Source organism: Diabrotica virgifera, chromosome 5 (genome assembly GCF_917563875.1).
Source record: "Diabrotica virgifera virgifera chromosome 5, PGI_DIABVI_V3a".
NCBI classification, from domain to species: domain Eukaryota; kingdom Metazoa; phylum Arthropoda; class Insecta; order Coleoptera; family Chrysomelidae; genus Diabrotica; species Diabrotica virgifera.
In genome coordinates this window covers 174,035,014-174,179,192 of record NC_065447.1, presented here as the reverse complement: position 1 = coordinate 174,179,192, position 144,179 = coordinate 174,035,014, and the positions used below count along the sequence as shown (strand labels likewise).

Below are 144,179 nucleotides of genomic sequence, written 5' to 3'. Positions count from 1 at the left end.
CTCTAACGCGAAGCAAAATAGCAAAGTAAACAAAACAGTGTAGCATGTGTAAAAAAAATTATGGGGAGGCTAAGCCTCCCTTGCCTCCTCTGACCAGCCGCCACTGATGAAAGCTCATAAATAGCTCATAAATCAGCGCTATCTGTTTTTTAATTTTTGCAAGTGGGGGGGGGGGGGAGCAACTCAACAGGCCTGATAATCTGTGGTGTGTGGCGATGCGTTGTGGGTGTAACTTTACGACTGTGGTCATGCCTCGATTGTGAAGAGAGTTTACACGGCAAATATTTATTTGCTTCAGTGGTGAATATGCAGACTTTGGTGGCAGAAGCATGTCATGTGTGGAGTGATAGCATACAAGGTTTTAAAAAATTTGGCAAGAAAAAGAACGAAAAGGCGATGGCTTACAATGGAGTGGATTTAACAAAGAAATCATAATAATTTAAATAAAACATGTTGGTCGAATACCACTTTCAATATATTTATTGAAACTGTCATTTGTCCCAATATTGGAACAGAGCAGGAAAAATATTCAGACGAAGATATCAATCAAATAGTTCAAATTCTTTAAAAATACAGTTTTATTCGTGAAATAATCTTACCGAATTACACTCGAGCGCTTAAAATTGGCAATTTTTATTGCCGTTGTGACAATTTGACATTAGATGCAGCACTAAAAATTGATTTTGGTTAATTTTTTTAAATGTGACAGTCGTCAAATTTATAAAACTCGTAATTAAACAGAAACAAAAGACTTAATTATTCTCAGTATAATAATTTATAAGTAGATCTTCCTAATCTAATAATAATCTGATTGGGACGAGACCAATCTCGTCTGAAAAAATTTCTGATTCGTTTCCTTTGTGGATTCCTATTCAAAAATGTCTCCTTTAAACAAATCTGAAGGGTGCCGGGCGGAATTTTTGAGCAGAAATTGTTTAAACAATATTTTTAAACAAATACAAAAGAACACGTTTTTTTGCTCCGGAAGATAAATTTTTAAGTTTTGTGGGTCATTCTAAACAAGAACTCGTAAATTTTCTCAAAAACTGCTGAAAAATGCGAAATACGCATTTTCGAGGCCTAAAAACTCATATTTAAATTAGTATTTTTGAGGTTGCCAGATACTTAAATTGAAGTTTAAACATTCAGCTTCAAGATTCTGAAGAGTGATTGCGTCTAACCTTCATTTTAAATCGTTGTGTTTTAATTGTTAAATATACATGTACATCCGATTTTTTTGCCGGTGCGGTGCTCTATTTCAAAAATCTCCAATTTTCCTTCGAAAAATATTTTTTCTAGATTATTTGGGATATTCTAAGTAAAATAAGTTTCTTGACATTTTTCCCAAAAGTTAATAGTTTTAAAGTTATAAGCGATCTAAAATCCGATTAATGCCAAAAAACGCATTTTTGGATTTACTGTAAACTTTAAAACTGCCAACTTTTTATAAATATGTCAAGAATCTTATTTTATTTAGAATGTCCCAAAGAATCTAGAAAAAATATTTTTCGGAGGAAAATTGGAGATTTTTGAAATAGGGCGTGCCGCACCGGCAAAAAATCGGATGGACAAGCATTATTTAACAATTAAAAAACGACGGTTTTAATTAAGGTTAGACACAATCACTCTTAGAATTTTGAGGCTGAATGTTTAAACTTAAATTTAAGTAACTGGCAACCTCAAAAATACTAATTTAGATATGAGTTTTTAGGCCTCAAAAATGCGTATTTTCACATTTTTCAGATTTTAAATCGCCTATAACTCGAAAACTATCAATTTTTGAGAAAATTTACGGGATACCTTACTTGTTTAGAATGACCCACAAAACTTAAAAATTTATCTTCCGGAACAAAAAAACGTGACCTTTTGTATTTGTTTAAAAAAGTTGTTTAAACAATTTCTGCCCAAAAATTCCGCCCGGCACCCTTTAGATTTGTTTAAAGGGGACATTTTTGAATAGGAATCCACAAAGAAACCGAATCAGAAATCTTTTCCAGACGAGAGCGGTCTCACCACATGGACTAATGGTTCTATTGGTCAGAATCTCTATGAATGAAATAATCGATGCAATTTCGATATCTAAAGTTATTTTTAATACAACCATTAAAATGCCAGAAAATCCATTAAATTTTAAATTTATAATCTTAAATCATTTATCTCTTCCAAATTTCGCAATAGCATTAATATAATTATTATTTTATTAACGACTCCATTAAGCGTAGCTAGGGACGAATGCTCATTTTCAAAATAAAATTAAAGGTACCTAATTAATAAATATTTAACGATAAATAAATATGGCTCTACGTGACTATTTTTTAATTTGATGGCTTTGGTAAAGACCAATTAGCCAGATAATTTACGTGACTTGATAGTCTAGCATTAATAATTTCAATAGAAATAATAAGTATCTATAATAAATAATTAGATATTAATATTCCTATTGATAATTTTTTAAAAATTGAAACAAGGAGAATAAGCCCTTCTCAGGGCCGTCTTAACCCGGGGGTGCAAGGGGTGCGAGGAACCCGGGCGCCAAGTCCAAGGGGCGCGCGCAAGCCGAACACTTGCTAGACTCAAATTTGCGCATTTTGTACATAAAAAACTACATATAACAAAAACATACAAGTGCACTTTCAATATTTTTTACAAGCGCTATTAATGCTTACTACAACTATGATAAATATGCATTTATGATTATGAAATTTGAAACCTATTTAGATCATTCCCACAATAATTTCAAAAAGGTGACGCCTACACTATTTTGACCAATATTGAATGTCCAGTGATAATGAATCACCATCTTTGTAAAAATTATTATCAGTGTATCCGATTCTAGTGGAGTCAATGAAGGTTTTCACCTCCGATTTCGTTGAACCTCTATCGATTTTCATGAAAATTGGTAAGTATGTAGAGGATACCTCAAGAAACAAAGGTGACATGGTGCCAACTTGCGCTTTTACCCTGGGGGGGATGCCACCCCTTCTCGGGGGTGGAAATTATTTTATTAAAAATAATACCACTAATCGATAGAGGGACAAATTATAAGTAAAATTTGTTATATAAAGGTATTTCAATAAATCAATAGTTTTTGAGTTATTAAAGATCAAAAGTTTTGATTTTTCCTGAAAAAAATCCATGTTCTAAAGCAGTTTTTCATAAATAACTCAAAAACCATAAGTTTCTTCAAAAAAGTTGTTATTACCAAAATCGAAGATAATATAAAAATAAATAAGCTCCTTATTCGAAAAATCCTTTATTACATATACAATGTGAGTTATATGCAATTGAATGTATATTTTTTTTCCGCGAGTACTCAAATCTTAGTATTCAAGCTTAAATAACAGGAAAACGATGCACTTTGTTAAATATAGATATTAAACATTTTAATAAACTACTTAAAGGTAACTATCAAAAAGCTACATAAGTAGTCGATAGCATCAAAATTAAGCAAGTTATGATGGAAATAAAAGGACCCTTTCAGATTTTTTAGGGAAGAATGAAAAATGAAACATACGTCATTTCCACAAAAATTAAAATTTATAGTAACCCATTTAAAACTTGATTTATTTTAACATGAGTAATAACTTCAACAATTTTGACCGGTTTAGAACGCATATTTTTGAAAAAAAATACGATTAAAAAAAATTAGAATTTTTCAAATTTTCGTGAATTTCATTTTCTTTTGATAATAACTCCAAAAATTCTCGATATACTTAAAAAATGGTAGAGAACAAAATTTTAGTTTTAACTTTATTTAAGCTTTTTCTTTTTTTAATATTTTTTTACGACAAAAAATAACCGAGATAAAAACATTTAAAACATAAATTTTACTGCGAGAACCATGTAACCGGGGCCCTTTCACCTTGTATTTAAAAAAAAATAAAGGATTTAGAAAATTATGTTTAATACAGTGTTATAGAACTTTTACTTAGCTTTGTAATGGTTTTTAGATAAATCTCATATTTCAAAATTTAACGGAGTTATTTTAAAACAACCAATAACATTTTCTTTGAAAAAATTTTATAGCGGAGATTTTGTATGTATACAGGTTGTGGGAAGTCCAATTAGTCGTTTGTTGTAGGAGATACGAAAAAAGTTTATTTAGGTGAGATTGGGGCATAGATAATATCAGAATTTAAATACATTTCCAAATATACAGGGCCACCCATATTGACAGGTTGAAACAAAATTATCTTTTGTTTAATGGAACACCCTGTATATTTTTACATTTTTGGATTCTCCTCTATGTTTTATTTCTTAAAATATCAGGTTTTGTGATGTTATACGAAGTAGTTTAAAAGATAATTACGTTTTTATTTTCAAATTTCATAGCAATATTCACCCCCTGTATAATTGTAGTGATTTGACATCAGAAAATCAATTTATGTTCAAGTGATTTTTAATATAATCTATTATTGTTAAAAATTATTAATCTAGCAAAACGTTTAATTTTAGCTAATACAGGGTTGGTCGAAACTGAATGAGTGTTTTCTCAAAGTTTGAGAGTATGAGTTTTCTCAAACGGAGCAGCCTGTAATGCCTGTAATGAGCATTATAATGAAATGCTATTGTATGGCACTTTATTATTTCCCACCCTGCCAGTGACAACTGAATTTATTTTTGAAATCCCTAACTTTATTTAATTATTTTAAATATTGTAAACGATTAAAAAACAATCAAATTAAATTGAAATGAATAACCAGTGTATATCTTCCACATTTACTTCATATTTAACGTAGCCTGTACCATAACATTGCACAGATTATTATCCCTGTATAGCAACGATATACCATGAATGTGAATTCATACTTGAGAAATGTCCTATATCCAGTCTCACAAAAAAAAAGGGATTCCTCAAACATAATATATATGCAGCCAAAATCAGCCAAAGTAATTTGCGATATCTAATTAAAACCTACCAAGTTGGTTTTGTTGAATATAGCATGGAAGCACGACGATACTTTAGTGATAAGCGTATTTTTCGTAGTAGCTATAGTATGTTGTTTTATATTATGTATTACCTATATTAAATTAGTTTTAGTATGTTTCGTTTATCTAAAAAAATGTAAAACAAACAAAAATTCTGTTTTTCTTGTAGTTGTTTTTCGTATAGATATTGTTTTATATTGTAGTAAATTGAATTTAGTTTTAGTATGTTCCGTTTGTTTGTAGAATTATATTTAATTAGATTTGCTTTAATTACTAAAATAAATAAATTTTCAATTATATTTTATGTATTTGTGGAAAAGGAAACCTAGCATTAGCGGCCACATTTCTATAACGGCCAATTGTTTTCTATTTTTAGTGGCCGTTATTGTCAGATTTTACTGTACCAATAATATTTTATTAAATTATGAAATATTATTTAAATAAAAAATTTATAAACTTGATAAAAGAAAGTTTGCTTAGAATGTACTCCTCTATCTAATTATGGGGTTATTTTTAATAAAATAGTGTTCACCAATGAGAAGGGGTAACATCCACCCCCAGGATAAAAGCGCAAGTTGGTACCACATAATTTTTGTTTCTTGAGGTATCCTCTAACTACTTAGCAATTTTCATGAAAATTGATGGAGGTTCAACGAAATCAGGGGTGAAAACCTTCAATGACTGCCTTTTTGGAAATATAAAAGATTAATTTTTTTTACTAAAAATTATAAATCATGCACATAAATGTAAAAAAATATTTATTTTACTTAATTAAACAAGATTGCTTGAGCCAGAATGCTGAAATCTGCATTTTTATCATTAAAAAAAAAAAGGTGGATTTCACCCCTAAAATGCAGAAAGCGCAACTTGGTGCCATATCACTTTTGATTTTTGAAGTATCCTCTAACTCAGCGGTTCTCAATCTCTGGTACATGTACCACTGGTGGTACATTTCATTATTTGAGGTGGTACGCAAAACTCAAAACAGCCAAAATCAGCACCACCACTGGCACAATTATAGTTAATTAGATCACCTAGCTAGACAGGTATTTTAGTTAGGTGGTGCCAAAAATAATAAAAAGTATTTGGTGGTACCTGACTCAAAAAGATTGAGAACCTCTGCTCTAACTAATCAACAAATTTCATGATAATCGATGAAGGTTCAAAGAAATCGTGGGTGAAAACATTCAGTGACTACACTTTCAGAAATATAGAAGAATAAGGTTTTCGTGATTTTCGACTTGTTAATTTTCGAATTTTTGGTTGCTATAAGGTTTGAAAAATTAAAAAAAATGTAATTCATGCACATATATATAAAAAAATATTTATTTTTCTTAATTAAACGAGATTACTTGCGCCATAATGCGGAAATCTGCATTTTTTACAATTTAAAAAGTAGGGGTGTATTACATCCCTAAAATGCAAAAGCGCAAGTTGATGCTATATATCTTTTATTACTTGAGATATCCTCTAACTACTTACCGATTTTCATGAAAATCAATGAAGATTTAACAAAATAGGAAGTGAAAACTTAAAGTGACTGCACTTTCAGGAATCTAAAAAATAATTTTTAAAAAAGGGGTGTATTTCACCCCTAAAATGCAAAAAGCGCAAGTATGTCACCTTTGTTCCTTGAGGTATCCTTTAATCACTCACCAATTTTTATAAAAATCGATGGAGGTTCAACGAAATCTGAGGTAATAATTCATATCCACCTTCATTGACTCCACTATTCTGCTGACAAAAGTATAATTGCCGTTTGGGGAGCTATGTATGTAAAAACGACGCATTCGAAATATGTATTATATTTTATGTAGTAGGTATTTTTTAAAGGTGGCATGGCGGTATAATCTTTTATAATAGGAAAATATAAATACTGATTTTCAAAAACCTAATTTTCTTCATTAAGGCACACTTAATTTCTGTAAAAAAATATGTAGAATTTATCGAAATAATAATATTTATGTCATACCGGTTTAATATTGTGTATTTATTACTTAGTTACGAACTACATAATGGTATATTTTATGCCCACGCGGAAATAAAGAAATTATTGCAATAGGAAACAACAAAAATCAAACATTTACGCATTCAGTATGATTTTCTGCCATCCATTGTTAGTCGCTTTTTTGGCTTTTTTTACTATTACTTCAGAAATATCGAATTTCTCTTACATTCTGACTTTTTTTTGACAATGTCACATAGAAAAACTTTGTTTACGTTAATAACAAATTGCTAACCAACATCACTTTCCTAACAACGGTACTAAATACCTGCAGCGACACAATATTACTTCTAATTAATATAAAATAAAACTAAACCTTTAATTGATGCAATGAACCGGTATGACATACAGTTTTGTATAAGCTTATCGCCCTTAGGGTATAAACATCTATTTAATGCCCTTGATACATAAATAACTATATTTTAACATTACAAAATTTACCAGTAAGAGGAACCAGTCAAAGGTTGTATAAATGCCTCTGCCGTGACATGGTACAATATTTTAGCAAATTTTAATATTATCAGCAAAACTGTGCAAACGACCGATATTATTATTTCGGAAGCTGTTTATGGAAGCTGGAAGATGCTTGATCAAGTTAGTAAAGATTTAACCAACAATCGCACTGACACTGAGTTTGAGCAGATATCAATTGACTCGGTAGCAATTCCTAAAAAACTAGATTGCAAAACTAAATTTTTCTAAAACTGTTCGTCCACGTCCCCGAAAAAGTCATTTCAATTACGAGGCTGCAGACAAGCCCCTTTTTAGACCCAAAACTAAATTTTAGATTTAACTTCTATTATTATTTATTGGACATTGCCATTGCAAAATTAAATGAAAGGTTTGAAATGTTGAGAGAACATAATTATAATTTTTCTTTCGTGGAAAGTAGGTATATTGAGTTGGAGAAACTGAGAAGAAAACTTAAAAAAAAAAACAATGTTAAAATTTACAAAAAAAAAGCGCGTGGAAATATATCTGATATAGATGGTGAAAATCTAATCCATTAGTTACAATTATTACCAATATTTTTTATAAATATAGACACAACTCCACTCGATATTTTAAGTTAGATATTCTAATAATTTAGTCGCTGTTTTCCCAAATCTTTCTACATGTCTAAACATATATCTAACACTTCCAGTAACAATAGCTGAAGGAGAAAGGTCTTTTTCTAAACTTAAGCGTCGTTTAAACACAACGACAAGTCACAGCAACTAGTTGTGATGACAAGTTGAAACGCTGTTTAGACGCTGCGATTCAATGCGATACCACCTTCAACCCAACTCCAACTTTGATAAGTCGTGCGATGCACCGTTTACACACAATGATAAGTTGCAACAACTCGATTGACCTTGATAAGTTGTTTGATTTATCGCTGTGTTTAAACGATCCTTTACATTGATCAAAAATTATCTGTGCTCAACAATGGACCAAAAGAGATTAACAAACTATCTATCTATTTACGGGTACTGTACAATAATTATTCAATTACAAATGAATCACCATTTTCAATTTCGTTACAACACGAAACTACAGCCGCATCATCATTCCAGTTCAATCAGAGTGCATCAAGCACCTCTACTGGTTTCAAAACTTATTAGTCTCTCATCAGGAGGCACATATGCTGCTCTCTCTGACCCAACTAGGACAAACCCCGCCGTGCAGTCACGGATTGCAACGAACGAAATGGCATGGATGCCCTAGCGGCAACTGCTATCAAAAAACTAAGTTTTCAATCTAATAGCACATAAAACAACATCCAAAAATGTTATTCTACATCCTACCAGACTGAAAACAATGGGAACCTTCTCTGGTAACACCTCCGAGGCTTCTACAATTTGCAAGCCATAATGGATGCTGAGACTAAGGAAGATGAGGGAATTTTACAATTTATAATTCACGTCCCATCTGCTCAGCGCGGTAAAGTTCCAACGAGAATGGTTCCCTTCGTACTCTAATCGGAGTAAATGTAAATCACAAATGAATAACCATTTTAAATTTCGTTACAACACGAAACTACAGCCGCATCATCATTCCAGTTCAAGCAGTTGATAGAGTTCAAGCAGTTCAGTTCATACAATTATTCAATTGTTAACAGCATCTTGCCGTATTCCCGTCATTCTTTGCCAAACCTCTCTGTTCAAGGCATCGTCTTCTCGTAAATTGCGGTCATACATTTATCTCCTGATGCTCTCATTCCATGACCTTCGCGGTCTACCCCGCTTTCTTCTTCGTGATGTCCCGCTTTCTTCCAGCAGATTAACAAACCTGGCTTTAATAAGTATACAAAAGCAAGTAAGAATAGATATCACCGAATCAATCAAATCTTTTGCCAACTTAAAAGCTAGAAAAGTTGACTTTGATATACTATATTTGAAAAGTATGGTATAGTGTTATAAGATTGATCTTTTTTGAATACTGAAACCATGTTTTTTAATACAATATCAAAAAGCAAACATACCTAATTAGTTTTAATTTTAGCGTACCTTTAACCTGTATAATCTTCTGACAAAATAGGGCGCAAGATGAGTCTGCACCCCGGCGCCGTGTATGGTTAAGACGGCCCTGGCCCTTCTTACACAAGGCCGCGTTCACGTGATAAGTGCTTAACGCGCGTTTTAAGTCATTAAAACACGCGTTGGCATGTAAACGACCTCAAATAAAAGTATGTAGTTGTAATAGCGCGTTAAGCGCTTGTCATGTGAACGGGCTCCAAGAGCTACCAACCAACTACTTCGATGTCATCGAATTATTAGTAATTGGTAATTTGGTAAAAATTGAAACAAGGAGATAACTTTTTTAAACTATTTATATCGTGTTTTACTAAATTCTGTACAATTGCCAAAATATGAAATAATAAATTAAATATACCTAATTACATTAAAAGAAAACTAAAGTGCTGCTACGCCAGTTTTGCAGGCGGGTACTTTTTACTATAGCACCGGGACGCATATTTACAGATGCTAGCGTGTGTAGACACCAGGGTGTTGAAATCAGTTAGGGTTTGGAAAAACAGTACACTTACAAATACTAACATAGTCTAGAAAGCCACTTAGTCCAGAAAGCCACTGCGCATCCGCTAGGAAAAATATTCTAATTCGGATTTTTTGCACAATCTTACTCAAAAAGGACCCCTTTTAACAAATTTGCATGTTGCCAGGACCAAAAGTTGGTCAAAAATTTTTTAAACGTTTTTTTTTTGTTTTTTCCTAAAATTATTTTTTTTGCATGGAACAAATTTTTTTTAGGTTTTTTGGATCATTCCAAACAGAAAAGGTGTTTAGTGACGTTTCTCTAAAGTTGATAGTTTTTGACATATAAGCGATTAAAAATTGAAAAATTGCGAAATCGGCCATTTTTAACCCTCAAAAACTATGTGAAAAACTGAAAATTTGAATGTTGCCAAGGTAGGTAGATATTCTTTAAACATCGATTGATAAAATCCCGAAGAGTTTTTTGCAATACAATATCAAAAACCCCTTTGTTTTTTAATTGCCAATCAAGCGTGCGCGACACTATTTTCCGTATTAAATATAAATGAATAAATTCGTTATTTCGTAAACCGGTGACCTTAAGGAAAAATACCAAAACAGGTCGGTTTTTATTTTTAAGTTATGGTATTGTGGCATATATAGTATACTAGTGACGTCATCCATCTCGGCGTGATGACGTAATCGATGATTTTTTTAAATGAGAATATGGGTCGTGTGCTGGCTCATTTGAAAGGTTCTTCAATTCTCTATTCAGTAATATAAACATGTACATAATTATTTATACAGGGTGTCCAAAATTTTTTTATTAAATTAAATCATTTGGCAAATTGACAAAAAAATTAAATTATTGGACACCCTGTATAAATAATTATGTAAATGTTTATATTACTGAATAGAGAATTGAAGAACCTTTCAAATGAGCTAGCACACGACCCCTATTCTCATTTAAAAAAATCATCGATTACGTCATCACACCCAGATGGATGACGTCACTAGTATACCATATATGTCACAATATCATAACTTAAAAATAAAAATCGACCTGTTTCGGGATTTTCCCTTAAAGTCGCCGGTTTACGAAATAACGAATTTATTCCTTTCATTTGCACCATACTGCATACACATGCAACGGTGGAAAATAGTGTCGCGCACGCTTGATTAACAATTAAGAAACAAAGAAGTTTTGAATATTGTATTGCAAAAAACTCTTCGGGATTTCATCAATCGATGTTTAAAGAATATCTACCTACCTTGGCAACATTCAAATTTTCAGTTTTTCACATAGTTTTTGAGGGTTAAAAATGGCCGATTTCGCAATTTTTCAATTTTTAATCGCTGATATGTCAAAAACTATCAACTTTAGAGAAAAGTCACTAAAGACCTTTTCTGTTTGAAATGATCCAAAAACCTAAAAAAATTTTGTTCCATGCAAAAAAAATAATTTTACGAAAAAAACAAAAAAAAAACGTTTAAAAAATTTTTGACCAACTTTTGGTCCTGGCAACATGCAAATTTGTTAAAAGGGGTCCTTTTTGAGTAAGATTGTGCAAAAAATCCGAATTAGAATATTTTTCCTAGCGGATGCGCAGTGGCTTTCTGGACTAACTGCGCATCCGCTAGGAAAAATATTCTGATTCGGATTTTTTGCACAATCTTACTTTTAACAAATTTACATGTTGCCACGACCAAAAGGTGGTCAAAAATTTTTTAAACGTTTTTTTTCCTAAAATTATTTTTTTTGCATGGAAAAAAGATATTTTAGGTTTTTTGGATCATTCCAAACAGAAAAGGTCTTTAGTGACTTTTCTCTAAAAATGATAGTTTTTGACATATACCTAAGCGATTAAAAATTGAAAAATTGCGAAATCGGCCATTTTTAACCCTCAAAAACTATGTTGCCAAGGTAGGTAGATATTCTTTAAACATCGATTGATGAAATCCCGAAGAGTTTATTGCAATACAATATTCAAAACTCCTTTGTTTTTTAATTGCTAATCAAGCGTGCGCGACACTATTTTCCACCGACATGACAGTATGGTGCAAATGAAAGGAATAAATTCGTTATTTCGTAAACCGGCAACTTTAAGGAGAAATCCCGAAACAGGTCGATTTTTATTTTTAAGTTATGATATTGTGGCATATATGGTATACTAGTGACGTCATCCATCTGGACGTGATGACGCAATCGATAATTTTTTAAATGAGAATAGGGGTCGTGTGCAAGCTCATTTGAAAGGTTCTTCAATTCTCTATTCATTAATATAAACATTTACATAATTATTTATACAGGGTGTCCAAAAAATTTTTATTAAATTAAATTATTTGACAAAAATAGAAGTAGAAGGACACCCTGTATAAATAATTATGTAAATGTTTACATTACTGAATAAAGAATTGAAGAAACTTTCAAATGAGCTACCACACGACCCCTATTCTTATTTAAGAAAATCATCGATTACGTCATCACGCCCAGACGGATGACGTCACTAGTATACCATATAGGCCACAATATCATAACTTAAAAATAAAAATCGACCTGTTTCGGGATTTTTCCTTAAAGTCGCCGGTTTACGAAATATCGAATTTATTCCTTTCATTTGCACCATACTGTCGGTGGAAAATAGTGTCGCGCACGCTTGATTAGCAATTAAAAAACAAAGGAGTTTTGAACATTGTATTCCAAAAAGCTCTTCGGGATTTCATCAACCGATGTTTAAAGAATATCTGCCTACCTTGTCAACATTCAAACTTTCAGTTTTTCACATAGTTTTTGAGGGTTAAAAATGGCCGATTTCGCAATTTTTCAATTTTTAATCGCTTATATGTCAAAAACATCATTTTTAGAGAAAAGTCACTAAAGACCTTTTCTGTTTGGAATGTTTCAAAAAATCTAAAAAAAACTTTTTTCCATGCAAAAAAAATAATTTTAGGAAAAAAACAAAAAAAAAAAACGTTGAAAAAATTTTTGACCACCTTTTGGTTCTGGTAACATGCAAATTTGTTAAAAGGAGTCCTTTTTGAGTAAGATTGTGCAAAAAATCCGAATCAGAATATTTTTCCTAGCGGATGCGCAGTGGCTTTCTGGACTAACAGATTAGGACACCAGAGTGTTGAAACCAACTAGCTTTTTTAGTGGCGATATATGCATAGATGCTAGGGATGGCGGTTTTTGACAAAACACCGGTTTTCGGTTATACCGGTTTTTTTGCTTACGGTTTAACCTGGCGGTTATAACCGGCCCAAAAAACCGGTTTTTGCAAAAACAGGTTTTCGGTTTTTTTAATCCAATACGTTACAATGTTACATTTACAATGCACTTTAGTTTGCGATACCCCACTCGACTCAATACTCGATATAAATGTGATCAAAATTAGTACTATTGAAAGAACATCAATGTCAATATAAATAAAACACAATTTTTAATAAAACCATTTTATTCTGTTAATTAATATATTTATTTATTATTTTATTATTATTATATATTTATTGATTATTGTTAAATATAATATAGGGTAAGATTAATATATACATATTGCAATAATATACAATTTAACCCAACCATTTCAACTTATAAAAAATTTCCCAGACTCTTTTAAATGGGATTTAAAAAAAATAATATCTTTACTTAAAAATAAATTGGGAAAGCAATTTATCTTTTATTTTTACTACCATCAAAAAAAATTATCATCTATATCTTTTAACACGTTTGTATATTTGTAAATAATAGGTACATTTTAACTCATCTAATACTTATTGAAATGTCTACATACTTATTGAAATACTTATTGAAATAACTGCCTGTATGGGTGTATCGTTTTGAAAACGTAAGGGAAATCCTTGGCGATTCGTATTCGTAATCGGTAATTCAATATTCATAGTCAGAACATTATTTTGGTAATCAAAAAAAGTAATTCACCCACTTTCAATGTCAAGAGTCAAGTGTGAAAAATAGAAGATGCTTGCGTCTAGTTCGACCAGATCAATTCTTATGTAAATATTATGATTACAAATACCTTTTCAACGAAATATTATAATAAAACTTGATTGTTTCCGGCTGATGTGAGTCTGCACTTTCAGTTTGCTTCTGTATTTATAAAATAAAATTTGAATTATGGTTTTGTTTCGAATAATTACTTGATAATAATAATTGGAATCCAAAATAATACCTAACCCAATCCTAATCACCGTAAAAACCTAATAACCGGTATTTTACTTTAAAAGGAAAAAACCGGTTATAACCGGGACAAAAAAAAAACAACCGGTAAAACCGGTTATTGCAAAGTAAAAAAACCGGTCTTAGGTTTAAACCGGTAGGTTTTTCCCATCACTAATAGATGCTAACGGCTATTGACATTGATTTTATACACCTACTTCTGTGAAAAAATATTTAAGTGATTTAGAGATTAATAAATAATTAAACGTTGTTAGGATATGAACAATATGTATAGATATACAGGGTGATTCATTAAGAATGTCCAATCTCTGAGTTGTAGATTTTAGACCTCAAAATAATAAGATTTAACCCAAATGACTTAGATAAAATCGGGCTCATTACTGAGTTACAGGGTGTTTGATTTAAAAATTTAATAATTATTTTTACTCAGCATTTTAACACTATTTGACGTATCCTTGTCATACTTGGCAGAAAGTGTAAGTACTGTGTACCGTATTAAATTATGGTTAACAAACGTTTCTGGCTATTACCAGAGACATACTATAGGGGAAAGTGAATTGTTGACCCTTCCCAAATTCTACGCCACAGACGGAATTGCTATTTTAGGATAATTTTTATATTCTCCAATACTATTCATGTAACAATATATTCTTCATTCGTAACGATAAGATAATTAGTTTGCGAGCTATTTGAACTTAAAAATGGAGGGGCATAAAACATTAATCAAAATAGCTGTGCCGTTTCATTTTTAACTTCAAATATCTCGAAACCTAACGACTTTATCGTTACGAATGAAGAGTATATTATTTACACAGAATGTATTAAAGAATCTAAACATTGAGCTAAAATAACAATTCTGCTAGTGGCGCAGAATTTTGGAAGGGTCAACCATTTACTATCCCCTGTCGTACGCCTTTGGTAGTAGCCAGAAACATTTGTTTGCCATAATTTATTAGGGTACACAGCACTTAAACTTTCTGCCAAGTATGACAAGGATACGTCAAATAGTGTTAAAATTAAATAATTTTTTTAGTAAAATTGTGGCTTATTTCCCATTAAAAGTAGTTAAATAGTGTTAGAGTACTGAGTAAAAATAGTTATTAAATTTTTAAATAAAACACCCTGTAACTCAGTAACGAGCCACATTTTAACTAAGTCATTTGGGTTAAATCTTATTATTTTGAGGTCTAGAATCTACAACTCAGAGATTGGACATTTTTAATGAATCACCCTGTATATTTATATTGTTCATATCCTAACAACGTTTAATTATTTATTAATATCTAAGTCACTTAAATATTTTTTCACAGAAGTAGGTATATAAAATCAATGTCAATAGCCGTTAGCATCTATGCATGTATCGCCACTAAAAAAGCTAGATGATTTCAACACTCTGGTGTCCTAATCTGTTAGTATTTGTATAATAAATGTACTGTTTTTCCAAACACTAACCGATTTCAACACCCTGGTGTGAACACACTCTAGCATCTGCAAACGTACTGTTTCTCCAAACCCTAACGGATTTCAACACCCTGGTGTCTACACACGCTAGCATCTGTTAATGTGCCGCAGGGACAAGCTTCCATATTTCGGCTCTTCCATATCTCCAATAAACCGAACGCATTGTGTTTTTTAAGAAGCGTCTTTAAAAGTTTTATAAGTGTACAAATTTTGAAATTAATTTTTACAACTCGCTACAAGTTATTTCATTTAAAAATTGTTTATAAATTTTAAAAAGCCATTTCCTAGGCTCTCCTAGTTGACCAAGTTCAATGGTTTAAAAGCGTGTTGGACTATTTTTAAAATGCATATTTTGAGCCAGATATACTTTTGCAAATTTGCAATTTTTTGTAGACCCTGGATTGCAAAAGTATTATGCAAAAACAAAAACTGTTAAACTGATCCTAACGAAAGTAAGCACACATTTCAGTGGCATTATTAAGATTTTTCAGGCGGAATATGAAGGTAGTGAGTTATGATTAAGAGATAAAAATTTAAAGAAAAAACTCCATTTTTTTGTACTTTTGTTCCAATTATGGCCATTTTTTAAACAATAAACATTACATTTTCAATTTAGATCTAGTCAATCATCATCATCACGTAGCCCTACAAGCCTGGGTGGGTCCTGGCTGACTGTACAACGTTTTTCCAATTTGTTCGATCTTCTATCCACCTAGGGTCAAATGGAATGTTCATTTTCCGGAGATCTGCTTGGATGTTATCTCTCCATCGCATTCTAGGACGTCCGAGTGGTCTTTTACCTGTATAGTCTGGGCTGATTATCGGAGAATAGGCCATTTTTGGGAAAAGTTATTTACCAGCAATTTTATTGCTGGAATCGAATTATAAGATCCTATATATTAATAATATAGGTATGCAAAGTCGTCAGATAGTGTGCTACTTTTTTTATAAACAAAATGGCGCACTAAAATCGTGTTTTTTTCAATTATTGCTCTATTACTCCGAAGTTTTTAACTTTACAACAAAAACACTCAAATAAAAATTCACCGTGATTAAATTCTGCATAGAGACGCGTTTTTCCCAATCTGCTCCGACGAAAATTTTCCTCGGAAAATGCGGGTTTTCCCAACAAAATCTTTAATTTTCAAATAAAGTTTTAGATAAGTAATTATCTACCAATAATTAAATAATTTGGTGACTTAAAAGCCTTTTTGGTTTAGATTATAGTTCCAGAAGATGATGAAAATTAAACGAATATTTTAGCATCAATTGTTAATTAATAATTTACGGTCGCAATAATAACCAAACTAATTATGATACACTGATCAAGCTTTGAAATCTTATAAAGATGAGATGTATATTTAATATTTTGTCGACAAAATATGAATTTTTTATTTTTTTGCATAATCTTTAAATGTTTAAAAAAATAGTTATAAACAAATTAACGTTTCTCAGAAAGTTTTTATTATATTATAATTTTAAAAAATAACTAAAATGCGCATTTTAAATATCTTTAAAATGAATGCTTTAAAACTTTTTTGCAACCATTTGTAAATAAGTTATGAAACAGCAAAATAAGCATACGATTACTACTGTGTTTATAATTTTTTTAATTCTTTCAAAGCGTAGAAGTGAGTTTAAAGTACAAGCTAATTATTTACAGAAAAATATCGATTATCAGTTTAATGATTATATTTTAATTAAAGATTATAAATATATTTTTTTGCAATTTACACGCGCGAAAGTAGAGTAACGCAGTACTGTAGCTAAAATTTTCACTCGGAGCGACGACCGGCCGCGTGATGTACACTTTTAATAAATAATGCATGCTGCGTGTCAGTCGCTTCGAGTACACATTGTAGCTCCGACTCTGTATCAGGCCTACGTTTGCGCTAAAAATTATAAAAAAAAGTATTTTTAATCTTTGATTAAAATATAACCATTGCACTAATTTTTGACATTCTTTGTGAGTAATTAGGTTGTACCATAGACTCACTTTTAAGCTTTGAAACAATTAAAACAAATTATAAATAACGGAGATTTCGTATATTTACTTTGCTGTTTCATAACTTTCTTGTAAATGGTTAGAAATTTTTTTTAAAGCATTCATTTTCAAGACCTATTAAATACGCATTTCAGGTATTTTTTTAAATTAGAATATAATAAACAATTTCTGAGAAACGTTAGTTTGTTCATAACAATTTTTTTTAAATATTTAAAGATTATGCAAAAAAAATGAAAAATTTATATTTTGTCGACAAAATATTACATAGGCATCCCACCTTTATAATCTTTCTAAGTTTGATCAATGTCTCATGATTATTTTGGTTGTTATTGCGACTGTAAATTGTTAATTAACAATTGAATTGTTGCTAAAATATTCGCTTCATTTTCACCGGCTTCTGAATTTATAACCTATAACAAGAAAGCTTTTATTTTATCAAGCTATATAATTATTGATAAATAATTACTGGCCCAAAAAATTTATTTGAAAATTCGAAATTTTGTTGGAAAAACCCACATTTTCCGAGGAAAATTTTCGTCGGAGCAAATCGGGAAAAACATGCCTTTATGCAGAATTAAATTGGAGTGAATTTTTATTTGAGTGTTTTTGGTGTAAAGTTAAAATCTTCGGAGTTATAGAGCAATAATTGAAAAAAATACGATTTGTCGGCGCCATTTTGTTTATAAAAAAATTAGCACACTATATGCGGACTTTGCATACCTACATTAATAATATATAGGATCTTATAATTCGATTGCAGCAATAAAATTGCTGGTAAATAACCTTTCTTTGTACTTTACTAATTAGACCAGCGTATTATAACTATTTTTTTTCAAAATTTAAAGATTTTGCAAAAAAAGAAAAATTTATATTTTGTCGATAAAATATTAATTAAGCATCTTATCTTTATAATCTTTATAAGTTTGATCAATGTATCATGATTATTTTGGTTATTATTGCGATCGTAATTTGTTAATAAACAATTGAATTGTTGCTAAAATATTCGTTTAATTTTCACCGGCTTCTAGAATTACAATCTATACCAAGAAATATTTGATGTCACGAAGTTATTTAATTATTGATTAATAATTACTTACCTAAAACTTTATTTGAAAATAAGAGTTTTTGTTAGGAAAACCCGCATTTTCCGAGGAAAATTTTCATCGGAGCAAATCGCGAGAAACATATCTCTATGCAGAATTTAATTGCGGTGAATTTTTATTAAGGTGTTTTGGTTGTAAAGTTAAAATCTTCGGAGTTATAGAGCAATAATTGAAAAAAATACGATTTGTCGGCGCCATTTTGTTTATAAAAAAGTAGCACACTATCTGCGGACTTTGCATACCTATATTATTAATATATAGGATCTTATAATTCGATTCTAGCAATAAAATTGCTGGTAAATAACTTTTCCATGAATTTTGCTAATTAGCCCAGAGTAGTAGGAATCTTCTCCCATACCAATCTTACAAGTCTCATATATCTAGTCAAATATTATCTAAAATTGAAAAACGGAACTTTTACCTCCTTTATTATTTTTTCTGTGCAGGCAATACCTCTCGAGTTATAGGCAAAAATATGAGCGCAAATAGCAAAAAATTTCGATTTTTTTTAAAGATTTTTTTATTAAATAAAAAATTAAGCAAAATATTTGCGACTGGCGCATATCTTTAATATTGATATACAAGGTCCTGAAATGATTCCAGCAAAAAGTAGACTATTATGGAAAATGCCCAATTCAAAACAGATCCCGCCTGGATTATATTGCAAGTTTAGTATGTAAGATAATGGATTTCTTTAATCCAAATCCATTCGCCATACATCTTAGTAGAGGATCCGCGATAAGGTCGATTTGCACCGATCTGTTTAATGGATAAAAATTATTGGGTATGTAATTTAGCATGTTAACAATTACAAAGAACAAGGGTTGTCCGATCTAATCTTGTTCTAACTAATTCATTAATAATTAAAAAATTACATTTTTTTATGAATTTAAAAAAAAAATTTCGACCCGGGCAGATATTATTTCAGATTTTTTGGATCATTCTAAACAAAAAAGGTCTTTTTAATTTTCCCTAAAGTTGATCGTTTTCGAGTTATAAACAATTTAAAATTGCAAAAAGAACGAATGATGACAATTTTCAAAGCTCAAAAACACAAATAAAAAATATCATTTTTGTAATCATCAAGTACATAAATTCAAGTTCAAACCTTTTTCTATCAGGTTTCGATATTAATTTTAGCCGTTTTTTATTCTAAAACATATTTTTTAATTGTTAATGAGGAAGGTTTCTTATGGGGAGACGGGCATTAACAACTGAAAAACAATGTTTCAGAATGAAATAAGTCCAAAAGACTTATCAAGAACTGATATAATAAGGTTTGAGCTTAAATTTAGGTACTTCGTAATTTTAAAAATGATATTTTATACTTATCTATTTGAGCCTTGAAAATCGTCATCTTTCGTTATTTTTTCAGTTTAAATTGTTTTTAACTAGAAAACGAACAACTTTAGAGAAAAATTATTACAAAAGACCTTTTTTGTTTAGAATGACCTAAAAAATCTAAAATAATATCTGCCCGGGTCGATTTTTTTTTAAATTTATAAAAAAATATCATTTTTTAATTATTAATTAATTATAGTTAGAACAAGATTAGATCGGGCAACCCTTGATTTTTGTAATTGTTAACATGCTAAATTACATATCCAATACTTTTTATCTATTAAACAGATCGGTGCAAATCGAACTTATATCGTATCTTAGATTATCTGATCAACATTTCACAGATATGGAACACGAGAAAAAAAAATAATTATTTTCCGTATTTTTTAAATCTACAGTGATGACGCTTATTATATATAAATTATAATTATACAATGCGTCCATAAAGTAACGTATAAATTCATTATTTCGTAAACCGGCGACTCTAAGGAAAAATCCCGAAACAGGTCGATTTTTATTTTTAAATTACGATTTTTTGACATATATGTCATACAAGTGACGTAATCGATGATGTTTTTAAATGAGATTAGGGTCATGTGATAGCTCATTTGAAAGGGTATTCAATTTTCTATTCACTAGTATAAAGATTAACATAATTATTTATACAGGGTGTTCAAAATTTTAATTAAATTAATTGAGAGAAACGAACAATGCATGTAATTTATTTAATTGAAAATACGTTTTATTGTTGTCAGAAAACAGGAAAAATATGTTTACTTGATAAATAAATACTGCTTTTCGCTTAAATTCAATGCTAAGGTTGCCACCCACACAGTTTATTTTTTAAATAAAACATTTTTATGTTTTCTGATAGAAGTAAAATGTATTTAGAATTAAACAAATTACATACATTCATCTTTTTGTGTCAATTAATGTATAAAAAAAAATGGACACCCTGTATAAATAAATAGGTATATTAATGTTTATATTAGTGAATAAATAATTAAATACTTTTTCCAATGAGCTTTCACATGACCCCTATACTCATTTAAAAAAATCATCGATTACGTCAGCTCGCTCAGGTGGATGACGTTACTAGTATGATATACAGGGTGTTAGTAAATAAGTATGAAAAATTTGAAGGGCTAATTCTACATGAAAAATTAATATCAGTTTGATCTATAAACATATCTCAGCAAATTCTTAGTTTCGGAGATACGGGGTGTTGAAATTTTTATTTCAAACTGCCAATTTATTTATTGCTCTAAGACCAGTTGAGCTATGAAAATGAAATTTGGTGAGTTTTAGGAGGTAGTTATTACAAATTTTTTGACATACAATTTAGAATTTTGTATTCATCATTGGCGCGCCTACGGGCAATGGTCTGAATTTTTTTAAAGAAAAAATAGTACGCCACTGAAATATTTCGAATTAAAAATTATTTTTAAATTCCACGTCTAATTTATGATAAAAAAGATTTCTTGTTTTTTTTTTCATGTGATACACCGTTTTTATGCAGAAACATAAAACATCTTGGCGCATATTTTTCATTTCTTAATACATCATCAAGAACTATCCAATATAATAATTAGGGAGCGGATTTATATGCGATCAATTTTGATGAAATATGCGCATATATATGCAGTAAAAAATTACGAAATATGCGCAAGATATGCACAAACTTCAAAAAATGCGCATTTCGAGAAACCACAAATTTTCTGTTTTATTCTATTCTAGGGGGTTCTTTTATAGGGGGGGGGGGCAATCTAATTTATTATCTTTCAAATAAAATCATTATTTTTTATATGTGCAATTTATGCACATTTTTTACAAAAACTGATACCAATAGTTACCTTCGATTTCGTTAACTTCGATTATAATTTACTACAATGTGTTTTTCCAAATTTTTTACGAGGAAACATTTTTCTTTGATCAGATAAAGTATTTTTATAACTTGAAAAACTCCTTTTATCGTCAACAAAAGTAATTGGGGCGTATTTAAAAGAACTTGTAAATCCGAAAATTCTGCACCAAAATCAATTTCAAAATTTCCATTAAAAATTTCGCATATTATGTCCTCCAAAGTTTTTAAGCCATTTAAAGACGGGATCTGATCTAAAGCATGAATAATTCAATTTCCGTTAAAAAATCGTAAAACTATGGTTAAAGGTGTAAATTCTCTTAACAATAGGGGTTTTAAAAGAATCACCAGAATTATAGGTACCTACTAAATTGGGATACAAATTGTACTAAATATAATAAAAGTAAATAAAATTTCCCGGTAAACCATCCTTCATCATTTTAACATCCTATAATCATTTTATAACGGCGTACTATAAGCACTATAAGTACTTTGTGTAAAGATCGGGTATTTTCTAAGAAAAAATGAAAAGGCAGTGAGTGAATGAGCCGTCTCTCGGTCTCTCTTCAGGTAGTTCTCGAATTAATAGATATGACAGCCTGTGTGGGGAAATATTTTGTGTCGAATTAAAAAATTATTATTTTTTTACTTAAATGTTTGTAAATAGGCACAAAATATGCATGTTTCTTTAAAAATATGCAAAATTTAGTTAAGTTCTCAAATATGCGAAATATGCATGCAATATGCATTTAGCATAAAATCCGCTCCCTAATAATAATACTAAACTAGAAAAATAACAGAAAATATTACTAATACCATTTCAACTAGGTGCAAAGCTGCAAGAAATGTTTAAAATGATCTCCTTTACAGGTAACAGAAGAATTCTATATTCATCATTGGCGCGCGTACGGGTAATGGTCTGAATTTTTGGAAGAAAAAAATAGTACGCCACTGAGATATGTCAAACTAAAAATCATTTTTGAATTTCTCGTTCAATTGACGACAAAAAATCTTTCTTGCATTTTTTTTTCATATGCGGCGCCGTTTTTATGCAAAAAAATTAAACATCTTAACGTTTACAAAGTATTTGAACTAAGTTTCTATGCATATGGAAACTACCTCAAATACTTGGTAAGCGTTAAGATGTTTTATTTTTTTTTGTATAAAAACGGCGCCTCATATGAAAAAAAGGAAAGAAAGATTTTTTGTCGTAAATTGAACGAGGACTTCAAAAATGATTTTAGTTTGACATATCTCAGTGGCGTACTATTTTTTTCTTCAAAAAATTCAGACTATTACCCGTACGCGCGCCAATGATGAATATAAAATTCTTCTGTTATCTGTAAAGGAGATCATTTTAAACATTTCTTACAGCTTTGCACCTAGTTGAAATCTTATTAGTAATATTTTCTGTTATTGTTCTAGTTTAGTATTATTATATTGGATAGTTCTTGATGATGTATTAAGAAATGAAAAATACGCGCCAAGATGTTTTATTTTTCTGCATAAAAACGGTGGAATTTAAAAATAATTTTTAATTCGAAATATCTCATTGGCGTACTATTTTTTTCTTTAAAAAAATTCAGACCATTGCCCGTAGGCGCGCCAATGATGAATACAAAATTCTAAATTGTATGTCAAAAAATTCGTAATAACTACCTCCTAAAACTCACCAAATTTCATTTTCATACTCAACTGGTCTTAGAGCAATAAATAAATTGGCAGTTTGAAATAAAAATTTCAACACCCCTTATCTCCGAAACTAAGCATTTGCGGACATATGTTTATAGAGCAAACTGGTATTAATTTTGCATGTAGAATTAGCCCTTAAAATTTTTCATACTTATTTACTAACACCCTGTATATCCCAAAAAATTTTAATTTAAAAATAAAAATCTACCTGTTTCTGGATTTTTCCTTAACGTCGCCGGTTTATGAAATAATGAATTTATCCGCTACTTTATGGACGCACTGTATATAAATTTTGTCTGTTGTGGTTCTTATAAACTCTTTGTTATATACGTAATTATAATTACATTAATCTAAAGCTTACTTTGTCCGCTATGAGTAGCGGCTTTCCTTTATGTTAATTTCCAGGCATGACACAAACTGCTTTTTACTTCTACATCATCTTCATCATCATCATTTAACCCGGATCTATCCACTGCTGGATATAGGTCTCACTCAGTATTTTCCATGTGTTTTTGTTTTGTGCTGTTTGCATCCAATTTTTGTCGATCAGTTTTATGTCATCAGACCATCTTGTTGGCGGACGACCTCTACTTCGATATGCTTCTTGTCGTGGTCTCCAGTGTTTTATTCGCTATGTCCATTCGGTGTTATCCGACATTCTAGCCATGTGCCCTGCCCAGTTCCACTTTAGGGTCATAATTCTTTCTATCGCATCTGTCACTTCTGTTCTCCGTCTTATTTCCTTGTTTGTAATTCGATCCTTACGAGAAATGCCTCGTTTTCGAGCGTTAGAAAAAAAATCGAGTGTTTCATGGCTCTTTGGGTAACACACATTTTATTTCTTACTTTCTTGGTTATTGTTAAAGTTTCTGCACCATATGTAATTACTGGCAACACGTACGTACTCATTTTTATCTTTTCTTTTGAGACAGTCTTAGACTAAAATAAACATTGGATGCTAAAAACGTTAGTTAGTTGACCTTATACAATCAAGGTCCACCAATCCTTCCAGCAAACTCCATTAAATCAACAACGTGCCTGCTCTTCCAACATAAATCTTTCCATGTGTCCCGCAGAATTTAATCTTCATGATGTAGTGACTGCCTTTATAGACATAAACACTTTAAGCAAACAACAAACATATTTTGGATAAATAACAGGATTTTTAAAAGTGCGCAACACGTGAAAAATGTGACAAACGAGCGCGCGCAGGAAATCAATACGGTCGCTTTCCTTATGCAGGAAATTTCTTCGTGTTTAGGAAAATAAGAGCAGCTTTTGTCTGTGACATAAGTTTTATATAATCTATATTAGATTGCTTCAAAACGTGTCGGTGAGTATGATACAACTTCCAATTTATGTTTAATTTTAGAGTTGGCATGACAGATTCTAATGAGGAAAATATGAGTTAATGCAAATTATTATTATTGTTTGTTAAGAAGGTTATGTTTGTGATGGTAATTATAAGATAAAATTTAAGATATTTTCAAGCTATCTCACACAACCGAATATTTAGCCTTTTATCAAAAGTAGAACATTAATTATTTTTCAGATAAATTAAAATATGGAAAAGTTATTAATTTCACGGTATCATTTTTGCATGTTTTCTTAAAACGATCATAACATCAAGACTTTTAAAGTTATTTAAAGTCATTTGAACTTTGTTATGTAACCCTTTTTGTAACCAAGGCCTTTCATAGTTGTTCATGACCTTAGCAGTGACATTTTTTGGATACGGAGTTGTACCGTTAATTGCCAATTAAAAAGCTGTAAAATCAAGTTTATTGCGCATGAAACTGTGTTGTCAGGTACAGAGAAAATTGCCAAAATAAAAGTAGGTAAATATCATTAATCTAAAGCAGTGCTTGTTTAAGAACTGTTGTGATTTAATTAATAATAATCAACCAAGCAGTCCTATTTCATTTTTTTTATCATTTTTGTTTTTTATCATACCATTATGATCAACCTGTTGGCGTCCACTGATGGACATAGGCCTCCCTCAGCTCTTTAAATATGTCTCTGTCTTGTGTAGCTTGCATCCAGTGACTGCTAACACGCTTCAAGCGATTAGTCCATCTAGTTAGTGGGCCTCATCAGCTCCGTGAGGTTCTTGTCTTGGCCTCCACTCGACAATACGTTACGGTTATCTGATAATTTGGCGACGTGTCCTGTCCAATTCTATTTTAGCGATGCGATTTTTTCGATAGCGTCTCTTCTTTTTGTTCTACGATGTAAATCTTCGTTTGGGGTTCGGTCTCTTCGCTACTTTCTTTGTGGATGTTAATGTTTCCTGTCCATAAGTGAGTACAAGTAACACACATTCGTCAACAATTTTCCTTTTGATGCATATGGGTAGGTCCGATTTAAATACATAGTTTAATTTATCAAACGCTACTCAGGTTAATCCTAAGCGATGTGGGAACTCGACATGTCTGGTTGTCTCTGCCCAACTGAATTTCATATCCATATATAAGTACTTATACAATGCAATCTGCTCAATATCCCTTCCATAAACGGCAATATTACGATTTAGCACCAGATTAGTCATTGTTTGCGTCTTGTTCATGATAATATTTAGTCCGACCTCCAAGGAAACATATAATATAATTGTCCCAACATTATTATTGCATCATCGCCAGAGGATTTGATAATATAATATGTTATTTCTAAAAGTGTAATTTTTACTTTGTAGGTCGTAATTTATGGCATTAATTCTGATCCTGGATCGGTGGATATCTTTATTTAATTTCTTCATTTTTGTGTAGTTGGAGTCGTATTTTTCTGTCAGTTTTTTTCTTTTACTTGTAAGCTCTTTGAAATTTTATCTTTGTTTTTCTTTATGTCTTTATGGACCCCGCCGGTTGTGCAGGACTCCTTTTCGTTTCTTTTAGTGTCTTCATTATACCATCATTTGCTTGTTAATAATAATAATAATAATAAATAAATAATAAAATAAAGAAGTACAAGTACCAAATATAAAAATATAGGAAAAAAATCTCTGTAAAAGGGACAAGAGAACAACATAGCACAACACGAATGCTGTGCCTGCTGATCAAAGCTCTGGCCCTTTTTTAACAATTAAAGAACATTTTCTGCTGGCATATATAAATCAAATATATAACAGTTATATTACAGTTAATTAAATTTAAATAATAGAAATAAAATAAAAAAGAAACTACAGGTGATAGGACATGAAAAGTAATGTTTATAGGGTATTATGTGGTGACTCAAGAATATGTAATTTCATTTTTCTTTTGAATGAGTTAATAGGTAGTTTTTTCATTGATTCAGGGATACTATTATATAAGTTGTAAATATTATAAGAGGATGACTTATGGAATGTTGTTGTTTTGTACGTGGGTGGAGATATCAAACCTTTGGATCTGACATTAATATTGTGAACGTCTGTCCTGAACTTAATTCTGTCATATAGATATGGCGGACATTTTGTTACTATTATACGATGATAGAGACAAAGAGCATGGAGTTTTCGTCGGTTCGCCATATCAAACCATTTAGCATCCTTAAGCTTATAGGAGACACTCTTATACTTCCTAATACCGTAAATAAATCTAAGGCATGACTTCTGCACTTGTTGTAATGAACTGTATGCTTTTTGAATATAAGCCGACACATGTTTTTTAAATTTAAGATCAGAATCTAGGAATAAACCCAAGCTTTTGGACACATCAGTGCAATTAATTTTATTATTTTGCAACAAAATTTGAATATTTCTCCTAATACTGTCTTTGTTTTTACCGAAAACCATAGCGGATGATTTAATAGGATTTAATTTTAGTTGATGTTTTTCAGATTCAATTACGAGTTTAGATAGATCACTATTAAGCTTTTCTGAAGCACTTGCCAAATCAGTAGGAGAGAATGTATAATACACTTGAGTATCATCAGCATAACAATGAACACTAACATTATATAAATTGGATGTTAAATTAGAAATATAAATACTAAAAATAAGTGGCCCAAGGATAGATCCTTACGGAACACCTCGAGATATATTTAATAAATCAGAAGCCGATTATAGAATACCGTTAGTTTCGACATATTGCTGCCGATTACTAAAATAACTTTTCAATAATTTAATCGCATCTAACGAAAATCCGACATAGTGTAAAATACCAAACAGTAATTCATGAGAAATAGTATCAAATGCCTTAGAAAAATCAAGAAGAATCAATACAGTACATTTATTTAGTCTGTCCTTTTTAGAATATCATCCACAATATTTAGCAAAGCAGTGCTACAGCTATAGCCACTGCGAAAGCCAGACTGGAAGGAAGTATTTTATATTTATCTAAGTGACTTTTGATTTGAAGATACATAATTTTTTCTAAAACTTTTGATAGTACAGTTAACAGACTAATAGGTCTTAATTCACCAAGCTTTTTTACTTCCTTTATTTTAGGAATTGGTATAACTCTAGCAATTTTCCAAGCATCGGGAAAAACATTATTTGCCAAACAAGTATTAATTATGTCAGTTACATAACGAACAATGAATGGGCAACACATAAGTATCATATCAATATTGAGTAAGTCAGAACCTGTAAATTTGGATTTTATTTCTAATAGTAATTGATAGACGAATATTTGCCCAACAGTCTCAAACTTAAACAAATGTGAAAAAATTTTTCTAACATTATTATTATAAAAGTATAAAAGATTTAGATCAAGTGGCATATTTGTTAGAGCATTAGACAAGAAATGAGAATTTATTTCATTGGGCCTATTCAAAAATTCTGGTAGAATATTGTTTTTCTTTGTACTGTTAATATTTAACTGATTCAATTGTTTCCACATTATTTTACTTGAATTACCCCCCAAGAAATTTATTTCTAAATAAGATTTCTTCTCATTGCGTAACATAATATTGGCTTGGTTCCTCAAAGTTTTATAATAATTCCAATGAGCTAAATTTTTAGTCCTTTTACAACGTGTAAATGCTTTATTTCTAAGTGTAATAATTAACTGAATATTGTCTGTGAGCCAAGGTGAACGATTTTTCTGTATTTTAATTAATTTAGAAGGAGCTACAAAATCAAAAAGATCTGTTAAAATACTGTTAAAAAACAATACCTTTTCATTAACATCAGGAATATTTAACATATGAAAAAATGGTGAGTAAAGTAACAAATTTTGAAAATATTCAAGGTCAATGTCTTTTAAATTTCATCTGTATATCATTTGAATTTCAGATTTATTTACAAATTCCTTAAGAGAACAGTAAACAATAAAATGATCAGACTGTTCTTCTGGAATAACTATAGTATCTGCCTCTAATGTTGGAGTATTATCTGTAACCAAAATCAAGTCCAGTAAAATAGATGTTGTTCTTGTGACGCGAGTAGGTTTATTTATTAATTGTTTCAGATTAAATGAATCAATAGACTCACTAAAGAGAACCGTTTTTCTTTCACTAACATCCAACATGTCAATGTTGAAATCTCCACCCATAACCATATAATCACATTCAGGTATGTAGATAGAAACAGTGTCTTCAAACGTGTTAAGAAATTCGACAAAATTCTGCTTTGGCGGCCTATAAAAGTTACCAATTAAAAACTTGCTTTTATTAACTTTAATCGTTATCCATATGTGTTCTAAGTGATTTGAAATATTTTTAAATAATTCTACAAACAAAATGTTACAATTTATATGTATAAAAAGCTACACCTCCTCCATTTGTATTTCTGTCACATCGAATAAAATTATATCCCCGAATCAACAAATTTTCAGACAATAGGTCAGGAGATAAACGAGTTTCCTGAAGACCTACAATATCAGAACGCCTATTCAATAACATAGATTTAAATTCAACAAAATGCAAAGTTAATGATCTTACATTAAAAAAAGCAATTGATAAGTTTTTCATATCTTACCACCTATTTGGTTTTATAAAAATAAAAAAGTATTTGTAAATAATAACAAGTAAATAAAACTATGTACTAAATAAGAAAAAGAAAAAAAACAAGGCTGTTCACTGCGAACCTGCTGTGTTCGTATACTTCTTTCTTCACTCCTGCTAAAGACCGGCTAAATCATCTGAACCATTAATTAAGCGTTTTTTTTCCAGGAAAGAAAGCATAAATCTTCCCCTCTCTGGACCAAGCATTTTTTTACCCACTTTGTCTTTGACTTCCCGTAGAAGTTCTTAACGTTGTTTCGTTAACTCTTCAACAATAGAGATACCTGTTCCTTTTAGTTTCTTTTTATTGGCATAAATATGATTTCTGGACACCAGTGACGAAAATTTTAGAATTACCGGTCTTACTTTTTGTGACATTTCTTCTTTTTTACGAAAACCAGTACGGTATGCTGCTTCAATTTGGCAATCGGAAACATTAATTTTTTCGTTAAAGATATTATTTAAATTGTCTTTTAAGTTTTCATTTGTGCTTTCCGATAAACAAAACACTCTTAATGAATAATTTTTATGGGATTGTTCCAAGAAGTCGATGGAATTTTTTAAATCCTTATTCTCCGCTTGTATATCAGACATTTGGGCCTCCATTGAACTAATTTTCTTATCGATATCATCAAAACGAGTTTTAAATTTCTCTTGGAACATATCTGTAAGTTTTTCAATAATAGTATCTAAAAACCTCTTATCTGACAGAAACTCATTAACAATATCTATAGATAGTTTTTTTAGTTCTGATTTTTGTCTTTCTGTAAAAACCATTTTTATAGAAGAAATAAGGTACTCACTGTAATTATAGATCAGATTTATCAAATAACTATACTTTAATGATAATCACTTTAGCTGGAGTGCAAACACGTCTAGTCGCTACCAACAGACATGAACGACTGTTCAATAGTTCAAATATCTATTTCGTTTTATAAGTCATGTATATGTCTGGTTAGTGTATTTTCATACAAATCGTTGTTTTCTGGGGGAACCCATTCCATTTTTCGTATTTTTAATATGAGCTTGATTTTTTCAATTTGACATTTAATCGTATCGTTGCTCGGATTAATCTGTGATCCCTCAATATCGAAAATTTGTTGAGTACTTCAATGTTTTTGAATATTTCTTTTTTCTATGGATGCTATGCAATGTGCAACTTCTCTCACTACTTACATACATTCAAATTGAACAATTTCTCAGGCAGTGAGAAAAGTCAGCCATTGAAGTGAGAAATATTTTTTCTCACGGGTTCACCGCCGGTTTACATACATATGATCGCCATTTCCATGGTAACGTGCACAATACAAACACAATTATTTTTGTCAAACAAAATGTGTTCAAACTTGTCAAAACTTATCAAAAATTACCTTCTAAGACTGTTTAACTGTAAATTATAATTTTAAATAAATAAAGTATATAAATATTAAGAATATTAAATACCTATGTGTATAATATATGAATTTTATTTCAATTTAGGCATATAATATACCTAAAAGCACCTAAATTATTTAATTTTGAAGTTTGAACTCTTGAAAAAAACGGATCCATAGAAAAAGTACAGTGTACAACACGAGAGAAAATGACATATTTCTCTCTCGATTAATTTGCGGCACTCACCTCCTGCCTCGGCTCGTGCCAACAAACTTCTGCGCTCGTGAGAAATATGTCTTTTTTCTCTCTTGTTGTACAATATACTATTCTATTCGTTTTGATAAAATCTATCTAATTGTTAAACAAAATCTAGCTCTCCTCACCAGCTTCATATCGATATAGATATTTTTATGACAATCAGAGTATTACGTATTCAAAAAAAAAATTGACAATTTAGTGACGATATGAAAATTTTTTTTCTACGAGCGTGCAAAAATGTCTACTTTTCCGCACGCATTTTAGTTTGGAAAGTTTTACTTTTCCGCACTGAATTTACATACATATTGTGCTTTTAATATAACCTATTATATTTTATATTTTATTATATTATATTTTAAGTACCTGTTTGCTGATTTTTTCGGTAACAGATTAAGATTATCGACAACGTCGGGAATAGATGGGGGTAGTTCTTCGTCACTTGATGCCATCTAAATCACTGAATTATTTTAAAATTCGTAAGTAAAGATGCGTGGAAATTTTAAAGTGTGTGATGTGCTTTTTGAAAATAATTGCTTTGTTTGATATCGTTGCTATGACTTTAAAATATTAAAACCTGTATTGCAGATTTAGGCACCGCATTGACTTTAATTAGGGATTATTATAACTTATTAGCGTTATTTTTTAATTCAATTAATTGATTAAGATTTGGTAATTTCTTAACCGCTCGTAGAAAAAATGTTGTTCCTAACTCTTGCGGAAAGTCTCTTTTCCGCACTCGACTGCTTGCCGAACTCAGCTTCGCGTCGTTCGGCACTAGTTAGGAAAATAACTATATTTGGACCAAATTTCATCATCGTCACCATTTACCAGAATCTTAGGTATAGCTAGTTGGTTATATATGTAGACCTTCAGTACATTTCTTTAGATTTGATAACATATTACGATGTTGCGTTCGGTCTTCTTCTTCTTTTTTGTTTATTGTTGGACTCCAGATAGTTATCTCTTTGCTCAACGTTTCATATCATGTCGTGCCATTTTCATTTTAAAGCAGCTGTGCTAATGGTGATACGATAGTTCAATGTCTTGAACTATCTTATCACCAATCCACATGTTTGTTGTCTGTCTTTTCTGCTTTAACAATTAAAACATAATGTTTTGCAATAGAATAAGCCTAAAATACTCATAGGGAGCTGATAGAGGAAGGTTTCAACTTGAATTTAGAAACTTGATAAAAAAATAAAATTTGTTATTGTTTTTTGAAATGCCTTGAAAATTGTCATTTTTGTTCATTTTCCTTTTTTTTTCAGTTTTAAATTGTTTTTAACTCGCAAAGAATTTTAGACGTTTAAAAAAAGAATTGCAAGAAATATTTTTTGTTCAGAAGGATCCAAAAAAATAAAAAAAATTTGCCCTTGGCGAAAAAGTTGATTTTTACAATTTGTTCAAAAAAATTGTTTAAATAACATTGGAAGCACTCTCTGTCTGAATAACTTTTTGACCCCTATTTTTTGTATCTTACTAATGTGATTATTCATAATTATTTTATGAGAATATTTTTTCTAATAAAATCTTATCTAACAAGCGCTTCATTACCAATTAAAAAACAAATTTTAAAATAAAATAAGAACAAAATATTCATAGGCAGCTGATATAAGAAGGTTCAACCTTGAATTTTTGAACTTGGTGAATTCAAAAATAATATTTTTTACTTGTGTTTTGAGCCTTAAAAATCATGTTTAGTTTTTTTCAGTTTTAACTTGATTAAAACTCGAAAACAATCAACTTTTAAAAAAATTATAAGAGACCTTTTTTGTTCAGAATGATACAAAATATGCAAAAAAATTATACAGGCCGAAAAAAAATATGTTTACAATTTGTTTAAAAAACGGTTTAAATAAATTAGACCTTTTCACATGGGCGACCTCTTGAATCTTATGCTAGGGTATTTTGTGAAATTTATTACGCAAAAAAATCTCATAGTAATAATTTTCCAAATGAACCCGAGCTTTTCGTTTTGTCTATTAATTGATTTCTTCTTTTAGATATTCTGTTTCTTCTATTATACTACTCCTATAGTAGTCCTAAGTACATAAAAGTTTTAACTTGTTCTATTTTTATTCCTTCAATTTCTATATTAAGTTCTTTTTTCCTATCTGCATAACTTTTGTTAGCTTTAGTTGAGCTCAGCTTTATAGACCTGGATCCCGCGTACCAAAAAAAGTCGATTAATAGCAAGCTGAACATTTGTTAATAGCTTGACGGTGTCTAGTCGGACAAACTTTGATGTATGGGAATATGGGAACACTAGAATAGGGGAAGTGTTAATTGTGAAACAGGTTAAAAATTTGGAACATCAAACTACGAAAACGTTCCATGTATTTTGTCGGACAAAACTTCCAATTGATTTGTTACCATTTCATTAAACTCTCATGAAAAAAATCAGACTGGTGTTTATCACCAACTGGGCATTTTAATGAGTGGAACAAGAAGAACATGCCAAATGAAGGAATCGTATTGGTTAGTAATAGCAGTCTGATTTTTGCATAAGAGATTAATAAAAGGGTAACAAATCAAAAGGGACGTTTTTAAAAACTGAAACCAAATTTTTAAACTGTTCCACAATTAAATCTTCCCCTGTTCCAGTATTCCCATACATCAAAGTTTGTCCGACTAGACACCGTTAAGCTATTAAAAAATTTTCAGCTTGCTATTAATCAACTTTTTTTTGGTACGCGGGATCCAGGCATATTAGTTTTTTATATTTTTTTAATCGATACTTCCTTTTTTGGCCATTACAAATGACTCCACTAAATTAACTGCTTTTTTTCAACATATTCTGTCATCAACTCTAGTTTTAATTAATCTCTTAAACTGAATTCATATTTTAGTAAATCTCACATTATAGGACCCGTGTTGAGCTGCCCCCCCCCCACTTGCAAAAATCAAAAAACAAATAGCCCTGATTTATGAGCTATTTATGAGCTCTCATATTCCGCAAACTAAAAATTTTGAGCTCGTTCCACTGAGCAGAAATTTGATACTTTAGTGGGGGGGGGGGGCTGAGTCAGCCCCCCCACTACTTAAAAATAGGAATATTGAATCGGTTTTTGCGGCAGAATTACGAGCTATTTATGAGCTCTTGAAATTATATAGTTTCGATTTTTGAGCTCATCCCCTTCATCCCCAAACAACCCTTTAATTGATTTAACATAAGAGAAAAATGCTGAGAAAACTTAAAATATATCGTATTGCGGATATAATTCCTATAACTTATATACTTTAAGAATAAACTATTAAATCACGTGCATTTCGATTATTGAGCTACAACCCCTTCGCGAGAAAACCACCCTATCTTCCCGGCTTAAGAGAAAGTTGTACTTAAAATGCATTAAACTAATTATTTGGCGACGACATATCATTGAATAATTTATAAGCTTCCAAATTACGCGAATTTAGATCAGTAAATTACAATTTATTTTGTATAGTGCAGTCACTGAAGGTAAAAATCAACGATTACCTTCAATTTCGGTGAACCTTCATCGATTTTCACGAAAATTGGTCAGTGGTTAGAGGATACGTCAAGAAACAAAGGTGACATGATACCACCTTGCGCCTTTACTCTGAGGGTGAATACCACCCCTTCTCGGGGGTGAAAATTATTTTATTAAAAATAACTTCACAAATCAATAAAAGAACACATTAAAAGCAAAATTTATTATATAAAGTTAATACTTTTTAAGCTATTAAAGATCAAAGATTTTAATTATTCGTGAAAAAAATGCATGTAATGAAGCGGTTTTTCGTAAATCACTGAAAAACTGTAAGTTTTTACAAAAAAGTTAATAGTAGTTTAATTCGTAAAGCTTATATTCTAAGAATAAACTCTTAAATCACGCGCCTTTCGATTATAGAGTTACAACCCCTTCGCAAGAAAACCATCCCATATTCCCGGTTTAAGAGAGAGTTGTACTTAAAATAATTTAAATTAATTATTTGGAGATTACATATCGTTTAATAATTTATGAGCTTGCAAAATATACGCATGTCAATTATTGAATTGCCATTTTCTTTCTATGGTGCAGTCACTTAAGGTAAAAATCAACTACGACCTTCGATTTCGGTAAATCTCCATTCATTTTCACGAATTAACAATAACAACTTGGGGTTTTAACCTGGGGTATATGTCACTTCTTCTCGGGGGTGAAAATTACTTTATTAAAAATAACCCCACAAATCGAGAGAGGGACAAATTGTAAGCAAAATTTGTTATATAATGTGATTAAAATAAATTAATACTTTTTGAGTTATTAAAGATCAGATATTTTAATTTTTGTGAAAGAAAATGCATGTTTTAAAGCGATTTTTCATAAATTACTCAAAAACTGTAAGTTTTTACAAAAAAGTGTTCATCACTAAAATTGAAACCAATAAAAAATATAATAAATTGCTTACTTGAAAAACCCTTTAATGTTAATTTAAAGTAAGTTATTGATTAAATGTATATTTATTTCTGCGACTGTTCAAATCTAAGGATTCAAGCTTAAATAAAGGGAAAGAGATGCATTTTATAACACTTAGGTACTAAATACTTATCAAAGTACTTAGAAATACCTATCCAAAATGAGCTCCAGAAAAAGTTGATAGCATCAAAATCCGCTCACCAATTTTGGTGAAAATTAATGCAGATTTACCGAAATCGAAGGTCATATTTGATTTTTACCTTCAGTGACTGCACTATAGAAAGAAAATGGCAATCCAATAATTGAGATGCGTATATTTTGCGAGCTCATAAATTATTAAACGATATTTGTCGACAAATAATTAATTTAAATTATTTTAAGTACAACTCTCTCTCTTAAGCCGGGAATATGGGATGGTTTTCTTGCGAAGGGGTTGTATCTCAATAATCGAAAGGCGCGTGATTTGAGTTTATTCTTAGAATATAAGCTATACGAATAAAACTACTATTAACTTTTTTGTAAAAACTTACAGTTTTTCAGTGATTTACGAAAAACCGCTTCAAAACATGCATTTTTTTCACGAATAATTAAAATTTTTGATCTTTAATAACTTAAAAAGTATTGACTTATTTTAATCACTTTATATAATACATTTTGCTTATAATTTGTTCTTTTATAGATTTGTGCAGTTAGTTTTTATAAAATAATTTTTCACCCCCGAGAAGGGGCGGTATCCACCCTCAGGGTAAAGGCGCAAGGTGGTATCATGTCACCTTTGTTTCTTGAGTTATCCTCTAACCACTGACCAATTTTCGTGAAAATCGATGAAGGTTCACCGAAATTGAAGGTAATCGTTGATTTTTACTTTCAGTGACTGCACTATATAAAATAAATTGCAATTTACCGATTTAAATGCGCGTAATGTGAAAGCTTATAAATTATTAAATGATATGTAGTCGCCAAATAATTAATTTAATGCATTTCAAGTACAACTTTCTCTTAAGCCGGGAAGATAGGGTGGTTTTCTTGCGAAGGGGTTGTAGCTCAATAATCGAAATACACGTGATTTAATAGTTTATTCTTAGAGTATATACGCTGTAGGAATTATATCCTCAATACGATATATTTTAAGTTTTCTCAGCATTTTTCTCTTATGTTAAATCAATTAAAGGGTTGTTTGGGGGTGAAGGGGATGAGCCCAAAAATCGAAACTATATAATTTCAAGAGCTCATAAATAGCTCGTAATTCTGGCGCAAAAACCGATTCAATATTCCTATTTTTAAGTAGTGGGGGGGGCTGACTCAGCCCCCCCACTAAAGTATCAAATTCCTGCTCAGTGGAACGAGCTCAAAATTTTTAGTTTGCGGAATATGAGAGCTCATAAATAGCTCATAAATCAGGGCTATTTGTTTTTTGATTTTTGAAAGTGGGGGGGGGCAGCTCAACACGGGTCATTATAAGTATGCAGCCTTCTTAATTTCTTAAAATACATTCCGAGAAATTATACTCCCTTGCTCGTGGACAAGTTTAGTTGTGGCACAACTCCTTTCACCAATGGAGACAACTCCTTCCACCATGCTCTCGTATATTCTTTCTTTTGTGATATGTATTTTCCTTATCAGCAGGCGGCATATATAAATCTTTCATGTTTTGTTTTAGATCATGCCATCCAGAGCTGATAACACAACTTTCGGCTACACTTACCATCTACCGGCTGGAGGATGGGCTGCCAAAATACGAAACGCTTTGTCACAATTTTCTGACATATTCAGCGAGTTTGACAAATATATTGCGCCTGCCTACCATCATGACAGATGTGAACGGTAAGGGCGCACGTTTTTATTATATTTTTTATGGTAGGGGAGCAAAGTATGCTAAATGTGCAGTCACTCGAGCGTTATGGGGACCTATTGGGTTGTGAAGAGTAGGTCCTAAAACCAAAAAAAGTTAAGTAAAGTTTTCCATTTTAGTGGGCGCTTGCCATTTTTTAATTTAATTTTCCATTTCTAACAATTGTTTTTTTCGATTATAACGCCATCTATCCATAATTCGAAAAAATGTTTCGAATAAAAGTTACTTATTTTTACGTAAGGAATCCAAATCTGCAATAAAAAATAGGGGCTCCTATTTAAAATTTTAAAGTAACCCCCCACCCCACCTCCGTGGAAAGTCGTGTTTGGTGTTATTCGATAGATTTTTTAAAAATATTCAATAAGTGTATTTTACAGTTTTTCGATCTGATGTTCATTTCGCGAAATATCGCGGGATTCGTATTTAAAATATTAAATTTACCCCCACCCCTCTCCGTGGGAAGTCGTGTTTGGTATCATTCGATAGATTTTTAAAAAATATTGAGCACATATTTTTTAGTTTTTCGATCTGTCATTTATTTCGCGAAATATTCGCTTTTTTCTTGTGAAACTTTGTAACGCACCGATTTCCTTACGCCCGGCTCAAATCGTCAGATTTTTGAAATATACACTTTTTTGCATGTACTTTACTTACCTTATCTTAATCTGACAATTTCGAGTTTTTTTAAGGATAGATTTTTTTTTCGGGCTCCCCTTAACGAACTCCCCTGTGTTAAGAGCCAATATATGGTAGGGGTACTAGGTTTCTCCCCATATGATAATCTCACGCGCTCGAGTAACTGCAAAAATCTCCGCTTGGGCTCCCCTACCATAAATACATGTTTTGAAAATTTTCACATTAACATGTTATTTAGTAATACACCTAATAGACCAAATGAGAAGGTAGATCTAAAAAGGAGGTAAATATGATTTTTACAGAATTAGAACAATAGAGACAAAAGGATAAGCTAAATATCATAAAAATAAAAATTTGCCAAGAAGAATGAGGCAAATAGTGGCGAATAGAAGATAGGATAGAATCTTAATAGCGATTCTTCTTCTTCAAGTGCCATCACTGCGACGGAGGTCGGCAATCATCATAGCTATTCGGGCTTTAAAGACGGCTGCTTTGAAAAGTTCATTTGATTTACATCCGTACCATTTTCTCAGGTTGCGGAGTCACGATAGTCTGCGGCTCCCTATGCTTATTTTTCCTTGAATCTTTCCCTGCATAATCAATTGGAGCAAGTTTTATCTCTTCCCACGTGTAATATGTCCGAGATATTCTAATTTTCTTGTTTTGGATGGTATTACAGATTTCCATTTCTTTATCCATGTTTTTCAGAACCTCTTTGTTTGTAACATGTTTTATCCACGATTTTTTCAGAATTCTTCTGTACATCGACAGCTCGAATGATTGTAGTCTTTTCATTGTGCCGGATTCAAGGTCCAAGCTTCCATCCCAGAACACAGAGTCGAGAAAACGTAGCACCTAGCCAACCTAACTCTTAGCTCCAACTTCGATTGTAATATAATATCGAATAATATTCGACCTAATATCGATTAAAAACAGAAAATAAGCCAATCAGTGGTCATTATCATCATCAGTGATAATACAGCCTTAATTGAGCGTTGACCTTCTCCATATAATTTCGCCAGTCGTTTCTGTTAAGAGTATACAGTAGCGATCAACAGGTAGCAACAAAATATAACTTCGGGAGATAGTATCATAAACTTTGGCAACAGTGGTAATCTTTGACATTATCTAAGATTAATATTTTGACAATATCATAGTCGCGCTAAATAGAAGTAATAGAAAACGATTTTAGTATTGGTAAATAGATATTTATAAAAATAAACCAAAATGAGTGAAAATTTTATGTTAAGATAGGTATTTAGAAAGGTATGTGCATGAAATATCTAATAATAAAACAATAATAAATAATCATTTTTTGTTGTGACGCGAAACAAATTTCAATTTTCGCATAATTTTGGCACGGTTTTTAATGGACTTTTTCTTGGAAGGTTTCACTTTATTTTTCGTTTTATTTACTTTTGCCATTTTGTTAAAAGTTAAACTATTGATAACATTTTTAGAATAAAAAATCCTCCTAAAACTTTATATACTCGCATTAGAATTCGAAATATTTTTACGTAAAATATACTTACCTACCTACATATAACTAAAACTGACAATTAACAACAATCTATTCTTTCAAAGAGGCCAACAACTTATACAACAACAACAAATGTATAATCAATTAACTATCAATAAACACTACTTTCCTATGAAACAACAAAAACGAATTCATAAATTAACACACTACTGCACTGAACAGATATCGATAAAGATGACAGAACAGATTAGAGAAAATCTGTCGCAGGTTTGTCAAAATGACAGTGCTATTTCTCTATTTTGCCTAATTAGTTAGAAATAGTTAGAAATAAAAAATTTTAGTAGTTCCAAGATTACACAAAATCTAGGCATGGGATAAAAAAGTTTATTTGAAGAAAGATTTTTTTTTCTTCTTAATGGCGGTACAGGCTCCTTTTTCAATATTTTATTTAGTTATAGAGTAATTTTCACGTACTAACATATTTCTGAAATTGGACTCTGTATCGCCATTTTTTATTATATTACGAATATGTGTGCTAAATATCTCGACAAAATATTCAAAATTAGAGCCGCAATCTTGGAACGCGTTTGTTGCGGCCTGTTGATCGCTACTGTAGCCTCTTAATTGCCTGTCGTTGTCAGCTTGATGTGCCGATCTCCCTTGCTATCAATTATCAGCTATAATTTAAATGAAACATTAGATATAATGGTAATTGACGGTCATGGCTCAGTAGCTAGGTACTGGCTTAACAAGCCGGCACATTCACCAGAAACTCTTCTAGTTTCTAATTTACCTGAACCACCACCGTGTTTCGGAGTTAATACTAAAACTTGAGGATTATCAAATTATGATTGTGGATAAACCAGAAGATGACATGAATGGGAGGTATAAACGAAATAAATCAATTGATTGTAGTACGACGGGTTAGAACAACAAACGACTTCCAAAAAAAAATTGTATCTTTATTTTGTTTCTTTATTTTTATATTATATTCTCTTCATTTTCTATCACCTCTTTCGTCTTCTTTTCTCCATGCTCTTTGTATTGATATCTTTTTAATTTCAATCTTTTGTCTGTTATTTCTGTTTTTACACTTACCCTTTCTATTTTCACTTCTTCTTACGTCGCACTGGTGCTTATCTGAAACAAGGAAATTTAGTCGGTTATTTTTTCAACTAGCTTCCAACGTCCACTACTGAATATAGGGTTGTCGCATGCTTTTCTATTTAGTCCGATTTTGCGTCTCCCGATTATCAACTGTTCTAGCAACATGACCTGCTTAGTTCCATTTTAATATTGTTATTCTTTCAATAACGTTTGCTACTCTTGATCTTTTGCGTATAAGAGCATTACGTATTATATCACGAAGAGAAACCCCTGGCATTATTCTCTCCATTGTGCTTTCCGCAGCTTGTAGTTTACTCACTGCTGTTCTTGTTGGTATTAGGGTTTCTGCCACCATACATCAGCAGTGGCAGAACACAATGGTGGCAGAACACATTGGAATCTTTTACCTAAAAATATCCTTCATCTTTCCAAATGCGGCTCAAGTCAGGTTTATTCTTCTCTGCAGCTGGACTGTTTAGTTCTTTCAACTTATTCTGATCTCATGGCCCAAATACTTTTAGAAGTCAACTCGCTCAATGTCCCTCTTTTCAACTTAGATATTTTTGCTGTGGACTAAATTGGTTATACACTCCCCGGCAGAGAAAACGGGCACCCCAAAAATGGGTCATTTTTAATGTCTTGTATTTCCTAAACCTGATGTCCGATTTAAGTAATTTTTTTAATGTATTATAGCCGTATTCTTTATAAATATCGCTGTAATAATATTGTTGCTAGACAGGTACATTGTCATTGTATACAGGGTGTACGAATCAAACTGTGTTTTTTCTCAAATTTTGGAACACCCTGTGAAATGTTCTAGCTTTTATAAAATACTAAAATTAAAACCCAACTATAGACACAGATTTTCTTAACATTCTGTTTTTTTTATTCATTCGCTTATGTTGGATAATAAAAAAGTTAGGCACTTTAACCACTACCCCTGTTTTTCGTCAATACAGGGTGTTTTTCAATAAGTACGGCAAGCTTTAAGGGGTAATTCTGCATGATAAAATAATGACAGTTTGCTTTATAAACTTATGCCCGAAAATACTTCGTTTCTGAGATAGGGGGTGTTGAAATTGTTCTTACAAACTGACGATTTATTTATTGCTCTAAAACGGTTTGTGATATGCAAATGAAATTTGGTAGATTTTAAGAGCTAATTATTGCGCATTTTTTGGCATACAATTGAGAATTTTATATTCACCATTGTCGTGCATACGGGATATATCTAAAATATTTATACCCGTATGCACGCCAATGGTGAATATAAAGTTCTTAATTGTATGCCAAAAAATGTGCAATAACTACCTCTTAAAATCTACCAAATTTCATTTGCATATCACAAACCGTTCTAGAGAAATCAATAAATCGTCAGTTTGTAAGAACAATTTCAACACCCCCTATCTCGGAAACGAAGCATTTGCGGGCATACGTTTATAAAGCAAACTGTCATTATTTTATCATGCAGAATTACCCCTTAAAGTTTGCCGTACTTATTTAAAAACACCCTGTATTAACGAAAAACAGGGGTAGTTGTTAAAGTGCTTAACTTTTTTATTATCCAACATAAGCGAATGAATCAAAAAACAGAATGTTAAGAAAACCTGAGGCTATAGTTTGGTTATAATTTCAGTATTTTATAAAAGCTAGAACATTCCACAGGGTGCTCCAAAGTTTGAGAAAAAAACACAGTTTGGTTCGTACACCCTGTATACAATGACAATGTACCTGTCTAGCAACAATATTATTACAGCGATATTGATAAAGAATAAGGCTATAACATATTAAAAAAATTACTTAAATCGGACATCAGGTTTAGGAAATACAAGACATTAAAAATGACCCATTTTTTGGGGTGCCCGTTTTCTCTGCCGGTGAGTGTATATTGTGCTTTTACAAAATGTATTTTGAGACCCACTCCCTTTGTGGCAGGATGCAGCTCTTGGAGCATTATTTGCGCCTTTTCAAAACTGTTCGCAATGAGAATGATGTCATCTGCAAATTGAAGCTTATTAAAAAATTTTCCGTCTACATTGACTCCCTTCTCGGTCCAATCTATCGTTTTACAGGCATATTCTAGCATAGTGGGAAACAATTTAGAATACATGTTGTCTCCTTGCAAAATATGACCCTTTCAATATGAAAGGCCCAGTATGCTCATTAAGTTTTACACAAACTGCAGCACGCTCATATATGTATTTGATGAGGGATAGGTATGTATCGATGGCCTATTCTACATTGCGTTCGAGCATGAAGCATTATACTTTGGTTGACTATGTCAAATGCATTTTCAAAGTCAACAAAGACAAGTTTTATGGGTCTCTTACATTATATGGTTTTTTCAATTAACGACTTAATGGTTTGCAAATGATCATTTTCCGTATCCCTCTCTAAATCCTGCTTACTCATGTCAACCTGTTAATTATTATCTTCATAAACAACTTATAAATGTAAGATAACAAGTTAATATTATCCTTCATCTCCGCTATATCTCCCTTTTTGCAGATGCCTACTATAACAGCTCTATTCCACTATAACTGAGCGTATGACTTCTTTTGAAAGGAATGAGTTCTATAATTGTGCCTCAATAGCTATTTGGTAATCACCAGCTGCTTTATTGTTTTTCGTTTGATTTAATGACTTCGATACTTCTTCAAGACTTTGAGACTATTTCAATCTTAATCTTTTCTTATTCCTAACTCTTGTATTCGTTCTTCCAGCAGTCATCATTCTCTTTGCCTTATACCTATGCGGGGTCGGCTTCCCTAATTGCATTTTTCCACACAATTCTATCTTGGGTCATATCAATGTTAATCCCCTTTACCAACATGTCCTGCCTTATCGTCTTCCCCAGGTCTTCTTTGGTCTTCCTCTCCTACTCCTTCCAGGAATCTGCACTTCAGCTATTCTTCGTATTGGGTGATTAACGTCTCGACGTTGAACATGACCGAACCATCTTAACCTATGCTCTCTCATTTTGGCATCAATTGGTGCCACACCTAGACTTCCCCTAATATACTTATTTCTAATTTTCTTCTTTGTCACTCCACTCATCCATCTAGGCATTCTCATATCCGCCAGGTGCATTCGTTGTTTCTCTTTCTTTTTCACTGCCCAACATTCAGTTCCCTACATCATAGCCGGTCTTATGGCTGTTTTATAGAATTTTCCCTCCAGCTTCATTGGAATTTTTCTGTCACACAACACACCACTCGCTTCTTTCCACTTCATCCATCCAGCCCTAATTCTACTGCATGCATCTCCATCTATTTCTCCATTACTCTGTAATACCGATCCTAGGTACTTAAAACTATTGCTTTTCATAATCATTTCACCATTCAAAGATACCATTTTAGTTGTAGCAACTCCATCTTTAAAATGAACATTCCAAATACTCTGTTTTTGTCCTACTAAGTTTTAAACCTTTTAATTCCAGAGCTTGTCTCCACTGTTCCAGCTTTTGTTCTAAGTCTCTTTCACTATTTCCTATTAACACTACATCATCAGCATACATTAGGCACCATGGAATGCAACCCTGTATTTTCGCTGTTATCGAGTCCAAAACTAATGAGAATAAATAAGGACTAAGCACCGAGCCTTGGTGCAATCCTACTTTTACCTGAAATTTATCAGTCTCTCCCACAGCTGTCCTAACACTAGTCGTTACTCCTTCATACATATCTCTCACAATTTTACATATTCGCCAGGGACTCCTTTCTTATTGAGTGCCCACCACAGAATCTCTCGAGGAACTCGAGGAATCATATGCTTTCTCAAGATCAATGAATACCATATGAGCGTTGGTCTCTTTATTCCTGTATTTTTCCATCAGTTGCCTTACAATGAAAATTGCATCTGTTGTTGATCTGCCCTGCATAAAGCCAAATTGGTTATCGGATATTTCGGTTTCTTTACGTATCCCTCTATCAATTACTCTCTCCCACATTTTCATGGTGTGGCCAAGTACTTAGTTTTATAGCCCTGTAGTTTGTACATTGTTGTATGTCTCCCTTGTTTTTGTAGACAGGAACTAATATACTGCTTTTCCATATTCGTTCTTCCAGCAGTAATAATAATAATTACCGTTATACACCGTCAATATTATTGAAAATAACCTTGAAATCGACCTAATTTCCTATTTTTTAATGTTTTAGGTCAGTTCAAATGAGGCTCTATACAATGCATAAACGAGAATTTGTAATGGTTTTTATAACATTTTTCACTTGTTTTGGATTAGGCATATTTGTTGGTCTTGCAGGTAGGTCCATATACATGCAAATCGGTTAATATAGCTAAACTTGAACATAGTATGTAAATACTCTATTACAAATAGGATGTGAATTCCCTACCAATCCTACTACTGGTAATTTATATTCGAAATCAAGAGTAAAAAAATAGCTTTTTACATATTTCTCTTTGGTTATTGTGCAACAGATTAAACAAATCTTGTAAATGAACTAATTGACTACAAAAATTGGTGTATATATTTTCTGAAGAACAAGAGTCCAAAGATTTTTTTAACAGAATTAGGATTATCATCCTTTAATATTTCATTTTTAATAGAGCATTTCGCGTCTTCACCAACTTTTATCTATATGAAAATTAAAAGACATTCCACAATTATTACTTTTAGATCTATAAATGCAACCATTATTTTATGATTTTTAGGTCCTCCCATAACCTTAACCACAGAAGTAGATGGAGTTTCTTTACTGCCAAAAAATAACAACACCAACCCAAACATAAATAAAAATATAGCGACGGGGCCGTTTATTATGAAAACGCCAAAATTATCAACATATTCTCAACAATTGTGGATTATTGCTAAATTGTCTACAGAAAACACAGATGGTAATATGACAGTATAAAAACATTTAGATTCCATATAGAACTTTTTTTTCATTAAAAGAACAATGCACCTAATCCTATGTTTAACCAGCATTTTATATTTAAACTTATCTGCTACTTTACTATCCAAGATATTCACTTGTTTCTAATTGTTCATATTAATTGTCATAATTGTTACCTACAGATTTGCTATGCTAGGTTTCACTGCCGGAATTTAAAATAACGTTTATACATTTATCATTATTACACAAGTCCCAAAGGTTTGGTGCGTTTGAGCCTAAAATAAGAACTAGCACATGACTCAGGCAGTTCTAACACTTCCCTGTTTGTCTGGTTATGGAGTCAATTTCCGTGATCGTTTACAATCTTATTTATTTCTTCTTTAATTGTCACTGTACGGAGTTCCCAATGTAGGTCTTTGTTGCAAATATACCACGGAGCGTTGACTATGTTGCTTAGTATTCGGTTTTGGTATCTTTGAAGACAAGCATAGTTACTCTCACTAGTACTTACTATCTCTGTAGATCAAAGGACCTGAGTATTTGCTTGTAAACTAATACCTGGTTACCTGGTTTTGGACTGATAGTTGTGGGCTTCTACTTAGTAATAACCAATATAACTTCTTGTAATTCAGTTTAAGTTGTTCAGTTTTTTTCTGATATATTCCTACCACTTTAATTTGATATCCAAATATAGCCTATATGTGTATATATGTTACAGTTCAAGTTGATTCTCAGTTAGAGTTGACTCCAACTAGTTGGAGTCAACTCCAACTGAAACGAGCAGTAAAAGTTGATTTTAAAAATTTAAATCAACTTTTACTAGTTGGAGTTGACTCTTCCTGGATCGATTCAGTAAATGTTGATTATACGAGAATCTCAAGTGCATTTTTGATGAGTGTGCGTTTCTTTGTTTTGGCCGTTTCATCTACTTGTTAGTATAGTCTGTAACGTCGCCCCCGTTAGGTAAATTATTCTGATTCGATTTTTTGCACAAACTTACTCAAAGAAATACATCCGTATAACAATCCTTATAACAAATACATAGGGTGTCACGCGGTACCGCGGTCGAAAAAATGTTCCAATGACCAATTTCAGTAAAATCAGTCGGTAAAGTGACTCTTTATCGAACGAGTCTGATATTACGAGCAGAGGAACAGACGCGTTCGATAAAGAGTATTGAGGTGGTGCGTACAAAATTGTATCGTCAATCATAAAAAACATTAACACTTACTTACAACTTTGAGGAATTTTTTTTAATTTTAGACGAAATAAAAAATTCGAATGACAGTACTGACAGATAACTTTTGCATGATGGCCGGTTTTGATGTTTAATCGATAGTTATCAATATTGTATACCTACCTAATTACTAAATCTGTAAAGTTTTGATTTATTTTGTATGAATATAATTGCGAAACACTACAGAATTTTACTTTTTGGCATACATTTTATTAATAATAAGATCAATTTTGTACAATATTTTTAATAATTAAAGTAAATAAATTTTAATTTCATTCAAATAAATAATCGATTGCTGCCATTGACCACTTACATTCAATCTCGGTTAATTTGATTAATTATCGCGGCAGGTAAAGTAACATTCTTCTTTCAATACAACAAAGTGAGGGCAAATGAGTAAAATACTGCCGAAAATGAGGGCAAATGAGTACAATATTGAATGATTTAAGTGACGTTTGGCGATAAACAATGATTTTAAACAAATTCGCAAAAATAAATTTTTTCACTTCGTACAATTTTTTTTTAGATCCTTTGGGCATTTTTCTCTAAAATTGACTGTTGTCGAGTTATTACCGACTTAAAATTTGAAAAACGTCAAAATAACCATTTTCAAGGTTTAATAACTCGGGTTAAAGATAATTATTGTGAAAGTCGAGCGAGCGGCCGTGGAGTAACGGCATAATCGCTGGACTCATACGCCAGTGCACGTGGGTTCGAGCCCTGCTAAAGACAAACCATTTTCATTTCCAATAATGACACGAGCCGTCTCACCGTGCCTCGGAGAGCACGTTAAGCCGTCGATCCCCCTGGGCTAGTGTACATCGACACTAGTTACTTGAAACAGGGTTAAAGATGTAATTGGCGCCGGAACTGTCCGAAAGGCAAAAATGCCATACGATATTATATATTATGAAAGTCAGAAACTAAAAAAAATCAAAGATTAAAGCTACCTCTATAAGATCCTGAAGAAATTTTTGTCATTATTTCATTAATAAGATATTATTTTTAATTATCAACAATGAGCGCTAACCGTGTATTGAGGCGGCCGTCAATGTGAGTGCGAGTGAGATTCACCATTGGACGGCTGGAATGGTGCATCTCTTTAGCACCCACCATTGACGGCCGCCTAATACGCACTTAGCGCTCATTGTTAATAATTAAAGATAAAGCTTAGTAATAAAGTAGTGACAAAAATTTCTGCTGGATCTTTAGAGGGGGCTATAAACTTTGATTTGGTCACTTTCCGACTTTCATAATAATGGATTTTAACCGAGTTATTAAGCCTTGAAAATGGCTATTTTCGCATTTTTCCAATTTTAAATCGCGTATAACTCGACAACAATTAATTTTAGAGAAAAATCACAAAATACCTTTTTTCTACGAGCGTGCAAAAATGTCTACTTTCGCGAACGCGTTTTACTTTTCCGCACGCGTGTTACTTTTCCGCACGCGTGTTAATTTTTTAAAGACTCGTAGAAAAAATATTGTTCCTAACGCTTGCAGAAAGTCTCTTTTCCGCACTCGACTGCTTGCCGAACCAGTCGCGTGCGGAAAAGTATGACTTTCTGCACTTGTTAGGAAAATAACTATTTTTGCTCAGAATAACCCAAATGATCTAAAAAAAATTGTTCGAAGTAAAAAAATTATTTTTGTGAATTTGTCCAAAAAAAAATTGTTTAAACAATTTATCGATCAAGGTACTGCCTGGCACCCAGTAGATTTGTTATAAGGACCTCTTTTGAGTAAGTTTGTGCAAAAAATTCTAATCGGAGTAATTTACCTAACGGGGGCGACGATACAGCCTAGATTAATTTGAACATATTCAGTAACATTTAATTTCTAGAATCGGCTGTTTGTGTGAATCAGAATCAACTTTTACTAAATGGCATTGGGAAGAGTATACTTTTCCTAGTTGGAGTCTACTTTTACTAGTAAATGTTGAATATAAATCTTCATTTTATATTTATAATCAACTTTTACTGAAACCAGCCGTTAGACTCCAACTAGTTGGAGTCAACTCCAACTGGATAATCAACTCGAACTGTAACATATATACTAAAATATAGTATTTAACTGTTTTTTGTATGGAAGGATTTTTTTGTTTAGAGTAGCTGTATGATTATTTATTTTTTGTAAGTAGAATCTTTATTGGCAGATTTCCCTTCATTAATTTTTATGCGATATTTATTAAGTATTCCAAGTGCTTATTTTGTTCACTTCATTTTGGAGTTTTCTAGTGGTTTCTTCGAATGTTTCTTTTGTTGGCTCGAATCTTTAATTTTAATGTAGTTTATCCTAGAAGTAAACCTATTTTGTTTTTGCAATACTTTGTATTATTCTTTTTAGTTTGTGAACATCCTGGTAGAAAGGTTTACCTACTTGTTTATGTAGGCTTATTCTATGCTTTTCAATTGCTTTTCTAGCTGTTCTATTTTATTTTTTCTGTAAATTCTTGTAATTACTCTTCTTCTAGACACATAGTTTTTGCTCGTATTTTGGGTATTTCCTCTGTCCCTTTCCACTTTTGCTCCGTTTCTTCTTGCCAAAACATTCTTATATTATTTGTAGAATCAGTCGTGATGCCTCTTTATATGAATAAATTTTGAAAAGCATCGAATGAAACTCTGAAAGAATATAATTAACAATAAAAAATTCTCTATAATATTGTAGCATATTATTTATTTCAGGTGAAATTATAGACAAAAAGTTCAAAATATCTGTGGGCATATCAGGCTTAACTGAAGAACATAAACCAGTCAGTGTTATGGATGTTAACGCAAATAATAGGTAAGATTACTGGCAATAATTGATTCTACTATTATAAATTCATGAGACTCATCATCATCAATAGCATTATTCCATTCTTGTTGGTCATGTGCCAATATTTCCCATTATCTCAGTCCCATTTTCTCCAGATCTTCACTTACTGCATCTTTCCATCTTTTTCTAGACATACCTACAGATCTAACACACATGTTATTTGTTGATCTAGAGAAAGCTTGCGATACGGTACCCTTGAAGAATCTGCCACCAACTTTATTTAAACTTTGTATAGATGAAACAGGAAGAAACGGGAAAGAAATGTGTAAAAACGGGAACAAAAATTTAATAAAAACATATTCATTGTCTTTTGTTTGACCATGATAAAAACATGATAAAAAAGGTTAAAGAAGAATTTGGAAGCCAAGGCTTGGAAATTAATTATGATAAAACGCAATACATGGTTAATGGAAAGAAAAAATAAAAAAAAAACGTTAAAGCACTCATGGGAGTGCCGACAGAAGTGAAAACTTCTTATATTATATAAATTACTATGCGTATATAATATATTATATACGCATTGCGTACGTTCTATGCTATTTATGTATACATACACATAATATATATATATATTTATGCACAGATATCAAAGTGAGGTCCTGACATTACGCGCACTTAGTGAGGACCGGTAGAAAACGTAGACATAATCGTTTCAACTCTTCATAGTGACCTTGACAAGTAAATAGCAATTAAAAAATGACGAGTATACACAAAAAAGATTACGTATATGTGCCCCGTATTGTTCAAGTATATTGCCACCCAAGTGAGGCCATTACACGCAGCTATTAAAGTGAGACTGTATATACTTTTTCGTTATGCGCACAAAGTGAGGACAACTTTACGTGTATATTTCCTTACAGCTCATCAAGTGAGGACCATACAGTGTTGTCGATAAATATGAGATTAATCGTTTCTACTGCCTTTTTCTGTATAACACAGTAAGAATTATTATTGTTTCGTTGTTTCAGTCACTTGTAGTTATAAGAAGGATGTGGACTCTTTGTTCTTGCTCGTACTGTTTGTTAATTTTATAACATTTTAGTACCTCAGCATTAAATCACGGTAGCCTTATCGGAGACTAGCGTTAATAAAGAAATAGTTTTATATTTTTTAATAATTTACGTTAAAGATGGATAGGAAAGCAAGAATTTTGAAAATAGCGTTAGTTGAGAACAATAATAATCAAAATGGAGGATACAGTGATAGTTCAGTTATGTGAAATTTATATTGAACTTAACATATAAATATAAAAGCCCGACTTTTGATCTAAGGGGAACACAGTTTTTACGGTACATACATATCTGTCATTTGTCAACCCCCTCCCTTCCATTTCCCCCACCCCTTATTTTTAAATAGGGAATAGGGGCGTGTGCTAGCTCATTTGAAACGATATTCAATTCTCTATCCAGTATTATTAACATTGACATAATTATCTATACAGAGTGTATTTTAGTATAGGTACTGTTGCCCCTGTCGATTTTCATTTTGAAACGACAATTTTCCAACCTTAATTTTAGTATACAAGATGATTTACTTAATTTAATTAAACTTAATGTACCTTTTTTACTGACTTAATTTTACAGTTATTCCACTAGATGGCAAATACAGTGAATATGATCATATGTTTTATTTCGAATAATCATTTTAAAATAGTTTTAGTTTTCTATTTTCTCTGAAAATTGTTGCAAGCTTCTTGTTCTTATACTTAAAATCATGTCACTACAAATTTATACGAGACTACATATTAAGAGTATAGAAAGTATTATAATATATGACATACATGCTTTTTCCATTTATTGAAGATATTTCACCTTATCCTGAAACAATGCAATGTGAACAAGTGTCCTCAACTAAAAAAATATATCAGACTATTTTAATACTAAGTGTATAGTTTGTACTATAAACCGTATTGAAATAGATTGCAACATGTGTGTGTGGTTGGGATATTGACTGCGAAACCTAAGGCTTCATTCGCCTAATCATATTTACCTTTGATTCTTATAACAATAAATAAAATTGATTAACATTTTATATCAATATTATTAGTGTTTTTAAACAATATCAGTGTGATATATCAGTATGATAAAGTCAAGATAAACAATACTATAATAGAAAGCTTTGAGGTCAAACAATGACTGCGGCAGGGTGATCCATTATCGTCTATAATGTTTAGCATATTACTAGAAAAGGTTATACAGGAAGCAAACATTAATAGAACAGGTCTGAACTACCACAAAAAACATCAGTGCTTGGCATTCGCAGACGATTTGGTAATCTTGGCTAGGAGCAAAATAGAACTTATAGAAACAGTCATGAAACTCGAGGAGAGGGCAGCAACCAAAGGATTGTATATAAATGAAGCAAAAACAAAGTATATGGAATGAACAAATAAGCAATTCGTTCGGGGGCAATACATAACAATGACAACAGCGAAGGGAACACAGTATAAATTCGAAGAAGTTTAGAGATTTGAGGACTTAGGAACTGTCTTCACAAGAGATCCTAACTGTGAAGAAGAAATACAAAAGAGAATTATGTCGGGCAACCGCGCTATATTTTCTTTTAATGGGTTGTTAAGAAGTAAACATATATCACGAAGAGCAAAACTAAGAACTTACAAGACCGTAATAAGGCCGATAGTAACGTATGCTTCTGAAACATGGGTCACAACAAAAAAACATCAAGAGTTGTTGTTCCACCCGGTGGGAAACTGAGCTCTATCAAGATCCTAACATACTAGCAGTAATTAAGGCGCAAAGACTTAGATGGTTGGACTATGTGCAGAGGATGATTCCATCTAGAATTCCCAGAATGGTACTATCTAGTGCATTGGCAGAGAAAAGACGAAGAGGAAGACCGAGGTCACGATGGAGTAATGGAGTTAGAGAAGATATGAGAAGAATTAACTTAAGGAACTGGGAAACAAAAGCGACTGACAAAAGGGAGTGGAAAAGAATAGTACATCAAGCCATGAGCCTACTAGGCTCGTACTGCTTACATATTATAATATCAGTTTTCTAATATTATCCAGTTCCATATCCAGTTCCGAATCCAGTGGTTATATTTCTTCCGTATTGTTTAGTTTCGCTTCCAGTGATTGTATTTTTTTTCTTGTTTTTTTTTTGAAATATTTATTTATTATTTTATTACTATATTTTTTATTGTGCTCATAATAGATTGCAACATTGTCTACAGACATGAATGCAGTAACAATAAATAAAAAAATCGGAGATCCACACCCCGGATTTGAAATCGAAACCTCTGCTTTACGAATCCGAGATCCGAGGTCTACCCACTAGGTCACTAGGCTATCGCTCTTAAGACAATATTTTTTCCTGAAACGGGGAACTTCTAAAGCCGAGTCTAGACTATGTAACAAAACATGCTAATAACAAAGTTGTACAACAAATTTGTTGTACAACTTTGTTATGTAACTTGGTATAATATAGCATGAGTATCCAGACTATATAACAAAAAACAAAACAACAACATGCGCATAAATTTTGCAGCATTTTAGATGGATAGCTGGTAGGTTAGGTAGTATATAGAATTGCGTCATATAAGTATGAAGGATCTCTTCATAGCAACAGCAGCTTGTGTAATATTGTGGAGGCGACACCGGCGTGTTAAATTAATATTTTGGATGTGTCCTTCATTAGCAGCTCGAGCAAAATATAGGTAGTGGTACAGCTCTTTTAGCTGATCTGGAAAGAGATAACATAGACCCATCGACAGGAGACATTAAATGTGATGGCAGTTTTAAAAACTTCTTAAGAATAGAAAGTTCTGATTTTGAATTTCTTATAAATGACATCGGCCATAAAATAGGCAGGAAAGACATTTCGAGATGCAATTCCAATAAGAGAAAGATTAACAGTTATATTATTAGCAAAGTATATTTTTTAAACTTTTTACTCATTGTTTCAGAGAGGAAGTATAACATTTGTGTAAAATTTAATTCCTCAGTATTATCGTCTTCACCTGTTCATGATTGAGTGTCACTGTCTGTTTGAATTGGTGTAGCTGGAGAAGTAGCGGATGTAGGTGTAGTGGACGGAATAGAAAGGCTCAGATATATTGTATGATTGAGTGCCTGTTTGAGTAGCTGATGAAGCAGTCTGCATCTGTGTAGCGAATGAAGTGAATGTTACAGGTTTTATGTCTGAACACTCTGCTCTGTAGAGAATAGTATTTATGTCAAATTTAGAGTTGATTTGCACCGATTTGCTGTTAAGGTTCCGCGTACTGCTTTTCTTTTGTTGGCTTGTGTTATAGGCGTACGTGCATTAGTTTTAACTACAGTTTCTGTATCTATTTTCACTTCTATTTCAGTCTATTCATCGTGTTTTTTATTTGTTTTTTAAATCAATAAATGTAGCTCATCCCATAGCAATCCCATAATACTCGTTACTTACGAAATAGCTCAATTAAATGAGTAGTCAGTTCTTTCGACAATTTCATCGCGTAAATGACCCTACGTGAACAGAGCAAAGAAAAATCTAGCACAATCACTCCAGAATGAACAAGGCGATATGACTCCAACGGTTGCTGCTCGCGTAGGTACTATGCCAGAGAATGTTTCAATAACATGTTTTTAGGTGTAGATCAGTCGCGGTGCGGTTTTATAACTTTCTTTGATGTTTACCGACATCTGTTGGATAACATAAAACATGCTATATAACCAGAAAAATGTTATACAACACTGTGTTTTAAAACTTGTTTTTTTTAAATTTTGTAACAAGTTACAAAACTTTGTTATTTAACATGTTTTGTTACATAGTCTGGACCCGGCTTAACGGTAACTGCTTATAGGTAATACACTACAATTTCTGAATATTTTTTCCGAAATCTATCGAATGGTACCAAACACGACCCCCACGGAGGTGGGGGGGGGGGGTTACTTTGAAATCTTAAATAGGAACTCCTTTTTTTATTTCAGATTTGGATTCTTTGCGTAAAAATAAGCAACTTTTATTCGAAACGTTTTTTCTAATTACGGATAGGTGGCGCTATAATCGGAGAAAACGGGTGTTGGAAATGGAAAATTAAATTAAAATATGGAAAGTCCCCACTAAAATGGAAAATTTTACTTAAATTTTTTGGTTTTAGAACCTAATAATCACAACCCAATAGGTCCCCAAAGCGCTCGAGTGACTGCACATTTAGCATACTTTGCTCCCCTACTATATGTATTATAAATAATATGCGAAGTAATTATTAACCCAAACAACCATAATTCAACTTTTATTTACTAATAAAGAACTGGACGAAAGTGTCACATCAGCTTTTATGAAACACATGAATATTTACATAAAAAGGTATGTGATCTGCTTGAAATCGATATTCCCAAAATCATCTAAAAATTGTTTATACATGAGTACTTTGAGACTCTTGTATGAAATGTGAATACCGAAATACGATTAGGAATCTCCATTATGTAATTTTTAAATAATACATAATTCTTAGGAAATGAAAGGTATTATACAAACGTGTTAAAAAATACTACCTACTGAAATTTTTTGATGGCAATAAATGATGAATTGGTTTATCGAATTTATTTTTAAGGTGATACAGTAGCGATCAACAGGTAGCCAAAACGCTTTCCAAGATTGAGGCTGTAATTTTGAATATTTTTTCGAGATATTTGGCACACGTATTTATAATATAATAAAGAATGGCGGTACAGAGCCCAATTTGAAAAATATATTAATATGTGGAAATTACTCTGTAAATAAATACAATATTAAAAAAACGAGTCTGTACCGCCATTAAGAAGAACAAAAAAATACACTTTCTTCAAATAAACTTTTTTATCAGATGCCTAGATTTTGTGTCATTTTGGAACTACTAATGAAATAAAAAATTTTAGTAGTTCCAAAATGACACAAAATCTAGGCATCGGATAAAAAAGTTTATTTGAAGAAAGTGTATTTTTTTGTTCTTCTTAGTGGCGGTACAGGCTCGTTTTTTTAATATCTATTGTATTTAATTACAGAGTAATTTCCACATATTAATATATTTTTTAAATTGGGCTCTGTACCGCCATTCTTTATTATATTACGAATACGTGTGCCACATATCTCGAAAAAATATTCAAAATTACAGCCGCAATCTTGGAACGCGTTTTCGCTACCTGTTGATCGCTACTGTTTCCTCTTAAGTAAAATATGTCATTTGGATATTTTTTTAAACTCGATAGATCCTAGGGACATGTCGGTAGATCGGTAGGATCATCACTTTTGGGACTTTTGGGAATATCCCAATTGACAACGCAATATACACCGACGCCGTCTACAACGAGCGACGAATCAGAGATGCCAGATTGGGGTACTTTCGCCCATTTTTAGGGTAATTTGAAAGCACATGGGAAAATTTTTATAGGTTGAATTGGTTGGGGAATTTTTCGGGAGGAAAATTGAGCAAACTGAATTGCAATATAAATGTATGTAACATATAACATTATATTAACATTATAACCTATCGAGTATATAAGAAGGAAGAGAGACAGACCCCGAAAATCTTTTAGAGATAAAATGGACGAAGCAATATTAGAAAAGAAACCTGCAGGACTGGAAAAACAGAAAGAACTGAAAATAACGGTCAAGTGAAATAATACAGGAAAAACTATGGAAATCCAGGGTGGTCAAAAAAAAACAGGATGTTTCTAAATAAATGCGACAAACTTTAAAGGGTAATTCTATATGAAAAAATAATGACAGTTTGCTCTATAAGCATATGTCAGCAAATACTTCGTTTCCGAGATATGGGGTGTTGACATTTTTCTTACAAACTGACGATTTCTTTATTGTTCTAAAACCGGTTCAGATATGCAAATGAAATTGGATGTGTTTTAAGAGGTAATTATTGCGCATTTTTTGACATAAAATTAATAATTTTATATCTACTGTTGAAATGGTGTGAATTTTTTTAAAGAAAAACATAGTACGCCACTGAGATATTTCAAATAACAAATCATTTTGGAATTACTCGTTCAATTTATGATATATACAAAAATCTATTATTCCTTTTTTTCATACGTCGTTCGTGCCGTTTTTATGCAAAAAGTGAAACATCTTAACGCGTACAAAGTATTCGAAATAAATTTCTATATATTCATATTATGAAAAAGAACTTGTCAATTCTAATTCATATAGATATACCTGGTTTGTTTTCTTTTATTTCAAATTACACACCCACGGACACACGACAATGTTGATAAAGCAAAGTTTACAGAACAGGAAGACAAAACTATTTAACCATTGAGGCTATAATGACAAGCAGCAGTATAATAATATCACTGACTATTCATAAATTTGTTGATACTTCGTAAATCTGATCTTCGTGTATTTTAAGTATGTATGTATAACATTGTAATACCATAAAAGTGATATGTATTACCTGACAAATGACCTTTAAAAGCCATAACAATTTTTAGGTTGCATTATTTTTATTAGAGAATTTTTGTGAGCTAGAAATAGTTTTCTTATTGTTACAATTATTTAATATTAATTGTCTTAGGAGTAATCTTAGCCCAAAGATAATCTATAAAGTCCAAAAAAATAATGAATGTAAAAAATATTATATTTTTTTTTGTTTAGCTAATGCCTCGACAACTAATGGCCATTGGCATGGTAGGTACGGTAATTTTGAACAGTTAGGTACCTAGTGTCATGTGTAAGTAGTGTGTGTTGAGTAAGCGCCTTGTTACTTTGCAATGTCGACGTCATTGTCTTTGCAAAGAGACGCTAATTGTATCCGAACGTCTGCGGTCCCTCCGGTGAGAACCGATCCCACGAGGACAGAAACTATATTCATTTATTAATTTATAATAAATGAAAAATTTCCGACCCTGGTGAGATTCGAACCCACAACCTTTCGGATTTTTTAGATCCACAGGCAGGCGCTCTTACCACTGAGCCACGGCGGGGGGTAAATATTATATTTATATATCCGCGTCTCTCAAAATTTGGCGCCCCCAAATTCTGGCGCCCCGGGCGGTCGCCCGGCTCGCCCGCCCCTTTATCCGGCGCTGCTTTAAGGCACTAGTGCTTTAAAATTTTTATGGCACTGCAATTCGTATTGATCGTATAGGCAATTTTGATGTAATGTCAAAAAAATATAAAAATGGAATGTCAGTCAAGTTCAAGTAAAAGTTTTTGTAGATATTGTCCTGTAATTACGTTTGTAGAAAAAATATTGCATGATATGTCTGTTAAAAAGTGCATTTTTAAGGCACTCATGTGAATTGCAGAACTCGCTGTCGCTCATTCTGCAAACTTTCACATGCGTGCCTTAAACGTGTACTTTTAACACTTATATCATAAATAACTATTGAAATACTGATTACAAAAATTTATAGTATTTTAAGCCTTTCTGAGAGCATATGCGCAAAAATTTCGCTCGAATTATTTTTAAATGCGTTCATTTTTTTCGAATACTGAGAAAACCTTAAGTATTTTTAAAAAATTTAAACGCAGAAAGAAATATTACTGTATTATCCATGGTCGAAAGTCCTTGATAACTTCTATAAATATTTATTTTAATAAGTCACAGGGGTGAAAAAAAATAGTCTGATTTTTAATTTTAAATATATCATTCAAAAGAAACTTTTTGTTCATTATAAGGGACTTTCTGCCCTCGGGAATAATGTAGTTTTCTATTTTGCGTTTAAATTTTTTTAAAATACCTATTAGTTATCTCAGGATTCGAAAAAAATAAATGCGTTTAAAAAGAACTCGACCGAAATTTTGCGCCTAGGCTCTCAAAAAGGATTAAAGTATTAAACATTTTTGTACTGTTTGAATTTATGCGACGATTGACGATCCACTGTTTTAAAGATTGGTTGAACAGATGTTGCCAGTTGTATGGTCCTCACTATGTGTATCGTAAGTTATTCAACAGGGCATAGAATATACATGGTTAGAAAATATACGCCAAAGTCAGCGCCTCTATGCGGAAAATCTCTGAACTAAAAATTGTACGTACAAAATTTATTTCGCCGAAGATATGACGGTCGCGATCGCGGTCCCGAAATAAATCCTTTTTCCTCATCCAAAAATAAGTTTTACATTTATTTTAAATTTAAATACTTCTATATACAATTTATGTTGTTCTGAAGCTATTTTCTTGTGGCATTTTTATAATCAAGTATATTCAAATGGGAAATAAGCCTATAAGGAATCTCTAACGCGAGAATTTCAGTACCACCGTTGCATTTGGTTGTCTTTTTAAAGACAGATCACATGCTATGATTTTTTGTGGCGGCTATTCTTGAGTTGGGATTGATTTCATGTAATCGAATGAACTATCTTTTAGTAAAGTCGTCCCAGGAACGCAACTCATCAATATTGGCAATATCATTTTTAAAGTCGTCTACTTTAAAATGTATAATACGTGTCTGAATTGCCGATATAAATGAGTCAGATTAAATAAATTATTAGAAGAATTTTTTACTAAGCAACAACATTTTTGTTTATTTAATATTATTTTGTATTTTGACAACGACACCCAACTTGGGCGTCGAAACGTTAATAAAATCATTTTTAGGTAAAATTGTGGCTTATTTCCCATTTGAATATACTTGATTATACAATTTATGTATACATACACATAATATAGTACGTACAAAATTTATTTCGCCGAAGGGATGACGGTCGCGATGACGGTCGCGAAATAAATCCTTTTTCCCCATCCTAAAATAAGTTTTATATTTATTTTAAATTTAAATACTTCTATACAATTTATATATATACAAACACATATTATACCTATATATGTACAAAATTTATTTCGCCAAAGCGATGACGGTCGCGATGATGTTCGGTTGATGACGGTCGCGATGATAAAATAGGTTTCACATTTATTTTAAATTTAAATACCTCTACACAATTTATATATTCATACACATAAACATAATATATGTATAGCATAAGCGATGACGGTCGCAATGACGGTCACGATGGCCGTCGGGATTAGGGTCGCGATGACGGTCGCGAATTCAATGCTTTTTCCCCTATCCAAGAATCGCACAACGTCCCTAAAGAAGTTTTCACTTCAAAAAGAAACAACCCAATAAAACGAAACAGCAAAATGAAAATACATACTTATGGGTAACTTTAACAGATATAGGATTAAGTGAAATATAATAATAAATAAAATATAAAAAAAAAAAGGAAACGAAAGAGTGTATCGCGAAAACTACACTAAATTATAAGGAGCCACGATATTATAAGCAAAATTAAATAACCAATCTTTAAAAGAATAGTGGAAAGCTGCTCACTTTCTGGCTCAGAGACGTGGGTGACAATAATAATAAATGCAATGGAAATTAAGTTTCAGAAAAAGTTACAGATTAACACTAATGAACAAAATACTAAATGACGAAATAGACAAACAAAAATTACTCTGGTATGGAGAGATGCGAAGAATGGACGAGACAAGAACACCGCTAAGAATTTGAAAATTGAAACAAATAGTAGAAGGAAAAGATAACGTCCTATATTAATAAAAATAAACTCCACAAGAATATAATTCTATGTTATTAGGATTTAATTTATAGAACTCAGTTCAAGATTATTATTGGTTTCATATAGTAAGTATATTTTTTCTTTCAATTTTTGGATATATATTCAAATGGGAAATTTTTTGGATAATTATTCGTCAGCGGACCGAAAGTATCTTCTATTACTTTATCAAAATCTTCATTTCGAACTTCATCACCAAATTTTCATCAAGCAATTCTAATTAAATTTCATCAAAGTTACCAGCAGTCTCAGCATTTCCCTCTTCTTCTTCTTCTTCCTTCTTGTATGTAGGCTTTAAAGCCTGTTTCTTCTTCAATATTAGCCTCCTAAATTGTTTAAGTTATCGCACCATGTTTTTCTTGGTCTGCCAATACTTCTTCGTCCATTTGGTGACTTATCTCGTGCTATTCGTACTATCCTATCCTCTGCCATTCTACTAATGTGTTCGTTCCACTACTGTTTCCGTTTTGTCACCCATCTATTTATGTCTTTTACATTGCATGATCTTCTTATGTTTTCGCTTCTCTCCCTATCCAACAGACTTTTCCCTAATATTCGTCGGAGTATTTTCATCTCTGTTGTGTCTAGTAGTCGTCTCGTTTTAGATGTGTCAGGTCTTGTCACCGCCGTGTATGTCAATATAGGTCTAATTGCTGCTTCATAGATTCTTGCTTTTGCGTCTTGTCTTAAGTGTTTGTTCTTCCAGATTGTGTCATTAAGAGATCCCGCCGCTTTACTTGCTTATAACGTACTTCTTTGTTGTCGTACTTCCTCTTCAACATCTTCGTAACTGGTTATATCTATTCCCAGATATCTAAACCTTGCTTCCTGCTTTATTATTTTCCCATCAATTTCGATTTTACATCGTAGTGGGTATTTAGATGTTGTCATATATTTGGTTTTTTGTGCTGATATTATCATATTGTATTTCTTGGCTGTTGTATGTTAAGATGTGTGTTAATCTTTGGAGATCGTCTTCTGTCTCGGCGATTAATGCGGCGTCGCCTGCATAACATAATATTTTAATTTCTTTGTTCCCCATTCTGTAACCATGACCTTTACGTACTGCTTCTTTATTATTTCGTCCATTATTTTGTCCATTATTATATTAAAGACCAGTAGGCTTAACGAGTCCACTGCTCGAATTTTTCTCTTTGAGATTTATAATACGAGTATTGCTTTGTGAATTTTTGCAAGTTTGTCCGTGGAAGCTAAAGCAGTAATCAGTACACTTCAATCACTGCTTAATGTAGCCACATGAACATTCTCTTAAAACAGAAATGCTATTACCACTCTCCAGACTGAAAGACATTACACCCTCCCATTAAAATATGTTTTTAACAATAAGGAATACACAACTAATCGTATTATATTAGCTGAAATGTAGAAAAAAAAATCAGGCAAGAAAATGTTATTTTGCCATTTTTTTTTTGTTTTAGAACAAGGCACCTAAAATGTGAAAAACAACATTGTGATGAATTCATAGTTCTGCATTTGGGCTTTTTAGATTATACACATTATATTATAACAGTCAATTTCTACGGGCTGGAAGCATTCCATTCAAGATACAATATCAACGAGCTATTTTTCTATGTAAGTATTATTTGACAATTGATAATGACGTTAAAGGGTTTCGCAAATGTTCTTGGTCAATAAAAACATGGTATGCAAGATGTTCTTACGTATACCATATATTTTCGTTACACATGTTGATAAGTTATTTTGATGTAATGAATATTTCAAAAAATAATATTGAGGTTGCTAAAACAAAAAGATATTTATAAATTCTAATCTTACTGCCCAGCAACTCAACAAACTCTCAATAGAGTTAAAGAGAGCCTTACAAAACGTCAATAATAAGGATATTTATAATATTACCTTAAAGATATACCTGAAATTTGCAAAAATAATAATTAAGAAAAATAAACATAGTGAAAAATATAAGCTCACCTACTCCATTAATTTAGTGACAAAATGTTGGTGGGTTAAGAACTAAACTAAAATCTTTAGAGGTTGCCATAGTTCAATGTTATTATCAAAATAATAATTATGGTGGAAACTTGGTTAACTTGTGATTGTAACGATACGGAATTTGAGGAGGTGGAGGTATGCTTATTGCTGTTAAAAATGACATAAATTTGTCAGAAAGTGATAATTCCTCATTGTAAAATAGAACAACATTTTTGTATCATCAAAAATTAACAACAGTAATTGCATAGTTTTGGGTGGAGTTTATATTCCTCCGTCATTCGACCTAAATATGTATACGTTGCATTACAGTTCAGTTATGGTGAAGTTTGAAAACTTGCTACCGTGTAGTTATTATAGTTTACCAAATATGTTTCCTAGAAAAATGAAAGCTTGAGTTTAAATGTTGAATACCCCAAATGGCTCTGGTTAATTAACATGTTTCAATAATATGTTACTCTTGCACACTATTATGATGCAGTAAGACGTTACCTAGTTGAGGAATATTACACCAGGGAAATAAGGCAAAAATATATCATGTTCGGGACCCTTGAGCAGCCAGGTTGCAAATGGGTTTTTTGCGTACTATATAGGGTGAGGCAGATAAAAGGCCTATTAGAAATATCTCGAGAACTAAAGTAAAGAAAATTATTAAAATTGGAAATAAAGGGGTTTAGAGGTGCGAACTATTTAATGAAAATATTTTGGTCTCTTTGCTACTTCCGGTTATACCGGAAGTTAATTGTAACTTCGTTTTTTTAAATGGGACACCTATATATTTTTACGTTTTTGGATTCTCCTCGATTTCTTATTTCTTAAAATATAAGCTTTTATAATATTATATAGGGTAGATAAAAAGATAATTACATTTTTTTATTAATTTCGTAGCAAAATTCACACCCTGTAGAATTGTAATAGTTTTACATCAAAATCCCTTTATATGTTCAAATGATTTTTAATATGGTCTACTATTGTTACCAATTATTAGTATAGCTAAATTTTGAATTTTAGTATACAGGGTGGGTCGAAACTCGGAATGTGTATTTTCTGAGTTTTCTTAAATGGAACACACTATATTTTAGTATTGTAATGAAATGGTATTTTATGGTATTTTTTAATTTCTTAAGCATTCCCTATACCCAACTGCTTTAATTTGTGCTTAATTGTTAATCGCACCAACAATCTTAACTACGTAGATATTTTGATAGCTCAACCATTATTGGCAATTTAAAGTATCAGTCTCGATTAGTATGTATTTATTTCCGAAAAATTATTTGTGATTGAATATTTTTACGGCCAACCTAATAAAATTTCAGGTATTTTGTGTTGCAATTAATGTTTGGCTTGAATCACCAATAACTCACAAATTGAAGCAGTCAGGTATAGGGATTACTTAAGAAATTAAAAAGTATCCTAAAATAACATTTTATTACAATACTAAAATACAGGGTGTTCCATTTAAGAAAACTCAGAAAATACTCATTCTGAGTTTCGACCAACCCTGTATACAAAAAAGGAAAAATCTAACTATACCAGTAATTCTTAACATAGTGGACTATATTAAAAATCATTTTAACATAAACAGAGTTTATTATGTCAAACTACTACAATTCTACAGGGTGTGAATTTTGCTACGAAATTAATAAAAAACCGTAATTATCTTTTAACTTACCCTGTATAATATTACAAAAACTTATATTTTAAGAAAAAAGAAATCAAGGAGAATCCAAAAATGTAAAAATATAGAGGGCGTCCTATTTAAAAAACGAAGTTACAACCAACTTCCGGTATAACCGGAAGCAGCAAAGAGACCAAACTATTTTCATTACATAGTCCACACCTCAAAACCCCTGTATTCCGATTTTCATAATTTTCTTACCTTGAGTTCTCGAGATATTTCTAATAGGTCCTTTATCTGCCTCACCCTGTATACCTAATATATTATAAATACAAAAAAAGCCCGTCACAGTTCGGACGAGAATTTTAGTTATTAACAAATAAGTGTCAAAAATGGCAGTTTTTTCATTTAAATCGCCACAGGTAAAACGGCAGTTTTTGAATTTTGGTCCGATTATTTGTTGCTTCGGAAACTTCAAAATAAAACTAAAATTTCGAAAATAAAAAATTTGCTATAACTTTTGCGAAAATGACCTTAAGACTTTCAAATTGTGTTAAAAGTTGAGTAAAACAGTCCATATAATGCACAAAAATTTTTAAGATGATTCCTCCGTTAGCTTAAATTTTATTCAATTTGTTTATCCCAAAGAGCTTTATTTTGAAATGTTATTGTTCAGAAAGTTATAATGATATAGCAATTCTGTGGAAACCACATAAGGTAATAATAGTTAAAGCTACATAGTTTATGTGTACAAGTTTGAGTAAACTTTGAACTTCAACAGAGTGGTTAACAAAGCTTTAGATAGAAATCTATTCGTGGTCAGTGAAGGGGAAATATTAAAATCCGTACGCTCAAAAAATTCAATTGATTCTTCAAACGTATGCTGCGATTAATATCTCCGGATGTTGTTGATGGATTTTGATCATAATTTTTTTAATTTGCATGTACTCATAATCCTTTAGAGTAAGAAATGTATACATACCCCTACCAATCATTACAAAATGTTAGGGGGAACCCCCCTTATCACTCAGGGATATGAAAAATCGATTACGACCGATTCTAAGACCTACCGAATATACATATCTAATTTCATAAAAATCAGTCAAGCAGTCTCGGAGGAGTAAGGCAACTAACACTGCGACAGGAGAATTTTATAGATGTAAATATATAAATTGCTATTGAAAAATAGTGGTTGGGGATAGAAGAGTGAATATTAAGGGTTGTATGTATTTTTAATGCTACATAATAAAAAATTAAGATAGACAATTTTGTCCAAAAAAAAAAATAAAAAAAAATCTCAGGGGTGCAACCTCCCTTACAACTTATGGGTATGAAAAATAGGTTAAAATCTATTCTTAGTCCTACAGGATATATGTGTAAAATTTCATAAAAATCGGTCAAACCGTTTCGGAGGAGTATGGTAACTAGCACTGTTACAGGAGAATTTTATGTACACAGAAGTAACTGTGGATTAAATAACAAAAATGGCTAACTTTGACCCTAATTAACCTACGCAAAAAGTTTTTTTTTTAAATTCGTGTAAAAATAGTAGCTTTTGAAATTCCAGAGTAGATTTACTCTACAGTCAATATTAAAAAAGCTATTCAAATTGTTTTGTAGCCAAAAATGACTCTACTTCAGTAAAATGTTTTCGGAATGATACAAATGACTTTTTATTGATTTTTTAAAACATTTTGAAAATATATGTATTCTTATTTCAAGAGGTTTTCACAGAATTGCTGTATCGTTATTATTTTCTGAACAATAACATTGCAAAAAAGCTCTTTGGTATAAACAAATTGAATAAAATTTAAACTAATCGCCGAATAATCTTGAAATTTTTAGGGCATTATATGTACTGGTTGACTCAACTTTTCGTGCAATATCAAAGTCTTAAGTCCATTTTCGCAAAAGTTATAGCAATTTTTTTTTTCAAAATTTTAGTTTTTATTTGCAATTCGCAAAGCCACAAATGATCGGACCAAAATTCAAAAACTGCGATTTTACACCTTTGCTCATCTACTAAAAGAAAAATACTCTAAATAAGATATTTAATCACCCTATTTTTACCTGTAGCGATTTAAACGAAAAAACTGCTATTTTTGACCCTTATCTGTTAATAACTAAAATTCTCGTCCGAACTGTGACGGGCATTTTTGTATTTATAATGTAATAGGTATATAGTACCCAAAAAACTCATTTGCAACCTGGCTGCTCAAGTGTCCCAACAAAAACCTTATTTCTCTGGACTATATCGTAGTAGATGAATTGGACGACGAGGCTCGATAGAATGGCCAGCTTGGTAACTGGATCTCACGCTATAGCCAGACTATTGACATTTTGAAACAACGAATTGTTGAAGAATGTTAGGCAATTTAGCAGTAGGATACATTATTGTCAGGAAGTAGATGGAGCACATTTTGAACACTTAATATGAGAACTGGTTGTTAAATCTTTATTAATTAAATATGAAACTACAATTTCAATATTTATTTAATTTTTCATCAAAATCATCTTATACCCAAACAAAATTAATATACTTTTCAAACGAGATATTACTTGTCATCGGGTCCCATTTAAAATTATCGGTTACAGCGCCTCTACAACGTCATCTATGACTAATACGTCACCTGTTTTGACTAGTTGAGAAGCCTACGTCCGTTTATTTCCTCGCTCTAAATTTTACTATTACAGTGGAACACCGATAAGTCGGCCCCCGATAACCCGGAAGTCCGGCTAACCCGGACTGATTTTATCAAACATTTCAACAATAAAAATGTATGTAATATAATATTTGAAAGATAATGGGTATTTGTGTAATTTAAACTACAATATACGATAGTAAAAATGACTCATGGCACACGACGTTCATTGTTGTGTTATCGGAAACAACAGGCACCTGCCCTTTATTTATTTCAAACTGTCTTAGCATTGTTTAAAAAAAACTAAAAGTCTATTAAAAAATTCTTTTTAAACAATGGTCTTAGTCTTCACTGTTATTAAACAACATAACATCGTTGCGATTGAGACCGTATTGTGTGTAGTACAGTCGTATTGTTCGCTTCCGTTCTGTAATAATTCGTAAATCTATTCAGATTTTTTGTTTGCGTTTTTTTGTCTACGTAATGGCAACACAACGTGAAAATTTTGTAGTGATAATGGAAAAGAAACTAGAAGCATTAGCTAGAATTGATAAAGGCGTAATTGATACGTAATTTAGATGTGTACTGTGCATATATATTTCATGTTATTTCAATTATAACGGAGTTTATCTGTAAGTATATATAAATATCCAATCCTGTTACTCCGTGAAGGAGCATAGGGCATCCACGAAGCTTCTCCATTCTCCTCTATTTCTGGCCATGGTTGCTATTTCTCCCCAGGTTTTCTTCATACTTTTGTGGTCTTCTTCAACGGTACTCCTCCATGTTTTGGTCGGGCGTCCTCTGCTTCTTCGTCCTACTGCATTCCATTTGAGTGCCTGTTTTTTTATGTCTGCATTTTCTTTCCTCAGTGTGTGTCCCAGCCAGTTCCATCTTTTCCTCTTTATTGTTGTTCTGATGGGTTCTTGTTTGGTTTTTTTCCATGGTGCTACATTGGTTATGATATTGGGCCAGTATACCTTTAGAATTTTACGTAGACATCTATTTGGATTTTATTTACATTTCCGTCAGTTATTGCCCATGGTTCACTCCCATAAAGTAGCACAGTTTTCACGTTACTATTAAATAGCCTTATTTTAGTATTTTGGCTGATCTGTGTTGATCTCCATATATTTGCGAGGGTTCCAAAGGCTTGTTGTGCTTTTCGTATTCTCTGTTTAATATCTGCTTGAGCTCCACCTTTTGCACTGATTATACTGCCTAGGTAGCAAAATTCTTGAACCTGTTTTATTTCTTGTTGGTTGATGTATAGTTTGTCACAGTTAGTTACTCCTATTCACATCTCTACTGTCTTGTTCGTGTTGATTTTAAGACCCACTTCTGCCGATTTCACCTCTAGCTTCCTTAACATGCTCTTCATATCATCTATTGTGTTCGCTACGAAACAAATATCATCTGCGTATTCCATATCTGCTAGTTTCTTGTTCTAAAGGTAGTTCCAAGGGATCCCATTTTTTCTTTCAATTGTTTTTCCAGTATATGATTAAGACATATATTGAAGAGCAAAGGTGACAGTATGAAACCTTGTTTTAAACCTACTTCAATTGGTATTTTATCTGTCATTTGCCCACCTGACATGTTGTTTGCTGATACATCATTTTGATTATTCCAATGATCTTTGGAGGTAATCTATTTAGTCTTAAGATTTTCCACAGGGCTGTATGTTTTATGCTGTCGAAGGCTTTAGCAAAGTCTATAAAGGCCATTATCAAGGCTGCGTTCTTCTCTATAGTTTCGTCTATGATGATTCTTGCCGTCGAAATTTGGTCTATACAGGATCTTCCCCTTCTGAAACCCGCTTGTTCTTTTCTGAGAGTTTTGTCTATTATATTGTTGATTCTTTGATGAACAATAAATGCTAATATTTTATGTATGGAACATAACAGCGTTATGCCTCTCCAGTTTTCGCATAGCTATACGTCCCCTTTTTTTGGAAGCTTGACTATAATTCCATTATTCCATTCCTTAGGTAGGATTTCTTCAGTCCATACATCTGCTAATAATGGAGCCATTAGGTCCACGGTTCTCTCAGTGTCCGCTTTCCACAGTTCTGCTGGGATATCGTCCATTCCCGCTGCTTTGTTGTTCCTCAGGTGCCGAATTGCTTCAGCTATTTCTTTTTTCGTTGGAATTTCCTCGTTTATCTTTAGATAATTTTCATTTGGCTCTACGTCGTTACTCTCTTGAAACGGCGGCTCATTTTCTTCTTCTGTCATTAGTTCGCTATATTAGCATTATATACTCATGCCATTATATACTCATGCCACCTTCGTGTTTGCTCTTCAGTTGTTGTAAGCAGTTGTCCTTGTTTGTCTTTTAGTGGTTTGTCACTGTTGAAGTTCTTATTTGCAAGACGTTTAGTGGTTCTATATAGCTCTCTCTGATTATTTGTTTCGGCTGCCTCTTCTGCTAAGCGCGCCATCTTCTCTGTCCATTTTCTTTTGTCATTTCTAGCGCTCTTTTTTACTTGTTTATTTGTATCTGCATACTTTTGGGTTATTCTGATTCTATCTTCTAATTTTTGTATTCTATTTAGTTCGGCTTTTAAGTCTGTCCTCTTTTTTATCAGTTGCCATGTGTTATCACTTAGCCACTCTGATTTCTTTTCTTCGTTGTAGCCCAACACTTCTTGTGCGGTTTGGTGTACAGCCTCTTTGATCATCTCCCATTTGTTTGCTATATTTGTCTGTGTGTTGTTTACAGTTTCTGTGTTCAACTTTATTTTGTTACTCCACATTTTTTGGGTTTCACTGTCTTTCAGTCGTTGTATATTGTATCTTCTTCGTTTGTCATATTGTTTACTCCCGCATTTTGCCTTAATTTTTACTTTTATTTCTGCTATTAGTAGGTGGTCATCACTTCCTACATCTGCTGATCTTTTATTTCGTACATCTAGAAGGCTACTTCTCCATTTTTTATTAATCAAAATGTGGTCTATTTGATTTTGCGTTTTATTATCTGGTGATATCCAGGTTATTTTGTGGCAGTCTTTGTGTGGGAAAATCGTTCCTCCAATGACAAGATTGTTTTCTAGGCTAAGTTCTATGAGTTTCTCTCCATTGTTGTTTCTATTCCCTAGTCCATGTGTTCCCATACATGTTTCCACTCCCTTGTTGTCTTTGCCAACTTTCGCTTTCAGATCTCCCATGACTACTAGTATATCTCCTTTGTTCACCTTTCCGATAGTATCTGTTAATTGTTGGTAGAAATTTTCTTTCTCATCTTCTGCGCTTACCTCTGTCGGTGCGTAACATTGAATAATGGTTATCTTTCTTATTTGAGAATTGAATTGTGCTACTATTAGTCTGTCTGATATAGGATGCCATTTTATTAGCCCTCTTTTTGCCTCTTTACTTGGAAGGATCCCAACTCCATTCCTCCTGTCTTCTTTTATATCGTTTCCTGAGTGTAACAGCACTCCTCCGTTTGATATTGTTGTCTCTTCTTGCCCAGGCCATCTTATTTCAGATAGCCCCATAATGTGTATCCTTAATTCTTCCATTTCTTTTACTACTTGCGCTAGTTTTGACGCTTCATACATGGTCCTGACGTTCCAAGCTCCGATTCTGTAACGTTTTTTGAGATAAAAGGTATTATTGGGTTTGTTTTGCTTCGCTTCAGTTTCATTATAATAATAATAATAATGTTTATTTACTTCTCATTATGCTCTCATATATAACAATATTATAATAGAATAATTCAATACTAACATAATTACAAATTAATTTTAAGTTAAATATTTTCACATATAAATAAATAGTAAATAAACCAAAAGAAGAAATTCCCTGAAGAACCAGAGGTTGTGCTCAGGGATTACATTATTCAAATATTAAACATTAACAATACAAAAACGCATAACAAATATTAAAAATTAACAATACATAACGCTTAACAGCTCATAATGCATAACAAATATATTATATATTAGTAGTTATATTATAAATTTAATTAAAGATCGCATTCAAAAATTCAGTTCCAGTGTTCTTAATAAATTTTTTAAAAATGGATTTAATCATGTTGAATGAGTTTATTTTTCTCAAATATATTTTATAAATTTCGGGTAAATAATTAAATATTTTAGGAATATAGTATGTGAAATTATGTTTACCAATTGATTTAAAATTACTAATAATTTTTACATAGTAATGAAGTTTTCTTCTAGTGTCGTAATTATGATCTATTGATTTCAATATTTGTTTATTTTTTATCATTGATTTTAGAGTTTAAGGTGAGTGAGTAATCAGCTCTCTGCACCCGAGAGTCCGTTTCTTCTTCTGTTTCCTGATTGTCCTCTTCATTTTGCCAATAATCTGTTTTATTTTTGTATGATTTTTGCATTCTATCTGATAATTCATTTTCTTCCTCGTTTTTCCAATTTCTTTGCCTAATCGTCATCATAGTTCGGGGTTTCGTTTCGGCCTTTAGTTTTTTAACTTGTTTGCCTCTGTGAGTTTCTGGGACCTATGATCCCACTTCATTTTCTTCCCGTTCACTTCTAATTTCTGATAACCCACTTTTACGATAGCACCTTTTTTCTTTTCTTCTCTGGCTATATCTCTTTTATTTTTCTGGATTTTTTGTTCATTTCTTGTAAGTTCCGAGTCCATGAAAATGTCTTTCCCCTTTAGCTTTGCTTTTCCTTGGAGTATCTTTATTTTGTCATTCCTATCTACCATTTCGACTATGCATCTATCTTGTCCTATCTTCTGAGCTCTACGTATCTTTGTTTTCAAAAGGAGTTCCGTCTGAAACATTTTTTCCAAAGCTTCTTTGAGTGTATCTTCATTAACGGTATTCGTTGTAAGTCCAGTTATTGTTAGGTTGTTTCGAATTTTTTGTTTTTCCATCCTTTCCAGGGCCGTGCGGTACATCTTTTCAATATGATGCAAGTCTTCGAAATGCCGCCCCTTGAGTGGGTAGGCGCAAAATTTCGCCTGCAATGCTTTTTAAATGCATTCATTTTTTCGAATCCTGAGAAAACAAATAAGTATTTTTGAAAATTTTAAAAGCACAATGAAAGATTATGTTATTACCGAGGCCCAAAAGAACCTGAAAACTTCTGTTTATTTTAATAAGTTACAGGGTTGAAAAAAAAAAAGAAAATTTAGTGCGATTTTTAATTTCAAAATATTAACATTAAACAACATTTACAAAAATTACAATTTTACCTTTCTGACTTTAATTTTGGCAAACTCGTCAATCAGATAGGTGTACCTAGTCTAAAGTAGCAGCTAGTGAGGACTATTATAGTTAGACTATATATAGACTATTATAGACTATTAATATTGAAATGAGTTCTAAATTTTTTAGTTCGTGTAAAATATAGATGAAAAATTTATTTTAAATTTATCTTCTACTGTTAAGAGCTCATCCACAGACTTTTCGTAATCAACTTATATCAAGATATTTTATCAACTTATATCAAGTTTTCTGCAATTGCGTTTGCAGTAATTGTCTGTAACTTTTCATTTTTTCGCTTAGACAAAACATTGCTGTAAAAACATAAATTTATAAATCGTATACCTCAATGTTGGAATAACAAAGAACTTATAGAAAAAGATAAGCGTTGTATGTACTTATATAGTATTTATAATTTCCGTTGACACTTGATCCTATATATGAGATAATAATTTTATATGTCATTTAATTTAATCAATGCTTTAATAATAATCTAATTAATTTACCAGATCATATATCAATATGTTTTCAATCTCAGGGCTTTTTATAAAATTAAGTACTTACATACGTGGCTTCTAAGTATTTCTTAATGGTTCCTAATGGGGATAGGAAAGAAAAGAGTAAAATAATAACACATATGGGTTACAATTGTAATCAAATTATTGTTTATTTTATTTAAATGGCAATCACTGCTTAATATTTGCTATATCTTATTATTCTTAAACATCACATTTACACATGGGAATCTTATTTCCTTTTGGTTTCCAATTGAAAGTTTTTATTAACATTTAACTATTATGATTTATTTGCAACCATGCTATTTAAGTTTGATGAAGCTTTTCTGATATTATTGATTATGTTTCTTCAATTTTAAATGTGGTATTTAATACGAAAAACCCATACATTCATGTCCAAACAAATGAGACTGACCTTTTTCTGGTGAACTGAGAATGTCTTCACACAAGACCCGTTTCCTGCTATCCTTGGCTGCAATCAAAACCTCGTCTTGGCTTCCAGTAATGTTCTCCTCTGAAACTAGCTCGTATAGCTCTCGCTTCCTGCTTCTGTCGTGATGCTGTGTTCTACCTTTTTCGAAACTGCAATCAGCTACCGGGAACTCTTGGCCCAAGGAGGTTCTTTTACTCTCAACCTGGCCTACCTCTCGTTCCACGATAAATACTCCACACTCACGGAACTACACCGGCTTTCTCACTCTCCGTACACTACCGTCTACGACTCGACTTCACTTCTCGACAGCTCAAAACATTCTGATCTCTATTTGTCATTCATTCCCCTACTTTCTAAATATCCCTTCCAGATTCACAAATCAAACTTCCACCACCAACTCTCATTCGCAGTACTCCTCAAAACCAATTTTTAAACTTTCTAAATATGCTTAATGGATTTCAAAGAAAATAGTTAATTCCCATTCTAAAATTACTTTCTACTATATACAAATTTTAATGACCTATTCTCTATTTCCACTTAGTCTTATTTAGCATCGGCTAATGACCGATCCTTCCGCGAACAACGATAATGGCCTATTATCGATTTCACTTGAGTCTTATTTAATCACTTCTTAAAATTAAATATAACAATTTGTTGTATACAGGTTGTTCTAAATTTATATGCCCGTGGTTGAGAAAATTGAAAATATTTTATATTAAATTGAATTTTGTCTATAATTATCAAATTTTAATTTTCATCTCAAATAGAAATATAACAAATCCCCGCCTTGTATTCGATAAAATTTATCTGCATTTTTAAATAAATTTTCTCGAGGCAAAACCAACTCCCTGTATATTTCCTTACTTTAATCTACGTCTTATATCCTAACTTACTATCTACTTCATGTAATTCTGTCTTTTATTCGTGATATTTGTATACATCGTGAATATTATAAATTCCTCGGATTTTTTCCGAGTTCCTGTGCCTCAACTCATAACTATTTATCCCATTTTCATTATTCACGATATACGGGCCTTCGAAAACAGGCATCAACTTTGCGCAAATGCCCCCAAGAAGATTTGATACTCGTAATGCCCTCACGAGTACTTTTTCACCCTTTTGGAAAGTCACTGGTCTTCTTTTTCTATTTTGTTCCTGTCTTTGGATATATTTTTCGTTGCTTCGCCGTAATCTTCTCTGTACGGTTTCAATCACCTGTTGATATTCTTTTGGCTCTTGGTCTTCCCATGGCCTTATCGGCAGTACACCCTTCATGATGTATTCTGGGGTCTCTTTTGTTACTGTGCTCGGAATTGTATTTAGATACCTTTCTATTTCCGCCATTTTCCTGTCCCAGTGGCGATGTTGACCATCTGTTGCAATGCGAAGAAATTTCGTCACTTCCTGTATGAATCGTTCCGAAGGATTACTCTGTGGATGCCTGATGCTGACAAAATTTGTCTCTATTCCTCGTTCTCGAAGTTGTCCCTTGAAACGATCATTTCGGAAATACGTTGCATTGTCCAGTAGAATCTTTTTTTGGTGTTCCTACTATGGCTATAAAATTGTCGATTTTTCTTAATATTTCTTCCCCCTTTGTGGTGCGGCAACTATATAATTTTACGTATTTTGAAAACACATCCACCATTACCAGAATATGTTTGTTCCTTTTAGTGGTCATAATTAGATCGCTTAACATATCTATTGCTACAATGTCTAGTTTGTTTCGGGCTTCAATATTTTTGGCAACATTTTCGTTTTTGAAATTCCGACTCTTATATTTTTGACATACATCGCACTTCTGGGTAATTTCCTTTGCAATGCGGTAATCCTGTCGGCTTATGTAATTTTCCCTAAAAACGAGCCAAACTTTTCTGCTACCGATATGCCCATTGTCCTCATGTAATTTCTTTATTATCTTTTCGGCCAATGTCTGTGTCACTAAATATAGTTCCTTTCCGTCTATTCTCTTAAAATATATGTTATTTTCTACTTCCGCTCTTCTTTTCTCTCTTTCCTCTAGGTCTTCCTGGTTTGTCCTTATCTCATTTAACGAATATATCCCTTCTTCTTGTATTAATCTATTTAGTCCCACCTGTAGAGTAATTGTTTCCTTTTTTCCGGTGTCCTCATCCCGTGTTAGAGCGTCGGCTATTATGTTGTCTTTTCCTTTTATATATCGGAACTCAAAATCATACTCCTGTAATAACAGAATGCCTCTATGTATTCTATTATTTACTAATCTATTCTTCATGATATGTACTAAAGCTGCATGGTCTGTTTCGATTGTGAATTTTGCTCCCAATAAGTAAAATCTCAATTTGTTTACGCAATATAGTACACTGGCAAACTCCAATTCTGTAACACTATATTTTCTCTCATGTGTTTTAGTCACTCGAGATATAAAACATATCGGTACTTCTTGGTCGTTTTGTATTTGAGACAGAACTCCTGCAAATTTTTGTATGGACGCATCAGTTCGGAGTATAAAAGGTAAATTGTAAATGGGGTGGTATATTTTCGTTCCTTTTGCGAATTCTCGTTTTAATGTTTCGAAAGCTTCCTCCTGTTCTTCTTTCCAATTCCATTTTATTCCTTTTTTAAGCAATTTTATCAGAGGGATTTCCTTTTGGCTCAAATCGGGAATCAGCTTTTTAAAATAATTTATCGTGCCAAGAAAACCTCTCAATGTTTTCAAATTCGTTGGTCTTGGGTATTCATCTATGAGCTTGACTCTGTCTTCGGCTAATCTTACTGTTTTGGTGTCCAATTGAAAACCCAAATAAATGACTTCTTTTTGAAAAAATTGACATTTTTCAATGTTTAATTTCAATCCCGCTGTGTCCAATTCTTTCAGAATTATTTCTATGTGTTCCAGATGACTCTGAGTATCTTGTGAAAAAATTAATAAATCATCGATATAATGAACTATGAAATCTTCATGGCGATTCAAAATGGTATGTAGAGCTCGGACGAGTGCAGCACAAGCACTCTGCAATCCAAATGGCACTACCTTAAACCGGTAGACAATACCATCAATAGAAAAAGCGGTGTAGTTTCTACACTTTTCAGCTAACGGTATCAACCAAAAACTGTGTTTTAAGTCAATTTTCGAAAATATGTGTGACCCGGTGATTCTTCCAAAAATGGCCTCGATGTTTAGAGGTGATTCATATTGTGATACAGTGTGCTGGTTGATATTCCTGGCATCTAAACATAATCTCAATTCTCCATTGCTTTTCTTTACTATCACAATCGGGTTAACATACGGTGAATCACATCTTTCGATGATTTGATCTTCCAACATTTTATTTATTTCTTCTTTCACCTCTTGTCGATACTTGTATGGAATCGGGTAAGTCTTTGATCGAAGATTTCCCAAGTTTTTCACCTCAAATGAATGTTCGTACTTTTTCGCCACTCTGTTTTCCTCATTGATCAAATTTTCATAGTTTCTTAACATCAACCGCAATTCCTTTTCTTTCCCTTCTCCACATATCAATTTTCTGTCTTTTTTCTCAGATTCTTCACACATGTTTACCGTGCATTCTGCATCCTCGTTTGCATATACCTCCTCTTAAAATACGACTGTTTCAATCATATTCTTTTCACTTTCATTTTTTTGCTTTATTTCTTCTTCTCCTGAGCTCGTCTCTTCTTTTGAGGAATCCCAGGTTTCCTTTGTTTCTGATACTCCCAAATTTTCTTCTTCTGGGCTCAACTCTTCTTTTGAGGAGCCACAGGTTTCATTTTCTTTTATCTTTTTCTGACCTTTTCTCCTTTTTTTTCTTTGTCCTTGCTTCGCTGCCAAATTCATTTCCACTGTTTGTTCTTTACCTGATTCGTTCGTATTTTGTTTCTCATGTTCCTTGTCCTGTTCTTTTTCTTTTTCTTCTGTTAGTTTCATCGTATTATTTTTAAAATCTATCACTACATGTTTTTCTGCCAATTCGTCAACTCCTACTATCATGTCATGTGACATGTTTGGCATTATTACATATTGTAGTGCATACATATTCTTACCCAGTCGTACCATTACTCGTATGCCTTCATTTATAGTTGCCAATGTCCGTTTGTTTGCGCCCACTAAATTTACCCTAGGTATTTTGTAAATTAAATTTGTTAAGTTAACTTCTTCTATTAGTTTTCTGTTGACCAATGTTATTTCAGATCCAGTGTCTATCATAATTTTAATTGGTTTCTCGTTGATAAATCCATCCACAAATTTTAAATTAACTCCATTTTTCTTTTCGTTGTTTCCTGCCAATTTAATAAACTCCTTGGGGTGACAAAAGATTCCTGTTTGATTTTTGGTTTTTAGTGAGCGCCGTCGTGAAAAAACGCCGGTTGCTCATCGTAGTTTATCTTTTCGTCATAATGTCTCTCTCCGTCATATTCATCTGTCTGGGTATTATTTACTTCTCTTCTATTTTCTCTTGGTCTGTCGGATCTGTTTCGGTTTTCTCGATATCCCTGTTCATTTTGTCTACCATTATTTCTGTTTTCTTGATTTGCGAGTGTGGTGTTTCTATTCTGGTATTCGCGATTTCTGTCCTCATTCCATTGCCTATTTCTTTGTTCATAATTTCCTCTTCCGTTGTCTCTATTTTCGTTTTCCCTTCTGGGATTAAATTCTCGTCTTGTATAGTCCCTCCTATTTTGATTTCTATCTCTGTAATCCTGTGTTTCTCGGAGCCTGTAATCTTCTCGCGACCTTCTTGATTTTCTTTCTCTTAAACGTGATTCTCTTATTTGTAGGAATTGGCATAAACTATCTATGTCTTTGTAGTTTTGCAATGTGATATGGTCTTCCAGCGTTTCCTCGAAATGTCTTGCAATCAGTTCGACTAATTGTTCCGATGAGTAATTATATTGTAAATGTTTTGCATTATTGTAAATTTGCAAAGCATATGTCCTTTCTGATATACCCATCCTATCATTGTATTTCCCATTTTGCAATTCCTTGTTAATTTCCAATTGTTGGACTTTTCCCCAGAAATAATTCAAAAACTTTTGTTCAAATTGTTGCCAACTGTCAAATTCTTCTTCTTTGCTATCGAACCATAGGCTTGCTTCATATTTGAGATGGTTTCTGATAGTTTCTTTTGCTGTTTCGAAATTTCCGATGTGCTGTATTTTCTTTTTCAGGCTATTTATGAACGGCACTGGGTGTAATCTTCTTACGTCCCCGCCAAACCTTATCTTCACGTCATCTGTGCTATGTATAACCATTTCTCTTCTTTCTCCGACATTTTGTTGAGTATTGATTTCCGCAATCTTTCTTTCCACTTCTTCTATGTCTGCTTGAATAGCGTTTTGCAACTTGTTTTCCAAACTTTCCATTTCTTTTTTCTGGCAATTCGTTATCTCCTTTATTTTATTTTGAATTTTCATTTCTTGTTCTTTCATGTGATCCTTAATTTTCATTTCATACTTTTCTATGCGTTCCTTCATTTTCTTGTTGTTCTCTTCTATGGCTTGTTTTGTTTCCTTCAGATTTTCTTGCATTATTCTTTTTGTTTCATCCATTTTCTGTTGTGTTTCATCCATTTTTTGATCCAATTTTTGTTGTGTTTCATCTATTTTTTGTTGTGTTTCATCCATTTTTTGTTGTGTTTCATCCATTTTTTGATCCACTTTATCCATTTTCTTTGATGTTTCTTCCATGGCTTGTTTCGTTTCACGTTGATTTTCATCCATTTTTTGTTGTGTTTCTCTTTGATTGTCATCCAGTTTTTGTGACTGGAGTTGCATCAGTTGTAATAGTTTATCTATTCCTGATAATTCCTGATTTTCTGATGCCATGATTGTCGTGTCTAAAATATCTTCTTGGTCTGAATGTTCTTTTTGTTTTTTGTTGTCTTTGCTTTGGCTTCTTGTCACAGACATTTGTTTTCAAGAAGTACTGTCCCCGCCAAATATGAAATTTTACTAGTATGTTACCAAGACGACTTTTTCTCACCCAAATATTATAAATTGTCAATAAATATATCAAATGTAAATATCGTAAAAATAAAATATTAAATCAGTTATGTAAAATTTGTACCTAAAGAGATCTAAAATTTTATGTTATCAAATGTAAGTATCTCACTTTTTACCACAGGCATATAAATTTTCAAATACCGGCTTTACTCTTTCTATCCTTCAAATTTGCCACTAGAAATACTTAACAATGCTTTCCACGTTGGACGACAGTTGATGTGATCTTGATTATTGATATGAGATAATAATTTTATGTCATTTAATTTAATCAATGCTTTAATAATAATCTAATTAATTTACCAGATCATATATCAATATGTTTTCAATCTCAGGGCTTTTTATAAAATTAAGTACTTACATACGTGGCTTCTAAGTATTTCTTAATGGTTCCTAATCGGGATAGGAAAGAAAAGAGTAAAATAATAACACATATGGGTTACAGTTGTAATCAAATTATTGTTTATTTTATTTAAATGGCAATCACTGCTTAATATTTGCTATATCTTATTATTCTTAAACATAACATTTACACATGGGAATCTTATTTCCTTTTGGTTTCCAATTGAAAGTTTTTATTAACATTTAACTATTATGATTTATTTGCAACCATGCTATTTAAGTTTGATGAAGCTTTTCTGATATTATTGATTATGTTTCTTCAATTTTAAATGTGGTATTTAATACGAAAAACCCATACATTCATGTCCAAACAAATGAGACTGACCTTTTTCTGGTGAACTGAGAATGTCTTCACACAAGACCCGTTTCCTGCTATCCTTGGCTGCAATCAAAACCTCGTCCTGGCTTCCAGTAATGTTCTCCTCTGAAACTAGCTCGTATAGCTCTCGCTTCCTGCTTCTGTCGTGATGCTGTGTTCTACCTTTTTCGAAACTGCAATCAGCTACCGGGAACTCTTGGCCCAAGGAGGTTCTTTTACTCTCAACCTGGCCTACCTCTCGTTCCACGATAAATACTCCACACTCACGGAACTACACCGGCTTTCTCACTCTCCGTACACTACTGTCTACGACTCGACTTCACTTCTCGACAGCTCAAAACATTCTGATCTCTATTTGTCATTCATTCCCCTAATTTCTAAATATCCCTTCCAGATTCACAAATCAAACTTCCACCACCAACTCTCATTCGCAGTATTCCTCAAAACCAATTTTTAAACTTTCTAAATATGCTTAATGGATTTCAAAGAAAATAGTTAATTCCCATTCTAAAATTACTTTCTACTATATACAAATTTTAATGACCTATTCTCTATTTCCACTTAGTCTTATTTAGCATCGGCTAATGACCGATCCTTCCGCGAACAACGATAATGGCCTATTATCGATTTCACTTGAGTCTTATTTAATCACTTCTTAAAATTAAATATAACAATTTGTTGTATACAGGTTGTTCTAAATTTATATGCCCGTGGTTGAGAAAATTGAAAATATTTTATATTAAATTGAATTTTGTCTATAATTATCAAATTTTAATTTTCATCTCAAATAGAAATATAACAATATATATTTTTAATTACTGAATGCTTCAATTTGTATTTTGATTTTACTGATTATGCCGCCCCACTTGTGACGCCGCCTGATGCGACTGCCTCACCGCATCATAGCACGGCACGGCCCTGATCCTTTCCATCCTGTCCTCCACTTCATTTATTTTGTTATGTAGTTCTTCTTTTTCTCTCGTCCATTCTTCCTTCATTTGGGTGATTTCCTTCGCCATGCTTTTAATTTCCTCTCGGTTCTTCTGCAGCTCTTTTTTGGTGTCCTTTATGTCCTCTCTCATTTCCCTGATGTCATTTTTAATTTCTCTCTTTATTTGTGCCATGTCCTCATGTAAGTATTTTTTAAGATCGCGCAGCATTTGTTTGATTTCATCCATGCTGGATTCTGGCTGTTTTACCTTTTCTTTATGTTGAGGTGATCTGGCTACTAATTTGCTTTCTCTGAGAAATTCCTGCTCTTCTTGTGACGCGTTATGCTCGTTCCTACCCCTCTTCATGTACTAGTAAAATACCTAATTAAATGAAGAGAAGAAATGCCAAAATACTAAAATATGGAAAAACAGATTTGTTTATTTATTAATTTGTTAATTTATTATTATTAATTATTAAGCCGGCCCTGTATCTGGTTAGCAATGTTTGTCTATAGTTCTAACTTCTTCTTGGCCGCTTCGTAAATTAGGTACTTTTTTCTACAAATTAATTGCAAATTAATTACTTTTATCTAAAAAATTTTTTACACTTCGCAAGCGATAAGGTCCCCTCTCCGGTCGATCTGGCGGAAGAAAAAAGACCTTCTTTTGCGCTTTTATTTATATATGAAATTGAAATTATCAAAATTGTTGCTTACTTACATATAGACTTTTAATGCACATAATCTAAGGCGTTTACCACTCACAAACTAAGAGATGATGTTTTTTAAATTTTCGGATTTGTATTTCCTACGTAATTTACACTTTAAATCAGAGAGATTTTACTTCGAACTTTCCGTTTCACTGCCAGTGCCGGACTCCTATCTGTAAGTATACCGTATTTTATTAATTTTTTACCATTTTCTCCGGCCAACCCGGATGTTCGATAACCCGGATCGGCCGCGGTCCCGATTAATCCGAGTTAACGAGGTTCCACTGTATAAGTATGTATAATGCTACGGCCAGACAAGCGACAATTTACGGCGCCGTAAGAGCAGTAAAATGAAGCGCTACGGTGAGTGCAGTGGATGACCAGACTGAGCTGTAAAATGTCGTGTCGCAAACGAATGTACCATGGACCTGGGTCCAAATTTGTAGCTCATCTAGCCACAACAACGACCAAAACACTGTATTTACATCTCGCGACACGCTCTAATTTACATGCTTTTTACTGCAGCTACTGCCGCTTCATTTGACTGCTCTTGCAGCGCCGTAAATTATAGCTTGTCTGAGCCCAGCCTAACCGTTCAAAAGATACGAGGGAGAGGGAACTTTTGTCTGCCACTGTAGAAAGGATGGTTCAGAAAATAATTGGGGTGAACTTCAGATTTGCGCTGTATAAATCAGATGGTTTTGTATCGAAGGAATCATCAAGACATTTTGACTGTTTGCCTAAAAATATATCCTTTTTGTTTCAGTTTAAAACTTACAATCCAGGATTTACTCAGATTGAGATATGGTTCAGATTTATATTTTTGGTATTCACTTTCGTAGTTACGGTAAGATCTTTATTAAATTTAAAAACTTGTTTCTAAGTTGTTAAATTTTTAGTGCTGGTATCAACATACTTTAAGAAAGTATCCCATGTATGATTGGTCCATTGAGCAGAAGTGGATGTCTATTTTGTTACCAATGCTGATGGCATATGACAGTAAGTATTAATATTGCAAAAAAGTATATTAGCATTAATGTTGAAAAACAAATATTTAAAAACATTCTAAAATAATTAATACGTCGTCTTGATACTCAATCGCTGATATAGTAGGTAAACTCAGCTTGGAAATATTTTGACACAATTATTGTCGGGAACATACAAGGATTCCTACCACACTTTATTAATAACTGGATTAATTTATTTCTGGCACTTCTGGTGATTCTATCTCATTTCGGTGACATAAAAACAGTACTTCCGGTTGCAACCCTAAAACCGGAAATCTCAGGAAAAATGTATCCCCTCTAATACCATCTCTCGGTGTTAAGCTCTCATTCGACACCTCATTTTTCATTCTATCTGTTTTAATAACGGAGGAGTTATATTAGCGGGCAGACGGACGGACGGACAGACAGGTGTGTAACCGGAAGTATATATTTGTTCTGGTCTTGCTAAGGCGCGTTGAATAATATATCGCTTACACTTTTTCACGGATTTTAAAACAATGCTTCCGGTTACAAATCTAAAACCGGTCCGAGGTCAAATTTCTTACCAGCTTTATAAGCTCTCATTCTAGACCTCATTTGTCATTCTATCTAATCTATCTAATCAGCCTTAAACGCCCATTCCTGGGCATAGGCCTCCCCTGTTAATCTCCATTGGTCTCTATTCTGGGCGATCTGCATCCAGTCCTTTCCTGCCGTTCTCTTAGGTCGTCCGTCCATCTCATCTGAGGTCTTCCTCTTTTTATTTTCTGTTCCCATGGGCGCCAGTGTAGAATTCGCTTATCTTTCATATTTTTGCCTCAGTCTGTGGCCGGCGAAGTTCCATTTAAGTTTTGCAACCTGTCTTGATACATCGTTCACCTTTGTTTTTTCTCTGATCCATGAGTTTTTTTCCTGTCTTTAATACTGATACCCAGCATCTGTCTTTCCATTGCTGTGTTTTGGATATCCTGTCGATGCTTCTTTGTAAAACTCCATGTTTGTGAACCTTATTATGTGATAACTGGTAATATGCACTGGTTGAATACTTTCGTTTGCATATATTGAGGGTATTTTTATTTTTTAGAACATATTATGATAGTTTACCAAATGATGCCCATGTTAATCTAGTTCTATTTATTTTTTCTGTTTGATTGTCTCTGTTGAGCTTTATTACCTGTCCTAGATATATGTATTCTGCCACCTGCTCTAATTTATTCTGTTTGACAACTATTGTCATTCATACATATTGTCAAAAAACCGAAAGTCAGAGATAAAATTTCACAAGTTTAATATTATCCTTGGCTTATAAGATTTCATACGACACCTCATATGGCATTCAAAATGCCATAATGTCGGAGTTATTGCTAAAATTATATATTTATATGGCTATAATTGTTACAATAATAATTTGGGCGTTTCAATAAATTAGTATTGTTATGATTTTTATTAATTAAAGTCGCAATGTGTCGTATACAGGAAAAAGAATGAATTGAGATTTTAATGATATTAGCATATCGCACCTCCGCTCAAAGAGTGTCCATAACTCAAATTTTAAAATCGGTTTTATTGCACCAACAGTTTAATAAAACTATAAACTCCTATCTCACAAAGTGTCACGTCGATGGGTCAATTATTTATCGTTAGATGAGACTAGTGTCATTATACGAGTATCCAAAATCAACGACGCACCGAACACAAACAGTGTCACATATCGACTTGTGCAAGGCATTTGTCCATTTTTTTTTTGAAAGATGGCTTTGGCAGAGCCAATTAGCCAGACTTGTTTGTGATTGATTGCAGATTCATAGTCATAAATTTCTTATAAACATAAGTACATTCTACAATATTATTTTTATAGATACATTGGTACATTGTGTAGCTTTTTTTTATTTTTTTTTTAATTATTTTACTGTTTTTTTAATACATATTTTAATTTGTGCGAAACGCTTTTTTACTTCTTTTTTTATTTTTGTTTCTATTTTTTTTTTCTTTTTTTTATATATTATTTTTTTTTTAATTTTTTCAAACCACATTAACAAATTATGCCTATTATATTACGTTTACAACTTGTATTTACATAATTTAACATGTTTATAAATGAGATGAAGAATTTCCATATCATTTGTAAATATTAAAGTATTAAGGTTTATTGGGAAAAAACATTTTAAATCTTTTAATTCCTTATAAAGGTCGTTTATGTTATTTATGTTTAAATGACATTCTAATATGACATGTGTTAGATCTCCGATTTTGCCACAAGTACAATTGGGAGTATCTGACAAGCCGATTCTATGCATGTAATATGGCGTAAGAGCATGATTGGCTCTCAGCCGATTAATGGTCTTTATAAAATGTCTGTTATATTCTGTGTAAAACCATCTTTTTGAGAATATCCTAGGGTTACAATGAGCAAAATTTGAGCCAGTATTACATTCTCTATAATGCAATTGCCAATTATTTTTAAGTTTTTGTCTGCTAAAAGTATCAATATCTGAAGCTGGAATTAAATTTTTGTTTATTTTTTCTCCGATCACATAAGCTGATTTAGCAAAATTGTCAACTATTTCATTGCCTTTTATTCCCGAATGACCCTTAATCCGAGCAATTGTTACATTTACTCCTAATTGTATAATTTCAAACAGAGTTTTAAGTATATTCAATTCAATTTTCTCTAATAAGTAGGTATATCAAACATATTTGGCGGTAAATGTGAGTTTAAATAACATGTTTTAACCTTGTTAGAAATAGTATATTAAGTATGGAGAACGGTAAGGGTTTTATACCGATCGAAGACAATTGTTTGGAGGAGGAGCGGAGCGACGACTCCAATTAATGTCTGAGATCGGTTACCCTTAACGTTCGACATGCTTATAACGTTTTTTGCACGATTTATACGATTATAAATTATAAAATTAAACATTTTCGTCATATTGACTAGTTTCATTCATTTTATCAAGATAGATACTTTGGCTGTTAGGTAGTAACTAGGGTGCATAACAACAATGGAGAATTGAGTTTTTATTTAGTTGTCAATAATTTTAAGTACAATTTTGATTATTATAGATTAAAATATGAGCGAAAGTGAATTTGAAGAAATTGAACGGGCTTGGGAAGAAGGGTGTTCCGCAATTATTCCCGAAAAATCCAAAATCCGTTATCAACATACCTACCAAAGTTTTAAAAAATGGTGCGAAGGCAAGAATTTAAGAATCGAAGAAAAGTCTCTATTGGCATATTTCGTTCAAAGACATAATATGCAGTTGAAAGCTCCTGGAAGCCTCTGGGCAGAATATTCAATGATTAAATCCACCGTTTTTCTTTATGATGGCATTGATATTTCCAAGTTTTCAACTTTGATCGCGTATTTGAAGAGAAAAAATGTTGGCTATAGGCCTAAGAAAGCGAGCATTTTTACACGGGAGCAATTTGAAAAATTTCTGATGGAAGCACCGGATGAAGAATTTCTAGTTCACAAGGTAATATAAGCTAGTTTAGGTAAAAGAAATACTCTAATGAAGATTTTTTCATAATTTGTAGGTCGCAATGATATTGGGAATATCTGGTGCCTGCAGAAGAGAAGAATTATATAATATTACTATTAATGACATCCAACAAACCGATGGTTTAATGATTGTAAAAGTACCCAATACAAAAACGAACATCCAGCGTACTTTTACAGTCGTTAATAAACCAGACGATAAAATTCCATATGTAGAAATTCTGCAAAAATAAATTAAAATTAAGAGATTTTTTAACTCGACGGTAAGTGAATTACTTACCGTCGAGTTGGAGTACTTACCGTCGAGTTGGATTACTTACCGTCGAGTTGCTAGTAAATGTCACCTACTGACGTAAAATCTGTCACTGTAAACAGTCAAAAATGATCAATCGTGCAAAAATAATGTTTTTGTCATTGCACTGTAGTAAGGCGGAATTTGGCTTTTATACATAACTTCACTGTACTTTACCGTACTTAGATAACTTTCTGCCAAAGGTATAGATTTTTTAGTTCTCCAGTACCTATGAGTGAGGTCTAAAACTAATAGCTCATGTAGATCTTGAAGGTATTTACATTTTTTGGACAGAATTCGAGTTGTAAATTTATCACTGAGAAATTGGCGGCGTAAATGCAATGGAGGTTCCACTGCTTCATTTTCCATTATTTGGACTGGAGTGGATTTTAAATAACCTAGGCATAATCTTAAGCATTTATTTTTTTGAATTTCAAATTTATTTAGAAGTGTATTGGTCGCTGATCCAAATAAATGACAGCTATATTCGAGAATGGGTCTGATCATGTTACGGTAAAACATCAAAGCAATGTTTGGGTCTGCTCCCCAATTTGTTTTACAGAAAGCTCTTAAAATATTTATTGAGTTTTCTGATTTTTTTAACAATATGATGAATGTGATCTTTCCATGACAATTTCCTGTCTAGATAGGTACCAAGATACTTAACACAGCTTTTAATTGGAAAATTAAATTTTCCAACGTTAAGATTGCCTTGTGGAACTCTTTTTTGTAAAGTAACACCTCAGTTTTTGTGTCAGCAATTGTCCATCTAAGATGTGGATAAAGCGTCGTTTGTCGAGATAAGACAATACATAATATGTGATTACTTTATTCAAAACAATCTGCGTATGTTCTCAAGAAAAGTGACACATTTATCACTTATTTATCTTTCTTTTTGCAGTATTTTGTGTTTATTGTTGTTAATTGTATTTAAAGTTCATCTAGTATATCATTAAAAAGTATAAGTCTGTTAACCAGTTAATAATAATGTTATTATATTCTGTACTGCCAGTGTCACTTTTGATAAATAATATTTCGTAAATTTTTCGTTATTTTATCTGTATAGTGTCACAACTAAATTTTCTTTTAATATTGTTAATATCTTTAATACGCTATTTTTTAGAGCTTCAAAAACCATTGTAACTGACTAAGATAGTTATTATTCTAATTTTAATAGTTTTTAACTTAAACTCGAAAATGTTGCAGGACAAACTTTAAATGTCGTTTTCTCGAAACTTTGCTTTTTTGACTTATGACACTTTTGAGCAGATGTGCGATATGTTGATACACATAGAAGTTAACAAGAAACGTGTAATATGTTTAAATAATTCTTTATATACTAACCAAAATCCCATAACATGATCAACTGTTTAACGAAACCGATTCAGTAAAAGATTTATCCAAATCAGGGCCAGAAAAACTGCATCAACTGAAAACGAACCTTTAGATGTTTGTCCTAAAAGACGATCCAGACTTGAGTACTACGATTTCGCAAACATTCATAATGAAAATTTTACGTGAAAATAAATTCCATTATTTTATAAAATCCAAAATTTTTTCAAGAGTTGTCAGATGATGATTTCGATAGACGTGAAGAGTTTGTAGACATAATGATGGAAATATGTTACAATCAAAATGATCCAAATTTTTTAAGTAATGTTGTGTTTTGCGATGAGACCTCTTTTTTAACTAATGGAAACGTAAATCGGCATAATTGTAGATACTGGTCACGTAACATACTTTTTGAGTGTGTGGATACCACACACAGTGTCATGTTTACACAAAAAGAAGAAGAAGAAGGAATATCCGCAGGAGTCCCTCAAAGAACCTGAGACTCTTAGTATTTTAGATATATTGTTATTCATTTTTTCTTGTTTATTGAAATTTATTAATCAATAATGATGTTCAAAGTTAAGACGAAAATGTATATATCATGACATGTGTTTGTTGTTAACCACGTGAATAAAACAGGAGCATAAAAAAATGAACTAAAGAACGGTAGAGAGTATTAGTTTAAGTAATGAAGCTTAAAAAGGACAAAACCTCGCAATTTTTACAGAATGGATCGATTTGCTGGAAAATTTGAGAATAAGTTGTGGATAGTCCTAGGATCAAAATCTATATCATGCCGAAAGGCGCCTTTGCCATGGGGGTGGTTGCCACCCCATCTCGAGGGTGGAAATTTTTCATTATATTTTAGTCGCAAAAGTTGGTAAAAACATTCATTCTAAGCAAAAAACGTTCTATACATTTTTTTGATAAAATTAATAGTTTTCGATTTATTCGCTATCGAAAGTGTTAGTTTTATATAGAAAAAATCAATGTTTGTAATAAGTTTTCTGCTAATAACTCGAACAGTTTTCGTTTTATCAAAACAACTTTACTTAACAAAAATGTACCTTTGGAAAAAATAAACAAAACCGTTTTTTTTTTAATTTTCTTTAAGACCAATAGTAGTCGAGCTATACTTTATTATATGTTGGCTCTTCTTCGTCAAATGCTAAATATTGTAATTTCAAAGTCAAAATACGGGAAACCTTTGCATTTTTCGAGGACAACTTGTTCAAACTAATTTAAAGTACTTAAAAATATCTATCTTCACAAATAAAAAAAGTCTCTAGCTTAAAAATTAAGTGACTTGCAATGAAAAGAATGTCGGTCCCTATTTTTTTCAGCGAAAAAGTGATCGCAAACAACCCCCTAATCACCACTCTAATCATAATTATTCATTCACCTTATTCGGTCTTTTTTATTTATGTATTATTAATTGGTTCTAGAAGTATGACGGGCTTAGAATGATTAGTTTAAAAAAAAGGAACTTAAAAGCTAATAACAAATTTTTGTAGTTTGGAAAAAATGTCCTTTCCTTCAGAATAGCAAGATTAGCATCAGAGATGCGAAAAAATGATTATATATGAAATTTTAGCTTATTTAATTATAAAGAACCTGATTTGCAAAAATTTTTTCTACGGCAAAAATTGAGTGAGCTATTGACAATTATAACTTGTAATAATATGCTAAAACGCCCTTCACCAACCCTTTCAAAGTCACCTCTTTTTGTGACTGAGGATTTTAAGAATATATAATATTAATAGGCTTATAGATCTTGTAAAAAACTACAAAATTATTTTGTTACCAAACTTTCTAAGATAAAAAATAAAAAAGTTACGGTTAAAAAATCAATATATTTTTTTGAAAAAAAAAGGAATAAATCTAATTGGAAGCATAATAATGTAAGCGGTGTTTTTAGTCATTGATCTTATTGATTCTTATTTACTTGTGTATTATTAATATATTGTAAAAGTTTGACTGGCTTAGGATGATTAGTTAAAAAACAAGAATGTGTGTGTACTTTGTACGCACGTAAGAAGTTATACTTCTACTACATATTATCTGATTTTTAAGACAATACCAAAAATTTAAAAAAATAAAAGAATAAAACGCACACAAACACATTGAAAAATGCCACAAAGAAAAAATGATTTCTTTACGATAATAATTGTTGGCAAAAATTTTAAATACGCATTTTCTAAAAAAAAAATTATATAACAAATATTACAACAACAATTAACAAATTATATAACAAAAAATATTACAATCATAACATGCATAAAAAAATAAAAAAATAAAACTTGCATCGGGAATTGAACCCGTGAATTTCGTGGCGCTTTGATTCGTAATCGAAGCGTAGACTCACTCGTCCAATCCCACATTATTTATCATGTGGAAATATACGGTAACTGAACGTCTTACTGTTTGACAGTTGTTTTGAAAATTAAATTATGTAGTTTAAATTTTGTGGAAGAAAATATAAAAATATAACAAAACAGTAAGAAAACAATATATTAGATGAAGATTGGTAGAACTTTTGTTGGTAATCAAATTAAGTATGTAAATCAAAGCATTACATACCTACTAGATAAATAAATCTACGCCAAAAAATCATAATTTAAAAATAAAAATCGAACCTAATTTGGGATTTCTCTCCAAAAACCGCATTCTTGAGAAAATAAATGTAAGTATTTCAACCTAATCCAAATGTATAATTACAATATGATTATAATAAAAACTACTTACTAAATTAGAATGAGTTTTACTTGTATAAAATAGTACAAAAGTCCAAAAATATAGGTATATGAAAACTATTTAAAAAGGCAGTATAACTATTAACTAACTTTTGTTTGTTGTTTCTTTTCACACAAATTTTAAAACGCAACAACCATAAATAATCTAACTACAGTTGTGCCACAGCCGCCATATTGAATAATTTTTGACATGTCATTTGAACATCCAATCAGAACAAAGTTATAATGCGCATGCGCCCGGTCGCTAGGTTTTACCATATTATAAAAATTCACCCTCTATCGCCGGTAAAGAAGTATAACTTCAAAAACTGGAGGTAAAAGCGAATAACGAATTTTTGTTTGGTAAAAAATGCAATTTTCTTCAGAATAGAAAGATTAGCATTAGAGACACGAAAAAATGTTTTAATATAAAATTGTAGGTTATTTAATTCTAAAGAACCTTGTTTGAAAAAAAAAATTCTACGGCAAAAATTGAGTGAATCGTAAATGAGTACAGTCGAAAAACATTGATTTTTTCTATACAAAACTAACACTTTCGATAGCGAATAAATCAAAAACTATTCATTTTATCAAAAAAATTTATAGAACATTTTTTGCTTAGAATGAATGTTTTTATCAACTTTTGCAGTCAAAATATAATATAAAAATGTCCACCCCCGAGATGGGGTGGCAACCACCCCCATGGTAAAAGCGCCTTTTGGAATGATATAGATTTTGATCCTTGTACTATCCACTACTTATTCTCAAATTTTCAAGCAAATCGATCCATTCTGTAAAAATTGCGAGGTGAAAAGCTTTGGTTCCTGGCTTATATGGCCAGAGAAAAATATGTAATAAAATAATTGCAACAACAATCAATTAAAGCAAAAAATTAATAATTTGCTTGCCATAGAGATATATATGGAGTAAAAAAATAAATAGGAAAATGAAAGAAAAAATGCATATAAATTATTCACATTAACCCAGATATTACTACCGTCCTTTTAAAAGGCAGTGTAAATTATGCGTAATTTAGGTTAGTACAGCTACCAACTGATAGATGGCTCTAGATGGAGTGTTTTCAAGAGCCATCATTCGACAAGTTTGAACGATTTTAGTGCGCGCACATGCTGTAATTGTGAGGTTATCTGTGTAAATTGCCAGGTTTTGGACTACAAAATGGATGCTTATAATTGGAGGTAAGTCTAGAGTTAAAAAACTGTTATTTCACGGCATTGGCATGTGGATTATTGTATAATAGGGACTTATGTACGTATATTCTTGGCACGAATAGTTGTCACGTTGTTTCAAAGGTTCGCCGCTTGGGATTTCATTTTGTTCTTTTAAAAGGACGGTAGTAATTAGTACTACCAACGTGCGTATTGTTTCAGGAGGCCTCTCAAATTGCATGAGCTATTAGAAGAGCTTGATTCTGATGAAATCCCAGTCCCTCCAGATGGTTTGATCATATTTCCCCCAGAAAATGCCAATGATGATGTCACCGATTGCGACTCCGGCGATAAAGAACTAACTACAATAAATAATTTACCGGGTAGTCAGTTGAGAAACGATGTAGAACTTGTTTTTGACAACGCGACTGAATTACCACAAGATTCTGTGAATTCCAGCCTACCAGAAGAAGATTCGGATGATGACAATATACCATTGGCTTTGTTTCTTTCCAAGGAAAAGCTGCCCCATCAATTAGAGAAGAGAATATCTGCACACTGGATTCAAGGAGACTTGTATCAACACCCTGATTGTACTTACTGGAAAACTCAATTTGAACCGAAAATGACTCAGTCGCCGATGGAAATTTTCAATTTGTTTTTTGATGATGAAGTCATCAATTTGGTTACCGAATACACTAACATCTACGCAGGACAAAGAAATCTTTTGAACGACATTACTCAAAATGAGATTCGATGTTTTATAGGCGTTCTTGTATTGAGTGGTTATGTGGTTGTGCCGAAAAGGTACATGTACTGGGAAAATCGTGACGATTCGCATAACGCAATGGTGGTAGCTGCTATATCTAGGGATAGATTTTCCCACATAATGAAAGTTTTGCATGTTTGCAATAACTTGTCATTAGATAAATTTGATAGATTTGCCAAGATGCGACCCCTGTTCGACGTAATAAACAAAAAATTTATACAATTTTCCCCTTTAGAACAACATCACAGCATAGATGAGGCAATGGTTCCGTATTTTGGTCGCCATCCCACAAAACAATTCATCAGGGGAAAACCAATCCGTTGGGGGTACAAAATGTGGGTAGGAGCCCTTCGTCTGGGATACATAGTTTGGTTTTCTCCTTACCAAGGTAATTCCACTACAATACCTGAACAATATAAAGTCCTTGGATTGGGTGCATCAGTAGTTCTATCCTATGCAGACAGATTGAATGAAGTATGGCCTCAAAGGCGATTCCATCTTATTTTTGATAATTATTTTACTTCTATTCATTTACTGCATGAGCTAAAACAAAGAGGCATATTTGGTACAGGCACTGTAAGGGAAAATCGCACCATGAAATGCCCTTTACCCTGTTCATCTATTATGAAAAAAACTGAACGTGGTAAATACGAGTATCGTCTTGATAAAAATACAGGAATAGTGGTTTGCCGCTGGCATGATAATAATATCGTTTCTATTGCTTCCAATTTTGTACCAGTAATGCCTTGCTTCTCTGTAAAGAGATTTTCACAAGCAGAGAAAAAACATATTCAAGTTCCTCAACCAAATATTGTTAGAATATACAACAACTTCATGGGCGGCGTTGATCGCAGTGACCAGAACATCAGTTTATATCGAGTGTCCATAAGAGGAAAGAAATGGTATTTTCCCCTTTTTGCTCATTGCGTTGATATGGCTATTCAAAATGCGTGGCAGATTCACAAAACTCAAGACGGTAAACTGGATCAACTTGAATTTAGAAGATCTATTGCAACTAATATTTTGGAAACTTTTAAAAAAGAAACAAAACGCGGACCTTCTAAGCGGAATTCGAATTCGGTAGCCAATTCAAGATATGACGGTATTAACCACTTGGTTCTTTATCAAGAAAAGCAATCGCGATGTGGATATTGTCACAAAAAAGTCCAGTTTTTGTGTGAAAAGTGCAAAATACCTTTACATCCAAAATTTTGTTTTAAATCCTTTCATTCTTTGTAAATTGATACTAATAAAATATATATGATATCTGGTACCGTATATTACTACCGTCCTTTTAAAAGAACATGTCAAAACTTGACAGGTATCGTCATAAAAAAATATATGATTGTGTTTTTGGTTATATGCTATAATTTCCATGAAAATTCGAAATTAATTCAAAATGTTAACAATAAAAGTTTCAGTAATATCTGGGTTAAGTGAAAATTTTGATCTAATCACTTTCAATGCCACCACTTCACTAATTTGTATAATATATTTTTATGTTATAATTACTTATTCCTTTTTTAGACCCAGTATTTCCAATGTCTTTCCTGATAGACTCGTGGATTCCCGGCATGATCGACGCCATTGCTCAAGCTACATTCCTGTGTGCGTTGCTTTTGTTCTGGCTGTGCATTTATCACGGGCTAAGACAGGTGAGCTCATTAACAAGCTTTGCATGCATTAAGTATAATTGTGTTTACTCTCGCCATAATGTGCTTAGGTCGTTGAAAGTGCAAATTACGTTTGCACAAAGTTCTTCCATAATTTACATATATGTTAATAGTTAATGAAAATGTAGAATCGTATGTTAGTTTTAACTTAATATTCTTAATGATAATAGGTTTCATAAACATGAGTAAATTTTTTGATAAACATTTAGAGCTGGAATGTCGCTAAACATCGTAGCAGTTTGTAACTCTCAGATTAGGATCGCTAGCTTCAAGGTTTACAACTATAAAAGTTTATACGACCTCTAAGAACAGATTTTAGGAGCAGAAAATCACTTCCACTTTATTTTTAATGGTAGGGGAGCCCAAGCGGGGATTTTTGCAGTTACACGAGCGCGTCAGATTATTACATGGGGAGAAACCTTGTACCCTGAAAATGTACCTCTACCATATATTGGCTCGTAACGCAGGGGAGTTCGTTAAGGGGAGGCCGAAAAAAATCTATCCTTAGAAAAACTCGAAATCGTCAGATTAGGATAAGGTAAGTTAAGTACATGCAAAAGAGTGTATATTTCAAAAATCTGACGATTTGAGCGAGGCGTAAGGAAATGGGTGAGTCCCAAAGTTTCACAAGAAAAAAATGAATATTTCGCGAAATAAATGACAGATAGAAAAACTGAAAAATACGTGCTCAATATTTTTCAAAAATCTATCGAACGATACCAAACACGGCTTCCTACGGAGAGGGGTAAATTTAAAATTTTAAATACGAATCCCGCGATATTTCGCGAAATGAACATCAGATCGAAAAACTGAAAAATACACTTATTCAATATTTTTAAAAAATCTATCGAATGGCACCAAACACGACCCCCCACGGAGGTGGAGTGAAGAGTTACTTTAAAATATTAAATGGGAGCCCCCATTTTTTATTGCAGATTTGGATTCCTTACGTAAAAATAAGTAACTTTTATTCGAGACATTTTTTCGAATTATGGATAGATGGCGCTATAGTCTAAAAAAACGATTGTTGGAAATGGAAAATTACATTAAAAAAATGGAAAGTCCCCCACTTTATGGAAAACTGTATTTATCTTTTTTTGGTTTTAGGACCTACTCTTCACAACCCAATAGGTCCTCATAACTCTTGAGTGACTGCACATTTAACATACTTTGCTCCCCTACCATAACAATAAGATACTGTTGAATGCTCGAATATATGAATTTCACAAAAAGGAAGGTATCGAGCACAGTTATTTATTAAATCTTACCGAAGTACTTTTGCCATCAGAGCATCTTCAGGGGCATCTAAAATAAGCCAAAAAACGCTCTTGTATTAACTCGACAAGAGCTCGAAGCTGATGTATCATGTACCTGCTCAAAGGTAAAGTTATCGACGGTGATGTTCTAACTGACTCTGTCTCTGCTTCTGTCTCTTTATTTTATTTTCATTGATTAGGAGCCCCATTTTCTCTGCTTCTTCTCGAGCCTGACGAAATTCCCCTTCATCCTTAATGTGGTGTTTCCTATTTGTAGGACGTTGTAGATCCATTTCGTCAAAAACAACTATTCAGCACATACTGGAATGTCATTTACTTAAAATCTATATAAATGACCTACATTGGAGTCTAATGATTAGACAAAGGAAAAACATTGTAAAATAAATTAATTGGGGCTACATTATTGGCAATGTCAGGAGTTAAAATATATGATAGAATAAATATCTTGTGGCTCCTACACACATCGGCAGACGCGTCCGCGGACGGCATCTGCGGATGCATCGGCAGATGTATAGATGGGGTAATTTGATCGTTTGTTGTTTATATTATATCACGTCGGCGAACGCGTCTGCGAAATATCCGATTGTTGTCGGTTTTTGCAGCACAGATCAAAGAGTTTCGGTGCGAACATCCGATACCTCTCCACACATCTGAACTCTGACCTCTACGACGCAGTAGTTTTCGCAGTGAATTCAAAGTAGATATTGCGTTTATCGAGAATTAACACATATTGAACGATTTACAGATGTGTACAGTACAGATGTGTGGTCAGCTCGTGATGATACATCGGCAGATGCATCCGCAGAGGCATCTGTCGATGTGTAGAGGATGCATAAGAAACAGGGACCATTCTATCTCCTGACATTGTCAATAATGTAGCCCTTAAATAATTATTTTAAACCGTTTGTTTTTTGTCTGATGTATTCCAGGATGCGCTGATAGCTTTATTTTTGGAAGTAAGTCTACAACGTTATGAATTTTATGACATATCAGCTGCGCGCTATTGCCGAAGTATTTTTTACTTTTTTTTTGGCATAACTTACAAGCCCACTTAAATAAAATAGAAAAATGGTTAAAAAAATGGAAACTAAAAGCTAATGAAACAAAATCGACCCACATGACATTTAACATGCGAAGAGAGAGCTGTTCACCAGTATAAACAACAAACAATTATTACAAGTAGATACAACCAAATACCTGGGCATACATCTAGATAAAAGACTAACATGGAGAAAACACATCTTCACCAAAAGAAAGCAACTTGGACTCAAACTTCAACAAATGTACTGGATTCTGGGTAGACATTCAAGACTGTCAATTGAAAATAAATTAGTGGTATACAAAGCCATACTTAAACCCATATGGACCTATGGCATACAGCTATGGGGCTCAGCCAGCAACTCTAACTTGGAAATCATACAACGTTTTCAAATAAGGCATTAAGAACCATAGTAAACGCTCCATGGTACGTCCCCAACGCAATAATAGAGAGAGACCTGAAAGTTCCCAGCATCAAAGAAGAAATCAGCAAATACAGTGAAAAGTATGAAGAAAGACTTAGTGCGCATCCAAATGATTTCGCGAGTGAATTATTAAACACGGAGGGTGAAGTTCGCAGACTTAAGCGTTATAAACCAACTGACTTATTAAATAGATTTTAGATAAATTAGAACTATTTTAAGTTTTACTTTATTTTACTAGTAGTACTATCTATACATTTGTTGATAATTTAGAAAGGAAAGTTTTCATTGGAATTCTTACCTACATGTCATAGCCTAAGAAAGTCATAACTTTAACTGATTGTTCCTAACGGAACAGATTGTTAAATAAATTGGAGTAATAAAAAAAAACGTCGGTGGACGGGTCTGTGAAATATCCGATTGTTGTCAGTTTTTGCAGCACATATCAAAGGGTTTCGGTGCGAACATCTGATACCTCTCCACACATCTGAACTCTGACCTCTACGACGCACGCATTAGTTTTCGCAGTGAATTCAAAGTAGATATTATTGCGTCTCTCGAGAATTAACACAGACTGAACGATTTACAGATGTGTACAGTACAGATGTGTGGTCAGCTCGTGATGATACATCGGCAGATGCATCCGCAGACGCGTCTGTCGATGTGTAGAGGATGCATAAGATAAGAAACAGGGGCCATTCTTTCTCCTGACATTGTCAATAATGTAGCCCTTAAATAATTATTTTAAACCGTTTGTTTTTTGTCTGGTGTATTCCAGGATGCGCTGGATAGCTTCATTTTTGAAAGTAAGTCTACAACGTTACGAGTTTTATGGCATATCGGCTGCGCGCTATTGCCGAAGTATTTTTTACTTTTTTTCTATCACTACAATATTTTGGCTTATTTCAGATGTCCCTGAAGATGCTCTGAGGACAAAATACTTATGTAAGATTTAATAAAATAAATAACTGCTCGATATCTGCCTTTTATTTGTAAAATTTTTATAACAAGTAAGAACCAAAATTGGCGGCATTAGATACTCTATGACCTTTATCTTCAAGAGAGGTTTATAATGTTTAAAAAACACAGTTTTTTTATCAAAAATAAATAATAAAATTGACCTGCGGAGTGCACAGTCAGCGTAGTCATGTTTGTGGGGAGTACCTAATCTCTTTTCGTTGTATTTTGTAATATAATCTGGGTGATCTGGGGTAGCGCAAAAAAACAAAAATATTACGTAATTTATTTTTTATAATTATGATTACTTTGACTGACTTTTACACTCACTCTAAGATTTTATACCGGGTGTCCATCTATATTTTCCCCCATTTTAACTGCCTATAACTTCTAAACGGCTCAAGATAGAAATATGCGGTTTTCGCTGAAATGTTTTATTTTAGTAAAATTTTTATCTGAATGGATTAAATTTTTTATATCGCTTTCAAATACGAAAAAAAAATGGCGGATTTTTGAAAAAAACTTTGTTGACTTTTTTTTAATGGAACACCCAGTATATTTTTTTGTAAATTGAAAGAAAGGTCATTCATATATCCAGCGATATAAAGTTTTTCAAAATCGGTTGTCAAATGACTGAGTAATTAATTTTTAAAATGAGAGGTGCAACTCTCTAACTAAGCAAATTTATATTATGTTATGTGATTTCCACATTGCATCTCTCATTTTAAAAATTAATTGCTCAGTCATTTGACAACCGATTTTGAAAATTTTTATATCGCGAGATAGGTAAATGACCGTTTTTTCAATTTTTTAGGTAAATGGCCATTGCAGCTTCAAAAATTGGTCATTTACCTATCCAGCGATATAATTTTTTTTAAAATTGGTTGTCAAATGACTGAGAAATTAATTTTTAAAATGAGAGATGCAATGTGAAAATCACAACATAATAATATCATTTTGCTTAGTTACATGTTATTTAGGTATGTGATATCCACGCTGCACCTCTCATTTTAAAAATTAATTACTCAGTGATTTGACAACCGATTTTAAAAAACTTTATATCGCTGGATAGGTGAATGATCGTTCTTTCAATTCACAAAAAATATACTGGGTGTTCCATTAAAAAAAAGTCAACAAAGTTTTTTTCAAAAATCCGCCATTTTTATTTTCGTAATTGAAATCGATATAAAAAACTCAATCGATTCATACAAAACTTTTAGTAAAATAAAACATTTCAGCGAAAACCGCATATTTCTATCTTGAGCCGTTTAGAAGTTATAGGCAGTTAAAATGGGGGAAAATATAGATGGACACCCGGTATTTTATCTTACATAATGTTACATGTTTTTTTAATAATTATGATATTTTCTATACTTAACCTACTTCTGGATGTGAATTCCTCGTTAATATTAAACACTTAACAGAAAAATATACATTTTTATACATAAAGTACTAATATACATGGGCATTTGTTTTAAACAAAATTAATTTATTATTTTATGGCTTATTAAAATTGTCGCACTTTTATTTAATTATAATGTATATTTAAGTTTTAATTAATTGGAGGAGAATGTAACAAGATTATACATATAGTGTATGTTTTATCTATTCCAATAAAGGCTTTGACAAAGTCTTCTTCTTCAAGTGCCACCTCCGCGACGGAGGTCGGCAATAATCATAGCTATTCGGACTTTGGAGACGGCCGCTCTGAAAAGTTCATTTGATGTACATCCGTACCATTCTCTCATTCATAATGAGTTGGAGCAAGTTGTATCTCTCTATACGTGTAAAATGTCCGAGATATTCCAGTTTTCTGGTTTTGATTGTATTTAAGACTTCCATTTCTTTATTTATCTTTCTCAGAACCTCTTTGTTTGTGACGTGTTCTGTCCATGATGTTTTGACAAAGTAAATTATTATAAAAAATGATAGATATTTCTGAAAAAATAAAGCCCAATAATAAGACCTACAATCAGTGTAAAAATTATCAAGAAGAGAGAATAAACTCATATTTATTGAAAAATCAACCATAGTAGACTCTGTCTTAAAGAACAAAAAAATTTACTGTTATTAAAATATACAATCAAAATAATTAACTAATATGCATATAAAATTTAATACCTTTTTATATATAGCTTAAGTTTGGTTTTAGAACGAAAGACACTTTTTGACATTTTACATGCCAAAAGTTTTTATTGTGGCTATGTTGTGGTTCCCTGCCATAATATTATCAACATGGGATAGGATAAATGAACTGGAAGACCCAACCTACAACCATGTCGTAGACACATCTAACTTTTATGTAAGTATATAGATAATATAATATATAAGCATTCTATGTTAAGCAGTACGTTATAAAGAAAACGTTTAAGAGAAAAAAATATTCTTTTTCTTCTAATACTCCACCAATGAAGGTTGGCTATAATAAACACTGCAAATTTGTTATCTAATTGATTTCTTCTAGTATATTAAATTTTACTCAAATTTTAACGGCAGCAATATATACAGCAATTGTAATTGAAATTAAATTGAAATTAATCTTTTTTTAGATTGTTAAAGCATTTTTCTACATTTTTGGAGTCGTATACTTATTGTATTTATCAATTTTGATATTGAGGGCTTATACAGAATTGAGGTCGATGCCATTTTTTGGTAAGTTAATTTCCGTATTTTACTATTTTTAATGTAAATTTTATACTTTTCGTAAGTTAGGTGGTTGTTACGTAAAATCTGCAGTCATACAATCCAATACAAGTAGAAAATCATCTTACAAAAGTTAAAACTGTGTAAAGTATATTAGACCAGAGAAATTACCAAAAAAGCCTTTTTTGTAGCACTCGTTAATACAGGTATCTAACAACGGCTTTTGATAAATTTTATGATTGCTGATAACAATACGTAATAAACAAAATATGCAAAAAATTAAACGCCATTTTTCGTTTATAAACAATGTGTATCAATGTTAGATCACTATTTGATTTGAAATACTAAACTTTACGTTATACACTGGTAAATTATATGAAAAAGTTACACAGTTTTTCTAAAAAAGCATATGCTTCAAAATGAGAGTTTGTAAATTTATTTTTGTTAATTTGTTACTTAGTGATTGCATTTATACTTCAAAAGTCCCTTTTTTGAAAATTATTGATACCTTTTCTAAAAATGCACATTATAGCCCAGTAAATGAACGGTAAATACGGTGATACCGTGTAATTTTCAGGGGCAACTCCGAATTGAATGAAAATTTGGATTTAGGTTCTACTTACCCTCCACTTCAAAGTTGAATTTGTGACGTTGGTTGCTTTTACTTGGGGGTGACAGTTACCCCTTCTCGCGGGTGAAGAAACGCATATTTAAAATAAGCCCGAAAATGGATAAATTGACTGATTATCAGCAACTTTTTGTTCTATAATGTTTTTTATGTAAGTCAATACTTTTCGAGTTATTTGCGATTGAAAATATTTATTTTTCGAGAAAAAACTACGTTTCCAGACGGTTTTTCGCAAATAACCCAAAAAGTAAATATTTTATCAAAAAAAATATTTTTAGCAAAAATGTAGTTTAGAAAAAAAAAACGAAAAGAATTGTGTATTCGTTAAGTCGATAGATCCAGCAAAAGCTCGTTTGCAGCTCATGAAAAATACGTTTTTGTTCGTCCAATTCCAAATCGAATATTTCATCGTGGAATAACCAAAAAATGAAGCACTTTTCAGGAAAAACCGTATAGGCTTTTATAAAGTGTTTTAAAAAATATTTATTTTAATTGTTCATAAAAGTGTCTAGCATTAAAAATAAGCGAATTACGTTCAAAATAAAGTCGGCCCCTTTTTTTGTTAAAAAATATCATGAAAATCTCCCCGTGTTTAGTTCCCCGATCTCCGAATGAAATTAATCGTTACCGCTTTACAAACAATTTACTTTCTATTATCTATTTTTTTTAAGATCTGTCAGTTTCACCGGTTTAAAGTGCTTATTTTTGAAAGGGTTATAGTTAAAAGGACTAGAACGAGTCACTAATCACGAGTACATGCAAAATTTGAACAACCACATCTTAACCAATTTTTGTCTTACAGAAAAACAAAATGAAACTGGCCTATTTATAACAGCAAAACCTACATTGTTTTATTCTTTGAGATTTTTCGTATCCCTAATACTTTTTAAGTTATTTTGAAAAAAGAAATTTTTCCAAAATTAAAAAAAAATTTATTTTAAAACCAAATTTTTTCAAAAATAAGCACTTCAAACAGGTCAAACTTACAGATCATGTAACCAATACACATACTTACATTTAAAGTAAATGGTAAAGCGGTAACGATTAATTTTATTTAGGGTGCTAACTTAAGGGATATTTTCACGATTTTTTTTACCAAAAAAAAAAGGAGCCAACTTTTTGTTCAGCGTAACTCGTTTATTTTGATGCTAGAAATTTCTGTAAAAATAAAAAATAAAGCTTGTTTTAAACAATTTTAAAAATGTTAATAAGTTTTTCCCGGAAATTGCTTATTTTTTGCTGATTTCACTTTGAAATATTCGATTATTGGAATGAGACGAATAAGAACATATTTTTCATGACCTATAACTTTGCTTTTACTCGGTTTATAGACTTTACTGATACACCATTTTTTTCGCTTTTTCATAGGCTGCACTTTTACTAAGAACATTTTTTTTTTGATAAAATATTTATTTTTTGTTACTGAAAACCTAGTTTTTTGTCCAAAAATAAACATTTTCAATCGCAAATAACTCGAAAAGTATTGACATAAAATATTCTATTATATAGAACGAAAGTTGATTATATTCAGTCAGTTTATCCATTTCCGGGCTTATTTTAAACACGCGTTTTTTCACTTCCCTGAAGGGGTGACTGTCACCCCCCGAGTAAAAGCAACCAACGGCACAAATTCAACTTCGAAGTGGAGGGTAAGTAGAACCTAAATCCAAATTTTCATGCAATTCGGAGTTGCCCCTGAAAATTACACTCCAAAACGTCATTTACTGGACTATTAAAACAAACTTTCAATTCGCTTGCGAAATGGGACAAGATCACAATTATTAGCAGTAAATAATATTGATAAATTTTACTTAATAGTTCTTGAAAAATTGAATTAATTTATCCCAGAAAGCTTGTATCTACATCTACAACGTTGTTATGTCAATGACATACATGCATGTATAAACATAATATATCTTGATGGATCTCTCGTCGAGAACCAGTATCCCTGTCTTTACTGATTATAATTATTGTTTTATTAGCAATTTTTATGAGGTTTTTTGATTCGAATGACCCGTTTGCAATAGCAATTTAATAGTATAGGTAGAAATTTTTGAAGTTATACTTTATATAAAATTTCATAATACTGCGCGCATGCGCACACAGACAGGCTGGCGTTTAGTTGCTAAATCTTTCTAGTTCTGTATAAATAAGTAGATAACCTATGTATATTCTGGCACATCCCCTAAATCGCAACCCTTAAATATTAATAAATGCCAAACGGCTTAACGTAGGATGACGTGTGACGTATCGTTGGAAAGGGGATGAAAAAGGGGGTTGAATGCAGTACGTGGCGTGCGCATCGGAATATGCCAAAAGGGCATTACGTCATATCTTCGTTTCTATTGGTCCGATTTTGACGTAAGAGGGCTCGTTGGAACGGGGAGGGGGTAAAGAACACACAAAAAACAAAGATGGCGGCATTGCCAAAACGGCATTACAGCATATCTTCGTTGCTATTGGTCCGATTTTGACGTAAGAGGGCTCGTCAGAACGGGGAGGGAGTAACGAATAAGTTGAGACAAAAAACAAAGATGGCGGCAGTGCCAAAACGGCATTACAGCATATCTTTGTTGCTATTGGTCCGATTTTGACGTATGGGGTGTCAAATAAAAGCGGTGGTGACACAGAAGCCAACTGTCAATTCTTCTTCTTCTTTTCGTTTGTCAATTCTTCTTTTTTTCCGTATAGTGCCTAACAGAACGTGACATTCGACATCTTTGTTGTCATTGGTCCGATTTTGACGTATGGGGTGTCAAATGAAAGCGGTAACGACACAGAAGCCAACTGTCAATTCTTCTTCTTCTTTTCGTTTGTCAATTCTTCTTCTTTTCCGTATAGTGCCTAACAGAACGTGACATTTGACGTATGACGTGACATTTATGTGTGACGTGGCATAGCGCTGACATTCGACGCAGAACGTGACATTTGACGTAGATATGTGACATTGTTCAGTTTTCCGTCCGACATTTGACGCAGAACGTGGCATTTATGAGACATTGTGACACTGAACATGTTCAGTATTGATATGAATCCCACCGAGTACATACATAGGGTTATGGAATTTCAAACTAAGCTTAATCAGTTAAATAAAGATATTAAATCATATGAGGATATAAAACAAATTAAAAGACATTTCGATAGTTTGCATATTGAGGACAAAACGTGGAAGCCTGAAGAGTTGAATTTACAGCAGCAGCAGCAAGGTCTTTACGCTTTTAGAAAACTACCACAAGCTACATATCCATTGAGACGTATTCAGCCTACACCATGGGTGCCAGCAACAACACCAGCGAGTATGTGAAAAGTGAAATAGACAATGTCTTTGCAATGTCTTGTGTAATATTAGCATCTATATTTATCTTAATTTTAAAAATTATGTTTGAAATTGTAAAGAGAAAATTTGAATCTTCATGTAATATAAGACTTGATCAGTAAATAAGGTGTTTAAATAAAAAAGCAAAAATCTCTATCTAAAAATATTTATTTATACATAGAAAAATTACAATGGTAATATTGTATAAGAAAACCAGTGACGTAGACGATCCACATTTCTTTCTGTACACGAAAATAGTCCAACGGCGTGACAGGGGTTTGTAGCAGGACCAACGTTTCCAGTAGCAAGAGGCGTGCCATCAAACTTGCAAACATCAATAATAAGGGGAAAAACTCCAAAAATGTGACATTTCTTGCTTAAAAATTCTGCTTTTTGTTCTCCTCGAACGTATATGTAATCGGCTGCATACAACAACTTGGTTTCTAGTATTTCACTTATTTTGGACAATTCTACTGCTCCATCAGAATATCGAATGCCAAGCAGTTTTTTCTCAACGTATGATGCTGTCTTCTTATCATCATTACTTAGCGCATTGAATGGTTTCGGAGGTAAAAAGATGTAATGACTTCGTTTAAAACCTATTTCGATGGTAAGTTCTTTGAGAACAAACCACCCGTCCACAGCGAATCCCTGAATATCTACGAATGCTACTCTCATGATGACTGCTCTTGTACTACTGACACTTTATGCGTCTAATTTAGACTTTTTACAATTTCGGTAAGTGGGTAGTACTCCATTACGCATTCGTGAATTATAATGCAGTAGGCCTTGGTATTTTCGGGAAAACCATTATGTGCTTCAATATCGAGTTTTACGTCAACAGTGGATGCTTTCATGCTTTCTTCTTGTTTTGAACAGTCGATGACGAACAATGCACGATTCTTGAAAGCTGAGAAATCGAGTAGAGATCGCTTTTGTTGGGAATGTACGTAGCTGGGATAAAATTCGGTATAGTTGAAATAGGCCTCGTTGTAGTCAGTTTTGCTGAAATCCAACTGCATTCTCTCGTTTGGCCAATATTCTCCATTTAAGGATAATCTAATACTTTGGATGCTAACATTGTCAAATAAGGTAGGATCAGCTGTAATCGTGTTACGTTTGCCTGTTTGAAAGAAAACAATGACATAACGTGGTCTTTCAACTGATGTGCTAGTTTTAACGGCCCAAACTTCACGCCTAGCACCTTTGGTAATGGTAGGCAATTCGTGCAATTCCCACTTTCTAAATGGAATAACTATAGGTTGATCTTGTTGAATGGACTTCATTAGTTCTAATTTAATTTCGTCATTTGGAAATATGTGCTTCACTCTGAGTTCAATGTTGGTGATGTTAATCTTTGCTTTTGTAGTTTCATCAGTAATAATTAAACAATCGTTGTCGTTTCGAGCTCGAACTAGTCTTATTGTTTGACGACCACACGTAATCATTGGATAATCGTTGAAAATGTTAAAAATATGCTTAAGAGGTATCTGTATGTTGAATGAATTATCTGCATCGTGTAGAATGGGATCATTAGGGTAATTCCAACCCGCCATAACCATATAATGGGAATCTTCTTGATTGTAACACGTCATGGCACGTACAGCACTTACGATACCAGGATCCCGCACTGTTTCCATCTCCCGTGCGCTTTCGCTCTACGTACACGAATCGAAAAGAAAAGCACCCACATTGTTGGCTAGTTTGACTACGCCAGATCCTTCTTTATCGACGAGTGATCCTTTAATGCACAACAAGGTTTCGCTCATTGCAAAAAACGAGTCAACTTGATTAATGCTAAATTCTACAATATCATTGCAGTTGAATGATTTGATGAATGGTGCATATGTTCGGTATTCGGCCTTTCGAATCGACTCATCAAACATTGGCTTACGATAAATATCAAATATTGGAGGCATTACGATGTTGTCTGAACATTCTTGTTTTTCATACATTGTTGTAATTTTTTAGTTTAAAACCAAGTGATTGTAAAAACAATTTTTTTGCGAACGTAAGAGGTTTCCGCTTCGACACAACTAATGGTGTTCTTTTAATATGATGTTGTCGCTTGGACGGCTGCACAACTAATGGTGTCCTTTGAGCAGTAGATGACCTTATTACTAGTCCCATTTCCCTCTTGATCTAAGTTCCAGCACCAATGTGCTCTCTTCTCCTCTAAAGTTTACAGGTCGTCCTTCTTGATCGAGAGCCAAGACAGTGATATTGGTAAGTTCACGCTGCGACACAACGGGTAAATACAACAAATTGTGAGGAGTTTCGTCAATTGCGTACCCAGGATTTGATCGTATGACAAATTCGTAGATCGTATGAGCAGGTCTGTTACCGTCGAAGGCTCCAGTACTAATGTTACATTCAAAGCGTATGCTAGATACTTTAATAATCCTAACAGGTAGATTCGAAGAATGTATCCGTCCAGGATTGAGTATTGCCGGAGAAAATCCCAATACTGTACCAAGGCTATCAGGTTGCTTAAACGAAATCCTATATTTGCTAAATATTTGACACTGCAACGTGTTGTGGTTAGGTTTTAGACTAAATATCGATTCTGGTTTAAGCTCATTGTCAGCACCCAGTTTCTTTTGTATGTATTCTTCAATATCGGCAATTTCATAACATCCATCGGGAAAAGCAAAGTTTTGCCATTTGTTTTTGTCATTGCAGTAATAAAACTTGTTATTTTCAATGTTTGGTATACTGTTGTAGGAATGGAAGGCACGAAGAGCTATTTCGTAATCTTTTTTCGGATCCAACACGATTGGTGTGGGTGGTTGAAATGAAAATGTATAAGTGGTACTAACTACTCTCAACAACTGCGACATGATGACTGATTCAAGTCGATAGATTAATAGATTTATATATATAGGTGAATAAACACCATTTTTTTCACATATTTTTTATTTGTTCTAAAGCAAGTTTACATAAATGACAAGATGCTTGAGAATCGGGTGGCCCACCCCAGTGAGTCCTCCAATCTGGTCTGTTGTAATGTACGAAGCACGGAAGTAGTATCTGCAAGTTAAATTCTCCTCGATATTCCCCAGGAAATTTATGCCATACACTTAACAATTCTGAAGGTCTAACAGTCCGTATAATATACTCTAGCGGTATGTGTTTTAGTTCTTCTTCACTATATTCTGTAAAACATTTTTCGCGAAACATATGGGACATAAGCAATCTACTACTGTCCATTATATAAAAACTTTAAGCATAAATGCCCACAAACGATTTGATTGTAAGTTTGATACTGGTGATTATTGTAGAAAATTCTGGCACGTGCACCCAGATATTTCACAAGTTCTTTGGTCGGCTTCAAATTACCAAATGAATCGAAATATTCCACGTCGTTGTTTATCTTTCTATATGCTACCCAATGTGTTCCGTTATGCGCGGACACATCCAAGTTAACTATTGCACATTCTCGTTGTCGAGGACCGTCTCTAGGCAGAGCGTCATTCATGAAAACTCCTCGAAAATGTGGTATGTTAAGTATTTTCGCGTAATGTGCAATGTCCAAGTCATACAGCGGACGATTGGGCAGCTTTATTGGAAGTTTTTTTTCAAATACAAGCCGAATCCGCCTCTGGGTTTCTTACGTAGGTACAGGCCTGAACCGATATGTTCCATTGCCTTATTATGACGTATATCCTCTTCCAATTTCTTTTGGGCATTTTTTGCGTCGACCACAGTTTTTGCCACCCCCGCAGCACCACCCGCTAAAGCCCCCAATGCCGAAAGACCAGCAAAGAGAGGTATGAGTGGTAGGAAACCTCCAGATTTTAGTGGTAATACGCGAGGAACGTCAATTTCTTTTCGGCCGCCAAGTCTTTTGATTATGGATTTTGCAATTCGTACAGCAGTCAAAGCAGTATTGTGTAACGATGCTCCTCTCTTCATGGACTTTGCAATTTTTGAGACAACATCGCGATTGAAAGAGTAACGCCCCTTTCTTCCACGACGTAACTGACATCCCATTCCCAATTTTCTTTTCGTCTTCATTCCACCGGTTACAAGTAAGGCAGCAGTTTTTTCACCAAAGCTAGCGTCTTTCGACTTGAATCGCTCCCAGGCTCTATTTTCCAATTCCTTATCGGCCTTGTGACGTTCTTCGAGAGATGAATGTTGCGGGTAAGCGATATCGTGTTGTTTACAAGCTGCGTCTAATGGATTAATGCCTGGATCTCCACGTGCAAGACGTTTTTGTAGTTTTGTTCCAGCTATAAAGAACGTATTTTTTTACTTATAAAACACAACAAAATTGTCGCAAAGTTACTTACGTCCACAGTACTGATAACCGCCAGGAATATGTAGCTCAAATGGCAGTTTATTAATTAAAGAGTTCACGAGACCTCCTCCTTCGACGACCAACATTGGACTGATGCCATGCAAGTGATGACATCTATAATATATTGCCGTACTTATGTACTACACTTGCCACACGATGAAGATCGTTCAACAAGAGCAGACGTTGCCAATTGATAATCTGGACATTGTCCAGAAAGTGACAGTCAGTAAACATGGTAAATTGCTACCAAACTCATTTAGAGCCATTATTTGCGGTCCAAGTGGGTGCGGAAAAACGAATGTCATGCTATCACTTTTATTTAATCCGAATGGCGCCAAATTCAAAAATGTCTATGTTTATTCGAAATCCCTCTAGATGCACTACCTACAGTCACTGAGGAATACAACAATACAAAGCACAGTAAAACAGGATACAAGCCATCTCATGTCAACAAATCCAACGAAAAAGCCATTTTAAACAAAAGTTATAGTCATTTAAAGATTGCTGGTCCACGAAGATTTAAAGTTGGCGACATTGTACGTATATCAAAGGCAAAACATTTCTTTGAAAAGGCCTACACTCCCAATTGGACTACAGAATTATTTAGAATTGTACAAGTTAAGATAACGAATCCTATAACGTATTTGCTCGAAGACATGCAAGGTACACTGATTAGCGGCGGGTTTTACGAAGAAGAATTACAGAAAACAAAAAATCCCGACATTTACTTGGTTGAAAAAGTACTTAGACGAAAAGGCAATAAAATGTATGTTAAATGGTTAGGATTGGATAGCAAACACAACAGTTGGATTACTAGTTCAGATGTAGTTTAAGGATCTATATTTCGATACGCCGCGTAGACATACATTTTTTAGAAAATGCTGACAATTACACGCAAAGAGTGGGGGATTGAAAAAGTATAAATTCTCTCAGCAACCATCCCTCACATTCAGTTTGAGTTTCTCCAACCGACTTGTGTATTCAGTTGCAACAGCAGTACTATGGCTTCTCAAGATAGCGGATACGAAAGTGAAGAGACAATTATCTACGACGCTGAATTAGATCGAGTACTGGAAAAATATGAAGAAGCTGCCAAAGATGAACCATATTATTTATTGGAAACTACCTATCCAATAGGATGTTTTCACATAAAAATCTCTAGCTCGACAGTTTTCTCCATCCATTATTCTGTACCAACATGGTAAATTTACAAGAATCAGTTAAACACATTCGAGTGGACTACCCTAATTGAGATGTTTATACAAATTATGGAAGAATTTTTCATACCACCTTTGCCCACCTGTTCCGATGAGTACGATCCAATCGAATTTGAGTGTGGTGATTTCTGCAAACTAAGACAATTGGTAATGGAAAATGTAAAGTTCCTGACTATCGAGAAACATGGAATCGAATATTATTTATGTGAAGATGATGTAAGCCAGATCCTGAGAGCAAACATTGATTTAGTGTCTCAACGAGTGTCGTTATTGGACAATTTACAGTTTTTTTCGTATTATAGAAATGTTGTATACTTTATTCAGCAAAATTGTCATAAGAGTAACAGTTTATATAGTCGACTTCACGCTTTAACTGCGTTTTGTGGAATTTTTCCAGATACTTTGTTAAGTCAAGCTTTGAATGAATATGTATGGTATTATAGCAATAAAGTTGTAAATGATTTGGATAATTGTTAATAAATAATATTAATAAAATATGTTGTCTTTTATTTTTTGACTTTAGAGAGTGTAACAGAGGTTATCAGAGGTCAGCAGAGGGTAGCAGAGCGCAGCAGAGGGTAGCAGAGGGTAACAGAGGGTAGCAGAGGGTCACAGAGGATAACAGAGGCTAGCAGAGGGTCACAGAGGATAACAGAGGCTAGCAGAGGGTACCAGAGACGTACAGACGTCATCAGAGACAAGCTAACAGAAGGCACAGACGATCACAGAGCGGTATAAGGGGTCAGCAGAGTGTAGCAGAGCGGAGCAGAAGGTAATAGAGATTAGCAGACGGTAGCAGAGCGCAGCAGAGGATAGCAAGTCGAATGTCACGTCATTCACGTCACGTCATTTACGTCCTACGTCACATGTCACGTCATTCACGTCACGTCATTCACGTTCTGCGTCGAATTTCACGTCATTCACGTCCTACGTCGAATGTCACATATCTACGTCAAATGTCACGTTCTGCGTCTAATTTCACGTCATTCACGTCCTACGTCAAATGTCACGTTCTGCGTCAAATGTCGGACGGAAAACTGAACAATGTCATATAAATGTCACGTCATACGTCAAATGTCACGTTCTGTTAGGCACTATACGGAAAAGAAGAAGAATTGACAGTCAATATTGAACGTTGACAGAAGAAGAATTGACAGTTGGCTTCTGTGTCGTTACCGCTTTCATTTGACACCCCATACGTCAAAATCGGACCAATGACAACAAAGATGTCGAATGTCACATATCTACGTCAAATGTCACGTTCTGCGTCGAATGTCAGCGCTTTGCCACGTCACACATAAATGTCACGTCATACGTCAAATGTCACGTTCTGTTAGGCACTATACGGAAAAGAAGAATTGACAGTTAATATTGAACGTTGACAGAAGAAGAATTGACAGTTGGCTTCTGTGTCGTTACCGCTTTCATTTGACACCCCATACGTCAAAATCGGACCAATGACAACAAAGATGTCGAATGTCACGTTCTGTTAGGCACTATACGGAAAAGTAGAAGAATTGACAAACGAAAAGAAGAAGAAGAATTGACAGTTGGCTTCTGTGTCACGACCGCTTTTATTTGACACCCCATACGTCAAAATCGGACCAATAGCAACAAAGATATGCTGTAATGCCGTTTTGGCACTGCCGCCATCTTTGTTTTTTGTCTCAACTTATTCGTTACCCCCTCCCCGTTCCGACGAGCCCTCTTACGTCAAAATCGGACCAATAGAAAAGAAGATATGACGTAATGCCCTTTTGGCACTGGCGCCATCTTTTTTTTTGTCTCAACTTATTCGTTACCCCCTCCCCGTTCCGACGAGCCCTCTTACGTCAAAATCGGACCAATAGAAACGAAGATATGACGTAATGCCCTTTTGGCATATTCCGATGCGCACGCCACATACTGCGTTCAACCCCCTTTTTCATCCCCTTTCCAACGATACGTCACACGTCATCCTACGTTAAGCCGTTTGGCATTTATTAATATTTAAGGGTTGCGATTTAGGGGATGTGCCAGAACATACATAGGTTATCTACTTAAATATATCAGTGCAAGAAAAGGTGTGAAAAGAATATATTAGTGTTTTTAGTAAATATATTTATTATAATTTTTGTGTCTTTGGATTTGTCTTCCTCAGGAGTAAGATGAGTATTATTAAAACATTTTATTGTATATTTATTATAATCTTATCCGTCTTATCTAGTAAGAAATTCGATTACATTCAGAAATACACAAGCTAGAACTAACCTTACATGTTGAATTCTCCTCTATACATCATGTGCAGCTATTATAATGCCTTAAGTATTTACTGCGATATATTTAACTGCAGTTTAAAGCAACTTATTTCTATGGCCAAGATCTACCTAGGTGATTAATAATTTATTTCTTTACGTTCAATAGTATGTTGTTCGTTGCTAATCTTTCAAATTATGTATCAGCGCAAATAAGCCATTAAAATAATATATTAGTGTTTTTTTAGTAAATGTATTATTTATTATAATTTTTGTATCTGGATTTGTCTTCCTTGGGCGTAAAATAATAAAATATCTATTTTCATATTTCACATGTCACCACCGTGATGTGTGGTGTATATGCGAAACGTCAATAACAGGCGCCTTGATAGCCTGGTTGGTAGGGCATTGGAGCAGAGATCCAGAGATCGCGAGATCGCGGGTTCAAATCCCGGACGATTCATATTCTTTTTTTTATTTTTGGCATTGTTATATTTTGGTTAATTTTTGGTAATTATTGTTAATTTTTTGTATTATAACTGTCAAGTATATTTATTTCGTTGAAATTGTACATATAAGTACATATATGTACATATGTATAATAGAAGTATAACTTCTTACGTGCGTACAAAGTACACACACATTCTTTTTTTAATTTAGTATTAATTATATAATTATATTAGAATATAATATGTACCTATTTTAGTAATTTGTGTCAGTTTTAATAGTATTTTTTATTAGTAATTATCAACATGTAGGGGAGATCGGGACAAAAAGGACCACCTAACACTTTTTTACTTGTAGCTGCCAAACTTAATAAGTAATGACAACACCACCCTAACCATAGATTTCAATAAGACTCTTTATTATAATGCTTAACAAAAAATGAAAAATAAAGTAACAAGTTTTAAAAAAACTACAACTTAAAGTGAAAATGGCGTCCGGTCCTGTATGCCGAGCAAACGCGACCTTTAGTTAGTATTTGCAAAATTCGCATAGAAACATATCTTCGTCTTCTTCTACACCAGCACATGCATCATGTGCCCCCATTTATTGCATTTCTGACACTCTATCCAGCCCTCTTCCTTCTTGTTCCCACTATAGGCTTCATTGCAAATACATCTGAATCTTCACTACTGTCACTGCAATCTTTTACTGGCTGTTTTTTCTTTGACACAAGCTTCAAACTTCGAACGTGGTTCTGAAATTCTTTGCGTGGTTTTGGTTTTGTTATCTTGCCTCTAATTTTCCTAATTTCCTTTTGTTTCTCAAGATCATCTTTATTTGGGGTGCTTGTCAAAATCTTCGATATCTCCTTTTTAGTATTGGCTTTGTGCTTTTTCTTATATTCGCTGGGTTTTGGACACAGAAGTTAAAGTAGGTCTGTGAAAGAACTAGCATTAATATCTGCATCAGCCTGCTTACTGGTACCAGGTTGAGGAGAATAATTATCAGATCTACCGGTTGAAGTTGCAGACAATTGCTGAATTGGAGTGGCAGGTCTAGGAGAGCGAATTATTTCAGATTTGTACAATGCTGACGTGGACAAATCTTCCAAGATGCAAGTTTGGAAAACAGTATCAAATAATGTTGCAAGCAGAAAGTCAGTTTCGTCAAATATACAGTCGGAAAAATGAAAGAATACCCATGAACGAACATATAAAACACGCTGTATTTTCCTGTCACCGTATCACACAAAAAATTGGCCAGCGCCAGTACATGTAATAATTATTGTTACATGTACTTGCACTGGACAATTTTCTTTGTGACACGGTGACAGGAAAATACAGCGTGTTTTATATGTTCGTTCATGGGTATTCTTTCATTTTTCCGACTGTATCTCTGTTATATGGAAATATGACACTTTTTTCAAATCCTTTAGTGCCCTTTTCTACTTTTTGAAAAGCTTCGCAGCATAATTCTACCGTTTCGTATATGGATATTTTTTCTCCAGGATGGGAAGTCAGGTAATAATCACATTGAATTTATGAATTCAGCTTTGAAATAGTAAAATCGAGAGGGTGCAAATCCCTTCGTTTGTAAACCAGCTTTGGCGTATCATGAACGGCTGGCTCATTTTTAAAGGACTCTTATGATTTCTTTTTGTCAAAACTTAAACTTTTAATATTTCAAATGGTAATTTTTAAATTTCTTAATGTTTATAAACAAAGCCCCGTGAGTTTTTGAAAAAACGGGATAAGTCAGGTTCTAAGGTCTAAGAGTCGTAAAACATTGTACTTTAAAATTCGTGTAAAAATGCCGATTAAAATCGGCATAAAAAAGGATTAACTTCCTACATATTGATGTGTCTGAGTCATTTTAAGTGGTTTCAAACTTAAAATCACAGTACTTTTGCAACTATTTTACAATGTTTATATCAATGTGTATATATCAATGTAATTGCTTTTTGGACTTAATATTAACACACAACCTATTTTTAGGCCTTCGATTGAAATTTTTAACCTTATTAATGTTGGTGGTACTGGTAATAAGCTGCGTCATAACAGTACTGAGATTTGGTGTGGGCGTTTTGGAAGACAACTTTGTTGCCCAACTGTCAACGCACTATAGTAATTCTTCCCAATTTATGTCATTTTATGGGTTATTAAATTTCTACCTATATGCCATGGCATATGTGTATTCTCCAGGAAACAGAAACATACACGGTAAGTTTTATAAACAGCCATAACATTACAGTGTATACAGGGTGTAACAAAAAGTTAAGTTAGAAATTGATTAATATATTCTGGAGTAAAAATTAGCCGGATTTAACATTAATTATCTTAATACAAAAAATATTCACAAAAAAAGGTTATAGCCCTTTAATATTACAAAATATTTGTTTAATATATCGTGAACTGTTTGATGTTTTATAATGAGCATGGACACGTAAACTTATGGTAAGATCTTTAAATATGCTTTAAACCAGGTAACAATTTTAAGTGATATAGAAATTGAGTCAATACTTGCAAAACAATAAAGTTTGTATTTTAATAGTTGTTACACAATCATGGGGCAACCGGTTTCGATGCTTACAATTTCTGCCTCATCATCAGGCCCAGTATATACATAAAGTCTTCACAATTACAAACTACAAGCGAAAAATCACAAAAAGACAAAATTGTACATATTTATATAAACAATTATGTCTTGATTTAAAACAAAATAAATACAATAAAGCAAAACAACCGTAGAGTATTGATTTTAGTAGTCTATAGAGTGTATATTGAGACATTTTGCCATTGGCAGTGAACAATCTGATTAGAATTGCTAAAACTTTTGTCTTTTTGTGATTTTTAGTTTGTAGTTTGTAATTGTGAAGACTTTATGTACTGGGCCTGATGATGAGACAGAAATTGTAAGCCTCGAAACCGGTTGCCCCATGACTTTGTAACAACTATTAAAATACAAACTTTAAGATTGCGCGTATTGACTCAATTCCTATATCCAATATTATAATGGACTCGCATTGGCAACCCTTTCATCAATTTTAAGGGAGTTGTGTTCCTTCAAACCACTTCAAATTTTTGGGTACGTTTTAATTAAAATATTATTGCGAAACCATTAATTTAACTATGATTTATACATAAAACAGCCCCATTGTATACACGTGCCCCTTAACCTGGGAGCAGTCGCGCCGTTAGAAAAAATTTAACATTTTATCCTTTTCCGTGATAACTATTTTTTATTATTTACTATACTATTTTTTTTCTATGAAAAATTTTGCAACATAATTTGCCACTCGTAAGTGCCTCGAGGAAATTGTAGTAATGCGTGGGAATTTTTTTTAATTTTTATTATTTTTTTTATTTTTTTATTTTTTTTTGTGGAGTTTATGGCTTTGGTGAGAACCAATTAGCTTTAAAATTCTTAAAATAGACATTTTTAACATAACAAGTAGGTAAATAAAAATATTATAAAATAGAAATTCGTTTTAAATTCGTATTTAAATTCGTATTGCGAGATTTTTTCTCTACGCGCAACTGCTTACGTGACAGAAGTGAGCGCGACTGCTCCCGGGTTAACTGGCGCATGCTCAGTAAGGAAACCTGTTACAACTCTGAGCTGATTCCTACTTGTTTTCAGCAATAATTCAGCCCTGCTAGTACATATTTGTCCGATTTAGCCCTACTAGCACATGTTTGTCCAATATACATCTTGACATGTGTTTGACCAGGTACACCCTCCCAGTGTGAGTTCTGTTGGCTTCGGATCTGGGCATTTTTCCGTTCGCAGACGATGCTTTTTGAAACTCTCACGAGAGGCTCTGGAACCAAGTATTTTGTAGCTGATGCTCTCTTGGAAAGTTCATCAGATCTTTTATTGCCGTATATGCCGCGATGACCTGGAACCCACACCAGTGTAATACTGTTATGTAATACTACACTAATCTAGAGTTCAGCTTCGAAAGTGATTCAGTTGTTTTCTCTTGCACACTGCAATATCTCTACCACCCATTGCTCTTTTGCTTCTCTGCACTTTCTACGAATATTTTTGTTGAGTTCCCTAGATATCGGCATTTTTTTATTCTTTTCCGACCATTCCTTCATTAAATTTAAAATCTCGTCGGTCGTCCAGGATTGTTTTATTGTTTGTGTTTAGAAACCAATATCATGTTTCTGCGTTTCAAGGGGCGATACTCGCATCGCTATTTACTCTTAGCTTATGTACCGGACTCGATGTTCTGCATCCTAACTTTTAATTTTGTGTGGCTGTTATCTTCAACAGTGAGTCAGTTTTGTGTCTAGGCGCTTTTGTGATGTGGCAAGATTAACGTGTTTTAATCGACGTATTTTTACTCCATTACTATTGGATTGTGATCGCTACTTGCGTCTGCTCCAGGGTATGTTCTTGCTAATTTGACTAGTTATTGGAGAGACTTATTTATTAATATATAGTCTATTACAGCAGTTCTCAATCTGTGGTACATGTACCACTGATGGTACATATTATTTGTGGTGGTACACAAAACGCCAAAACAGCCAAAATCAGCACCACTATTATAGTTAATTAGATTACCTATGTAGCATAGGTAGGTATTTCAGTTAGGTGGTACCAAAAATAATAAAAAGTATTTTGTGGTACCTACATGACTCAAAAAGATTTAGAATCACTGGTCTATAGATATCTTACTTGATGTTCTTTGCAATCAGCAGGGAATCACCAAGTATACAGGCGGTGATGATGTAGCTTAAAAATGAGTTTAGTACAGAGAGGTTTTTTTTTTCGTGGAAAGTTGTATTGGGCGGTCACCTCTTTTGTTTCTATCACCAAGTCCAAAGTGTACGTGCTTGCACTTTCTCATCCAAATTGCTCATCATGATTATTATTTCACATTTCTTCGTCAGTTTCACGACGTTTTTTAACTTGGAATAGAAGTTTTCAACTAGGTCATCGTCTTTATCTTTCGTAACGGCACATATCTGTGCAATGTTCATTACTCTGTGATATGTTTTAAGCTTCAAAGCCATCACGCCATCCGATACGGAAAAAATCGAAGACCGATTTCTTAAAGTGGTTCTAAAAGTGGGGTCTAAACCCCGTGGTTTAGAGAGGAAGTTAAGATAAAATGCGAAGAAAAGAAGAAAGCCTTTTTACAATGCAAAACAAAACATACACAACAAGCATACAACCACTACAAACGAATCAGAAACGAAACGAATACATTAGTGAGGCAAATAAAAAGGGAGAACTGGCAGAGTTTCTCAAAACAGATGGAACACGACTTCTATGGAGCACAAAAAGAAATATGGAGAATGATCAGAGGGAAAAGAAAGGAGATGAACGAATTAATAAAAGCGAAACAGATTCAGAAGGAAACATGGGCAGACTACTTCCGATCTCTATTTGCTAAAGGCGACGATAATGAACCACCAACACCTGAAGTTACGACAAATGAAGAAATAAATATCGAGGAGGGAGAGGTAAAGGAAGCATTAAGAAAATTAAAAAATAGAAAATCTCCAGGAGAGGACAGAATATCGAACGAACTCCTAAAGTACGGAGGACAAGATCTAACTAAACAACTATTAAAACTAATACAAAAAATAATAGAACAAAACAGAATACCACAAGAATGGAGATCAAGCATCCTAATACCTCTCTTCAAAAAAGGAGACAAATCAGACCCGGAGAATTACAGAGGAATTAACTTATTAAACACAACATTATGATTAACAACAAAAGTGATAACAAACAAATTGAATGAAATTATAACATTAGCAGAAGAACAACAAGGCTTTAGGTCGGGAAGGTCATGCACTGACGCTATAATTATAATGAGGCAAGTTCAACAGAAATCGTTGGAATACAACATACCGGCATATTTATGTTTCGTTCAACTTAAGAACGCATTTGACAGGTTCACATTAAAGGACGTTATCCACTTGTTATACTCGAGAGAGGTACCTCTGGGAATAATTAAAACGATAGAAAACATCTACCAGAACAACAAAATAAAAGTAAAAGTGGAAGATGAACTAATTGATCCAATTGAAGCCGGCAATGGGATAAGCCAGGGGGATTCCTTGAGTCCTTTATTGTTCAACCTGATCATGGACGAAATAATAAAAAAAGTAAGAACTACAAAAGGATACCAAATGGGAGAAAAACAACTTAAAATAATCTGCTATGCGGACGATGCAATAATAATCTCAAAGTGAAGATGATTTACAACGTATGCTGCACCAATTCAACATAATCGCCAGAAAATTTAACATGTTAATTTTAACAATAAGATGTAAAAGCTCTAAGGTCAGATAATAGAACAAGTGATTGAGTTTAAATACATAGGCATCACACTATCTAGCTACGGAACGCTCGAAATAGAAGTGGATGATCAAGTGAATAGAGCAAACAGAGCCGCAGGTTGCCTGAATGACACAATATGGCGAAATAAAAATATCGGAAAAGAAATGAAAGGCAGAATTTACAAAATAGCTATCAGACCAATAATGACATACGCGGCAGAAACCCGACCCGACACAGAGAGGACAAAAATATTGCTCGAAACAGCGGGCATGAAAACCATTCGAAAAATCTATGGTAAGACTCTATGGGACAGAGCTAGAAGTACAGATATACGACGGAGATGCAAGGTGGATAACATTAATAACTGGGTAAGAAACAGAAGAATAGAATGGAATGACCACATAAGCCGAATGACAACAAATAGGCTAGTCAGGACAGCTAGAGACGGTTCCCCAATAGAAAGACGATCAGTGGGAGGACCACGAAAACCATGAAACGACAACTTACTAGAGACACATTGAAAAAACAGACAGAGTCATGTTTATACAAAAAGAAGAAGAAGAGAAGAAGAAGATTTCTTAAAGTTAAAGGATATCAGAGTGGCCACTCCGTTGTATTAGGTCGGATAGTTATTACCAGAATACTCTCTCTCTCTCACTCTCTCTCTCACTCTCTCTCTCTCTCTCTCTCTCTCTCTCTCTCTCTCTCTCTCTCTCTCTCTCTCTCTCTCTCTCTTTCTAGTTCCATCCTCCCTTGTGAAGTATTGGGCGTTTAGGTGTTTCTTGGGCAAAATTGTAAGATTGCTGTCTGGCCGGGACAGCGCATCTTCTTTTGTTTTTATTCTCTGGATACACTGTGTACTAGTTTCTTTCATTCTCTCCTATTTTTTGCTCTGTTTTCGACTTCACCACATCTTAGCCAATATTTTCGTGTTATATCGTTGTTGTTCTTTTCCAGCTGTGGTCTGGTCTTTTTATCTTTCTTTTCCCCTTCCAGAATACTAGAACGCTGCATATTTTGTTTGTATTTTATTGGCCTCAAGCCATCGTACTTTACTTAGGCCTAGAATATCTAAGTATGTATATTCAATCGGTATATTTCTATATCTGATGTAGCAATTCTGACTACTCTAGTGTATATTTGAATTTAATAACGAGTGTTATTACTTCTTCTTCATGTACCATGTCATTTCAGAACGTTGGTTACCATCATAGCTATATTAATATTATTTACCGCCACCCTGAATAGGATACTTGTATCAACGCAATACCAATCTCGGAAGTTCTACAACCATGAGGTTCTTCTTCGTCCTGGACTGTGTTTGCCTGCTATTTTTCCTTGCATAATATTTTGCAGCAACCTATATTTGGGACCTCTCATTACATGTCCGAGATACTCCCGCTTTCTCTGCTTGATGCTTTTTATAATCTCAGTAGTCTTGCTGAGACGTTCTAGTATTGTGGAGTTTCGAATCTTCCCCACCCAGGAAATTTTTAAAATTCTTCCATGGCAATACATTTCGAAAGCCTCAAGGCGATTTAGATCGATTTTATTTGCAGTCCAGGACTCGACACCATAAAGTAAGACCGAGAACACGTAGCAGCGAAGTAGGCGGATCCTCAATGCCAATTTTTGCGTTACAATTTAATTGATGTCCAAGGTAAACGATTTTTTCTTTTCTACGACCGTTTAATAATATGCTCATTATTCGCTGTTTTTGAATAGATAATAACACCCATTACTTTACCCGTGAGTAATGGTTCATTACTCACGGGCTGAAGTTACTCACGCTCACGGGTCATTACTCACGGGTTGAAGTTAGATTCAAGTGGTGCATGGCACTTTTAATATACCTATTAGCAAATAAAATTACTTGATTAATAAATAGTCCAGTCGGGTTAGAAGAATAACAGGCCTAACCTTGCATTAGGAGCTGCCCCAAATTTTATTTTTCTAATCTTTAGGGAGGGTCAATAATAGTGTAAATTTAAAATCTCGACTGATTTGCCCCGTTGCGTTAGCCGCCATCTTGATTTTAAACTAGAACCGTTTTTGCTCAATATCTACGCCATTTTCAACTTTTCGACAAATAGTATACGAACCAAAATTGATAAAAATGTAATTTTCTAAATTTATACTATTACAATTTTTTCGTGAGGTCGATATTTTCCGAGTTATGGCGGAAAATATTGACAGTTAGAGCATAGTTACTGAATTATGTCGTTTATTATTAGTTTTACGACAAAAATGTTCCTATACAAAAATATAGAGAATTAAATTATACACAATTTTGATTTCTTTCATTTTTTTGCTAAAATAAATATTTAAGGTAGTACGTATGAGGTAATGGCGCGAGCGTAAGACCTGATTGATTTTATAGCAATTGTTTTTGCTCAATATCTACGCCATTTTCAACTAAAATTGTTCAAAATATAATTTCCTACAATTTCTTTTAAGCAATTTGTTTCATGCGGTTGATATTTTCCGAGTTACATGGGAAAATAGTAAAAAGTGGTGGGGGAGCATAATTATTGAATTGAATCTTATTTCCGAGCTACCCCAAATTTTATAATTCTATCCTTTAGGAGAGATCAATAGTAGTGTAAATTTAAAATCTCAACTGAATTCCGCGGTTGCATTAGCCGCCATATTATTTTAAATGAGAACTGTTGTTGCTTAATATCTCCGACATTTTCAACTTTTCGACAAAATGGTGGCATAGAAAATTGTTGGAAATGCAATTCCCTACAATTTCTTTTGCACAATTTTTTATGCGATCAATATTCTCCGAGTTAAGGGGAAATTAGTGGAAGCGGAGGGGAAGCATAATTATTGAATTGTCTCATTTATTATTAACTTTACGACATAATTATACATAAGCAAAAATAAAGAGAATTATATTTTATACAATTTTTAAAACTTCCAATGAAACATCAACCAAACTAAGTATATAAAAGACATAAATAATAACTTATATGCATGAAATTCACTTACTTTTATTAACTGGCAGGTTTTATTGGTTGAATTTTTCTGTCGATATTTTAAGTTTCATGTTAGCAAATATATTTTAATATTTAAATATTTTTTTTAAATTTCGGACCCTGTTGGGGGGAATTTCCCCATCCCCCCTTGTAGACCCGCCACTGGTTCTCTCGAAAAATTGTAGTAAATCGTAATTGCAACAATTTCAGTTCTTACACTTTTTGTCGAAAAGTTGAAAATGGCGTAGATATTGAACAAAAACAATTGCTATAAAATCAATCAGGTCTTACGCTCGCGCCATTATTGCATACGTGCTACCTTAAATATTAATTTTATCAAAAAAAATAAACGACATCAAAATTGTACAAAATTTAATTCTCTTCATTTTTGTATAGGCACATATTTGTTGTAAAACTAATAATAAACGAGATAATTCAATAATTCAATAATTTTGCTCCAACTGTCACTATTTTCCCCTCATAACTCGGAAAATATCGACCGCACGAAAATTATAGAAAATCGCATTATCAACAATTTCAGTTTCTACACTTTTTGTCGAAAAATTGAAAATGGCGAAGATATTAAGTAAAAACGGTTCTCGTTTAAAATCAAGATGGCGGCTAACGCAAAGGTGGAATTCAGTCGATTAGTTTGTTAGCTTAATCACAATAAATGACGGCAAATAATGGTAGTAAATGTTATAACGAACAAACAATACACATGTAAACAATTGGGACACCTTTATTAATATTTCAATTACTTTTATATTGATGTAGTGTCATTTTTTTAGACATTGGTATAACGAAAGATAACCCAGCATTCTCCATGATCAACGACTCAGATGAAGACGTCATCTACGGATCAGACGAAGAAAGTAGACGACCATTAAACAGAACGAGAAATGACGACGACAGTGATTAGATACAAATTGAAGGAATAATTGTTAATCCTCAGTGAAAACTGGTATACTTTTTGTCTTTTATACCAAAACATGACAGATATAGGTATACCTACTTAAATTTCAGGATTGTGAGAACCAAGGCTCGACAAATAGAAAAATACTAAAGAAGTTGAATGTGTTATTTGATTTTTTTAAATACCGAACAAAATACCTATACACCATTTTTATATAATATTTTTGTTTAATTTTATTTGTTTATTTTATTTTAGTTATCAACATCAATAATAAATAAAAAAATATTGCAAGGTAAAATAAATTTTTTGAGCATGATAGTCTTTGTCTTTAAAAAAGTCTTCTTCTCTCTTTAATAGATAATTAAAATATTGTTTAAACTAATATTATTAAATATATAATTTGCTATCAAATTATATAATGAATTGTGTATGATTTTACATAATAATATATGACTTCTTTAATTATTTCATATTTATTCTATTTGTAGCTAAATTTTTGTTATTGTTCACACTTTGAGCTCTTTAATTATTTCTATATATAGTTTTTATAAAATAGAAATTTCCGAATCTGCTTTTAGACAAGGTGAAAACGGCAGGTTCGTTGGGAAAAATATTCCCATGAGATTTTTTTGCATAATCGAATTCGTGAGACATGCCAGAATAAGGTTCAAGAAGTCGCCCACGTGAAAAGTGGTCCAATTTTTCTTTAATCAAATTGCAAAAATTAATATGTTTTGCCCGGAAAGTTTTTATTGGTTTTTTGGACCATTCTGCACAAGAAAGGTCTCTTATAATTTTTCTGTAAAGTTGATCGTTTTCGAGTTATAAGCAATTTAAAATTGAAAAAAAAAACGAAAAATGGCGATTTTCAAAGCTTAATAACTCGGTTAATAGTATATTAAGTATGGAGAACGGTAAGGGTTTTATACCGATCGAAGACAATTGTTTGGAGGAGGAGCGGAGCGACGACTCCAATTATTGTCTGAGATCGGTTACCTTAACGTTCGACATGCTTATAACGTTTTTTGCACGATTGATACCATTATAAATTATAAAATTAAACATTTTCGTCATATTGACTAGTTTCATTCATTTTATCAAGATAGATACTTTGGTTGTTAGGTAGTAACTAGGGTGCATAACAACAATGGAGAATTGAGTTTTTATTTAGTTGTCAATAATTTAAGTACAATTTTGATTATTATAAATTAAAATATGAGCGAAAGTGAATTTGAAGAAATTGAACGGGTTTGGGAAGAAGGGTGTTCCGCAATTATTCCCGAAAAATCCAAAATCCGTTATCAAAATACCTACCAAAGTTTTAAAAAATGGTGCGAAAGATCGAAGAAAAGACTCTATTGGCATATTTCGTTCAAAGACATATGCAGTTGAAAGCTCCTGGAAGCCTCTGGGCAGAATATTCAATGATTAAATCCACCGCTTTTCTTTATGATGGCATTGATATTTCCAAGTTTTCAACTTTGATCGCGTATTTGAAGAGAAAAATGTTGGCTATAGGCCTAAGAAAGCGAGCATTTTTACACGGGAGCAATTTGAAAAATTTCTGATGGAAGCACCGGATGAAGAATTTCTAGTTCACAAATAATTTAACAAATACCATAAGTTTCAATATTAATAAATAATTCGTTAGTTTTCTTTATTCTTTCAAAAAATAAATTAAAATTAAGAGATTTTTTAACTCGACAGTAAGTGAATTATTTACCGTCGAGTTGGTGTACTTACCGTCGAGTTGGATTACTTACCGTCGAGTTGCTAGTAAATGTCACCTACTGACGTAAAATCTGTCACGGTAAACAGTCAAAAATGATCAATCGTGCAAAAAAGTTATTATTATCAGTCAGAAAGTGACTAGATCAAAGTTTAAAGTCTCCCCTACAAGATCCTGAAGAAATTTTTGTCATTTTTTATTACTGAGCTGTTATTTTTAAGTAATAATAAAGGGCGCCATGCAAGTGTTAGGCGGCTGTAAATGATGAGTGCGAGAGAGATGCCATTCCGGCAGTCCAATTGTGCATCTTACTCTCACTCACATTTACAGCCGCGTCAATACGATCTAACTGCTCCTTTTTATTAATTAAAAATAACAACTTAGTAATAAATTAGTGACACAAATTTCTACAGGATCATGTAGGAGAGGCTTTAGGCTTTGATTTAGTCACTTTCTGACTTTCAAAATAATAATTTTTAACTGAGTTATTAAGTCTTAAAAATGGCTATTTTCGCGTTTTTCAAATTTTAAATTGCTTATAACTCGAAAACGATCAACTTCAGAGAAAATTTATAAGAGACCTTTTTTGTCCAGAATGATCCAAAAAATCTAAAAAAATTTGTCTGGGCCAAAAATATTGATTTTTGAAATTTGATTAAAAAAAATTGTTAAAAAAAATTTGGACGACTTTTTACGTGGGCGACTTCTTGAACCTTATTCTGGCATGTCTCACGAATGTGATTATGCAAAAAAATCTCATGGGAATATTTTTTCCCAACGAACCAGCCGTTTTCGCCTTGTTTGTTTAGAATTAATGCAGATTGTAACTACTATTATCAAAAGCTCTTATCTAACCTAATAGTTTACATCAACGTAGTGTTTATTAAATATAAAAACTTTGTATTTTTAATTTGGATTTTAAAACCAATCAGTTTCTTAGATACTAAGGGCCGGTTGTTCGAACGCTAATCAACAATGATCATTATCAAATAATTAATTACTGTCAATGTCAATTGTTAAAACATAATTAATTACAATTCTGAGACTATAATCAATTAATATAACAATAATTATTAACATAATTAATAATAAATCTCATAATTGTAATTAATTATGTTTTCAGCAACCCAAACAAAGTTGACATTGACAGTTTTGGTGATAGTAATTAAATATTTAATAATGATCATTGTTGATTAGCGTTCGAACAACCGGCCCTTAGTGACAGAAAAAAGGACACACAGTAATACTGAGATTATTACAACAATTTATTCTGCACTAGTGCCTTGTAGTGACAAACACTTGAAGTAAGAGATCAAGTACAAAAAGCAAATAGACTGGCAGGTTAAAAGCCGTCTTAATGGCGACAATATGGCGAAACCGACATATTAGCACTGAGATGAAGTCAAGAATTTATTAAGCCAGTGTACGACCAATAATGACATATGTATCAGAAACAAGACCCAATACAGCCACAACACAAATACATAGAAACGGCAGGGACGAGAGTAGTGAAAAAAATTACAGGAAATACGCTGAGAGATCGAAAGAGGAGTGAAGGATAAATCACCAATCAGTAGAAGAAGTATCGGCCGACCGCGCAAAAGATGGAGAGACAACCTTCCATAAAGGTATCAAACCGCCAATGAACTAGCAGAATTGCTTACAAAGAGGAAGAATAAAAATAAGTGTCTCTTAGGGTTAGATGAGTAACTGATCAAAATTTAAGAAAAATCCAACGAATGAAAAAAAAATGTAAAAAATTAATATTATGTTACACGACATTTGCACTCTCAAATAAATCAGGGCATACTCTAACTGAGACGATGGCTCTTCTCCTGAGGTATCTCATTCCAAGCTACTTACACCTCATGCCAAATTTCCGCCAGAGCTGGAGGAGAATGAAGGAAACAGAATAATCTTTTTCCAATTATGTCCCAGACATGTTCAATAGGTGAAATATCGGGAGATATAGGATGCCAAAAAATCGACCTGATTGCCTTCAAAATGGGCTAAAGTAAGTGAAGCTGTACGCACATTAACTTGTACGAAAAGTGAGTTAGGAGCATCTGTATATAAAACATAACATGTGGATCAACTACCTCCTGAATATAATGCGCAGCGATTATAGGCAAGAGCCGCACATGCTGATTCCAACAGTGTGATGCATACGTCTTTACTGACCCAACTGAAGCTGGCAATGGGATAAGAGAGCGGTATTCCCCGAGTCATCTGTTCTTCAACCTTATCATGGATCTTCTCTACTCTTCTTCTTATATATTAGGTCTCTTGGCCTGTTCCTAACCGATTTTGAGCTTGTATTCGTAGCTGTGATGTTGACTGCCAGCTATCTCGCCACCTTTTAAAGGGCTTTCCTATTGGTCTTTTGCCTGTTGGCTTTGAATCTCTTGCTATACGGACTATTATCTCGCTGTCCATTCTCGTCACATGCTGATTCCACTCTCGTCGTCTCTGTCTTCCCCGTCGTACTATATCTTGTATGTTACAGAGATCTCTTATTCTGTCGTTCGGTATTCTGTCTCTCAGTGTTTTCCCAGGTATTGACCTCAACGTTCTCATTTCTGATGTTCTTAGTATCCTCTTGGTTTTTGCTGTGTCACATCTTGTTTCTATCGCGTACGTCATGATCGATCTTACACATGATTTGTATATGCGTACTTTCCCTTCCAGCCTCATATCTTTGTTTCTCCAGATGACATCCCTCAGACATCCTGACACGTAATTGGCTTTATTTGCTTGCTTTCGGACGCTCTCTTTAACATCTCCATAACTACATATTTCGACTACCAGATATTGGAATCTCGAGACTTGTTCAATTAGTTCGTTGTTAATTACTAATTTGCATCTTATGGGTTCCCTTGACACTACCAGGGATTTTGTCTTAGCTGTTGATATTTTCATGTTGTAGTTCTTCGCCACTGTATTGAAAGTTTGCGCCATTCGCTGTAGGTTATCCTCGTTATCGGAGATTAAGATTGTGCCGTCAGCATAACAGAGGATTTTTATTTGTTTTTCTGCTATCTTATATCCTTTTCCAGTACCTTTATTTTTTTCTATGATTTTGTTTATTACTAAATTAAAAAGCAATATGATTAATTATTTATATGGGAAATAAGCCACAATTAAAATGAAAAAAATAATTTTATTAACGTTTCGACGCCCAAATCGGGTGCCGTTGTCAAAATACAAAATATTACTAAAATAAACTAAAGTGTTGTTGCTAAGCAAAAAAAATTCTTCTAATAATTTATTTAATCTCACTCATTTATATTGGCAATTCAGACATATATTATACATTTTAAAGTAGAAGACTTTAAAATGATATTGCCAATATTTTATGAGTTGCGTTCCTGGGACGACTTACTGAAAGATAGTTCATTCGATTACATGAAATTAACCCCAACTCAAGAATATCCGTCATAAAAAATTATAGCATGTGATATGTCTTTAAAAAGACAACCAAATGCAACGACAGTAAAATTCTCGCGTTAGAGACATCAATATCGTTGCATTTGGTTGTCTTTTTAAAGACATATCACATGCTATAATTTTTTATGACGGATATTCTTGAGTTGGGGTTAATTTCATGTAATCGAATGAACTATCTTTCAGTAAGTCGTCCCAGGAACGCAACTCATAAAATATTGGCAATATCATTTTAAAGTCTTCTCCTTTAAAATGTATAATATATGTCTGAATTGCCAATATAAATGAGTGAGATTAAATAAATTATTAGAAGAATTTTTTTTGCTTAGCAACAACACTTTAGTTTATTTTAGTAATATTTTGTATTTTGACAACGGCACCCGATTTGGGCGTCGAAACGTTAATAAAATTATTTTTTTCATTTTAATTGTGGCTTATTTCCCATATAAATAATTAATCATAAAAATGCCACAAGGAAATAGCTTCAGAACAACATTAAAAAGCAATAGGCTCAAGCTATCCCCTTGTCTGATTCCCGAGTTGATTTCTACTTCCAATGTTAGTTATTCTGGTTTTGTTCTTCGTATTAATGTCTTTAATTATCCTTGTCATCTTGTTGGCCGATTTTTCTCCTTTAGCAATCTTAGCACATCTTCCAATCTTTCACAATAGTAGGCTTAGTCAGATCTATAAAGCACATAAATGCAGGTTTATTATATTCCAGTGCTTTCTCAGCGTTTTTTCTGGCTACGAATATGGCGTCTATTGTGGACCTATTTTTCCGAAAACCTTTTTGTTCCTCACTAATTGTGTTGTCTTTTTCTTTTATTTTATTGTTAAGTATTTTTGTTAAAAGTTTAAGAGTTGTGCCCAGCAAGGTGATGGTACGGTAGTTACTAGGGTCTTTGCTGTTTCCTCTCTTATGTATAGGTATTGTTATACTTGTCCTCCACTGGTCTGGTACACGCTGGCTACATATTATTTCTTGAAAGAGGGTCTCTATGTTTTCGATTAAAGTTTCTCCTCCGTATTTTAGGAGTTCATTTGGTATCCCATCGGGTCCTGGGGCTTTTCTGTTTTTTAATTTACATATGTTATTCCTTATTTCCTCTTTTGTGATTTCTAGTTCTGTGTCTATGTTGGATTCGTCTTCATTTCCTGTTTCTTCCTCTTCTTCAGGTATTACAGTATCTTCCTTATATAGTTCTTCTATATAGGGTGAGGCAGATAAAGGGCCTATTAGAAATATCTCGAGAACTAAAGGCAACAGAATCATGAAAATTGGAATGAAGGGGTTTTGAAGAGTGATCTATTTAATGAAAATATTTTCATCTATTTTCTACTTCCGGTTATACCTTCGTTTATAACTTCGTTTTTTTAATGGGACACCCTGTATATTTTTACATTTTTGGATTTTCCTCGATGTCTCCTTTCTTAATATATGAGGTTTTATATTATTATACAGGGTAGTTTAAAAGATAATTACGTGTTTTTATTAATTTCGTAGCAACTTTCACACCCTGTAGAGTTATAGTACTTTGACATCAAAAACTCTATTTACGTTCAGATGATTTTTAATATAGTCTGCTATTGTTAAACATTATTAATATAGCTATATATTGAATTTTAGTATACAGGGTTGGTCAAAATCAGAATGAATATTTTCTGAGTTTTCTTAAATGGCACACCCTGTATTTTAGTATTGTAATGAAATGATATTTTATGGTACTTTTTTATTTTATAAGCATTCCCTATACCTAACCACCTGGAACCTCTATATACTGTGACCTAACTGCTTTAATTTGTGAATTACTGGTGATTCAAGCCAAACATTAATTGCAACAAAAAATACGTGAAATTTTATTAGGTTGGCCTTGAAAATATTTTAGTCACAAATAATTTTTCGGAAATAAATACATATTAATCTAGACTGATCGTTAAAATTCCCAATAATGGTTGAGCTATCAAAATACTTACGTAGTTAAGATTGTTGGTGCGATTAACAATTAAGCACAAATTAAAGCAGTTAGGTATAGGGAATGCTTAAGAAATAAAAAAGTAACATAAATATCATTTCATTACAATACTAAAATACAGGGTGTTCCATTTAAGAAAACTCAGAAAATACTCATTTCGATTTTAACTATTTATAATACTCATTCCGAGTTTCGACCAACCCTGTATACTAAAATTCAACAATTAGCTATACTAATAATTTCTGACAATAGTAGACTATATTAAAAATCATTTGAACATAATAGGTCTGGATCCCGCGTATGAAAAAAAAGTTGATTAATAGCAAGCTGAAAATTTGTTAATAGCTTAAGGGTGTCTAGCCGGATAAACTTTGATATATGGGAACACTGGAACAGGGGCAGTTTTAATTGTGGAACAGGTTAAAAATTTGGAACGGTCAGACCACGAAAACGGCACATTTATTTTGTCCGACAGAACAGACTTAAACTCTCCGAACAGAGATTAAACTCTCATGCAAAAATCAGACTGCTATTTATCACCTGTCATAATTCCTGTCATTTGACATGCTCTACATGTTCCACTCATTAAAACGCCCATTTGGTGATAAATAGCAGTCTGATTTTTGCATGAGAGTTTAATCTCTGTTCGGAGAGTTTAAGTCTGTTCTGTCGGACAAAATACATGTGCCGTTTTCGTGGTCTGACCGCTCCAAATTTTTAACCTGTTCCACAATTAAAACTTCCCCTGTTCCAGTGTTCCCATATATCAAAATTTGTTCGACTAGACACCCTTAAGCTATTAACATATTTTCAGCTTGCTATTAATCAACTTTTTTTTCATACGCGGGATCCAGACCTATAAATAAAGTTTTTGATATCAAAGCACTCCAATTCTACAGGGTGTGAAAGTTGCTACGAAATTAATAAAAAAAACTTCGAAGTCTTCGAAAACTACGAAAGAAGATTTCGAGTAGAATCCAAAAATGTAAAAATATACAGGGTGTCCCATTTAAAAAAAAATGAAGTTATAAGCAACTTCCGGTATAACCGGAAGTAGCTAATAGATGAAAATATTTTCATTAATAAGATCACTCTTCAAAACCCCTTCATGCCAATTTTCATGAGTCTGTTGCCTTTAGTTCTCGAGATATTTCTAATAGTTCCTTTATCTGCCTCACCCTGTATAGGCGGTCCATTGTTCTGCTTCTATTTTATTTAAACTTCTATATTCGTTAATGGGTTTTTTTCTGCTTTTTAGTATTTTCCAAACTTTTCTTTGCGCCCCATACAAATCGTGTTCCATTTCTTTGGTAAAGCGTGTCCAATATTCTCTTTATATATTTCTTATCTTAGAATTGATGTAATTTCTTGTATCTCTGTATTGTTGGTAATTGTTTGGTGTCTTCTTAGTGCAGTATTGTAGGTATGCTTATCATGGATGAAACAGCAAAAAGTAAGAACTAGAAAAAGATACTGAATGGGAGAAAATCAACTTAAAATAATCTTCTATGCAGAGGATGCAATACTAATCACTCAAAATGAAGATTATTTACAGCGTACGCTGCACCAATTTAATATAACGGACAGACTTAACATGTTAATTTCCCCAAAAAAAATAAAATGCATGATTATAACAGCATCTCTACTAATATGTAAATTAGAGCTGGAGGGTCAGATATCAACATAACAACATGTGATGGATTTTAAATATCTAGGAATCTCACTATCTAGCTACGAAAAGTTCCAAACAGAAGTGAAAGATCAAATGAATAAAGCAAATAGAGCCGCAGGTTGCCTGCATGAAATAATATTAAGAAATAAAAATTTCGGAAAAGAAATGAAAGGCAGAATTTACAAAACAGTCATTAGACCAATAATGAGATACGCGGCAGAAACACGACCTGACAAAGACAGGACAAAAGTCTGCTAGAATGTAGATATAAAAAATCGATGGTAAGACACTATGGGACAGAGCTAGAAGTACAGATATACGATGGAGATGTAAGGTGGATAACATCAAGTACTGGGTAAGAAACAGAAGAGTAGAATGCAACGACCACATAAGCCGAATGACAACAAATAGAATAGTAAGGATTGCGAGAGACGGTTCCCCAATAGGAAGACGATCAGTGGGAAGACCACGAAAACAATGGAAAGGAAAGACAACTTACTGGAGGCACATAAAAAGCAGACAGAGTTATGTCTACACAGAAAGAAGAAGATAAGAAGAAATTCAGTATTCCTAGGTGTTCTTTTTTCTACGTCACTTGGTATATTACCCACATCAGCGGGTCAACCTTTGATAATGAAATGCTTGTATCAAGTATATATTTCTAGATCTAAATCTGTTATATTTTATGTAACAATAAATGTTAAGAAAATTTTAAAGACATGTATGTACATAACTATCGTTTTAATAAACGTATTATATATACATGTTCAGATTTTCTATATTTAACAGTGTTTATATTCCATTGTTTTGTACCGATATTAGTTAATAAAAAGATTCTTTATTTATAAAGGTTTTCTTTAACAAAGTATTGAAGAAGAAAGTGTTCTGAGAATCAGATATATTCTGCCCTGATGATGTAAATGAGTGTAATTTACATTGTTGGGAAAAATGTAACATTCCTATAATCCCTGTCACCACTAACTGCTCAAGTATAGAGCTGCGGAGCATATTTAGTACCCTTACAAAAGATCTGGTGGTGGCAATGGTAGGTAATAGTAATAACTAAGCATGGGGATCATTTAACAGACGATATACAGATAAAAAGAGGTGTGCGACAGGAATGTATACTATCCCCATTATCATTCCAGATATATTTAGAGCACATTGTGAACATGGCGCTAACTGACATAGACGAGGGAAAACTTATAAATGGACAACAACTGTTCCAACAATATATACCAGTTCAAGTCTACTGTAAATCGATGTAGAAGCAAGTTGCAAGCACTTATTAAAGAACGGGAATGAATGGCAAAGGAAAATGTTAAAATTATATACCTATGTATTAGTTAGTTAATGTTCGGAGTTACCCTTGGTCAGACTAGTTATTATTTTTCCTATTATTACTAAATAGTCTGCATACGTAATCATATTACGTATGTTATTAAACGCTTTTAAAAAGCTTTTATTTAGTTCAATCGTTTGCGTCAAATCTTTAGACGTTAATTTGACTGCCTTTTATTCAATGGAAATAAATGAAAGTTTGCAGACATATGGATTCGCGGGAACAATACACGAATAGTCGATCAAATTTTTTTTTATGTTTATGAATTGTTTAAATAAAAAAAACATTTTTAATGGAAAATGCTTAAATTCTCTTGTTTTTTACAATGTAGAAACTTGAAACTTTTACAGATTGTAGCTAATTATATGAACTATACGTAATTTCACTTTTTACGTTATTTGTTTACGTTATGCTTCATATATAAACAATAAAGTTTCAAATTTATCCAGTTTCTGTCCGATTTCTATACAGTTTTCAGCGAAAAAAAGTTATGGCACCGCAGAGGGACGAATGCTGCCCTTAGTATTGTCGTGGGCTTCGACTGTCCATAAAACGCAAGGTTCGACTGTTGACTAAGCTGCGCTGTCGTGAACTTGGGCCCGAAAGTGTTTGCGTAAGGACAGGCTTAAAAGCTTGCATTGAGCCTGCAAAGCTTACGTTTCATTGAGCCGAGTGCGATCATTAAGGTACGTATCCATACAAGGGTGAACCCTGGTCGGTGTAGCTGCTCAAATGGATACAGCATGCGCTCCCTTACATATAAACCGCAAACCGGTTGAAACGAAGAGTGTACGCGCCAAGCGGCGATCACCGGCGTATCCACTATGTGGAGCTACTACACCGAGCGAGGTTTACCCTTGTATGGATACGTACCTTCAGACGGCCTGTGCATCGAAGAACTGCATTGCGAGAAATTAACAGCGTCTACACCGTGCAATAGTAAAGTATTACAAGAGATGGAAATGCTGCGAAAACTGTAATAGTCGTAAATAATGATTTTGATTTAAGAAATGTATAAAGAAATTACAGAAAATGTACAATGTATGTATCAAAAGTTAAAATAAATGCAAAAAAGGTATCTGTCATATACCTACATCCTTTTTTTTTAAACATGATATATTTTAATGTTTGAAAAATGTAAGACTAAAAAGTAAAAAATAAAAAAATATGAAAAAAAAATTTTAAGAAACGCTTTTATTTAGTTATGAGTGACTAAAAGTTAATATATAAAAAAATCAACTAAAAAGCAAAAAATAAAAAAATCAAACTCGACAGATTATTCGAAAAAAAACGTTCGTTAAAAAATGAAAAAATCGAACACATTCGTTAAAGAAAAGCGTGGGGCGCGTCTTCATCGAATAAACGGTTTTCGCCCCACGCTTTTCTTTAACGAATGTGTTAGATTTTTTTATTTTTTTTAACGAACGTTTTTTTCGAATAATCTGTCGAATTTGATTTTTTTTTATTTTTTGCTTTTTAGTTGATTTTTTTATATTTCAACTTTTAGTCACTCATAACTAAATAAAAGCGTTTCTTAAAAAAATGTTTTCATATTGTTTTATTTTTATAGATGCATTCTTCTTGTTTATATTTGTTTTCATGAGTATTTGCTCAAATAAATTAAATAATTGGGAAGATGGGGTCTCCTGCTCTACTCATTAGTCTTTATTAAACTTCTCTAAAATTTCTTCTTGAAACTTCATCCTTGCATTTGTTTTTTTCGCCAATCTTCCTGATCTAAATATATTTTCGTAGTCTCCTTCTTAGTCTTCTCTGCTTTGTTCCTCACTTTTTAATGTTTTCTCCTTTTTATTTAGGATTAAATAGTGTTGATTCTATATTTGTTTTCTTTGACCCGTTTCATATTCTGTTACTCCCTTCTTGATCTTTAATCATCTCCCTCTACTCGTTGACTTGTTATATCTAATTACTATTTGTTTTTATAGAATGTTTTAAAATTATGATCGGTTCTTGATCTTTCTTCTTTCTTCCGTTTTTTATTTATTCAAGTATTTTCTTTTCTCTTGTAAATCGCTTTCCCTTTGTTTATTGCATTCTATAATTTATAGTATTTTCTTTTTGGATTTCATCTATTTAAGTACATATTTCTTAATTCTTTGCTTTCTGCTCATTCTTGATCTCACCATCCTTTATTGCTCATTCTGATCTCTCTCGTATAAATAATTTTGTCTGTTGTTCTTAATAAAATCGGTTGGAAAAGGATGGAAAGCGACTTCTACGGCGCATAAAAATACAAAAACACAATGACATACCTGAATTAAAACAACGAAATAGAAATTAGTTTTCAGGAAGTAGAGATAGCTATTAATTCATAAACTGAAATAAACTGAAAAGTCTCAGATACAGAATTCACCATTATAATAAAAATTAAAATGGTAAATAATTATTTAAATCTGAAAACTTTTCTCGTTGGAAATTCTTTCTGGTATATCCTTAATCTGTGACTTTTACAATTTATAAGACAACAGATGACGAAAATAGAGAACGAAAAGGACTCTACTATATGCAGTCACATTCCGTTTTCATTCGTCTAGGAAACGGACAGAAAGAAATTTCCTAATACTTAAGTCTGAGTAAAGATAGAAAAGAAAAATACGGTTCTTGCTTGCTTTCGACTAAGAGGGATGCACAATCCCTGTACAGCTGTTTCTATCTTACAGACTTCTTCAGAAGAGCTAGCGTGCACACCTCTGAAGCAAAACCAAGCCAAACTATCTATTTATGTGAAATTTTAAAGATCATTCAAAATCCACTCTGGAACTCCATAAATTCCCTCAAAAATAGAAAGTCACCAGGACCAGACAGAATAACCAACGAGCTTATAAAACACGGAGGAGAAAGTATAACCCTAAAGATGACAAAACTTATACAAAAACTAATATTGCACTGCAAGCAAGATACCAGATGCATGGAGAAACATCACAATGATATCAATGTTCAAGAAAGGAGACAAGGAAGACCCTAATAATTATAGAGGTATAAATCTACTAAACACCGCACTTAAGCTGACCACAAAAGTCCTAACCAACAAAATCAATAAACCAATTACTTTATCAGATGAACAACAAGGATTCAGATCCGGAAGATCCTGCGTAAACGCAGTATTTGTTCTAAGACAAATCGCAGAAAAGGCCATCGAGTACAATAAACAAGCATATCTATGTTTTATAGACCTGACAAAGGCTTTCGATCGCATCCAAGTCGAAGACTTCTTACACATACTTCATAGAAGAAACATACCAATCAATATTATACAAACCATCGAAAATATCTACTTCCATATTCGAATGCAGGCAAAGATAAATGGACAACTAACACAGTTTATACCAGTACAAAGCGGAATCAGACAAGGTGACTCGTTAAGCCCACTGCTCCTTAATATAATAATGGACGAAATAATAGAAGCAGTACGTAAAGGTCATGGTTACGGAATGGGAAACAAAGAAATCCAAATATTATGTTACGCAGACGACGCCGCATTACGAGACAGAAGACGATCTCCAAAGATTAACACACATCTTCAATACAACAGCCAAGAAATACAATATGATAATATCAGCAGGAAAAAACAAATGTATCTATGAAAACATCTAAATACCCTCTACGATGTATAGTGGAGTCACTGAACTTGGATATGAGCTATTACCTCCGATTTCGTTGAACCTTCATCGATTTGCATGAAAATTGGTGAGTGGTTAGAGGATATCTCAAGGAACACAGGTAACACGGTGCCAACTTGCGCTTTTACCCTGGGGGTGGATGCCACCCCTTTTTGGGGTGAAAATTATTTTATTAAAAATAACCCCATAATTCGATAGAGGGACAAATTTCAAGCAAAATTTGTCATATAAAGTTATTAAAATAAATCAAAACTTTTTAACTTATTAAAGATCAAAGATTTTAATTTTTCTTGAGAAAAATGCAAGTTTTTAACCAATTTCTCATCAATAACTCAAAAAGTGTAAGTTTTTACAAAAAAGTTATTATTATCAAAATTGAAGCTAATAAAAAATGAAATAAACCTCGTCCTAGAAAAACCTTTTAATGTTAACTAAAAGTGAGTTATAGGTAATTGAATGTATATTTTTTCGGCGAGTAAAAACTCTAAGTATTCAAGCTGAAATAACGGGACATTGATGCATTTTATAATATAAACTTATTTAACATTTGTCAAAGTACCTACTTAAAAATATCTATCAAATGAGCCCCCGAACATGTTGTTAGCGTTAAAATTTATGTTCCAACATTTTTTCAAAATTTATCTTTTAAAAATTTTTCCAAAAAATATTATTGTTTTTTTTTTAATAACTCCGTTCGTGTTTACGATATCAGGTTCATCTAAAAACTGTTTGGAAGTTAATTCCAAGTGCTATTTAAACACGTTGACTCTAATATTTTAAACTCCTTACTTTTTTAAAAATAAAAGGTTAAATGGCCCCGGTTGCATGGTTCCCAAAGCAAAATTTAAGATTTAAACGTTTCTATCTCGGTTATTTTTTACCCTATAGAATAGTATAGAAATAGTAAAACAGGTAAAATATTTGGCACAGGAAAAACTAAAATTTGGTTATATATAATTTTTTACGTATATTGAGTATTTTTGGAGTATTATCAAAAGAATATGAGAAATACAATAATTTTAAAAATTATGATTTTTTAAATTATATCTTTTTTTTCAAAAATGTGCATTCTAAACCGGTCAAAATTATCGAAAACATTACTTATGCGAATATAAAGAAGTTCTTGTAAGGATTACAAGAAAAAATTCGAAACGGTTCTTTTATTTTCATTATAACTTACTTAATTTTGACGCTATTACCTTTTTCTGAAGCTCATTTGATAGATATTCGGAAGTACTTTGACAAATTAGCAGGAATATTGTATACATTGTATCGTTTTCCCGTTATTTAAGCTTGAATACCTAGATTTGAGTACTCGTCGAAAAAAATACACATTCAATTGCCAATAACTCACTTTGAACTAACATTAGTTTAGTTCGTTATGTGAGGAATGTATTAAATTTTTTATTATATTCAATTTCAGTAATAACAACTTTTTTGTAAAAGCTTATAGTTTTTGATTTATACGTGAAAAACCGATTTAAAGCATGCATTTTTTTACGAAAATAAAATCTTTGGTCTTTAATAACTCAAAAAGTGTTGATTTATTTTAATAACTTTATATAACAAATTTTGCTTAGAATTTGTCCCCCTATCTAATTATGGTATTATTTTTAATAAAATAATTTTCACCCCCGAGAAGGGATGGCATCCACCCCCAGGGTAAAAGCACAAGTTGGCATCATGTCACCTTTGTTCCTTGAGGTATCCTCTAATTACTCACCAATTTTCATGAACATCGATGGAGGTTCAACGAAATCGGAGGTGAAAACCTTCAGTGACTGCACTAGTAGTGGGAAATCGAAATTGATGGGAAAATAATAAAGTAGGAAGCAAGGTTTAGATGTCTGGGAATATATATATATATATATATATATATATATATATATATATATATATATATATATATAAGTTAACGACCCACATTCCGCAACATCAGCTAGAACACGGTAATGACCGTGAGAAGAGTAAGTCCCTGAACCAGAGAAACGCTGACGAAGACATCATACGTTCATAGTTATCAAAATGTTACATTTTCATTTCTTAGTTTAGAATTATAATTGTTTAGTTCAGATTTTGCTTTCAAACTGTAAAGACTACTTTCTTGTGTTAAATAAATATTTTTTAAAAAAGGACTTTCGGAAAGATTTTATATTTCTGGCGCAGTCAGTAGGATAGTCAAACGGGCGTTAGCGAATATAACTCTCGGTTCGTTTTTACGATTTTTTGACTATTCGAACAGTTTTCGTGAAGTGAATTCCAGTTGGGCGAATTGAGTAACCTGACGAGAAGATTCGTACCGGAGAGACTTTCAAGCGAATATTGTGAGTGTCTCGACCCAGTTCCGAAGCAGTTCCATGGACAAGATCGCTACATTACTGTAAGTGTTTAATGTCATATAGAGAGCCTAATTTAACACTAGATTCTGATTATTCAGACAGTAGTAACTCAGATACAGATTCTGACTCAAATTTAACTAATTTAGCTAATTTACCTTTTAATAAAAATAATATAAGTTTTTCGAAAATATTAGAATTAAATAATAAATTTAAAATGGCTGTTCCACAAGTTCCTCAACTAAAGAAAGAATACTTAGATATGATTCCAGATTTTGAAGGAAATCATACGTTACTTCCTAGATTTTTAGAAATTTCCGAAAAACTTGTAACCAAATTTTATAATGCTACAGATGTGAATGATTTTCAAAATGAATATTTGATGTCAAGCATAATTGCAAAAATAAAAGGCGAAGCCGCAGTTAATATTTCTTCTTGTAATCTTAGAACTTGGCAGGATTTAAAAAATGCTTTAATTAATTCTTATTCAGACAAAAGAGATATTTATACTTTAAACATAGAAATTTCAGATTTGAAACAAGGCAATAATGAATCCCCATTTGATTTTTATAACCGAATACAAAAATTATTAAATCTTCAAATATCTGTCTTGACCTCAAAAACTGAACATGCTGCTGAAATTAATATTCTTGGTAGCTTCTTCCGAAATTTAGCATTAAGAGTTTTGTTACGTGGGTTAAAAGAACCTCTTGGTACCTTAATGCGTACAAAGAATCCTCCAGATTTAAATTCTGCGTTAGGCATCCTCACAAATGATTTTCAGATATACCTCGACCAAAATAATTCTTCTCAAAGCAAAAATCACAAATCTTATCAAAATAACAATTATTCGTCTAGACCAAAATCCAATTTCCGACAAAACCAACAAAATAATTATCAACCCCAAATTCAATATCAACCCCAAACTCAATATCAACCAAGGAATCAATTTCCAATACAGAGAAATACTATGGATCCTCCGAATCCCCAACCGAATCCTCAAAATATGAGACAAAATAATCAAAATAATTATTTCCAAAATAATCCTAGTACAAGTAGGAATTTTAATCGAAACTCCAATGTATTCCAGCCAAATCCAAACAGAAAATTCTCAAACCCTACTCCAATGACTATCACAACCAATAATACTTTCAGACCATCACAAAACTTCCAAAATAGGACTCGTTTCCGTAACCCCAATAATTTCGCAAGCCAAAATATTATTCCGGAAGAACTGCATAACATAGATAATACAGACTGTCCTGAAAGTTCATCCCAAGAACCTTTTTTAGAAGAGATAGCCTCGGAAGAAAACCAGAGCATGTAGAATTATTAAACTTAACTAACAAAGAATGTGAATTGCCGTACATAATTTTCCCTGAGCATAATTTAAAGGTCCTTATAGATACTGGGAGCACTAAATCTTTTATTACACCAAAAATAGGTGAAAAATATTTTAAAAATTCAATATTTAAAAAACCATTTCAAATTTCCACTGCTCTTGGAACTACTAAGGAAAATTTCTGTACCGTAATTCCTTCTTCCTCTATATTTAGGCATAAAAAGCCAATAAAATTAACTTATCATATTTTTAAGTTTCATGATCATTTTGATTGCTTATTAGGATTAGATAATTTAAAACTATTACAAGCAAATATCGATTTAGTAAATAATTTATTAAGAACACCTTGTTCTTCAATTAAAATTAACTATTATAGTCCGAGCGCTGGGAGCACGAATTGTATAGTAGTGTCTCCACGTTCCGAACAAGTAATTAAATTAAATATAAAAAATATAGAAAATGGTGACGTTATCGTACCTTATACAAAAATAGGGAAATTAGAAATTCCCCAATGTCTTACTAAAGTTGTTAATAAAGAAGCTTTATGCACTATTACTAACTCATCAGAGTCACATTTTAAAGTTGATTTAACTTCACCAATAGAAGTTGAAAAGTTCGATGAATACGAACAAATAAATCATCCTAATCTTAATTCTATTTATGCCGAAAAATTCAAATTTGATATTTCTAAAATCCGCACGGAACATATGAATACCGAAGAGCGGAATTCAATTTTAAAGCTGATAAGAGAATTTTCGGACATTTTTCATATTGAGGGCAACCAATTGTCTTTCACCAATAAAATTAAGCATAGTATAAAAACTTCTAATGAGATTCCAGTATATTCTAAATCATATAGATATCCGGAAATATATCGTAAAGAAGTCCAAAATCAAATTCAGGGCATGTTAGATCAAAATATTATCCGACATAGCAATTCTGCCTGGTCCTCGCCTATCTGGGTTGTCCCCAAAAAACTTGATGCCTCCAATAAACGTAAATTTCGTGTTGTAGTCGATTATCGACGTTTAAATGCTATTACTTTAGGAGATAGATACCCCCTTCCAAATATCACTGACCTCTTAGACAAATTAGGGCGTTGTCAGTACTTTACCACGCTAGACTTGGCTTCTGGGTTCCATCAAATAGAAATGGCAGAAGAAGATATCCCAAAAACCGCTTTTAACACCGAAAATGGTCACTATGAGTTTCTTAGAATGCCATTTGGACTTAGAAATGCCCCAGCTACATTCCAGAGAGTAATGGATAACATACTAAGAGGCATACAAAACGAAAAATGCCTTGTCTACCTAGATGATATTATTATATTTAGCACTAGCCTGCAAGAACATATTACAAATTTAAGAGAAGTATTTCAGAGACTACGTGAATCTAACTTTAAAATACAGTTGGACAAATCCGAATTTTTAAAGAAAGAAGTGGCTTACTTAGGTCATATTGTCACTCCAGAAGGAGTAAAGCCCAATCCGGATAAAATAAAGGCTATTAAAAATTTCCCAATACCTGCTACTACCAAACAGTTAAAAGGCTTCCTCGGATTATTAGGATATTATCGAAAATTTATTAAAGATTTTTCAAAAATTACAAAACCCTTAACATTGCGACTAAAAAAAGATAATGAAATAAATATTAAAGACGAAGACTATGTACAGTGTTTTAATATCTGTAAAGATCTTCTTACAAATGAACCAATTCTGCAATATCCTGATTTTACTAAACCATTTAATCTGACAACAGATGCAAGTAACTATGCAATAGGTGCAGTTTTAAGTCAAGGAAAAATTGGTTCTGATCTCCCAATTGCCTACGCGAGTAGAACACTGAATGATTCAGAAATAAACTACTCTACCATTGAAAAAGAACTCCTAGCTATAGTCTGGGCAGTTAAGTATTTCCGACCCTATATTTTTGGACGTCGCGTGACTCTCGTGACAGATCACAAGCCTCTTCAATGGCTATTTTCATTAAAAGATCCCAGCTCAAAATTAGTTCGCTGGAGATTAAAACTCGAAGAATATGATTATGAGATTGTATATAAAAAAGGTGCTCTAAACACAAATAGCGATTGTCTATCAAGAATACGATTAAACGCAAACGAAACTCATGACATAGAACCTGAAACAAATCAAGACTTCTTAGATTATGTAGAAAATTTTGATGAAACTTTATTAGGTACCCCACATAACGTCGACTCAGAGTCTTTGATTGTTGAACCTGACGAAACAATAAATGGCCAAAATGAAGAAGATATCAATGAAAATGACGGTGCTACAATCCACACAAATGAAGAAAATCCCATCACAGGTATACCCATATCAGAAAGATCAGTAAACACTGGAATGAATCAAATTATCATTTCTCAAGTTAATTACGAACCAGCAGAACCATCTATTATAAAACTTTATGATAAAAAACAAAGAACTCTCGTACAATTTTCAAAAAATGACACTGAACGTGACATAGTTAAGTTTGTAAAAGACTATATAATACCTAAAGTTAAATATCACCTGTACTTCGAAGATCCTATATACGAAACTTTTAGTAACGTTATACAAAAATATTTCAAAAATTCGCAAATAAACCTTATTAAATGCACCAAGAAGTTAATCGATATCCCAACAAACGAAATTGAAGAAATAATAAAAAATTATCACGAAGGAAAACAGAACCACAGAGGAGTAGATGAAACAGAAAATAGAATAAAAGCCTTATATTATTGGCCGAATCAAAGAGCATCTATCCAAACTTATATAAACGATTGTGAAATTTGCCAATTAACAAAATACGATAGGAGACCTATCAAACCCTTATTTAATATAACACCTACTGCAACTAGACCCTTCCAAATTGTTCACCTAGATTCAGTCACATTAGAAAAAACAAAATTTTTAACTATAATAGATTCTTTTTCTAAATATGGTCAATTATATAAAATAAATTCAGCTCAAGGTATCGAAGTAGCAAATGCATTAATTCGATATTTTACTCATCACTGCATACCAGAGCAAATAATATCTGATAATGGGACCGAATTAAAAAATTCAGTTGTCAAAGAACTTTTAGAGCTACATAAAGTAAAAGTACATTTTATAAGCTCTCAACATCCAGAATCTAATGGAATTGCTGAGAGATTCCATTCAACCATAATCGAACATATTAGACTACTAAATAATCAAAAAGAGTACAAAAATGACCATATTGAACAAAAAATAAATTACGCCTTACTAGCTTATAATAACAGCATCCATTCAGTAACAAAAATGAAACCACATGAGTTGATTACGGGACATATAGATAGTAATTCTCCTTTTGATATCAATATCGAGCAACAAATTTTAAATAATTATATTTCAAACCATAAAGAAAAAATGAAAATACTTTATTCTAATATCAATAAATCCTTGCAAAACGTAAAAGAAAAAGTAATCTCTAAAGCTAACGAAAATCGAGAAGAATTGCCCGAAACAATCCCTACTAAAGTATTTGTTCGTAATAAGCAATATCAAAGTAAAACAAAAAATAAATACCAAGCGGAAGAAATAAGTAAAATTAATAAAGAAAGAAAAACCGCGAAAATAAAAACTAGACATAAAAATACTGCCGAAAATATTCATTTTTCTAATGTTAAACGACCTAAAAGAAAACCTTACAAATTTTCAGGTACCTCGCAATCGGATGCGCAGCAATCCAAATAAAAGATGTTACCCATAATCTAGGCATATTACCAATCAAATTGGGACCTGCCAAACTTCAAAAATCTAGCCACACTTTTGTCCATTACTATAACTTAAATCCACTTTTAGAAGAGTATGATAACTTAAATATGCAATATGATCACCTAAAAAATAATCTTTCTAATTGTAAATTTTTCAATAATGAAACAAAAAATTATGTTAATTTAGTAGAGTACGTCAAAGATAATATTGAGGAAAAATTTGAAAACCTAAACATACATACCAAGTTACAAAAAAATAAAAGAGGTATTATCAACGGTTTCGGTTCAATTATTAAAGCTATAACAGGAAATTTAGATGCTGAAGACGGCGAAAAAATTAACTCAATACTAGAACACTTAAAGACAAACGAAGCAAACTTGCAAAGCCAAATCAATAATCAATATTCGCTAAGCCATGAAATTATCAGTAACTTTAATGAAACAATTCAAAATATTCAAGAAAATGAAATTAATTTAAAATCCAAAATTTTAGCAATAAAAGATATAGTAGATTTCCAAACAAATCTTGAAAATGTCAATTATTTGAAAGACATGTTTAATGAAATTATAATAACATACAACTTAATACTCGATACAATGGAAAATGTCCAGAATTCGATTACATTTTGCAAATTGAAAACATTACATCCTAGCATAATAAAATCAAACGAATTATTTAACGAACTCCAAAAAATTTCGTCACATTACAAAGCACAGCTACCATTTGAAGTAAAATATGAAAACATTTTAGATTTCGAAGCTATTTTACAAATAACTTGCAAAATAGATAAGAATCAAATACAATATTTTCTTTCAATCCCTATTGACTATGAATCCAATTTTGATCTTTATCATTTATTGCCAATTCCCACAAAAAGTAAGTCAGAATTTGTCATCATGTTACCAAACTCAAGATATTTATTAAAAAATGAAAAAATTATATTTCCTCTAAATGACATCTGCACACATAGTAAGATCTTCCAATGTCCTGGTTATCTGCAAATTAATCACGAGCACTCATGTGAAGACCAAATTTTATTTTTTGGCAACTCTACAGACTG

General features: G+C 32.7%; 2 protein-coding genes and 1 long non-coding RNA gene across 3 annotated transcripts; all 3 read left to right on the top strand.

Annotated features, from left to right (window-relative positions):
* The first annotated feature begins 24,607 nt into the window (after positions 1 to 24,607).
* On the top strand, positions 24,608 to 122,060 carry LOC126885216 (transmembrane protein 181). Its single transcript, XM_050651670.1, has 13 exons — positions 24,608 to 24,900; positions 37,203 to 37,366; positions 44,775 to 44,878; positions 45,289 to 45,471; positions 49,395 to 49,494; positions 61,490 to 61,643; positions 81,533 to 81,613; positions 81,666 to 81,765; positions 93,073 to 93,200; positions 99,065 to 99,214; positions 99,462 to 99,564; positions 113,695 to 113,919; positions 121,776 to 122,060. The coding sequence occupies exons 2-13, from the start codon at positions 37,206 to 37,208 to the stop codon at positions 121,904 to 121,906; spliced, it is 1,620 nt and encodes a 539-aa protein (XP_050507627.1). The 5' UTR covers positions 24,608 to 24,900; positions 37,203 to 37,205; the 3' UTR covers positions 121,907 to 122,060.
* LOC126885217 (uncharacterized) lies at positions 96,456 to 96,931 on the top strand. The gene is made up of 2 exons (XR_007698333.1): positions 96,456 to 96,761; positions 96,865 to 96,931. It is a non-coding gene; the product is annotated as an uncharacterized LOC126885217 (long non-coding RNA).
* Positions 122,061 to 138,761: 16,701 nt separating the features above from the next.
* Positions 138,762 to 139,367, top strand: LOC126885530 (GATA zinc finger domain-containing protein 14-like). Its single transcript, XM_050652111.1, has one exon. The coding sequence runs from the start codon at positions 138,762 to 138,764 to the stop codon at positions 139,365 to 139,367; it is 606 nt and encodes a 201-aa protein (XP_050508068.1).
* Positions 139,368 to 144,179: the final 4,812 nt, after the last annotated feature.

Coding starts and splice junctions, on each gene's coding strand:
- LOC126885216 (XM_050651670.1), top strand. CDS start 37,206: ATGCCATCCAGAGCTGATAACACAACTTTCGGCTACACTTACCATCTA. Junction 37,367..44,774: donor CATCATGACAGATGTGAACG/GTAAGGGCGCAC, acceptor TTAATGTTTTAG/GTCAGTTCAAATGAGGCTCT. Junction 81,614..81,665: donor TATTCACTTTCGTAGTTACG/GTAAGATCTTTA, acceptor TTAAATTTTTAG/TGCTGGTATCAACATACTTT.
- LOC126885530 (XM_050652111.1), top strand. CDS start 138,762: ATGCGTACAAAGAATCCTCCAGATTTAAATTCTGCGTTAGGCATCCTC.